Source organism: Spermophilus citellus, assembly GCF_964194105.1.
Source record: "Spermophilus citellus genome assembly, chromosome: 7".
Classification (NCBI taxonomy): domain Eukaryota; kingdom Metazoa; phylum Chordata; class Mammalia; order Rodentia; family Sciuridae; genus Spermophilus; species Spermophilus citellus.
In genome coordinates, this window is record NC_138188.1 from 32,259,786 (window position 1) to 32,388,352 (window position 128,567).

Here is a 128,567-nt window from a genome sequence, read left to right on the forward strand (position 1 = left end):
TGTGAATGGCCCTGGGACAATTGGTCCCTATCACTTTTCTTTGCAGGATGAAACCTTCTCTACCTCTGTGATTAACACTGGATGTCAGGGGAGATGAAAGGAGGGGATTGGGGAGCCTTTGAAGAAAAGGTGACCATCTGAATAGAACAGGTGCAAGTGGGTAAGGCCAGAAGGTGGCAGATGGCTAGGAAAACAGAAGATGACAGACGGGGCAGGTGCTGGGTCATTGTAAAAGGGATTTTCCCAGGTGAAACAAAAGATTTCTGTTTTCTATTGAAGTTTGGGTCGAGCATGAGGATTTCATCGCTCTTTATTAACTGCCTTTCAAACTTTGCCCACCAATGCAATAGGAATGTCTTTATGGCAGATGAGTTTGGGAAATAAGGTAAAACAGCTCTAACAACAGTTTTCCCAAAAATTTCCCAAAAAACTCCTTCGACACATTAAGGTGACCTGAACTGACCCAAAGATCTTTGTCTTCAGACCATCTTTAGTGGACATGAGGGTGTGTTTGTACTGCCCAGGCCACTGAGCTCTACAGAACCCAGGGAACAGACTCTGTATTGCTCTTTTAAAATTAAAAAAATTCTGGCCCCTGTGGTTTGTGGCACATCCCACCTACCTCCAGGGACAGAGGGCCAGGAATGCTGAGCAGGCTGCCTGGAGACCTCAGCAAGGGGTGGGTGGTCAAGTGTCTTGGAGTGGAAGAGGCCCTTTCTTGTGGGGTGGGGGGGCAGGGGCTGGGTCGTACATGTTCAGGCCAGATTCACCTAAATCTGGGTGTGAAATTAACAAAGGGGGGCTGGGGATGTGGCTCAAGCGGTAGCGCGCTCGCCTGGCATGCGTGCGACCCGGGTTCGATCCTCAGCACCACATACCAACAAAGATGTTGTGTCCGCCAAAAACTAAAAAATAAATATTAAAATATTATCTCTCTCTCTTTAAAAAAAAAGTCTGAAAAGTAAACTCCCTTATGTATCTCTAAAAAAAAAAAAAAAGAAATTAACAAAGGGAAAGAGAAAGAAAGTCCTCTTCCTGGGTGAAATGGCTATTCACTTTGATATGATGCTAAGAAGTAAAACATGTTTTATGGCATGAAAACAAAACAAAAAAATCCCCCCCCCAAAAAAAACCAACAGCCAGGCATGGTGGCGCACACCTGTAATCCCAGTCACTCTGGCCTTATCCACTTGCACCTGCTCTATTCAGTTGGTCACCTTTTCTTCAAAAGCTCCCCAATCCTCTCCTTTCATCTCCGCTGACATCCAGCCTCAGCAACTTACCAAGGCCCTAAGCAACTTAGCAAGACCCTGTCTCTAAATAAAATATAAAAAGGGCTGGGGATGTGGCTCAGTGGTTGAGTGCCCCTGGTCCAATCCCTGATATATATATATATATGCAAACAACAACCCCTCCCCCCTCCAAAAACAAACAAACAAAAACAAAAAAGCACACCCCAAACAGATCCCTTCAACGAGGCCCTCTCCTTTTAAAACACATTTCAGAAATCAGGACTGTGAGTTTGCTGTTCCTGACTCTCCTTCCTCATCTCCACCCGGTGGGTCCCCAGTCCTGCAGCCCTGCTCTCTGCAGGCCTCAGGAGGACCCAGAGGAGGGAAGCTGTGGGAGAAGGGAAGGGAGCAGGAGGGTGACCATAAATGGACTCTGCCCTTCCCCATCCTAGTCAGAAAGCTGCTCCTGAGTTTCTCAAAACACCTGCAGCAGCATTGCCACTAGGACCACAGAAGCGCTGTTGTCACCAGGACACAGCATCAGGTAAAAGAAGGGAGGTGACTGAGAAATCAGAAATCTGGCTCTGAATTTCAGACTCCCCCAGGTGAGAAAGGTGAGATAAGCAAATGAATATGTACCCAGAGAAATCTCATAATAAAGGGGAAACATCAGTTCACTGGGCTATTTTAAAAAATAGAGCTTAGTTTTAAAAGAGGTGACTTCTGTGGAGTTTATCCTGCAGGGGTCATTTTTTTTTTTTTTTGATAATTTCTTTCACTGATGTCACTATCAATAGAAGACTTTAAACGAGACTCCAAACCAGAGATTGACCACGATCATTCTTGTAGAAGCACTTCCTGTTAAGAAAGGGACAGGCTAGGAAGGCGATCTGGGGTCTCCTACCTGGGACACAGGAAGAGATGCTGATGGGGAGGGACTTACAGGTGAGAAAGGACAAAGCTCAGGGAATAGGGTCATAAGAGAGCCAAGACCATTGGACAGGGTCTTCACTGTCACCTTCTGTCTTATTTGATTGAAGGAAGATTGCTACCCAGTGGTGGATGGACCGGGGTGGGAAGTAATACCTTCCTCAGCACCTCAGGTGGCTCAGAGGCTGGGAACTCTGTGCCAGGGACTCATGCATCAGATGGGGAAAGACACAGGAGAGAGTGTTTCTGAATCCTGGGGTGGAGGGAGGCAGCGATGACCTCTGTCTTTTGGAGCCACTGAATGCGCCCCTTCCTCAAATCTTGGCTAGCGTGTCACGGCAGCTGGTAACCAAGCATTGGGCTCCTCAGGCTGTTGGGGAGGCTGGGTGAGGACCTCTGGGCTAATGTTCTCTCCTGGGGATACCTGAAGCCACAAGTCCTTGGGGAACTGTAATGAACCAGAGAAAGACTCAGTAAGAGCATCTAAAGAGGGTTGAGTCCAGAAAGGTGACTGAGCCCACGTTTGACTAAAGGCAGGCTTTCCAAGGTTGATTGTTTCTTCCCACGCAGGCAGAACCTTGTACCGCATGGGATCCACCTGTCTGTCTGGCTTCTGGTTTATATGTGATGGTATATGAAGGACTTTGGTGTTGCCCAGTATTTAGAAACAGAAAATGGGGCTGGGGATGTGGTTCAAGTGGTAGCACACTGGCCTGGCATACGTGAGGCACTGGGTTCGATTCTCAGCACCACATAAAAATAAAATAAAGATGTTGTGTCCACCTAAAACTAAAAAATAAACATTTAAAAAAATAAATAAAACCAGAAAATGTGTAGAACTATCTCATTCAAGCGTATCTCACACTGCCTGTGTCCAAATTGTGATGGAACTATTCTGGGCTCTCCAACATTCTAGTTGTGAGCCACCTGTGGCTATGGGGGACTTGCAATGTGAATGAGGAACTGAAATTTTTGTATAATGCCGTTTTTGTGGACTTAAATGATACATAGCCAATTGTAGCTAGCAGCTACCATGTTGGGCAACAGAGAGTTGAACTATTCCTTCTTCCAAAGTAGGAATTGTATTTTCTTAAAAAATCCTTTGTATCTCAGATTTTTGTATAATGCACATAAGTCAATATTCAATGAATAAACAATGCATGGTTGTGAGGATGCTCTGGGTATTTGCTGGAGAGGGAATGGAGGAAATCTGAAAGCAAAGGACTGTTCTAAGTAGATTAATGGAGACTGCAAATGATCAGAGATTGCTGGGCGGTGTGTCTGCAGTTCCATTCTCAAGAAGGAGGCCTAGGAGATTCTTCCTAGAAGAAGGCCTAGGAAGCCTGGCATGATGGTGTATGCCTGTAATCCCAGTGGCTTGGGAGGCTGAGGCAGGATCACAAGTTCAAAGCCAGCCTCTGCAAAAAGCACGGCACTAAGCAACTCAGTGAGACACTGTCTCTAAATAAAATACAAAATAGGGCTGAGGATGGGGCTCAGGGATCGAGTGCCCCTGAGTTCAGTCCCTGGTATCAAAAAAAAAAAAAAAAAAAAAAATGAAGGCAGTCTAGAAAATTCCTGCCATTCCAACCTTAGTTCCCTGTGTTTTTGACAAATGTGTAACTGCTCCTCAAATCAAGATATAGACCATTTCCATCATCACAGATATTTTCTTGTGCCCAGTGTGGGTTTAATGGATGTAACCTATCTTCTCATACATGTTCAGAGGGACCCGTGCTTGGTTTAATGCTATTACCACTGCTTTTACATTCTTTTTTGGGGAGGAGGGCAGGTACTGGGGATTGAACCCAGGGCACTTTACCACTGAGTTATATCCTTAACCTTTTTTTATTTTGATACAGGGTCTAGCTAAATGGTTGAGGCTGGCTTTGAACTTGCAATCCTCCTGCCTCAGCCTCCCAAACCACTGGGATTACAGGCCTGCGCCTCCGTGCCCGGCAATACTTTGACATTTTAATGTGTTCTTAGCAAGGGACCTTGCATTTTCATTTTGTACTGGGCCCCACAAATTATGTAGCTGATACTTCTTACCCTTAGAAATTGACCTCCTTCCACCACCCCAGCCTCTGACATCTATCGATCTGCTTTTGTTACTATAGGTTAAATGTCTTTTTTTTTTTTCTTTTGCAGTAATGGTGATGAACTCAGGGACTTGAGCAAGCTAGGCAAGGGCTCCACCACTGAACTAGCAACCCCTCACCCATTTTTGAGATGAGTCTCTATTAGTTGCCCAGGCTGGCCTCAAACTTGTGATATTTATACCTCAGTCTTCCAGGTAGTAGGAATTACAGGTATGCACCATCACCCAGCTCCAGTCCCTTTTTTACAATTTCATATAAATGAAATCATAAAGTCTGTACTCCTTCATGTCTTGCTTCTTTTACTCAGAATAATGCTCTTGAGATTAATTTATTTGTATGTATGAGTGCATGGTTAGCAATAGTCTATTCCTTTTTATTGTTTAGTAGTATTCCACTATGTGGTACACCATGATGGGGTTATCCATTCATTTGTTGATGGACATTTGGGTTACTTATAGTATTTATTGCTTCTAAATAAACTTATCATAAGCTTTTGCATACAAGTGTTTGTGTGGATGCTGTTTTCATATCTTTTGTGCAAATACCTGGGAATAGGTTTACTAAATTTTAAGATACATTGATTTTTTACTTCTCAGAAGTTGCAGAATTATTTCCCAAAGTGTTTGGATCACTTAACATTCCCTCAGCAGTGTCTGAGGGTTCCAGTTGTTCTGCCTTTTTTGCTAGCACTTTATGTTGTCTGTCTTAAATTTTAGCCATCCTAATGAGGAGGCTGTATACCTCATGATTTTACTTGACATTTCTCAGTTACTAAAGATGTTGAGTAACATTTCATGTGGTTTCTGTCATTTGTATATCTTCTTTTGTAGTGTCTGTTCAAATCTTTGCCCATATTTGTTTGTTTTCTTATTACTGAGTTCTTTATATAGTGTGGATACTAGTCTTTGGTCAGGTGTGTGTGTGTGTGTGTGTGTGTGTGTGTGTGTGTGTGTGTGTTAAACCAATATATGTTGTCCTATTCTGGCTTATCTTGGTCATTTTCTTAATAGTGTCTTTCAAAAAGTAGAAGTATTTTTTAACTTTGATGAAGTCTAATTTATTAATTTTATCATTAATATGTGCTTTTTGGTGTCTAAGATATTTTGCCAACTCCAAGGTTATAGATGTTTTTTTTATCAAATTTGGAAACACTTCAAACATTTCTTCAAATATTTTTCTAACCTCTACCTTTTTATACATATGTTGAACCACTTGATATGTTTCCATAGCTCATAAACTCGATTAATTTTTTTTTGCCTTTTTTCCCTTTTCTTGCGTCCACTTGGAGAGTTTCTATTATGTTTTCAAATTCACTTGAATTCACTTTTTTTTTCTTCTGCATTATTTAAGTTGTTGGCAATTCTTCCAATTTTTTTTTTCATTTTATGTATCACATTTTTAATCCCGAGAGTTTCTGTTTGTTCTTTTTATATATTCCCATTTTATAGCTATGTTAGCATATTTATAAGAGTGGTTTTAAATCCTTTTTTGTCAAAACCAAAGTCTCTGTCTTTTATATTATGTTTCTCTTGACTGGTTTTTTTTTTTTTTTTTGGTACTGGGGATTGAACTCAGGGGCACTCAACCACTAAGCCACATCCCCAGCCCTATTTTTTATTTCATTTAGAGACAGGGTCTCACTGAGTTGCTTAGTGCCTTGCTTTTTGCAGAGGCTGGCTTTGAACTCTCGATCCTCCTGCCTCAGCTTCCCGAGCTGCTGGGATTACAGGCGTGTGCCACCATGCCCGGCTCTTGACTGTTTTTTTTTCTTCTAGTTATATGTCACATTTTCCTGCTTCCTTGAATGTCTTGTAGTTTTTATTGTGTTGGACATCATCAAAGTTACTTACTTGAGAGCTTTTTTTAGGTTCTAGCAGGACAGCATAACTACCTGGATATCCTTGACTGAAGATCAGTCCTCCTTTAGAAGGGAAGATTTCCTTTTCCACCAAGCATTTGTCTTTGGGAGGGCTGTACACCCACCAGCCAGACTAGCCCATAAACCCTGGAGATCAACGGGATGACAGATATCACAGTCAAATGGCCCTCACTTCCAATTGTTACCTATTTGATTGAATGATTTTCATTTTTAAAAAATTTGTTCTTTTTAGATATACATGACAGTATTTTGACATTTATACATTCATGGAGTATAACTTATTCTAATTAGGATCCCATTCTTGTGGTTGTACATGATGTGGAGTTACATTTGTTGTGTATTCATGTATGGACATAGGAAAATCATATCTGATTCAATCTACTGTCTTTCCTATTTCCATCCCTCCTTCCTTCCCTTCATTCCCCTTTGTCTAATTCAGTGAACTTCTATTCTTCCCTCACCCACTGTTATTAAGTGTTAGCATCCACATATCAGAGAGAACATCCGGCCTTTGGTTTTTTGGAATTAATTTATTTTGCTTAGCATGATAGTCTCCAATTCCATCCATTTGCAGGCAAATGCCATAATTTCATTCTTCTTTAAGGTTGAGTAATATTCCATAGTATACATGTACCACATTTTCTTTACCCATTCATTTGTTGAAGGTCACCAAGATTGGTTCCATAACTTAGCTACTGTGAATTGAGCTGCTACAAACACTGATGTGGTTGTATCACTGTAGTATGCTGATTTTAAGTCCTTTGGGTGTATATGGAGGAGTGGGATAACTGGGTCAAATGGTGGTTCTATTCCAAGTTTTCTAAGTATAGTCTCCATACTGCTTTCCATAGTGGTTGCACCAATTTGCATTCCCATCAGCAATGTTTAAGTGAGCCTTTTTCCCCACATCCTCAACATTTATTGTTACTTATATTCTCGATAATTGCCATTCTGACCAGAGTGAGATGAAATATCAGTGTAGTTTTAGTTTGCATTTCTCTAATTGCTAGAGATGTTGAATTTTTTAAAATATATTTGGTGACTAATCATATTTCTTCTTCTGCAAAGTGGCTGCTCAGTTCCTTTGCCCCATTTATTGATTGGGTTATTTTATTTTATTTATTTATTTATTTTTGGTGTTAAGCTTTTGAGTTCTTTGGGATGCTTGAGATGTAATGCTCTATCTGAGCTGCAGGTGGCAAAGATTTTCTCCCATTCTGTAGGCCCTCTCTTCACATTCTTGATTGTTTCCTTTGCTGTGAAGAAACTCTTTAGTTTGATGCCATCCCATTTATTGATTTGACTTTACTTCTTATGCTTTAGGAGTCTTGTTGAGGAAGTCAGTTCCTAAGCTGACATGATGGAGAGTTGGGCCTACATTTTCTAGTAGGCACAGGGTCTCTGGTCTAATGCCTAGGTCCTTGATCCACTTTGAGTTGAGTTTTGTGCAGGGTGAGAGTTAGGGGTTTAATTTCATTCTGCTACATATGTATTTCCAGTTTTCCCAGCACCATTTGTTGAAAAGGCCATATTTTTTCCAATGTATGTTTATGGCACCTTTGTCTAGTATGAGATATCTGTATTTATATAGGTTTGTCTCTGTGTCTTCTATTCTGTTCCTTTGGTCTTCATGTCTGTTTTTGTGCCAATACCATGCTGGTTTTGTTACTATAGCTCTAGTATAATTTAAGGTAAGGTATTATGATGTCTCCTGTGAATTACTTTTAAAATACAACCAGCTTTCATTTTGACATGCATGTAAGAAACTTTGTATCAGCTCATTTTTTTCCCAGTTTACTTTTAGGTTTAGCTAAGATAGGTCTAGAGTAGCCTTTGCTACTTTGCTATTTTATTTAGTCTTCTAAGATGAAATACTTCTACAATCTCCACTGAATCCCATGGACATTCAATGACATCCCTTCTCTCTGACTGGATCTCTGCTATTCCACAGCCTACATCAACTCTGAAAATGGTTCAGCATACGACTCCAAGTGCATACAGATTCCAAGTAGTTCTTTGCATAGATTTGTGGATTTTTCACTCTAAGTATTTACAGCTTAACTTTCAATAATACACTGGAGGGGAACTTGATGCAGATTCCTGGCTTTTTATCTACATAGTTTTATCTGTTCCATAAGCTCCAGCTTCTTTAGACTCCTGAAACTCAGATCTCTGCTTAACTTGGCAAGACTGCAGGGCTGGGCTTCTGTTCGTTCGTTCTTTCTTTTTTTCTTTTCTTTTCTTTTCTTTTCTTTTCTTTTCTTTTCTTTTCTTTTCTTTTCTTTTCCTTTCCTTTCCTTTCCTTTCCTTTCCTTTCCTTTTCCTTCCTTCCTTCCTTCCTTCCTTCCTTCCTTCCTTCCTTCCTTCCTTCCTTCCTTCCTTTCTTTCTTTCTTTCTTTCTTTCTTTCTTTCTTTTCATTCTTCTTCTCTGCTACTATGTGAAAAGCAGCTCCTTGAAGAAATCCTGGGCAATTTAAGGATCCGTGTTTGATTTCCTGACTCACCTTGACCATAGTCTTCCACTGTCCAGTATCTGGAATAATTGTTTCCTACATATTGACTGCCTTTCCCATCATTTTAGAGCAGGATAACAAGTTTGGGAAAGACGGACTTTAAAAGAGAACACCTGACAACAATGGTCATTCTAAATTGTTTTTACAGAGTCCCACACCAAGGACTCTATGGAGAGCTGGAAAGGACTTTGGAGAATGTGAGGTCTGGAGACCTGACAGTGGAAGCAGAGGTCCACGATGCCAGGGAAGGAATCACAACAGGAAATCGGACAGATCAGACTGGAACAATTGGGATTTCTGGCATGTGGGCTGGGAATAGGAGGGGAACAGTATTTGCCTATTTTTTTCTTAAACGAAACATGATTTGCTTCTTACTGAAGCAGAAAACCCAATAGGAGATAAACTAGGGCCTCTCTTCTTAGTCAACCTTGGCTAGATGAGAATCATCTATGGAGTTTTTATAAACCCTGATGCTTGGATTGTACTGAAAAAATAAACTAGACTGAGGGGCCAGCCCAGTCATTTGTATTTTAAAGCTCCTTGGGTCATCTCAGCTTGCCAACAAAGACAAGGATCCCTGTTCTGAGGCCCTCTGTGGCCTGCCTGGGGACTATAGAGCTTTCTCCCTGAGGACCTGTGTCAGGTTCTCTGTGTATCTTACCTCCTTCCCCGAGCATCTTCTCACCCTGCCCTGTTCTCAGAAGGAGGCCCAGGTGACCCGATATTCGGGAAGGCCAGGCAGGAAGTCTTGTAGGGGGAAGAGGGGTGCATGGTTGCAGGAAGGGGAGGGTGGTGGGGACTGAGAGGGGATGCTGCAGAGGCCCAGGCTGGGGAGTCCCCGTTGCCTTCTCTCTCTTCCTGCTCTCCCACTTCCTTCCTGTGTCACAGGCCCAAACACGTCTGGAGTTAGCCAGCTCAGCTGGGGACGGTCCAAGATCTCCTGCTCACATTTCCTGGCCACAGTCCTCCTTTGGGGGTGAAGAAAAGGTCCTGGAAGTCCCTTCCTATCTATCAGGGATGCGTGGGCTTGTCTCCTGGGAACAGAGTCCACAGGTTTTCTGTGATGGAAAGTGCCACAGGCCACAGCTGACACTGTGCTGCTGACTTGCAGACTGACCCCAGGTGAAGATGCTTCTCTTCATCTTCCCCACCTGGAAAATGAGAGGATCGAACCCCTGGCTTCCTGGACACCTTTGGTGTGTGTGCGTGTGTGTGTGTGTGTGTGTGTGTGTGTGTGTGTGTGTGCAGGCAGCAGGTGTCCCTTTGAGTAGGGCTGCTGCAGTGGGCTTAGAGGACTCTTTTGTCCCCAGAAGCATGTGACATCTGGTGGATGTCGAGTCTGACCTCCGTCCTGAGCGAACCCAGCTATGACAGGTTGGAAATGGAGATGACTTTGTAGCTGAGAAGATGGCAAAGGGTTCAACAGTGCTCTTTACTTCTTTGCTTTTTTTCCCCTAATGATGAGAAAAAATGACCATTTCAAAAGGGTCATGTTGGAGGCAGATGGCATGTTTGTTTTGAAAGGTACCACTCAGCACTCCTCTGATGGTGTGGGAAGGGAAAGGACTGCCCTCCGTGGGCTCAGCATGTGCCGTGGAGTTTCCTGGAGGCTGGGTGGGGTGAGGGTGGACAGCCGGATGGAGGAGGTCGGGGAGGAGCCTCTCATGAGAGGATGTCTGGGAGCTGGGTGGACCTGGTATAGCAGGGGACTCTACAGAGTCCCGGAGGCTCTGTGAGGAGGTTCTTGGAGCAGCAGTGGGCGGGTAGGGGAATTTCTGTTTATGGACAGCAGGCCAAGTCCCCAGACTGGGCCCCAGAGCAGAGCCCAGTCTGTCACCAGCAGAGATGTCCTTGCAAGAACACTGGGCAGCAGGGACAGTAGAAGGACCAGGGATAATTGTGGAGGCTGTCTGGGAGAGTGTTTGAGGCCTCCCTTTAGAGACCACGTGGGATGGAGCCTGGAACCCTCTGGAAGCTTCTGAGAAGCACACCTTCAGAGAACTCAGATTCTCTGAATTGGGATGGTGAGGGTTGGGGTAGAACAAGGAGTTGTTCTTCCTTTACAATGAGGGCCACTGAGGTCTGGGGCTTGGAAGCTGCTCTTCACTGTGCTCAGCCTGCAGCCCACAGAGGCTTTGCAAGGATCAGGGCAAAGGCAGATTACAGGAGCAAAGTGTGCAGGACCCAGGGCCTTCCCGGTGTGCCGCTGTGACTGTCATCATTGCTAAAGATCCACAGGGAAATGCTTTTGTGAACTGTGACCTAATTGGCATTGAGCCTTTTATTGACTTCTGCTTGGTAACCAGGGTACCATGGTCCGGGCCCATCCCTAACATTTGTGGGGCTCAGGCCAAGAGTGCTGATGGAGGTCCATATTCTTTAACATGATCAATTCAATTCACAACCAAATTTAAGAGCAATGTGTGTGGGCTGGGATTGTGGCTCAGCGATAGAGTGCTCGGCTAGCACATGCAAGGCCCTGGGTTCGATCCTCAGCACCACATAAAAATACATAAATAAAATAAAGGTATTGTGTCCAACTACAACTAAAAAACAAATTTAAAAAAAGAGCAATGTGGCTTGCCTAATATTGCAAAATATCACTTGGCCACCATATTCAAGTGCCAAGAATATAGCACTGATGAATGAGAGCCTCTCAAAACACACATTGGAACAGAAAGAGAAACAAGAAGGTAGGTGCTTGGCAGGGTTGGGAGAGCCCACTCTGCTGGATAAGTTATGTAACTTATTCCACTCGTGCTATCAGTGTGGAAAGACTGGGCAGGTTCATTTGCTTTTTCTTGATTTAGACAGTTTTATCTCCAACTAAAAACACAGGTCCATTTCCAAACCATCGCCTTCCCAGCATTCACATAGGCACCTTCATCTGGAGAATACAAAGCAAAACCTCAGAAGACAGGGTTTCCTTGGTGCTAATCAAGAGGATGGATATTTCAGTTTTGCGTCTGTCATATGTGAGGTGCTTGAGAGCATGGGGCCCTTCTTGCCAGGTCATTATAATTTTATTTCATTTCTTCTTTGGACACTAGATACAGAAACACTAGCTCAGCCTATTCTTCAGTGCATGACACAGTATGATCTTTGATATGTCCGAGGGCCTCTTAATAATGGATCTAGAATTCAGGATGAGATTTCGGAGCTATGAAGGGAACTATTCGATGAGACTAAATGTATTGCTACAATGATGTTCCTCATCTATTTTGAGGAATGCAGCTTAAAATGAGTTTAAGTTAGTTTCAGCTTTATATCTTGATTTTTCACGAAAGGTAATTTCCAGATCTTCTTTCTCTAACATCAGTTAATAACCTCTTGAAGATGAGAAGCATGAACATCATGGGGTGTAGATAAGTGTCTGTAGAGACAGACGCCTAGATTTTACATGAGGAGAACATAGGGAATTATATAGGTGTGCTATGGTTGGGATCCCTAAGGCTCAGGTGCTGGGGCTTTGTCCCCAGTGTGCTGATGTTTGGGTGGCAGAATCATTAAGAGATGGGGTGCAGTGGAAGGTGCTCAGGTCACAGGGGCACTGACCTCAGAAGGGATTAATACTGGTCTCACAGAGTGAATTAGATCCCCAAAGAGCAGGTTGATATAAAAAGAAGTTAGTATGGCTCCTCCCTGGTCTCTTTCTTTCTGCCTCACCATGTGATCTCTTTTGAATGAACTTCCACTATGGTGACACCCTTCATCTGGCTCTCATCAGAGTGAAGCAAATGTTGTCACTGTGCTCTTGAACCGCTAGGACTATGAGCTAAATAAACTCCATTTCTTTAGAAAGTACCAGGGTTCAGATATGTTGTTATAGCGACCGAAAACTGATTAAGACAAACTGCTAAACATGTAGGCAGGGCTGTCTGTAAGTGAGGAACAGGAGGTCCAGCTCAACCTGCATCATCTTATCAACACCGAAGGCTTGTCCACTGAGGTGGTCCCTGGCAGTCAGTCCTTCCCTTTTTCCCTGGTCAGCACTCTCTGGGTTGGGCTCGCTGGGCTTCCAATCCCTGTTTCCTGCCCTCAGCTGTCCATTCAGCCATAGCTGGTGCTGATGGAATCTTGGCAACATTTCTTGTTTCTTCAACCTCACCCCTACTCACTTCTCAGAGGCCAGAGGCTGTGCTGCTGGACACCCTCAGCTTGGCGTAGGTCATGGTGATGGAGAAGACTGAGTGCATAAACACAAGTGGGCGGGTGTAGCAGCCATGGAAGTGTACCACTCTGCTCTCCCTCAAGAGGGCGCCAGTTAGCAAAAACTAATGAGCCCACAGCCTGCAGGATCTGCTCCCTGGTAGCCAATGGCTGCTTACAGCAGAAGGTACCAGGGCCTGAGAGCTCCTGTCCTGTCCTGTGAAGGACTTCTCTAATGAGTGATCCTTGTTCTAGAGCTCCCTCTTGGATTGACAGAGGTTTTTCTTGGGGCTGCACTGTTTTGAGGCATTTTCTATCCACTCTTCCTTTTGCAGATGCAGTCTTGTGGTCAGAAGATTCTCCCTGCCTCCTCCTGCTCCTTCTTCCCGTCCTTCTGTCACCTTCACCTGGCCACCCCCCACTAAAATCTGCACTTCTTATTCCATCTTGGCATCTGCTTCCTAAAGGATCTGGATACACACAACTTGTGGGAAAGTGTCAGATGCCTGTAATCCCAGCAACCTGGGAGGCCAAGGCACGAGGATCTCAAGTTCAAAGGCCAGTCTCAGCATGGCTTGAGCAGGAAGTGGAGTAAGACAAAGGTGTGGGCCCTTGGTGGCTGTGCTTCTCCGTCTGTAAAGAGTACAGCTAGCCTGGGATCCATGCCCAGGGTTCATCTCCTTCCTTCAGCCATTCTTCACCCATGAGCCCCATCACTGGCAACAGGAAAACATGGAGGTGAGGGTCTCTTTCCATTTGGCCTCTTTCCATTTTCCTACACTAAATTCACGACTGTTGGTAACCACTTGTACAAATATCTCTTCAATGTTTGTCTTCACCTCAAGAATGTAAGTCCCGTGAGTAAGAGGACCCTGTCTGCCCAGGTCAAAGTTGATTCCCTGGAACCAAAATACGGTGTCTAAAACTTGACAGGTACTCAGTCTTATGAGTTGGTGAATAATGAGCAAGGGAGAGAACGTGCTGGACCACATTCTTATTCTCCCAGCAGCTATAAAAGCAAACCAAGAAATAAAAAGCATTCCAACCATTCCGTGTTCCAGCCAGAAATATACTTCCCATGAGCCCTGTGGTCCCTGCCTTAGTTATGACAATCCTGTATGCAGGATGGTTGTTCTCTTTTCACCGTAGGAAACCTGTTTCCACACCCCCTCACCCAGACTTCCCCAGCCCTGTTTCCCCTAAATCCAGTTCTATCCATGTTGGGCAACATATTTATGGTGTCTGAGGTGGACTCCTAACTCCAGGAAAGCCTGTGAGATGACATTCCAAAGAGTATCCTCCCCTGTCTTCTTTTCATTTAAATAATTACAGGTTTCTTCCTGTCAGGTTCTGAAAGAACTTCCCCACGGGGCAAAGTCGTTTGGAAGGTGGTTCAAGCCCAACTTTAATGATATGCACTTGGAACTTAAAAGCCATCCTCTATCAATTATCTCAGGCACTGGGCAAGTTAGCAAGTTATTATTTGTCAATACTGGGAGGAAAAACAATAGACATTACTGAGTCAAGTTCAACTCAGGATTTCAAGATTTGCTGGACTTTCATAGATTGGAGCAGGCCACCCTTGGGCTGGTTGTCACTGAACCATGAGCCACAGCTTTCTGTTTATTTATTTGTTTATTTATTTATTCATTTTTTTTTTTAATTGGTGGTGCTGAGGATGAAACCCAGGGCCTTGGTCATGCTAGGCAGGCACTTTACCACCAAGCCACATTCCCAGCTCCCATTGCATGTTTAAAAACATTAGATTAGCTGTTCATTGCCGAATGTATTAGACGTGCTTACAAAGGGGGTTGGGCTCCAAATAAAATCCTGGGTTCCCTTCCTTGTTGGTTTCTTGAGGACACAGAGACCATTTAAGGGCAAGTTGCCCCATACCAAGGATGAATTTTCAACTAGAGTCTCTTTCTCCATCTCTGAGTTTCACTCATTTACTCATTTTCTGTCTCCTCAAAAACATTATAGAAGAGTAAATTTTTCCAAGATTATATATTCAATCAATTATCGATTCATTCACAAACATGCATGGCATACATCCCAAGTGCCATTTGAAGAACTGAGGATGTGACAATGGACAGAGCAGGCACAGTCCCTGCTCTCGTGGAGCTTCTGTTTAATGAAGGAGTGAGACAAGTATGATAAGTGACAAATAAATGGGAAAAATAATTTCTGACAGTGACGAGTTCCAGGAAGACAATAAGACAGGAATGTGAACGTGGAGGATGGGTTCTTTTTGAGTGCAGACCTGGGTTGCAGAGAGGGTTGCTAATCCAGTTTGATAGTCAGGAAAGAACACGCCAAGGAAATATTTGAGCGAATGCCTGAGCAACACCAAGAATCCAGCCATGAAAAGAGGTAGGGGCAGAACTTTCTGGACAGCAGGATCCATTGTGGTAAAAAATTCCTCATTTATTAATGAGGTGAATTTGAGGAATCAAAAGAAGGTCCAAGTGTCCGAAGTTCAAAGAACTGAGAGTGGGGAGAAGGACAAAGTCAAAGAAGGGACAGATAAAGAAAACTTTTCAGTTTATGGAATCACCTCTGCTCATTGTCCCTAGTGATTGTTTCTTCCATTTTCTGCTGACTTTACATTCAGAAGCTTCATTCAGGATTCACACTTTCTACCCAGTAAAGGAATCTCAGATCTTTGCCTGCAAGGGGTTAAGGAATCTCGGATCTTTGCCTGGATCTTGAGGGCCACCATATTGAAATCTAAAATCTATTGAAATCTACTCTTTCCACCAAGGGGTGTTAACCATCTTCTGAATAAATTGGTTCCTTTGTTGGACACTTTAGTTATTAAAAAAAAAATCAGAGGGCTGGGGTTGTGGTTCAGTGACAGAGCACTTGCCTCGAACATGTGAGGCACGGACTTCGATCATCCTCAGCACCACATAAAAGTAAACAAAATAAGTATATTATGTCTGTGTATAACCAAAAAATATTTTTTAAAAAAATTATTATTGAGTTTATCTTCCAGTCTCATTCATCAAAAATGATATTTGAAGAGAATCATGGTCTTAAGAGTCTTCTCTTTCCCAGGACAACATCACCAGTTCCTAAGCTATTCTCCTTGGTTTCTAGATTCTTAGAAGCCCTCAGATACACTTGTATTAGTTAGAATTCTTTTGGTAAGAGATGATTGAAAGTCCAAAGTGAATTTCTATAAGCCAAAAAAGAAATATATTGGCTCATGTAATTGAAAAGTTCCAGGGAATCCTACAGAAGTCTTGATCCAGAGGCGGGTTTCTCCGTGTCTTTTGTTCTTCCTTCGTTTGTGTTGGGTCCATTCTAGATTCCAATATGGTGGCCCTCAAGATTTCAGACTTGTATCAGAGTTTAACTGTGATGCTGTGATGAGTTCCAGGAAGACAATAAGATGGGAATGTGAATGTGGAGGATGGGCCTGATGTTATTCCCGCTACTGGGGTTGGGAGAAGAGATTTACAGCATCATGAACAGATAAACTTAGCATGGAAGAGAAGTGATTCCCTAATGGAAGAGTGGGGTACAGCTATTTGGAGAAAAAAAGCGAGCAAAAACTTTAGGGAGCCAAACAATAGCACTTTAAGTGAACCACACATTTGAAAGTGACCAGTGTATCTCACCCACCTGCTTGGGGGTACAATCCAGGTCTATTTCTTCATGCAGTATTTTAATTAAAGACTCCAACTCCCTGATCACAGCTCATCTTTTCTTTCTTTCTGGGTTCTACCCTGGAATCAAAGGAAGAGCCAAGAAGTATCCAAAGCGTTCATTTGCATTTATTTGTGGTTCATCTTTGGTGGAAATACTGCATGGTGTTTGGGGTGAAAGTTGAACTTGGACCTGTTCTGGGACTATCCAGAGCCGATGGATGTCTCTAAGGTTCATGGAGGTTTTCAGTGTGGCTACTGGTATTGCTGCTGCAGGGTGTCACATCACTGCTCATGGGCAGAAACCTGTGACTACCTGTCACTGGGCCTTTTGTTAGGGTTGCTGCATCTGGCAGAGACAGGAGTTCCTCAGGTTGGGCTGGAGATGGATTTCCTGCTCCGCCCTTCCCCCAACTAGCGCCATGGCTCAGCCACTGGGGTCCTAACAAAGCATAGCCCAGGCTCCTGGAATGTGCGTGAACAAATCTTTAAAGTTTGAGAGCTTTTTGAGGATGGAGGAGGATGACTCTTCTTGTACTCTGTTTAATGATTCACTCATTAATGGTCTGAAGTTATCAAATGATTAACATTCTGTTAACTTTATATGCACATTACCTCTCTACTTATTCACACAATTTACAGAATCGTAAATAAAATCTTATTGACCTAAGTTTCTCTAATTGTTTTCCCACTATTGAAAATTATTTAATGGGGCTGGGGATGTGGCTCAAGCGGTAGCGCGCTCGCCTGGCATGCGTGCGGCCCGGGTTCGATCCTCAGCACCACATACCAACAAAGATGTTGTGTCCGCCAAAAACTAAAAATAAATATTAAAAATTCTCTCTCTCTCTCCCACTCTCTCCCTCTCTCTCACTCTTTCTTAAAAAAAAAGAAAGAAAATTATTTAATATTCTAAACATTTATGATGTTCTAAATTATGAATCCATCACATCAGGTTTTCTTAAATGCTTTAAGTATTTTAAGAAACAAAACACCCCAAATATCACAGTGACTTTAAAGCTGATTATTCAACTTATTTTAAAGCATTTGTGAAAGTACCAGCACCTGAATTTATTTTATCTGCTTTTTTTTCCTCATTTGTACTTTCATTCTAATTATCTCATTTAACTTATTTTTCATAGAATTTTAGCCCCCAAAAGAAAAAAAAAAAAGAGTAGCCAAGATTGTGCAAGGTGAGTTGAACGCAGTAGCACATACCTGTAATCCCAGCGGCTTGGGAGGCTGAGGCAGGAGGATCACGAGTTCAAAGCCAGCCTCAGCAACGGCGAGGCGCTAAGCAACTCAGTGAGATCCTGTCTCTAAATAAAATACAAAATAGGGCTGGGGGTGTGGCTTAGTGGTTGAGTGTCCCTGAATTCAATCATCAATACCCCCCCCCAAAAAAAGATTGTGCAAAGTGAGCTGTGAATTCTGTATGTGTGTGTGTGTGTGTGTGTGTGTGTGTGTGTGTGTGTTATAGGAGATTAAGCCAATGCTTTACCACTGAGCTATATATCCACATTTATTTATTTTAAAAGTTGTTCTTTTTGCAGACACATGACAGTAGAGTGAAGTTTGACGTATTGCACATAGATAGAGCATAACTTATTCTTTTTTTAAATTTTTTTTATTTATTTATTTTTTTTTAAAGAGAGGAAAGGGGAGAGAGAGAGAGAGAGAGAGAGAGAGAGAGAGAGAGAGAGAGAGAGAGAGAGAATTTATTTATTTATTTATTTTAGTTCTCGGCAGACACAACATCTTTGTTGGTATGTGGTGTTGAGGATCGAACCCAGGCCGCACGCATGCCAGGCGAGCGCGCTACCGCTTGAGCCACATCCCCAGCCCCAGCATAACTTATTCTAATTAGGATCCCATTCTTGTGGTTGTACATGAGGTTTTGATTTTGAAAAAGGATCATGCTGTGTTGCCCAGGCTGGCAACTCAGGATTTGAGAACACATTGCCTCAGCTTCCCTGGGATCATGGGCATGCCCAACCACATCTGGATGTGACCTATGAATTCTTAAACAGGATTAGGAATCGGGCTACAAATCCTAGCCCCTGAGGGTCAGACTGAAGCTTTGTGATGATTGACTTTTGATTTGAATTCCCTGGAATTGAGGCTTATTTTTACTTTCTGAAGGAAGGTGTCTTTTTCCAGAAGTGACGGAGCCTTAAATAACTTTGCCCACTGGCTCACCTGATCCTTTGCTCTGCCCCTACCCCTTGTCTGATTGGGTTAGAATCCCTACAGATATGTCCTTATGGTAAACTCAGCCACCTGAGGGAAGAGGTCGAGTCTGGGCAGGGAGCATCACCTTCGGGACATTTGGTTCCGTTGTTATATTGGAATCCACAGTGACCTCTTCATAAATAGTCACTGTGAATGATCCTCAAGCCTGGTGAATTTCAGGCCCTCTTCCACCAGGTCACTGCAGGTGGCGTCTGGTCCTGCTCTTGGTACAGCAACTCCTTTTTGTCCAGCTTTACTTGGCTTAATCACAGTTTCTGTGTTTTAAAAAATTTGTATTTGAAGTACATAAACATCTGTTTAATAAAAGTAAGGAAATAACCCCATGCGTGTTTGTGTATGCATCTGTATGTGTGGCTGTGCATATGTGTGTATAGGTTCTCTCTCTCTCTTTCATAGCTGTTAAATCATTAAAAACACAATCCATTATACAGTCAATCAACAAGTACATGAAAAAATGCTCACCATCTCTAGCAGTCAGAGAAATGCAAATCAAAACCACCCTAATGGGCTGGGGATGTGGCTCAAGCGGTAGCGCGCTCACCTGGCATGCGTGCGGCCCGGGTTCGATCCTCAGCACCACATACCAACAAAGATGTTGTGTCCACCGAGAACTAAAATAAAAATACATATTAAAAAATTCTCTCTCTCTCTCTCTCTCAAAAAAAAAAAAGAAAGAAACAAAAAAAATATTCTTTGGAGAATGTAAATTAAAAAAAAAAAAACCACCCTAAGATACCATCTCACTCCAGTAAGATTGGCAGCCACTATGAAGTCAAAAAACAACAAGTGCTGGCGAGGATGTGGAGAAAAGGGTACACTTGTACATTGCTGGTGGGACTGCAAATTGGTGCGGCCAATTTGGAAAGCAGTTTGGAGATTCCTGGGAAAGCTGGGAATGGAACCACCATTTGACCCTGCTATTGCCCTTCTCAGACTATTCCCTGAAGACCTTAAAAGAGCATACTACAGGGATACTGCCACATCGATGTTCATAGCAGCACAATTCACAATAGCTAGACTGTGGAACCAACCCAGATGCCCTTCAATAGATGAATGGATAAAAAAAATGTGGCATTTATACACCATGGAATATTACACAGCACTAAAAAATGACAAAATCATGGAATTTGCAGGGAAATGGTTGGCACTAGAGCAGATTATGCTTAGTGAAGCTAGCCAATCCCTAAAAAACAAATACCAAATGTCTTCTTTGATATAATGAGAGCAACTATGAACAGAGTAGGGAGGAAGAGCAGGAAGAAAAGATTAACATTAAACAGAGTCATGAGATGGGAGGGAAAGGGAGAGAAAAGGGAAATTGCATGGAAATGAAGGGAGACCCTCATTGCTATACAAAATTACATATAAGAGGTTGTGAGGGGAATGGGAAAATAAACAAGGAGAGAAATGAATTACAGTAGATGGGGTAGAGAGAGAAGATGTGAGGGAAGGGGAGGGGGGATAGTAGGGGATAGGAAAGGTAGCAGAATACAACAGTTACTAATAGGGCATTATGTAAAATTGTGGATGTGTAACCGACGTGATTCTGCAATCTGCATTTGGGGTAAAATTGGGAGTTCATAACCCACTTCAATCTAATGTATGAAATATGATATGTCAAGAGCTTTGTAATGTTGTGAACAACCAATAAAAAAAAGAGCAAAAAAAAAAACCCCACAATCCATTACATAACTTTCATTTTAAAAATTTGATGATTTTAATTGTGCACTCTATAGTAACTTTTTCTTGAATATAATTTTATCCTGGCCTTTCACGAGTCCAAACTGATCCCATCAGCTGTATTCATCCCTTTGCATTTGGTGCTCAGAGTCACAACTCAGCCCACTGTGCGCCCGTCAAGCCAGCTCCTGTTCTCCCAGCACTGCCTCCAACATCTGTGAAAGTACCCTTGCTTTCTGGCAGCAGCTAGAGGATGTTCTAGATCCTTCCTGATTTTCTTTCTTTTTTTTTTTTTTTTTTTTTTTTTTGAGAGAGAGAGAGAGAGAGAAAGAATATTAATCTTTTTTTTTTTTTTTTTTTTTGTAGATGGACACAACACAATGCCTTTATTTTTATGTGGTGCTGAGAATCGAACACGAGTCCCGCCTGTCCTAGGCGAGCGCTCTACCGCTGAGCCACAATTCCAGCCCCCTGATTTTTCCTCATTGTTCAGGATGGAAGTCTGGGCTCAGGGAATACATAGAAGATTTGGGAAATGACAAAAATATGGCTGTTATTTCATTTTTGGAAAAAAGTTTTTATTATTATTATTATTATTTTAAAGAATGTGCCTGCACTGGTTTTCCCAGTGTGACATGTCATGTTATATTCTTGTCATAGTTTGCATTCTCCTGTCATTGCCTGTGGTCTTGTCAGACACTAACTTGACAGGTTACAGCTCCTTTGGTTCACTCCTCCACCCACTGCCCCGTGATATAGGCCTGTGCCTGCAAGGACTAGACCAGGACATACACCAGCAATCCCTCACACTGCAGACCTCCGACTCCCTCCCTCTTTGGCCAGTTAACCCACTGCAGAAACCAGGCTACAGGTGCCATCTCTACCTATCTACAATGAGGGCAGTTTGGTTTCTTGATTCTGCATCATTAGAAATGTGCTCCATAGACATGTCATCTTTTATTTTATTATCTAAAAAAAAAAATGCCATGTTTGGTGTAAGTAATTTGGAAAAGTCATTAAGTTACATACAGAAAACAAGAATCAAGTATGTTTCTAGCTTTCTCTTTAGAGACTACCTGAAATAAAGGATGCCTCTGGCTGGGTGTGGTGGTGCATGCCCATGATCCCAGTGAATGCAGAGGGTGAGGCAGGAGGATTGAGCAATTTAGCAAGGCCCTAAGCAACTCAGTGAGGCCCTGTCTCTAAATAAAATAGGAAAAAGGGCTGGGGATGTGGCTCAGGGGTTAAGTGCCCCTGGATTCAAACTCCAGTGCCAACAACAACAACAACAACAAAACACAGGGTGCCAGAAAATTCAGCTTCAAACCTGGTGAAGTCTGAATTATTTCACAGCATTAATAGAGGATGTATCTGGGGACTGGCACTGGAAGTGAGAGAGGAGAAACTTTTTTTTTTAATATACATTTTTTTAGTTGCAGATGGACACAATACCTTTTTTAAAAAATTATTTGTTTATTTTTATGTGGTGCTGGGAATGAACCCAGTGCCTCACATGTGCTAGGCAAACGTCTACCATTGAGCCACAACCTTGGCCCCCAGAGAGGAGAAACTTTGATTCTTACTGTTTATATTTGTGTATTGTTGGAGTTTTTAAAACCAAGCATTAACTTCCTTTGTAATCATAAATACAATTTTAAATACTTTAAATGATAAAAAAAATAAACTACCCCCGTAAGCATGGTTAAAATACTTTGTGCTTCCTGTTAGTCTTATGTTTCCTCCTAGCACCTTTCTTTTTGCATATTTAGTGTCATAGCTGTACTTAATTCCTCCCCCCCACACATACACTTTTTATTTTAACTTACATCATGTAGCAAGCCTTTTGTCATATTATCAAGTATTCTTGGGAAACACAGGGCTTGTAACAGCTGCATGATATTTTATCATCAGGATGCCCCTTAATTTATTGGGTCTTGCTATTGTTGGCAAAAAAAAATATTGTTTTAAATCTGGAAAGTACATGGAAAGATCATTTCTGGAAGAAAAAATGGCAGTCCAACGATACTAGTCATTTGTTCGAGTATGGCCAGCTGGCTGGAGGCTTGGCTGGGCGGGAACCTGGTTCTCCCCAGACCCAGGCTTGGGCTTTCTGACTACTGCCACAATCTGCCTTCCGGGCCTCTGCAAGGGCACTTTTGGAATCCAACTGTAGGGCACTGCCTACATTCTTTCTAAATTACATTTTGTAATTTGGGGCACATTATTCCTGCCTGTCAAGATATTTTTTTTTTATCTTCTGCCATTAACCATTAGCTAATGAAAGACAACACAGCCAACTGTCAGAAGTCGTGACTTTTTCCTCTATCAAGATGTGCATCCTAAATCATTTATGTGCCAAGGAAGGGGAAATGTCATAACTTTGATCAGATAATTCCAATTGTCACCAGCAATTACAGGGAAAGGTGCTAATTAGCAGATCTCAGTCCTTGCTTCTCAGGGATCCCCTGGGTTCTGACATTCTGTTATCAGCACTGCAGCAGGATGCCTGCACTCTGCCCAAGGGCCGGTGCTCACAGGATGGAAGAGGAATAAGTATTGGGTGGGGAAATGAAGGAGAGGAGGGAACTAGCACTTGTGGCTAACTCTGTGCCCGGCTAGGGGTGCCAGGGCATGGATGCCAGAGCTCTGTAGGAGGTGGATCTTGGAGAATAGGATTGATGTGTTTTTGAGGGAAAGCAGGAAGTTCAGGGGAATGTCCCTTTTACTTGGGTCATAGAACATCGTCTTGCCCTGAAGCTGTATTCAACTCTAAGCAGATATGGAGGAATTTTTATGATCACTCTCAAAAACTCGTTTATGTTTTTTTTTTTTTAACCAACGAGTCTTTAACATCTGTGTCTGTCATCACTACCACCACTTTTTTTTTTGAGTCATCTAATGTCATTTTTTCCCAGAGTATGTCATGTTTGCCCCCACCTAAGTTATGTGAAGTATAATCCCCTTTAAAATCTGGTCTTTAAAAATATTGTGGCTCAGGTTTACTCTGCATTGACTTTTTTTCAGGTATGGACTTTCAGAAACGACCTCATTCCTATGGATGTGATGGGCAGGCACCAGAGAATGGGATGGTTTCTATTTATGGTGAATGTTAATCCATCCACCATATGGTAGTGTAAATTTCTAGTACAAATTCCATTTGCGTGATGTTACAGCTCATTCTTGGACGGCTTTCATTGTGTAATTTATCATTGTGAAGAAGGAACTTTGAAATGTAATAGTCCAGAGCTAAGATGGCCAGCAGCCTAAGTGTGTTTGGAAAGCACCTGTTTCCATGGGAACTGAATCTTTCAAGGAAGGCCCCTGGATCCCTGGCTGTGTGGGTGTGTGAGTCAGGCGTCCAGATGATGCAGCCTGGGTTCCGAAGGCTCAGCTCCGACATGACTTGCCAGGTGCCATGGGCAGGTCCCTCAACCTCTTTGAGACTTAGCACTCTTCTCTACGAATTGAAGAAATCAGACTGCTTCTCTGGTTAGTAGAGTTTGAAGTATCAATGATCAGTAATGTATTAAAATGTGTTTTTTAAAAATTTTAGACTCACAGAGTTAGATGGGTAACTTCCCCTAATATTATACTTCACTAAGTTTCCCCTACATCTTGCAGAAGCATCGTGTATTTGTCAAAACTAAGAAATGCGTGCAGACTTTATTTGGATTTCACCAATTTTTTCATTAAGATCCTTTTTCTATTCCAGGATCTAAACCAAGGAACATTTAGTTATCCTGTCTCTTTAGTTTCCTTCAGTCTGTGAACATTTCTCTGTCTTTCTTTCCTTCCTTATTATGACCTCAATTAGTTTTAAAGAGTACTGGTCAAGTATATTGTAAAATGTCCCAATCGGAATTGATGCAGAGGTGCATGCTTGTAATCCTTGCAACTCAGAAGGCTAAAGCAGGAGGCTTGCAAGTTTGAGGTCAGCCTCACTTAGTGAGTCCTTTAGCAAAACTTAGTGAGAGGGGCTGGGGATGTGGCTCAAGCGGTAGCGCGCTCGCCTAGCGTGCGTGCGGCCCAGGTTCGATTCTCAGCACCACATACAAGCAAAGATGTTGTGTCCGCTGATAACTGAAAAATGAATATTGAAAATTCTCTCTCTCCCTCCCTCTCTCACTCTCTCTTTAAAAAAAAAAAAAAAAACTTAGTGAGACCCTTATACCTGTCTCAAAAAATAAAAAGGGTAGAGATACAGCACAGTGGTGGAGTGCCCCTGGGTACTAGAAAAAGAAGGAGGAGGAGGAGGAGGAGGAAGAAAAGAAAAAAGTCCTAATTAGTACTTTTTTTAAAAAGCAAACAAGTAAATAAAATTGGATTCTACGGTTGGAAAATTTTTATTTTGACAAGTAAAGAGTATGAGTAAATTCCCAGGATTGCACATGATAGAAAACATGTTCAAAGAGGAAATTTATTAGCTCATGTCAATAAAATGTCTAGAGGCAGTTGTGGGTTCAGGATGCCATTCGTGTTCTTGGCTTGGTTCTTATTTCTTCGAAACAGCTGGATCCTTGGATATGCATTCACCACAGAGTCACAAGATGGCTGCCAACACCCCATAAGGCTGTATCCACCCTGGTGTGTGTGTGTGTGTGTGTGTACACAAGCTTGCCTCTGTTTCCTTGGCCCAACTAAGCTTTCATTACTTCTGACTCAGCTGTTTGCCCAAACCCGAACCAAAGGGGGATGATGATCCCTTTTCTCCTGTGATGTTGCCCAGAGATACGGCTTCCATCCTGTCCCCGTGAAGTGAGCCAGCTCAGTGCTGAGAAGAATGCACGAGCCTTAAAGAGGACAAGAACCTGGATGCTGAATGCTGTCAGTCAGCTGCTGGACTAACCAGCCCTGGAGCTGGGTCATCACACAAAATAGCAATGTTCGTATTGTTTCAGCTACTTTTAGTTGGGCTTTATGTTACTTGGCACCAGAAGCACCCTAAGGGATACAACAATACCATATTGCCCTTGTACCACATATTATATTGTTACTGTATACAGATATTATACTGAGCCTGTTTCCTTGGTAGAGGCTTCTTTGTTGGGCATCTAGAATGGATGGCAGGACAGAGCAGAACTCCACAGATTCTGGTTCATAGATTTCATCCGACTGCTTGTTGAAAACTCCAGCTCTGCCCAGGCATTTTTGGAAGTGAGACTTCAGTTTCATGCAACATGGAACATCTGAGCAATAGTGCCACTATTTCCAACTGCTTCTTCTCATGATAGAAGAAAGCCACAGGGGTGAGCCATCGAGGGGACGTGAAGGGGGGTCTTACCCAGAATGTATGTGCCCAGGCTTCTGCTCAACACTTCTGGGATTGTTCAGAAAGGGACACCCGTGCCTGGAGAACACTTTCTCATGACATGCATGTGGACACTCTGGGATGAGGTGATCTGGTCTCCATGGCCCCTTTCATCTTAGGTCAGTTTTGTGTGACGGACAGACTTGGTGATCCCCAACTGCAGGGACCTTCCTCTCAGCCCAATGACCAGCCTGTGGCTTCCCATCAAGGAGCAACTCTTATAAGGACTAAAGGAAAGACAATTTGAAAATACATTGCCTTCATCCCTCCTTACACCTGTCCACTCCCTTCTCCATGATGTACGTGATAGTTGGTGCTTATGCTTCCAACTTTTTAAAATGAAAACAGTCTTCTCCTCTATCCTTCCCTCCCACACACACTTTCTCACGAGCAGATACATACTTACACGAATATTCTCAGACCTCTTGCAGAACCACATATTTTGGGCATGTGCATAAAGCCATTTATAGGGATTTAATCATGAATCATAGACAGAAGATTCTCATTAGGCCTAAGCAGTGGCCTCTTGAAGCTTGTACAGTGCTTACAGCATCTCAAGGTGGGAAACAGAACCTCTTAAGGGAGACCTACCTTCATAGCACACTCTCTGCATCTTAGTACTAAAAACTCAGATAGAATCTCAAGCCCCAAAATCTGACACAATAGAAGCATTCTGTTTAAGGTCTGGCAAATTGTGGGTTGTCAAAAACATTTGTTGAGAAAATGAATGACACTCTCCCACTCTTGGGGTTTTCAGGATAAAAATGTACAAAGGAGGACTTTAGGGAAAAATCAGTTATTTCAGGATGACTACTAGCAAGTATTCCTGGATCGCTAAGTGCTGAAACAAATTGAAAATTTTTCCACAGTTAAACTTCAACAGGGCTGCGGACAATCGCTTGCAGATTTGCTATTTTTCTGTGACCGAAGTTGAGTCGTTAGTGTAAAATTGGCTCCATTTCTTGAGCCAGTTTTTAGGGGTTGATGTTTGTCTTCTTCAGCCCACACAAAGCCCTCAGGGCCTGGGCACTCATACCACTACTTTTCCAAGGTCGCTCTTGGTCTCAAATTAGTTTTTACTGAAACTCTATCTTTATGTGGGTCAGGGCTTCCTTTTTCCTTAAAAAACGTCCCCCCCCCCACCAATTTTAGAAACAAACAACGACAGCATCAACAATAAAAAAAAAAAAAAATCCTCCAGTTTCCAGAAATTCCTGCATTTCTTATTTCCGGTTGGCTTATTTAGAAGCATTTTTTTTTTTTTTTTTTGCTAATGAAGTTACAAGATGATTTCTTGAAATCACTCTACACTTCTGTAACTTTGCTGATTTAAAACTATCTCCTTTGCTAAATTCTTAACTGTCAAGTCTCTTTCTCCCTCCTTAACTATGGAGGGTCATGGTGGTGAAGTTGGAGTGGATTTTACACCATGTTGATCGCAGGTTCAAAGAATGCCAATCCACTTTGCATTTTTGTTTTCATTCTCTGACCCCAAATTTAACAATCTTCTGCTTTGTAGCAGTTGTTACTACCTCCTATTTTGATCCTTTGGATTCACACTATATCTTCTAGATCCACTCTTGGACTCCAAGGCATGGACCTATGGGCTTGTTTCTGGGCTCCTGGGACACCCTGTCAAGAAAAGCACCTTGGGCTGGGGATGTGGCTCAAGCAGTAGCGTGCTCGCCTGGCATGCATGCGGCCCGGGTTCTATCCTCAGCACCACATACCAACAAAGATGTTGTATCTGCCGAAAACTGAAAAATAAATATTAAAAAATTAAAAAAAAAAAAAAGAAAAGCACCTTGTACCAGTGGCTGCAACTTGAGGTTCCAGTCCACTCTCTGCCCCGTCTCCCCATCTGTAGAACAAGGAGTCTCTAGGCTCCTTTATGTTTCTTTCAAGTCTCAGACCCCCGTCTGTTCTGGCATCCAAACAGATGATGCCTCCTTCACCTGGCTGTGGAGAGAAGAAAATTCCGAAGTCTATACCTCTTTCTCTTAATATTTCTGCTAGTAACTGTGGAAAAAAATTTCCTTCTATCACTTTAGTCTTTCCCATTCATTCAAGGCTATGTCCCTGATATGGGGACACATGCCTAATTCTGCAGCCATGTGGATGTTGGCATTTGTGTGGTGATCAGTGTAGAATGCTTTGCTCTTCTTCAATCTCGGCTGCCTTATTATTCAGTTATTTCCTCCAGAGTAAAGATCTCAGGTCTGACGACATGTTTTTTTTTTTTTTTTTTTTTTTTAAGAGAGAGTGAGAGAGGAGAGAGAGAGAATTTTTAATATTTATTTTTTAGTTCTCGGCGGACACAACATCTTTGTTGGTATGTGGTGCTGAGGATCGAACCCGGGCAGCACGCATGCCAGGCGAGCGCGCTACCGCTTGAGCCACATCCCCAGCCCCTGACGACATGTTTTGAAGAGGCCTCAGGCTTTACTTTTTCTTGGTACTCCTGGCTCTCTGAATTTTCTTCACCCACTCTGTGAGGTGGGGACCTGGCCACCTGGGCTGCAGGGCTGTGGCCAGGATGAATTGAGATGATGTTCTGAAGTCCTGCGTAGAGTGGCTGTCACAGTAAGTGACTCTGTAGCATTTTGTTGCAGGTCTGAGGACAGGGATTTGGGTCTTACTACAGAACCCCCTCAGGATTGGTCTTAGACCCCCCTGGAATCTTGGAGGGATTGTGATGGACTATGAATAAATGAAAAAATAAAATGATGATAGAAACTTCTAGAGGTTGCTTCCTGGGACTGGGTTGAGGTACTGGGCAGAGAGCACTTATTCCGAACTTTGAGGTTCTCTCCTTATACCTTCCCCTGTTTCCAAGGAGGGGAGGGGGGGAGTTAAAAAAGAAAAGAAAGAACTTTCCCATTCCTCTGTGGCCAGGCTGCAAAAGCTGAAATTCCATCCTGTGTTTGTTGTTGCCCTCAGGCCCGTTTCCATAGTTACCCAGATTCCAGGCACTGGCCCTGGGCCCACCACAACCCATCCCTCAAAGTCTCCCTGGCAGAGGAGAAGCGTTCCTTCTCCTTGTGACACATCAGAGCCAAGGGTGGGGGACTGCTCTCCTTCCCTCAAAGACCCTGCCCCAGCCCCACTCACGTGGGACCTGCTTGGTCTAGGTGGTTCTGTTTGGTCTCATCTTGGAGGGTAAACATAATATAACAGTGTCTCTTACTTCTCCTGTCCTCACTGGAGCTGAGGAATCGCTTTCTTGCACCAAACATTACACCCTTGGAAAACACTCCAGATGGTTCTCATTAAAATTCCAGTTTTTTTTTTTCCTCCCCAGTTCCATTCTCCTCAAACTGCTATCTCAGAAGTCAATCCCAATGAATAGGGTCTTTCAGAGACCCTGGTGTGGCCCTCCAGGTCCAGGTCCTCTTGCCAGTGGCCACCTGGTCCTTCGCAGGGCTGCTGGAGGGGGCAGTCCCATGAGATGCTTTCTGTGTACAGGAGAATTCAAACACCTGGGGAGCTCCAAGGGGCAGAAGTCCCTTCCTAAAGGGTCCTGGCCCTGATGGTGCCTGCAGAGGGACTGTCCCCAGGGTGTCAGTGCACACTATATCCTCTCCAGGTACCAAAGACACTGGCTGCAGCTGGAGGAGGTACTTACTCCAAGAAGCTGGGTGGGGGGTGGGGAGGAGGGCTGCCAATGCCTTTGGCCATAATTGCAGCTGAGCAAGCCACAGACTCTGCTCCCACATCTGGAAAAATCTGCTTGTGCAGGAAAAGCATGCGTGTCCCAGGATGTGTCTTTAATGTGCTTTTATTTTCAACTTCATATTATGAAAAGAGAGTTTTAATGCAGAAAGGTTGGAATAAGGTACAGTGAATATTTTTACCCTGCTACCTGGACTCAATAAGTGTCACATTTTTGTCACGTGTGCCTTCTCCCCCTAACACCTTTGTGTTTCTCTTTCTAGACAGATACTTGCATATCTTTTCTTAGGTATTTGAAAGTTGGAATCTTGCTTCTATAATGTTCTCTAAATATTTTATATATATATATGTGTGTGTGTGTGTGTGTGTGTGTGTGTGTGTGTGAGATAATATATATATCATTATACTATACATGCTATTTTGTAATTTGCTTTCCACTTGGAAGTATATCTAAGATCTTTCCATACTATTACTAGCTCTGCCTCATTCTTTGATTACTGCAGAGTATTCCAAAAGAATGGCTGTAGAATAATTAATTATACCCTCTTGACGAACATTTCAGCACATTATTATTATTTTTCCATTACTCACAGTAGTGCAATTAATATCCTTGGGAAATATTTCCTTAAGGACGTACACCAATAGCTCTCTTTGACAGATACCTTGGAGTGGAATTGCTGGGTTGGATGTGACACACATTTTACATTTGGATAGATATTGCCAAATTGCTTTATTTTTGTTTTTCTTCTTCCCTGGTACTAGGGATTGAACCCAGGGACACTTTACCACTGATCTATATCCCCAGCCCTTTTTATTTTTTATTTTGAGACAGGATCTCGTGAAGTTTATAGGCCTCAAACTTGTGATTCTCCTGCTCAGCCTCCTAAGCCACTGTAATTACAGGTGTGTGCCACCACGTTATGCTCCAACTGCCCCTAAAAATGGCAGTTATGAGATATATTACCTCCAAAACAGCATTTTCTCTCACCCTCACCAATGCCAAATTTTTTCCCCTTTTTAGGTGTTAACATTCTGATGAATGAGAAATAATAACATTGATGCTGTAATTTACATTTCTTTGATTATTAATAATGTGTCAGAATTTAGCTACAGATGACAGAAGCTACTCCAGTTAGTTTAAGTAGAAAGAAACTTACTGTAGGGACTTGTGTTTTTAAAATTTTGCCAGATGAGGTGGAATGGAGTCAGGTGCCGTGGCACTTGCCTGTAATTCCAGCAACTTGGGAGGCTGAGACAGGAGAATCACAAATTCAAGACCAGCTTCAGCATCAGCAAAGCCTTAAGCAAAGTTAAAAAAAGTATAGGGGCTGAGGAATATAGCTCAGTGGTAAAGCACCCCTGGGTTCTATCCCCAGTACAAAAAAAAAAAAAGTGGAGCGGAAGATTCCAGGTCTGACTCCTAGAACTCCAGTTTAGAACTGACCCACCAAGAAAGCTCCTCCCGCCCCCGCAGCAGGACCTGGAATCTGGGGAGGAAGCTGGGACCCAGTTATAGACTTGGCAGCCAGGAAGTCTCAATCATACCTGGTTTCCAGAACCACAGTGTCTCAGCTGCAGAATGGTTTCCCACATCCTGTCCATGACACCCACAAAGCTGGAGACAAACTAGACACTGAGGTCATTGCTATTGTTGGTGCAGGGAAAAGAGCTAAACCAAAACTCTAATCAAGGACCCTCTCAATCCTGTTTGCCAACAGAGTTGCAGACCTTTGGAGAGTCTAACCAGAAGCCAGGTCGCACGCAGAAACTCAGCTCAAAGGGAACTTGGAAATTCTAGGCTTTGGCTTTCCAGGCTCCAGCAGGCATCAAGGTCAAGTACGAGGTTAGCATGGAGCTTAGGAAGTCAGTCCGAAACCCAAACCATAATCATGTCTTTATGCTTTGAATCTTTTTTTGGTATGAACTTTCTGATTATCCCCATTGCCTATTTTTCTATTGGGTTACATTTTTTTCCTGTTAATTGATAGAAATTTGCATGGGTTACTTGAAGAATAATTTTTTTTTGGTTGTCTTCTATATATATTACGATCACCTTCTATTTTAATTTTATATATTTTTTGTCATGTGCAAATTTATAATTTATTTTTATACTTTTGGGTTTTGTGGCTTACTTAAGAATTCTTTTCTACCTGAGTTTTCTAAAGCACTCAACTACTTTTTCTTATAACGTTCTTCTAAATTTTTTTATGGTTAATTATTGAAACCATCTCTAATGTTTGGTGTGAGGTAGGGATCCAACTTTGTTTCCCACCACACAAATGGAAAACCATTCATCTCAGTACAACCAGGCAGTGTTTTTTGTTTTTTTTTTTTAACATATTTTAAATTTGGAAAATTTAAAAAATATATAGAATGATATATTATTTAAAAATATATAGAATGATCTCTTTCCTTTTTCTGAAGCAAACATAGGATTAAACTTTAAAAAATGCTATTTCACATTTTTTTTTGCTATCTAAAACCTTCAGAAAATAGGTGCTTGGCATTTCTTGCAGCACATATACAATGTAATCCCTAATCACAAACTTTGGGTCCCCTTCCCCTTGAGACCAAGGTTCAATTGCTGACTAGCTCTCTGCTCAGCACTCTGCCCCCCAAGCCCCCTCCCGGGTTTGTGCAATTTTACTTCCCTTTGTTTAGAAGGGAGGTCACATCATTAGAATTAGCTGACAAAAGCAGAAAACGTATGTAGATGTCTGTGTCAGCAATTTCTTTATGACATTGTAAATCTATTTATGATGTTTCTCTCACCTACTGGTATTTCTCCATGTGGTCACTATTAGTATTTGGGTAGAATAATTCTTTGTTGCAGTGTATTTAATGATGTTGGCCAGGATCCCACTAGATGCAGCAGGGTTCTCTGTCACCCACTCCCTATTCCAGTCATTGTGACAACCAAAATAAATAAATAAATAAATAAATAAATAAATAAATAAATAAATAAATAAGAAAAGCTTCCACATATTTCCAAACATACCAGCCCTCCATTCCCATCATTAGTTGAATGGAAGAAAGAGATCGAAGCAAAAAGCTGGAATTGAATCACAAGTGACACAATGCCATCAACTTAAAACACCTTCTCAACTCCCCTTCTAATCTCTAAATGTCCAAATCTAGCCTTTCAAAGGCTACTGTTTCCACAAGGCTTTCCTAAATTCCCTCAGCTGTAGTAGATCCATTCCTTTTCTCACTCTGACTTCCATCAATCCATCCATCCAGTGGTCTATTTATCCAGTACACATTTATTGAGCATTTATTGTGCATCAGACACACTGACCGCTTTCTTCTTGTGTTACAGCTTTTTACATGAGCGTTTTATCTGCCTTCACACCTTGTGACCTCAGGCAGACTCTCATGTCTGATTCCACCTTCTCACCTCCCAAAGTGCTTTGCCCAGAGCTGGTGCTCACTGCTGAGTAGTAGTGGAATGAAAATTATTGAAGGCAGGGGCCATCATTGATTGCAGTGCACCATGACACTGTAATCCCTGCAGTTTGGGAGGCTGAGACAGGATGATCACGAATTCAAAGCCAACTTCAGCAATTTGGCAACACCCTAAGCAACTCAGCCAGACCTGATCTCTAATAAAATATAAAATGGGTTAGGGATGTGGCTCATTGGTTCAGTCTCCCTGGGTTCCATCCTTGGTACCAAAATAAGAAAAAAAGTTTTGACACACATCCCAGATCTTTATTCAAAGGGCAGAGAAGCCGGGTACAGTGGTGCATACCTATAATCCCAGGTACTCAGGAGGCTGAGGTAGGAGGATCATAAGTTCAAGGCCAACCTTGGCAACTTAGTAAGACCCTGTATCAAAATAAAAATAAAAATGGCTATGGCTGTGGCTGTGGCCCAGTGGTAGAGCTTCCCTGGCTTCAATCACAGTACAAAAAAAAAAAAAAAAAAAAAAAAAGATAATGAGAATGTTTCTTTTAAAACAATGGCTGGGTATAGTGGCACATGTTTATAATCCCAGTGATTCTGAAAGCTGAGGCAGGAGGATCACAAGTTCAAGTCCAGCCTCTGGTAAGTTAGGGAGACCCTAGGCAATTTAGTGAGAACGTCTCAAAATAAAAAATAAAAAGGGCTGGGGAGGTAGCACAGTGATATAGTGCCTCTGGGTTCAATCCCCAGTACCAAAGGAATAGATAATAATAATAAACAGCAGGTGTGGTGGTGCATGCCTGTAATCTCAGCAACTTGGGCGGCTGAGGCAGGAGGATCGTGAGTTCAAAGCCAGACTCAGTAAAAGCGAGGCTCTAAATAAAATACAAAATAGGGCTGGGGATTTTGCTCAGTGGTTGAGTGTCCCTGAGTTCAATCCTTGGTAACCCCCCGAAATAATAATAATAAACAATGTTTTTTTTTTTACTTTCACAAAATTTACATTATTATCTGAAAAGATTACCCACAATCTCACCACCTTTTTAGGATCTAAAGTAAAAGGTGACATTTCTTTCCTCAGTCAGTCAAATCTTGTCCCTAGAGATAATTACTGCCAACAATTTGTTGTCTTTCTTTGTAGACTTCATAAAACATGTTTATGCAAATTATGCCCACATATAAATTTACCTAATTAGCACATATGCTAAAAACCATATGAAACATGAATTTAAGAATAAATTTATTAATTTATGAAGTAAATATATTATGACATTTAACTAAAATGCATGTAGTCTTTAAAACTACAAAACACTTTTTCACACATTTTTATCCCCCAACACTGGGAGGAAGGCTCAGAGAAGTTGGCAGACAGTTTCCTGGTCCCACAGTCAGTCAGGGATGAAACAAAACTTGAACCAAGGTCTTCTGCTTATGAATTCAATGCTGTTTCTACAGTGTCAAGTAAAACTTGAAGGTTATTTGGGAATGTTTATTTATTTAAATAATGAAATTATTCTTTGTTTGACTTCAGCATGTCAATGCAGAATTCCTTTGAAACACTTAAATATTTTATTTGATAACAAACAATAACTAATCTTTATAAAGTGCTTATGATGAGATAGATTTTGAGCCCATGCCTTACTACCTCCTAGGTCCCTATACTTAACCATTGTACTTTTCAGCAGTTAAAAAAAAATATATGTGTGTATACGTATGTATATGTGTGTGTATATATATATATACACACGCACATATATGTGCATATATACAGATATATATACACATATGCATATATACATTATATACATGTATATATTACATACAACATGTAATTTTAAATAAATGACCATTATGTGAAACAAAACAAGGTGTGAATTTGACATGAATTCTACTTTAGAGATGTTTGTGATGGGAAAGGGAAACAAGTGTGATGTGTAGACTAAGATATTTAGATAAATGCTTGAATAAGAACAAGAAAGGAAAAAAACCTTCAAGCAAGACAAATAGGAAGGTACAGTAAAATTGATTGAGAGAAAGAGAGAACAACAACAAAGTCAGTGGGGAAGAGAGAGACCAGAGCTTTGACCTTCTCCACTTCTTTTCTCTCCCCCGGTACCAGGGATTGAGTTTAGGGGTACTTTAGGGGCACTCGGCCATTGAACCACATCCCCAGCCCATTTTGCATTTTATTTAGAGACAGGGTCTCACTGAGTTGCTTAGAACCTCGCCATTGGTGAGGCTGGCTTTGAACTTGTGAACCTCCTGCCCCAGCCTCCCCAGAGGCTGGGATTACAGGAGTGCGCCATCGTGCCCAGCCGGCCTTTTCCAGGACTCTCTTTTTTCTTGTCCTCTCCTAGGCTAAGAACTCAGATTCCTGAGCCTGTCACCTCTGCAGTCAGAGGGCAGCCCTGGGCCAGCAGGAGCGCACGTGGAGACGAGGAGTCTCTGTGAACAGCCACACAGCCCTGAGCGGAGGGGCTGGATGGAGGGAGCCAGGACGTAAAAGCCAGGAAGGAATCCTCCCAGTGAGACTGGGCACCATTCTGTGGGCTTGGGGGTGGGGGCGGGGGTGGGACCACTGGAGACCAAGACAAGAGCAGAGGGAGCATGGGCAGAGACCTGGGAAACAGACCCCAGCGCGGGCCAGGGAGACCTCTCTGCCCTTGGGTGGCAGCATCATTAGGAAGGGGGTTTGAGTAGTCACCAGGGAGGGTAAGGGAGAGCTGGGATGGGTTTGTACATCAACCTCTCTCACTTCCTCTGGAGTCATTTGGTTGTTTTCAAATTCTCCACCCTTGGCCTTCTTCCCCTCTCCCCAACAAATCTGGTCCACCGTGTATTGTGTTCGTGCATATTTATGTGTATATATGCACCATTGACCCTAGGTGAGAATCAGCTGGAAACACAGGAAATTGCAATTACCTGGCTATTTTTGACCTACAAAACCAGGCTTTGTGTGTGTGTGTGTGTGTGTGTGTGTGTGTGTGTGTGGTTTGACACAATTGGGTACACTAGAATAAAAACCCAGGTAGAATCCTTTAAACTAAGGAATACAACGAATGAGTTGACCATTGTTCCCAGTTCTGCATCTGTGCTTCTTAACACTTTCTTTCAGTCAGAGGCTCTATTCTGAGACAGGGATGTATAAATGTTGACTAAGAGCCAGATGAAATTGAGGCGAGGACATGCCCTGGGGCTGGGTAATAATCTTGCCTCAAGGACTCTTAGCTGTCGTCTCAATACACTTCCTGCATCTCTGCCCCTCGCCCTATGGTCAGTTAGGCCAGCTTCCAGGAGGCAAGAACAATAGAGAGCCCCGGTCAAGGTGAGAAAAGGACACAGCCGCTGCCCTGGAAGAGCTTACCAGGAACTGGAACCAGACGCCCCGGCTTTCTCTTGCTGCATGCTCAGGCCCTGTCTGCCTTCTATCACCCTGAAGGCAGACACTCAGTGCCTTGAGCTGTGTCACTCGAGTAAGTCACTGGCCAAGTGGAATCCCGACAGATGGCTGCCATAGATTTGGGAGGACTGGCTGCATAATTCATGGGGCCCCATGCAAAATGAACATGTGGGCCCTTTGTTCAAAAATTCCTAAGGGTCTTGAGGCAGCAGCAACAGAGCATTGTACCAAATGTGGCACCTGTGTGCGTGTCATGCACTCATCAAGGCAGCCCTGGTGGGCGAGCTGCATGGGCCAGGGCCATCCATCATCTGGGCAGAGAAGGTTACAAGATATGGCTGTCGCCAGCCCTTTCAGTCCAGACCCTGCACACCTTGCTGTTTCACACAGAGCTCACTGATGGCACAGCGGGAGACTGGGGCAGGAATTTTAATGTGGGTGAAACAGGATTAAAGAAAAGAAGCTTTAGAAAACGGTCTTTTTAGAGCCTGATAGATTCTTTCAAGATGATGCCTAAATTATTCAAATGATTTCACCCAAAAAGCTGGAAAACAGCTAAATGAAAGCACTCCAGGTGTGAGTATGAGTTGGGGTCACAAGCAGGCAAAAAAGGTGATCCTAATTGTAACCATCTTTTTCTGCAACCAGAGTTCTGACCCCATGGGCCCTTACCTGGTTCTCCTCAGGGCATGAATGATGGGCGCACAAGGTGGGCTGCCCAGTCCTAGTGTGAATGACCAGAATCCCAGGGAGACAGCACTTTCTTCACATAAACCCTCACCCAACACTCTGAGTCACCCAGATATGCAGAATCTCTTGCAAGCAAAAAACTGCATTGATTGAGGATGCTTGGTTTTTAGAACTGACCAAAGATCCACTGGCGAGTCAACTTTCTAAAAGGAATTGAGCGCCCCCTGCTTGGAATTTATTGGCATTGACAATAAACTCTTCAAATGCACCAAAATCGGAAAATAAACTTTAGGGATTTAATCTTGTGTAAAAACCAGTAACAACAATATGAGTTGTGTCGACGGAGTTCTGTGACTTTGGTAATAGGTTGAACTTTTGAATGATTCATGTCTCCCAATTTCTTTTCTTTTTTTTTTTTTTAAAGAAAGAGTGAGAGAGGAGAGAGAGAGAGAGAGAGAGAGAGAGAATTTTTAATATTTATTTTTTAGTTCTCGGTGGACACAACATCTCTGTTGGTATGTGGTGCTGAGGATCGAACCCAGGCCGCACGCATCCCAGGCGAGCGCGCTACCGCTTGAGCCACCTCCTCAGCCCTCTCCCAATTTCCTAATAAAAATTCTTTGGGTTCTCTGTCTCCATTATAGAGACAAATATTTGGAAATTCTGAGTGTTCTGATAGGATTTTCTTCCCATTTCAGAAAGAGGTATCCACAGAGTCTTGCTAGAGGAGGTGACGTGGTACCAGGAGAGAGCACAGATTTTGAGACACAACAGCCTATATTGGAATGCATTTGTTGAGTGACTTGGAATACATAAGTCCTTTAACTTGAACAAGCCTTTTAATTCACATCTCCTGATCCAGGAGGACAATGGTATCCACCTCACAAGTGAATTCAAGGGCTTAGATCCTCAGCACTTAGAGGTGCCTGATTAATCATGGCACCTCTGCTATGTGTGGGTGTAAGTTGGGCTTCAAAGAATGGGCAGCTCCTGGACTCAGAATCAGTCTGGAGAACATGGGTTGTATCTGTTGTCCTGTGTCCAGCTCAGCAAATCCAGCCCTGGGTCATGAAGGAGTGCTCGCCCTGAGCATATGAGTCTCTTCAGAGTTATACAGCCATGTCCCAGGATATTGGCTTCATGAAACTCCTTCAGTGGGTAAAATGGGCATGTCTACCACTAAGGGACAACCCAAGTCCTTCTATACCCACCTTCATCTAGCTGGTCCAAGCTATCATCATCTCTCACTTAAGCCAATGCAAAGCTCTTTGTTTCCTGCCCAAATCCATCTTCCAGAGCAACACCCACATATAGAAATGTGTATATACATGTGTGTGTGCGTGTGTTTCCTCTGTACTGGGAACTTAATCCAGGTCCTTGCACATGCTAGGTAAGCACTCTGCCTCTGAGCTGCATCCCCAACCCTTTTTAAAATATTTTATTTTGAGACAGTGTCTAAAAAATTTACCAAGACTGGCCTCAATCTTAAAATCATCCTGTTTTGGCCTCCAGAACAGCTGAGATCATAGGCATGTGCTACCATGTGCAGCTAGAGTGACTTATACTTTTTAAAAATTTTGATTGGGCCATTCACCCATCACGGGTTAAACTCTTTTGATGACTAAGGAAAAGTTTTAACAAGATCCTTGTCTCCTCAGTCACCTTTCTTGTGATGCCAGTCCCACTTCTGGACTTCATGGGACTTTTCTTTCTGTGTAATCAGTTCTCACCTCCTGACACTTCTCCTGTCTACCCTTACTCATCTGTTACGCACACTAGAAGGGTACAAAGAATATCACATTTTTCATCTGGGCTCGTGGCGTGTGCCTATAATCCCAGCTGCTCTGGAGGCTGAGACAGGAGAATCATGAATTCAAAGTCAGCCTCAGTAAAGGCGAGGTGCTAAGCAACTCAGTGAGACCCTGTCTCTAAATAGAATACAAAATAGGGTTGGGGATGTGGCTCAGTGGTCAAGTGCCCTGAGTTCAATCCCCAGGATTAAAAAAAAAAAGAATAGAATATTTTTCTATTTTCTTCAAAGCAAATAAATCTATTTGGCACTACTTTGCTACACTGAGGATTTAGGAGACACTGTCAAGAGAAAGAGTATATCCTTTCAGAGAGAAGGATGGCATGTTCCTTGTGCCCTCCAGTTTTATTGGGGCTCCAGAGAAGTTTCCAGAGAGTCCCTCCCAAGTTCACCTCTTGACTTTTGAGTGACATCAAACTTTTGAGCCCCCCCTCCCCCACTGTACAGAACAACTGTAGGTCATTTTAACCCACACTGACCAGTTCAATTGGAACTTGTTCTTACAGATTTTATGGTTACGGAGAATTATCCTTATCTCTCTGAGTTCTGGAATCTGGTCTGTGTAAGGATCACAAAAATCTCCCTACATCCCCCGGGGTAACTTGTGTTGTTCTTATAGGCATCTTAGGCCTGCATTTCTCCTGTAGATAACAGGTTGCTTGCTGAGGAATGTAATATTTTCTATTGAGTTAAGCCGGGCAGGGCTCTTGCTAAATTGCTTTTTTAATGAACGCATGTGGTGGTCAGTATAGTGGGCCCGGTTTACAGAGTTACCCCCTTAACCTCATGTTCCCACAGCTCACCTCTGACTCCTACCTACCCCCACCAGCAAGGGGGCACACCTGGTGCTACTCCTGGCTTCAGACCCTCTTGCCTCCTACTCTCCCCTGCTTCCCAAACAAGATGTGGGGGTGTGTTCGAGCATCTCTGCTTCCTGCTCTGCACAGGAAGCATAAAGGACTTGACCACTTCTTTGGAGAGTGGAAGAAATTCAGAAACTAAATTAGTATATTAAATGTATGTGCCATAAAAGCTACTTATCACCAGCTCTCCCCTTGATTATAAATCAATATAAATATAAATCAGGTTCCCCCGGTCATACACTCCATACACTCAGCAGTGGGCACTGTTGGTACCCATTCCCCAGCTATTGTGTTGGCTGCCAGAAGACATCTAGCTCTATGTCCTCTCTAGAGGATGGCAGGGGATGGCAGGGAGGGTGGAGCGAATGGCTGAGCATTCATATGATGAGTGCACCTGGCTTGTTTCCTCAATGTGGGGAAAACCTTGAGTTGAAACCACTTCTTTGCTCAGCTTCTTTCCCAGCTCCATCCTGCATTCCTCACATGGTCCTCCGGAGAGCACAACTTCACTTGCACAAGAAAGCCTGCCTTGGGCTTTACCTCTAGGAATCCAAACAAAGTCACATCCTCTATTTCTCTTTCTTAGAATGTCACGATTTGAAATCACAAATTCGTCTGACTATTGGTTTAATACTTATGTCTCCCCACTGAGGAAAATCTAGATCTAGAATTGCAGAGGGTAGTTTATTGGGGAACTTATTGACAGAAGTGTGGTCCTAGCAACAGCAAGACCAGCTGGATTCCTACAATTCCAATCAGAAAGAGGCCTCATGCTTACAGGTTTGGACAGAAGTGACTTTGTCCTGGAGGGAATAAACCTGGTTTACCTTAGGATAATATCAGTCAGGTGCATGCCAGGAGCCAGGAGCTGGTTGTAAAGCTCCACACAGGACTCTGTTTTTGTTTTGTTTTTTTAAATCTATTTACAGTTTGCTGGGGAACGTATGGGGAAGACCACCTAAGGTTATTCAGTGGCAATCACAGTGGTTATGCTCAGGATGGCTCAGTCATGTCAAGCTGAATTCATACAACATGCTGTTAACTGGGAAGCTGGCAGGAACCAGGTGCCTACATAGCCCTTTGACCTCCCTCTGCACCCACTTCCCTCTGGGTATTTTGGTAAGCACGGTTGAAGAAAGCCACTCTATACCACAAGCTGGACCTCTTGTGAGTCCATCATCCTCAAGCCAGTCCTGTATGGACAGACTCCAAAGCTCCAGTTGACAGAATCTGAGTGGCCCAAGCTTGGGTCACTGAATTCCTGATACAGTGAGCCACCCTTTTGATGCCATATTGCAGGTTACCACCTTGGCTTATGAAATCATTCCTGGGTAGGGTGGCAATTTTAAGATCAGGGTCTTAAGCAGAAAAAAATAAATGCTGTCTTACAGGCCTCATATTCCATTTCAGATTCGGTCAAGACAGCTTTGTTTATCTGTTCCAAGGAAAGGTTTGGCTGGACTCATAATTCGCCAAATTCCTAGATGTTAGTATGTAAACTATTACCACAGAGAAGTTGGAGGAAAGGTATCATTTAATGAGAATGTGAAAGAACTGTGGTTTTCTGGGTACTTTCATTTTTTGAAAAGCTTAGTTTTCTCTTGGTATAAAATCTCTTCCCTATTATACTTCCCTTCCCCATGAGGTTGCAATTTTTCAGTTATTGAAGGAACTGGTGTCTTGGGAGGTCTTTCTTCTGAAGATAAGTGGCTTCTAGGTTGGGCTATGAATGGAGCAGACCATCCTGCTGTGTGGGTTGGTAGAGAGCTGCTAGGACCATGTTTCAGGTTGAAATCCTAAAAGCAACTCATTGTGATGTACTTCTTCCTTTTAAAAGCTGGGTAAAGCGGGGCTGAAGATGTAGGTCAGTGACAGAGGGCTTGTCTAGCATGCATGATGAGGCCCCGGGGTTCAATCCCTAGCACCACACACACACACAAGGACACACAAAAAAATGAAATGAAATTGGGTAAACAAAAAGGACAAGATGAGCTAATCCCAGGAGACAAATATATATCAATGTGTTTTGCAAATTATATCTTCTTTATAAAAATGTATTGCTAAATACTGACTTTGTGATGTTTTGGTTATATATGAAAGGGCTTTGAGAAAATAAGAAATGCTACTATTGGATAAAACTAGTGGCCCATCTAGCCAGATGGTTTCCAGTTGTACCAAAGGCAACTATAGGAGAGCAGAGGTAATGATCAGATAACTTTTTAATCTGTAAATTTATTTGTAGTTTGAAAATGGCATGGAAAATCCCAGGAATCTCAGTAATGAGTAAATAGCACAGCCTCTGTGGAGCATATGCACCTACAGGCCCAAAGCTTAGAAGGCTTCTCAAGGTGGGGAACTACGAGAAGGCATGGATCCTATGTCTGGCTTCTTGTTTCTTTGCCTTTCCCTCTCATATTTTCAACCACTTAAGTCACAGTACATATGTAAGTAGTTGCAAAGTGTTAAACTTTGAAAGTAAAGCAAAACTGGAGTTAAAAGCAAATGTTTAACCAGTCATGCTCAAACACAAGCAAGTGAATGAAGAATTTAAGGTTTAAAGAGCCAAATATTCTGCATTCCTGAGAAATCTGTTTCCCATTCTGAATATTTTCACATTGCTCTTTGCTGCCTCACATTAAGAGGGTATACACTTTGTTGATTTATTACTCAAAGATTTGAATAAAGAGACTAAAAGAAAACATTTTATCTCACGGTATTTTTGAAAATCCATCCATGAGAAAGGAGCCAAGAGTCAGTTTCCAACAGGGGGCACATTCTCATGGAGGTACTGCAAGGCCAAGTCTGTCCACTTCATTTCTTGTTCTTTCACGGATTCTGTGGTGCCACCGTTGTCTTGTTCAGGTTCAGGAAGTTCATTCTGAAAAGGTACAGTGACATTCAGAACAATACTCTGCATTAATATCTTAAAACTCAATAGTACTTAGAATTAAAACCTATGAGTTCCTAAGAATGTGTGGCACAATTGCTAGGTATATTCTAAGGAAAGAGCCAAAATAAATAGATTGGAGGAAAACATCGGAAGCGCTGCTCAAACGTGGCCTAGTCCATGGGAGCAATGGAGGGAACATCAGGCACCGCGACTCTGGCATTTGTGCAAGACGCAGTGTGGCAAGGGGTGAGGGCAGAAGCTTCTAGAAGTCAACCAGGACCTAAGCCAGGATGCTATCATTTGCTGGGTTACCTGGGCAAGGTATTCAAACCTTCAGGGCCTTTGCTTCCTTTCTGGAAAATGGGAGGAAAAGGTCACCATAATGTCTTAGGACTTGGGTAAGTTAAATGAGATAATTTAGATCAAGTGCTCAGCACTGTTCAGGGCCTCCGGTGCTCTAGAGCCTTCGCTTGTATTATGAGTGGAAAGGACCACTGAAAGAGGAATGCTGATTTTTTGGGGGGGAGTATGTTTTAAAAGAACACTGGATTGGGCTGGGGATATAGCTCAGTTGGTAAAGTGCTTGCCTTGCATGCACAAGGCCCTGAGTTCAATCCCCAGCACCACACACACACACACACACACACACACACACACACACAGAATACTGATACTTGATTTGCTGGCATATTCTGTAAATATAGGAAATCATCCCCAAACTATGCTGTTCTGAACACATTATGTTAAAATGATGGCAGAGGCAGTGATGAGGGACACTGAAAATTTAACAGGAGGCCTTGGTTCAGTCCCCAGTGACTCAGGAGGCTGAGGCAGGAGGATAGCAAGTTTGAGAACCAGCCTGAGCAACTCTGGGAGACCCTGTTTCAAATAGTGCTGGGGATGTGGCTCACTGGTAGAGTGCCCTGAGTTCAATCTCATTGTAAAAACAAAAGAAAAAATAACAAAAAATGCCTCGCAGAGATCTCCCCCTAGTGGTGAAGTCGGGCAACATAAAACACAGAAAGACAACAGTGAGCCATGGTGGGGTAGGTTTAGAGAAGAATCTGGAATTACTTCCTCAGACTTTATAGTTAAATTTATAGAGGTCACTGATAACAATGTATTTCTTTTTCTTTTCCCCTCTTTGGTACCGTGGGCATTTAACCACTGAGCCACATCCCCAGTTCTTTTCATTTCTTTATTTTAAGTCATAGTTTCGCCAAGTTTCTGAGACTATTTTGAAGTTTTGATACTCTTGCCTCAGCTTCCCAAGTTTTTGGGATTACAGGCCATGTACCACTGTACCTGGCAACATATTTCTTTGTAATTACCTGAATTTACTGCTGTTTTAGGGTCAGCAAACTATTATGTACTATTCACACTTAACAATTTCTTGCTGAATTCCAATTTGTAATGCATATGTTTTTCCCCATTAAGATTACATTTGATATTTATTAAGTATTTACTTATAATGTATACAAGTGTTTTGGAATCACATCCATCTTGCTCTACAAATGTAAGACTGAGATTCAAACATACTTGCACAGATTGGGAAGTTCGTAAGATTAAGAGACTAGATTAAGAATATTTGGCCCTACTAACTAATAGCTGACAAAGAATAAAAAGGTCCTTGGTCATTGAAGTACTTAAGTCAGAGGCAGTTAATTCTGCTTAATTTCATCCCATCTGATATGCTTGTGTCTCCTTTGGTGACTATTGTCTCTGGTAATGAACACCAACACATAAAATTGCACAATTGCCTAGAAAACAGAAAGTATCGTAAATACAGCCATCCATGATGGTATACTGGAAAAGTGGCTGGAGCTATTTTGCAACTACTCCTATCAAAAGGTGGTGTTTATTTCCCTAATCTGGGACTTGGACTGGCCATGTGACTTGCTTTGGCCAGCAGAATGCAGCTGTGGAGCCTGTGGGTAAGTTCTTGGCCTAAGCTCTATAAGGCTCTGCAGTTCCCTCTGATGCTGCTCTTGGAACCTGAGTCTGAGGTATCTGGGCTGGCCTGCTGAATCATGAGAGACCAAGGCCCAGGTGCCCATCATCTAGGGACATCCTGCTAACTGCTGGATGTGTAAGACTGTCCTAGATTATTCAGTCTACTGGCTGTCAGTCTACTGGCTGACCGTGCAGCATAAGGAAGCCTAGCATTGATGAGCTGAGCTGGTGCAGCCAGAAGATCAGCCCAAATGAGTTTTAAAGTCATGAGATAAATAGTTGTTTTAAGTCACTACATTTTGGGGTGATGTGTTACGTAGCAAAAGCCAACTATACACACTGCTTTAGAATCACAAGACAAGGGGAAACATATCAATTAGCAACAGTGCAGGCTGTCACCTGCAAGTTGGCAGGGAAATTTCCCTTTCCTTCATCCCTTTCACATAAGATGGTCCCCAATTCCATTAACAATTCCAAAATTTGAGAAGTCTCCAATATTTTTGTGGTATACCAGGGACTAAATCCAGGGGCCAGCCTTTTAAAATATTTTATTCTGAGATAGGGTCTCACTAAATTGCTTCAATGGGTAGTCTTTCTGCCTCAGTCTCCCAAAACAGCTGGGATGACAGGTGTGCTCCGTTGCACCTGGCTCTGCCATTTTCTCCACTCTGCTCCAGCCTGCCTCCCTTATCTAGGTCACTGCAGTAGCTTCCTAATTGGTCTTGCCTGTCCTCTTCTTTGTATGGGGCCATCTCTAACAATGCGCTGTACTGATTTTCTGAAACCCAAATCTGAGCATGGCACGGAATGAAGACCATTCATTCCTAGGTCTCCACAGTGGAAGACTTAAGTGTGGCAAGAGATAATCTGTCAAAATTGATGTCCAGCTTTTCTGCCTACTTAAATGACAAGTGTAGTCTCCACGCACCCTGCACGTCTAGCCGTCTCACGGAGTCTTTCAAGACTCTGGGCCTGCATACTTCTCTCCCCTCTGCTGCAGGGCCTTTGCCCATTCTCGGTAAAATTCTGTTCTTTCCTAATGATCCAGCTTAATCATGACAGCCCCTTTGACACCTTTCCGCTGCCTGCCAGGCAATCAGCCTTCTCTATGCTACATGGCTAGTCACGTGCCTACTTAGAACACTTATTACACTATTTACCTGCTGCCTCTCTAGCCCTCCCAGGGGTATGACCTGTATCTTACATTCAGAGTCTTAGGGCACAGAGTAGGCACAAAGAAATGCTTGTTGAATGAATGAACGAACAAAATTTGCAGGCCAGGATTTGGAGCTTTACAGACCAAGGTATGAAGTCCAACTTGTCAGCTGCCAGATTCTGGACAAGTTCCCCTCTCTGATTCTACTCTTTCCTGCAAAATGAAGATGTTGTAAGAAGTTCCTTTCAGGGGAATTTTCCAGACATCAGGAAAGGACAGTATTCTAGGAACCTATTGGCCTAAATGCAAATGAAGAAAAAGAAGAAAAGCCAGGTATCACCTGAATATTTTCCAGGGAACCTAGGGTAGGTGTGTGTTCCAAGAACATGAGTTTCTCAAAACGTCAGCCGACTGACAAGCCCAAGGCAGGGAAGGAAGGAGCACCGTGCTGTGGCTCCTATTCCTGCCTCAGGCCCTAAACTCTTAGCTTAGTTCACATCTGGCTTTGGTGTGGTGGACAAAGGATGGTCCAGAAAAATCTGAATTCCTGTTTTGGTATGACCCCTAACAGAGCAGGGCATGTCAGCTCTCTGAACCACATTTCTCCTCAAATAAAGAGTTGGGTTATGGTGTGGTGATGCATGCCTGCAATCCCAGCGACTCAGGAGGCTGAGATAGGAGGATTGCAAGTCCAAGGCTAGCCTTAGAAATTTAATGAGACCCTAAGCAATTTTGCAAGACCCTGTTTTGAAATAAATTTTTTTTTTTAAAAAGGGCTGGGGATGTGACCCAGTGGTAAAATCCCTTTGGGTTCAATCCCCATTTCCCCCCCCAAACAACAATAATAACTACAATGAGTTGGGCTAGATACTCTTCAGAGGCTTTGAGAATTGAGAGAATGCTGATTTTCTCTGTCCTACTAGTTAATTTTAATATCTCACCGTCACTAAGTTTTGCCAGCTAACTTTAACCCATCATGCTCAGCGCACATCACAACCTACCAGTGGTATTGCAACATCCTCATAAGGCAGCTTGTCTTCTCGCCAAGCATCGTCAATCAAATCCAAGATCCTTCCATCTCTCTGGACCTCACTGTCCATTTTCCCGTAGCTTTGATTTTGTCAGATCTATAAACCAAAGAGGTTATTTCTTCAACATGAAGACTGAGGCGCTGGTATAATTCAGTACTAGAATTCGTCAGGCTTTTTAGCCTGGACCTGTTTCTGGGCACGACATCACCCCAAGAAAGGCTCATTTTGTATGGATCAGGTGACAAATTATTTATAAGATCACGGTTCTTTCCCCACCTCAGCTGACAATTGTTTTATAGTGAATATAGGGCGGACATTGCCCAGTGTCCAAGAGTGTGACATCTTTAGAGAAAGCCGTTAAATACAACGCACCCAAATGTAGCTTTACTTTAACTTGCACATTCATCTTTCCCTGTTCATGATGCCTTTGATGAGTCTCAAATTCCTGCCTGCCAAGTCTCCTCTCAGCAGCTCTAGCTCTTCCTGTACTGTTTTTATACAAGTCCCTACCAGCCTTGGCTCAAAACTTGGCATTCTTGGGCACAGAGGCTAAATGAACATGAGTTAACACTGAGCTGGGCTAAGCAAAGTGACCAGCCAGAGGCCTGACAAAATTCCTCATAAGAACAATGAGGGTAGGTGAGTTTGAAAAGAAAAGTGCACCCAGGCTGAGTTCCTGGTGAATAACAGTGGTCAAACCCCATGATGCTCCAGTTTCTGCTTCCCTTTAGCATTCATTATCTGATTCTTTTTTTTTCCCCCTTGGATTTAACCCAGCTGTGCTTTACCACTGAGTTATAACCCTAGCTCCTTTTTTTTTAGTTGTCAATGGATCTTTTGTTTCACTTATTTATATGTGGTGCTGAGGATAGAACCCACCAGGGCTTCACACATGCCCGGTAAGTGCTCTACCACTGAGCCACAATTCCAGCCCATAACCACAGCCCTTTTAATTTTTATACAGGGGTCTCACCAAGTTGCTTAGGGCTTCACTAAGTTCTCAGGCTGGACTCAAACTTGTGATCCTCTGCTTCCGCTTTCCTGAGTTGCTGGAATTATAGGTATGAACATCCGCAACTGTGCCTGGCCCAACTGACTCTTAATGCTGCACTCCCTTTGATTCCTGGACGGAGGGGTCAAGATGCTCCTTGACCATGGCTGATTCTTCATTTTTTTTCTCTGGAACAGTTGTGACCTAATAGGCTGGGGGAGGGGGGGGTTGGGTAGTATTTCTAGGTTCCCTATTTCTAAGTCTGGGCCCTGCCTCCCTATCAAAGCCATCACTCTACTGTGCTCCTGGCTACAAAGTGTCAATCTTGAGGTCCTGGAAACCCTTTGCACCAACAGCACCCTCAGTTATTCTTAGTTTCTGAGACTATGAACTCATGTGAAAACAATCTTTTTAAAAAAATATATATTTTTTAAATTTTAGTTTTAGGTGGACACAATATCTTTATTTTACATTTATGTGGTGCTGAGGATCGAACCCAGTGTCTTGCGCATGCTAGGCAAGTGCTCTATCACTGAGCCCCACCCCCAGCCCTACTCTTTGTGAGTAGAATTCAACTGTGTCACACAGATCTGTACTTCTCTCCAATAGTACAATTGTAAGATGGTTCTAATGCCTGGTAATAACTATACCCAAGTTAGGGTGGGGAAGGGTTTTTACTCTCAAGATAAGGATTCAGGTAAAATTTAAGCAAAAGATACCCACTACTTCTGCCACCAGTGAACCAAATGAGATCTTAATACTTCTCGGAATTAACCCAGAGTCCCAAGTTTTCAATTCCACAAGTATTTCAACAAAACTGGCACAGGTGCATTAAAATGGGTTGGAAATCATAATCTAGAGCTTGTATATTTATATGTATATAAATCTCCTATATATTCCATATTTATTTTCTAATGCTCTAATCATTCACCTATTACTTTATCAAAAGAACAGAACTCTAAAGACGTATTATTTCAAAAGTCACCCAAAGTGTTGTATTTTTTTGTGCAATTTAAATTTTTATAGGTATCCTATATCTGGGATTATGGCATTTAATGGGTTAACCCATTACTACCCAGTGACTATTTCAATAGTAGCTGAGGGATCCTTTGTGTAGGAAATTTACAAATAGTCTCTACCTGTCAGCTTAGTTATCCTTTTGGAGTCTTTGTTCTACGAAAGCTCTCCATTACCTCATCTACTCCTATGTCCTTTCTGCTTTGTACCCTGGGATCCCCTTCACAATTTCCTCTGCTGATCCTTCCTGGTCCACAGAGATATCACCTTTATTTAAAATGTGTTCTCCAATCGCTCCAGCTTCAGCAGGGTTTCTGTCCTGAATGGGATCCATTAAAGAAGTCTTGTTCCAATGGGATCCAAGTAGTTTCACCTCTGATTGTTATGTCTGTTTCAAACAGATGATCCCCTAACAGATATTCCCACAATTTGGCCTCAATCCCTTTTCACCTGTTCCTCTTTATAACACCTCCAACCCTGTCACTATTTCCAGCTTCTGCACTTACCCCTACCCCCGCGCCCCGCCCTTCCATCTCTTCCAAATTCAACGCAGGCTTAAGCTCTTTGGGGGTTAGGCCCATTTCCAGGGTCAGACACCAAAATGCTTTGCCTTTAACGGGCTGGAAAAGCAGGAAGCAATAAACAGGCAATGCCCGGCTCACAGCCGCTGTCCCAAGCACTTGCCATACAGTATGGTCATTCCCAGTTTTCTGAACAAACTTTTATTACACTTGTGAGTCTCAATGTCTGCCGTAATCCCCCTCCCCCGCCCCGTGTTTCCGGCTAACATCAGTGTAGAAATCGTTTCCGAGGTTGCCTTCTTCAGGGGGCGTTCTCCAAACCTCAGGGTGAGCGGGGTGCCAGAACCTAGTTCTCCACTGGTCCCACAGATCCCTGGGCGCAATGCATGGTACCAACTGGGGAAATAGTCACACTGCTCAGACGTCTTTCAAAACACGCAATGGGAGCGTCCCCAGGAACAGGGGCTCACTTTGTCCTGCTCTGTGTTTTACATGATTGTAAACATGTATTTCTACGACCCAAACACGCAAAGCCGTTCCGTTTCTAGAATTGACCCTCGCAGGTTACCACCGTCCGTACGAGCGTGTAAAGCCGCCCACCGGCTCCACCCCTTCCGGTCCGGGGACTGGATATACCAAATGTGGAAGCAAAAAGGGGGAGGCTAGCATCGCCACTGGAAGTCCCTTTCCACCCGACACAGCGTGCAGCAAGGAAAATGGCTCAAAGGGTGAATGAGGGCCTCGGCCTCGTCCACTGGGACTGAGGAAAAGTCCGAAGCTAAGGAACCAAGGCGTTCCTGCTTCTCTAAGAAACAGGCTGGGGACGCGAGGATCCCTTACCGTAGGCGGGCCGCGGCAGCACCCTCTACTTCCAGACCACGCCCTCTGACCACGTGATCCACGGGCTCTTCTCTTAGATCCCCGGATGTGGGTGAACCCATTTGCTGGCGCGGAGGGGAAGTCAGGAAGAAGACATTTTTTCAATTACAAGTGAGGAGGCAGTGGGCGGAACGAACGTACCGACGCCGAGGCTGGACGTAAGGTTGGCGGCGACGCACGTGCGCGCCTCCGGCCCGAGGTAACGGCGGGAAGGCTCGGGGGCGAGCTTCCTGCGGCCCTGTAACCGCTTGTGTGCACCGAGGGCCAGCGAGGGGCGGGCGACTCCTGGTCCGTAGGCGACGGCCACGCTGGCCGCCGTGGTGCCGCTGACCTCCCTACAGCATGGCTCGCGGCTGGATCCCGCAGCAGCCCGCAAGCCGCCAGGCTCGCTGCTGCTGGCCCGAATCCACGCCGACGCTCCGCCCCTTGGCCTCTCCGCCGCCGCTGCTCCGCGGCTCCATCTAGACGGGCCTGGCCCCGCGCGGTGCGCCGCTCGGTCCCGCCAGGTGCCGGGCCGGCGGGAGGGCCAGCACAGGGTGCGGGGTGGAAGAGCTGCTTCTAGGCCCCCTCGTCCCCATCAGAGCCAGCCCCTAAAGGGTCGGGGCCTGCTGCAACCCCATTGCCTAGGCTGCAGGCAGCGTCTAGCTAGATCTCTGGCTCTCTGGGGACTTTTTCCATTTACCGCAAGTGATATTGGCTCCTTTCTGATGGGGCTTTAAAGTTAGTAATTTTTTAAAAAAAGAATGGAGTGGCTTAAGCGTAAATATTAGTGCAGAAGATGCGGAAATATGGCAGAATTGAAGAGCTTTGATACCTCCTTGCATACAAAATGAGGGATGGGAAAAAATGATAAATGAAGGTTTAAAGGGCAGTTTCTTGATATACCTTGAATCATGAAGATGCTTGAGGACAGTTAATCTAGGCTCAGAATCTAGTTTTTCTTACATCCCTTACAGCATCAGGGGAGTAAAGATGAGTCTGATAGTCTAGCTTTCTTTTATAGTTGCATTACAGTACACTTATTATTATTTTTTTGTAAATATATATTTTAGTTGTAGATGAACACATTTCCTTTATTTTATTTGTTTTTTATGTGGTTCTGAGGATTGAACCCAGTGCTTCTTCACATGTGTGAAGCAGGCGCTTTACCACTGAGCCACAGCCCCAGCTTGCATTACAGTACACTTATTTACAGATTTTCCTGAGCCTTGGCTGATTACTTACACCGACAACCTACCAACCCCACCCTCCAGGGTTGATACCAGGAGTGCTCTCTCCCACAGAACTATATCTCCAGCCCTCCACTTTTTTTTTTTTTTTTTTTGGTGGTTGTTGTTTGCTTTGTTTTGAGACAGGGTCTTGCGAAGTTGCCCCTGCTGGCATCCAACCTGGGATCCTCCTGCCTTAGCCTCCTGAATTCGCTGGAATCACTGCAAGGCACCACATTTTATGTCTTTATTAGAGCAGTATACGATGCCCTATATTTATAGTTAGATGCCCTCTATGTATACAGTTGCTTATATACTTGGGTTTTGTTTTATTTTTATATGAAGAGGAGACCAAGGATCATCGACTTCACATTGCCTTCAGATATTTACATTTATATTTAAGCTGTAGCTTAATGACACAATAAAGTGTATATTTCCTTATTTGGAATGAAGTACCATCTTGAGACTGATTTTTATCCTAAACTCCTTGCCTTTTGACTCTCATTATCAGTAATCAGTTTGATAAAAGAGACTGTGAAACTTAAGTGGGTTAGATAGTTATAAACATTCAGTCACAGTGACCTTCACAAGATATGTAGATTCAAGTTTTAAAAATTATTTGTAAAAATTGTACACATTAATTGTACTGATGCCATTTTCTTCCTATTGAAAAGACCTTTGCTTAGTTGTCATTCCTGTCCTCATGCATGTTGTGGCAGGTGAGGACAACATCTGTGGTCCATTCTGTCATAGCCAAGTTTCTCCTACTTCCAGCTAGGTTTGAATTTTTTTTCAATTTTTTAAAATCACCATAGTACTATCATTATACAAATTAGTGAACATTCTGTCAATATCCAGTCACAGGACAGATTTTCTCAACTGGCCTGAAAGTGCTTTTACATAAGCTTGTTCTAAACAAAATCCATCTGCTGTGTTAGGGTTGATACAACCTTTACCTGGGCATGGTGGCACAGGCCTGTAATCCCAGCAGTTTGGGAGGCCTCTGAGGCAGGGGGGAATTGCAAGGTCAAAGCCAGCTTCAGCAATTTAGGGAGGCCCTAAGCAACTAAGGGAGACCCTGTCTCAAAAAATAAAGGGCTGGGGATGTGGCTCAGTAGTTAAGCACCCCTGGGTTCAGACCCTGGTTACAGAACAAAACAAAAACACGCTTTAATAAATCTTTCAATCTGCAGCAGTTTCTTCAGCTCCCTTTTTCCCCCTTACCATTTTAAATTTAACTGATTGTACCACATAATATTTTTAAATATGTAACTATTCCCTTTGTGTCCTCTCTGCCAGTGGTTAGATCTAGAATTGCACTGTTCAATATTGTAGCCATCAGCTAGTTGTAACTATTTAAGTTAATAAAATGAAACAGAAGTTTGGCTTTCTAGTTACATTACCTACATTTATTAGTTTGTCTAGTGGTTTACTGTTTGAACTGTGCAGATATAAAATAATTCTATGATTTCAGAAAGTTCTGTTGAACCATTGTAATTAGAATCTTGATTAGATCCAACTTTGATTTTTTTTTTTTTTTGAGGGGGGCAGTGTAGGAACATTTCATATTATGAAAATTACTATCTTTTGCATTATCAGGGAGGCACATAATGTCTGAGTTTTCTCCTTTTGTGATGTTAAGATTTGAGCTGTGTAGTGGATTCTGGTATTGCAAGCTAAATCCATCCACCATGAAATTATCCAAGAGGCTGTCACTTAATGGGAAAATTCTTTCATTGATTTAGATTCCCTGAATCCATTAGATTTCCTAATCCATTGTATTAGGAGTGGCAAAGTGGTGATCTTCTAATTCTGTCATTCCCTCAGTATCTATTAGCTGGGAATCTTTTATGAAGAACTTGCCCTCATTAGCAATTTGCCTGAAATATAGTTTGTTTAGGAAAGGCCAGAAAAAATTCTTAATTTTTCCATCTATTTTCAGACTACAGTAATGAGTTGGTGGCCTAGCAACCTCCAAAGGTAACCATGCCTTCTTAAATTATTATCATGAACTTATAGACTAATAATAAAATAATATATTTTATTTAAGCATATATATATATATATATATTTTTTTTTTTAATACATTGTTTCCTTATTGACTAATGGGAGCACTTTTAAGTTGGCTCCTATTCCTTTTGGTATGACCAGTAGTTTTTATGATTTGCTTTTTGGTAAAATATGTTTCTGTCTCATGAATCTCTGGCTTCCTGAAAGCCCTGAAATAGGAAATATATTTTTTTAAAAAGGAGAAATATATGGAGTTCACACTGTTTTCAACTTAACTTTAATTTTGTGGATTCTTAAAACATTTTGTAATTTTTTTCCTCTCTTGTTGAGAATCTTATGCCTAATGCCATTAATATAATCACTTTTTTCCCTTATCCTATATATAATGATTTAAAATGAATGATACCATTTTTATTATTAATAATGATTCCTAGTAGTACTTAGAATTTCTTTGCAGTTCCTTTTTATCCTTAATGTATATGCCACTAAGGATATATATGTAGTAAAATTATTGTACTTTAAAGGCATATGAAGTTATTCATTATGTGGTTTAACTGTCAACTTGATTATCTAATTGATTTATTTTATTTTGTTTATAGTTTTTCAGTACTACTTTTTAATTCTTGTTTTATTATGTGTAAAATATCAGCATAGCAGTTCCTGTAAAACAAGTACCTAAAACAAAGTTTTTACAGAGAAGTTCAGTTTTCATCCTAGTTTTTCTACCTCAACTACTTTCTCTCTTTATAGGTCTCATTTTTACTATCTTTCCATTAAAAAAAAATGTACATAAGAGCAAAATGTGCGTGTGCACACATGCACAGGCGTGCATACACTTCATCCTTCCTTAGTTACAAGGTATATTTAAATGTGCTGTTTTGTGTCTTGCTTTTCCTACCCAATAGCATTGTAGCTCACTTCATAGAAGTATTATCTCTTTTTTCACTTCCATAATATTTTATTAATGGGATGGATATTCATTTGATCTCTCTTGATAAGCATGTGTGTTTCCTATTACAAATAGAAGTTCATGGATATCCTTCTCTGTATGTTAATTTGGATTTTGCCAGTGTATCTTTGGGATATATTTCTAGAGGCAGTATTGTTGGATCATAGGGTAAATATATATCAGTTAATATTGCCAAAATCTGCCCTGTAGTAATTATGCAATTTGCTTTCCTCCCTACAATGTATACAAGTACCTGTTTTCCTTATCATTAATGTATTTTGTCAAACTTATAAGTTTTGGTTAATTTAATCTGAAGAAAAGGTAAGTTAGTAAAGTTTTAATTTATTTTTCACTTATATATCTTTTTATATATGTAAGGCCATTTTTATGTACTATTTCTTCATATCTCTTGCCCATTTTTCTGTAGATTTATAGGTAACCACGTTATAATTTCATGTTAGTGGTATAAATTTTTTCCATACATTTTTATAAGCTATTTATATAACTGGGTAATTAATCCTTTGTGATAAAACTTTTAAGTACTGTTATCATTTCTCTTTTAACTTTGCTTATTTTTTTTCCATGTAGAAGTTTATTTTTATGTATTTCTATTTTTGAAACTTAATTCTTTTTTTTTTTTTTGGTGAGAAATTTCTCTGACATCTTAGCTACTATTTTTTCGCACTTCATTTTAAGTAGGAACCTTTCTGGGAAATGGTAGATACTATTGATTGTTCATTGGAGAAGCTATAGTTTATTAGCCATAGTCCTTCTGACATAGCCATAGGTCTTTGTAATTCAAGGAACACCAAGGTAGATAAGGATAGAGCCTCCTTTAAGCTAGGCTATGTCCTTTCTCTTTGTATTCTCATAATTCTAGCCATAGCTTTTTCTTCCTGTGTTCCATTTTTGTAAGTAATTTAATTTTAGACATACTCTGGATGTTTTTTCTGATTTGTAAAATGAAGAGGTTAAATTAGAGGCCTGAAGTGCTTTCTGGTTCCTAAATTCCAGTATGTTAATGAGTTCCAAAGATCTGCTTATTATCAGACATCCTATTTATATCTTGTTTCTCTAAGATTTAAAGTGTTTTTCCTCCTGCCTTGACTTGATTTAAAAAAAAAAAATCTGTATTTCCTTAAAAGCATTCAATTCCAGATTTTACTGATTTATAATAGCCTTCATTCCAAAGGCAAGTTCAAATTAATAAATTCTGCTTGTTTGTATCCTATTCTAACAGCAGGCATAAGTATAGTTGTATCAGTTGTAGTGCAACACAGTTTCTATTTTACTACATCAGCATTTCAGGCTACTAGCAAGGAGTAGCAGATTAGGAAACAGTTTTTACTTACATTTGTATTTAGTATTATGAACACAGAATATATAGTTTTACATAATTCTATATGACATGGCATAGGCAAAGAAGAAATCAGTGTATAGAGTTAATGAGGTTAGATTGGTTAGGAAATCAGCTATGGAAACTTAGATCATAAAGGTCTGCAGAAAATCTGAGTCCTTGTTGTTTACCTGACCCTAAGAATGAGAACCAGTCATGTTTGATGGTGTCTCAAGTAGATGTTGAAGGTATTGACAAGGAAACACATCACACATTAGCAAGTTTATTTTCTTCAGAGGATGTTTTTGGTTCCCTGTTTCCTTTCTTTAGAACAGGGATGTCTTTGTCCATTTCTTAGGCCATTTATTTTCATTTCTGCAGTGGCGGTTTTCCTTATGAGTACTGTTACTTGATTGTACTGCTGCCACCTGGTGATCTTGAGGTGATGTCATGCCTAAGTTTAATTTGATTTCTCACCAAGAAGACACCATTAAAGTAAAAGAAGATATGTTGATGTATTCTAAAATCTGGAATATTGTAAAATATAAAAAGATTGTACATGAGTTGGGACTTGAGAGTCTATTGTCCAGGACTAGAATTCACAGTTTTATCATGCTCAGGTTATTTAACCCTCCAAGCCTCAGTTTCCTCAAAGTAATAGTATCTATCTGAGTAATGTGAGGATTGAGTTAGACAAAGTGTAGAAGGCTGCTAGGATGTGAGCATTCAGTTACTTTAAGCATCTATTATTATTAAGTAATAATGTTATCCATAAAACATATTAATGTATAATATATTGCTAAATATATTACTGTTTAACTGACTTGAGAAAGTATAATTTTAGTAGCAATAAGTTTAATAGCTGTAGTAGCACCTCCCTTAGGAATAACATTTTCCTATTATATATTTACTAAATATCCATGTGTGGTTGTTAGAAGCATGCTCCTTACAGTGAACATTTAATTGGCTTTTAGATTCTCCATGAAGCAGCTGGAAGAAACCTTGAAGATTATTGTTCATGCCTTTCATTTCAATGATGTAAAAACTGAATTCTCATTTCACAAAGCTAGTTGCAGAACTCTGTAATGCCTCGTAGTTCTTTTAGAATAGACCAAGGGGGCATCTGAGTTGCACTGTAATTTGACTCTTACCATAGTTTGAAAGTAGAATAGAACATGGAAACTTTCTCTTTGAGGTTTTTTTTTTTTTTTTTTTTTTTTTTTTTTGTGTGTGTGTGTGTGTGTGTGTGTAATGTTGGTGAAATGTTTAATAAACCAACTAGAAGAAAAAAACTCCCATGTCATATTTGTGTATGAATAGTTAATTTCCTTTGTTAGTACCTTTAGAAATAGATGCAAATAAGGTACAGTGGCTATATTTTCCAATTTTCTCATCCCTTCTGTGTCTCTGGTATACTGGTGCATCCTTCTGCTACTACATTTATCATAGTGGGGAACATTTTTGATTACTTTTTTTGGTCCCATACTGAACTATTAATTCCTTGGGAAGGTCCTTGTCTTTAATTACTATATATAGAGTACTTGGTATAACACTGAATTATTTGTTGAGTAAAGGAATCTACTTCTTGAAGCAGTGTAATTTTTAGGTGAGGCATTAGGACAAAGGGCAGAACTTCCACATCACAGCACTTGGTTGTTGTCTAATGGCTATAATTTAGGGTCGAGGTTTTGAAGGCTTAAGGAAAGAAAATAGCTTCTAAGGAGTAAAAAGTGATTTGACTTTGAACCTTCTAAAGATTTGTGATAAGAGATGAGAAAGGTACAGCACATTAGCACTTCTGAATTTAAGGATCCTTCCTTTTTTGCTCTCAACTATCTTTTTTCTTTTTCTTTTTCTTTCTTTCTTTTTTTTTTTTTTTTTTTTTTTTTTTTGGTACCAGCCATTGAACTCAGTGGCACTCAACCACTGAGCCACATCCCCAGCCCTATTTTGTACTTTATTTAGAGGCAGGGTCTCACTGAATTGCTGAGGCTTGCTTTGAACTCACAATCCTTCTGCCTCAGCCTCCTGAGCTGCTGGGATTACAGGTGTGTGTCACCATGTGGCTTCACCTATCTTTTTCATGTTATGATTTCCCTTTTTACAGCAATCTCTTCTGCCTCCCTTCCCTTTTCTGTAGTCCTCCAGCTAAGGCCTCTAGTTTGCATGAGGTAGGTAGGAAAAGGGAAAGGAGGTCAGCCTTATACCACCATATACTATGTGGAAATGCTACCCTGGACTTGAGCTGCATAATAAAATTAGTTTTCTGCCCTTAACGGACAGTCTAGCAAGGAAAAAGGACATGCAAAACATTTATTTTCAACTTTTCTATAATTTGTAACTCCTGTGGGAAAAAACTGGTAAGGCCAAGAGGAAATGCAAAGGAAGGAGAGCCCCTGAGGTTATTTTCAGGGGAGGTACTCTGGGCCTGTCTTCTCCAGAGTAAGGCTCTCAAAGGTGGACTGGGAGTTTCACCTCAGTGCGTTTCACCTTTTTAGTGATTTTTTTTTTTTTTAAAGAAAAACTATTCTTTTCCTCTGATGCATATGACCCCACTTATTTTATAAGGTGGTTTGTGACAGTGTCCTGCTGGAAAGACTTTCCTCTTATGATTAGAACCTGGCATAGAACAATGAGGGAGAGTATCAACAGCAATTAGGATAAGTTGTTTTTTTTTTTTTAATCAATAGTGTGTTTATTCCTAAAAAATAAAAGCGTGATGTTCTTTGCTTCTACAGTCATCTTAAAAGGTACTGAATTTTCTCATCATGCTGTCAATTCACATTCTTAAGTTGAAGTTGGAATGTTAGAACTTAAAATGATGAATTTTCTCATCACTTTCTTCTTTTGATTTTTTTTTTTTTTGCCTTTCCAGTTGCCAGAACAAAGGGGATTTGGCGATGGAGGCTTTGTTGGAAGGAATACAAAATCGGGGACATGGTGGGTAAGTTTGCTTTTGAACTTGAGCTTCTCACTACAGTTTAGAAAGCATACTAAGCCATACTGTGCCTTGGGTACAAAAGCAAAAGTGTTTTGCACAAGCTAAGCTGATCCATGTCGTGTTCGCAGCATATCTCTTTAGGAGGTTTGTCTCATCTCAGCCATGTGAAGCTAGGCTCTTGCTTTCATTCCAGCAAAAGTAGGAAGTACAGAGGTTTTGGGACCCTAAGATCATATGCTTTTTAAAAAAGCATCAAACACTTAGTGGTTAGAGCTCTCGGTGAACCTTCCTGGAATATCTTTGAATCTAATATATTTATGTCTACTACCTCTGTTTCACCTCTGCAATGTCTGTCATTTCTTGAAATTTGGAAGGATATCAATGAGTTTACAATAATAAGGTAGGTTTCAGTAAGTGTCTAAATAATAAGGTGGGAAGAAATAGTTGAAATAAATCTGGCTCAATGATGAGTTTCTTGAAATAGCTCTTAAACTCATATTATCACTTTCCTGCACAATAGCCTGCTTACTTCAAAAGCTTTTTATTTGGTTAAATGAGAATGTGGATAGACTAGTCTGGGTTCTTCCTGAAAGCTTCCCTAAAATATCACAAAATAGTTGTGGAAGTTTCATTTAACAGCCCAAATTAAAATAGCAATCTTTTGTTTGGCCAAATGATTTAGGCTTTAGGTTGCTTATTAGAAGAAGACAAACTGTTTTATGGAATAAACCATCCTAAAATGAACACTAAAAGCAAAAGCTCAGAAATCCTGTTCTTCTGGTAGTTTGCTTAGTGACATTCTTCTACCTCAGGTAGATTTAATCTGATATATATAATATATATATATATATATATATATATATATATATATATATATAATTTTTTTTTAAAGAGAGAGAGAATTTTAATATTTATTTTTTAGTTTTCAGCAGACACAACATCTTTGTTTGTATGTGGTGCTGAGGATCGAACCCGGGCCGCACGCATGCCAGGCGAGCGGGCTACCGCTTGAGTCACATCCCCAGCCCTCTGTTATACTTTTATATGTGGAAAGAAGGAAAAACACTTGAACGTATGTCTGTGTTCTTAATGTTTTTTTCTTATTTAAAGGGCATTCTTGACATCCTGTGAAGCAGAACTACAAGAGCTCATGAAACAGATTGACATAATGGTGGCTCATAAAAAATCTGAATGGGAGGGGCAGACACATGCTCTAGAAACTTGCTTGGACATCCGTGAACAGGAACTTAAGACTCTCAGGAGTCAGTTGGATATAAAACAAAAAGAGGTAAAACAACTGATTCTCTTATTTTGATAATTTGACTTTGCTTTGTTTATTAAACTAATTGTTTATTTAACTATTTCTTAAAGAAAGCATTTGTGTATCAAGTTAGTTTTTTATTCTAATTCTGATGGTATGTTTTAAAAGAAAAACTCATTGTGAAATTGTATAAGAATATTAATAGTTATTTCAAGGATCATTTTTATCCTGTTTACATTTATACTTAATATGTATATAATTAAGAAAATATAAAAGTATCACATGATCATTGTATAATTGTCATCATTAAAATTATTACATGTTCATATTAACATCACTGAATTGAGTGAAGTTGTTTTGGACTTCATTGTATGGCTAGTTAAAAAAAAAAAAATTAAAGTTGATCCCAGGTTCACTAGTTTGCCTCTTGTAGTCTTAAAAGAAAATTCTTTAAAATATTATGCTTACCTTTAATTTTTTTTTTTTAGCTGTAGGTGGACTCAATACTTTTATTTATTTTTATGTGGTGTTGAAGATTGAACCCAGTGCCTCACATATGCTAGCAAGCGCCCCACTACTGAGCCATGACTCCAGCCCCCCAAAATTATATTTATCTTTTTTGGAAATTAAGAGAAAAGAAGGAAAATAGGAAAACAAAAATTATTTACAGTCCTACTATCTACTGATACTGGTAATTTTGGGGGAAAATTTAATAATATTTGCTGATTTATTTCTCATAATTTAATGGGTACAGTAGGAAGAAGTGCACTGAGTATTGGAAGGAAAATCAGAAGCATTTATAAGTCCAAATATTATCTCTGAGTTTCTGGCATGAATGTCAGTCTCAAAATGACTGAGAGAGTTGTAGGCATGCAGTAATCCCAAGCCCCATTCTGTTGACCTGTGCTAGCTACTATAGGGTCACTACTCGTCAAGGCTGTTGTCAGCTTACTCAGGTACACTTCCATGAATGGCACACATTGAGTTGTGATTTGGGTGATGACACTTACCAAGAGGGGCTAGGGTTGTGGCTCTGTGGTAGAGTGCTTGCCTAGCATGTGTGAGGCACTGGGTTCAATTCTCAGCACCACATATAAATTTTAAAAAAGTCCATTGACAACTAAAAAATATTTTTAAAAAAGTAATTTAGAAATGCTTCATGTAAAATGGAAAGGGCTATGCTTGATAAAAATATTTCATACTTTTCAAGAGAATCTTTAATAGTTGGCTGGCACTTTGGTTCAAAGCAATGCATAAGCAATGCATAAGTTGTGATTATGATTTGTGATTATGAGATTATTAGTCACTCTGAGGCTCAGTTTGAACTTGTTCACCTGGCTTGGTTTGATGGATATTAGTGTCATTGTTTACTGATTTGTAGAGAAGTTAAAGGACTGTATAGATAGATTAGATGGTAAGTGTTTGAAGATTACAAATTTGGCATGGGGACATATTAAGAAATTTAGAATTGCAGCTTTCTGGTCAATTTCCTCATTGATTGGAATGCTTAAAATTGAGTAAATTTCTAGAAGTAATGTACTGTTATCAAATGCTAATAACAATGGACATCTATTCTGTGGAGTTTGTGAAATTGTGTTGTGTTAAAACACTTCTTTCAAATGTATCATAAACTGATTTGAGCAGTACATGATATAAGAACTACAAATTAAAACTTAAGTTTTTGTCATTTCATTTGTTGAAAAGGTACAGGGCTAGGAACAGTCTTATGGTAAAAACTAGTGCTACTCAAATCACAGATCCATGAGATAAAAAGCTTGCATAAAATGTAAATCAGTCCATTGCATCCTTCACGGAGAATTCTAGTTTTACTTTGTAAGAATGTCAGTTGCACTAAGCTGTGTGCTTCATGACAAAGCTGCCTCAAGCTTCTATGGTGGATTGCTGTCCAACCAGCTCCAGCCACCTGCAGAACATACTTAGAAGAACATTTAGTATAGGCAATTGAAAGTGAATGCTTTATGAGTTTTATGATTATGGTGTTGGGATTGGGTTGGTTTTAAAGGATGTTTTTGCTGCTATTTTCTTCTAACTTCCTACAGAACAAATTAAGGAATTTGGAGTTCTGGCTCTGCCACTTTTTAGCTGACTGGTTTTAGACAAGTCATTTAACCTTTTTGAGCCTGTTTTATTGTGTGCAAAATTTGGATTTAATCCTTACATTACAGTATTGTTGTAAAGATTGAGTTATTGTATATGAAATGGCTTTGAAAAATATGAATCATATAAATAAAATGATCAGTTAGGATTGAGGATTGAGGATGTAGCTCAGTGGTAGAATGAATGCTTGCCTAGCACACGTGATACCTGAGTTTGATCTCAAGCATTGTCCCCGTGTACTTGCATGTGCGTACACACACACACACACACACACACACACACAATCTGTTATTTCAGCCTCTTTTCCTATCATCTATGCAAAACTTGACTCCATTTCTTGAAATTCTTCCTCTATCAGCATTTAACTTTTTTCCCCCTCCTCTTTTTCTTTAAGAAATTTAAATACTGTTGAGTGGCCATTATCAATCAGACACTGCTATATAAATAAAATTAAATCTTCACATTTAATGTTTACATTTATAGTAAATTTAAAAAAAAAAAAACTCTTTCTGTAAAGCTCATAAGAGAAAAACAGTAATGTTCTGCCCCACTCTTCTGAACCTAGGATTCTTGCTTCTCTGAGACAGTCATTTTAATGCCTTTAGTTCTTTCTTTTGATATTTTCCTTGTTCCCAAGTAACATTTTATGTTATTCTTTTTTAAAAAAACATTTATTTATTTATGTATCTTTAGTTTTAGGTGGATACATTAGTTTGTTTTTATGTGGTGCCGAGGATGGAACCAAATGCCTCATGCATGCTCCGTGTGCACTCTACCACTGAGCCACCGCTCCAGCCCTATTCTTTTTTTTTTTTTTTTAAAAATATTTATTTCTTAGCTTTAGGTGGACACAATATCTTTCTTTTATTTTTATGTGGTGCTGAGGATCGAACCCAGTGCCTCACACATGCCAGGCAAGAGTGCTACTACTTGAGCGATATCCCCAGCTCCAATTTTATGCTATTCTTCCTTGATTTTTAGTTTTATCTATTTGTCAAATGACTTGCTATTATGAAAGGTGAGGGGTTTGCACTGTTAGATTTTGATACCACCTCTTCATCCTGTCAGGATTTTGTGTCTTAATTTTTTGTTAGATGAGTATTCAGTATTTGCATTATTAAGAAGGTAACTGTTGTTCTCAGCTGAGTCAGATAGTATAACTATAATCAAACTTACCTCTTACACTGTTTTCTTTGCTTTTCTGGGAATTAGTAAATGTCTCATTTCTATTTGCTTTTCTTAAACATACATACCATTGATTCTTGAATTCTCTTACACAAATGTAAGTCTTCTCTCTGTGTTCAGACATATCACATTATCAATCAATTTTCTTTAAGTTTTTCTTCCCTGTGAAGCCCTCTTCCCTTGAGCTTGTCATTCTCAAATGTGGGTAGGTTACTTTTGAGGCTAGCTAAGTAGTTGTCATCTTGGGAACTATGTTCACCATTTTAGAGCTTCTATACACCTCTCTTTTGCTTCATTATATTTTCTGTCATTTGCCATTTTGGTAGGGCATACTTTTGAGATCTAATCTGTCTGAAAATATCTTTATTCACATTTTAGGCCCAATTAAAAGTTTGGTTGGTTATCAAATTCTAGTTTAGTTAGATGTGAATCTTTTAACACTTAACATTTGGTAATGGCAGATTAGGTAATTTGGCCCAGTCTGCCCACTGAGGACAAAAAGGTAAGTTAGATGTAAAACAAACTGTGCTTGAAGTAAAATGCTAACAGGACAGTAAAGAATTACCAGGCCAGGATCTGGGAAGCATGAGAAGCCCAGAGAGGTAATCCCAGTGTTTGGAGCCATTGTTAGCTAAAACTAGAGAGGGCAGCTGAGAGGAAGAAAAACTGAATGGGAGTTTTAGTAGCTTCAAGGGGCTAAAGAAATCGAGCATTTGATGTATCATGGTGGCTCTGAACCCTTCCTTAGTTTAGTTATGGGCCCAAAATGGACCAGATACAGAATAGATCTTTTTGAAAATACCATTCAGCTTCAGACATTTAAATCACTGAAATCAGTTTAAGGTGATCTTAGAGTGCTGTTCTCCCTGGGCATCTCTAAAGTGCTGGGGCTTCCAGGAACCTGGAAGAAGCAAACTCAAATTTTCTCCAAAGAAGAAAACACCATTCTAGGTTTCAACTTAATTCTTCAAATAATTGTGCAAATACAATGCATAGTACACACTCAGAAACTAACTCTAGATGCACAAGGACACAAGACAACAAGAATGACAAACAGTAGAAACAATAGAAAATAGAAACAGACCTATGACAAATCTAGATATTGGCATTATCCTGCTCAGAGTTTATAATAGTAGTGTTACTAAAATTGAGGGTTTCAAGAAAGAATTGAAAACTAAACAAAAAGTGAAATGAGGCCTTAAAGATTGAGATCATGATGAACTGGAAGCTATGACAAGAAGAAAATGTCTGGAATGAAGCACAAAACATAGAAAGTGTATATGAAAGCATAAGAGAAAGAGGATGCTATGAGAAGGTGTAACATAAGTATTTTTGGAATCCTTGAAGGAGAAAGAATAATGAGAATGGGCATAAGTGGTATTTGAAGAGATATTGGCCAATTTTGCCAAAAGTGAATGTTTTGATTGGGTGTGGAATGTTCCCCAAAGTTTCGTGTTTGAAGGCGTGGTTCCCCATACAGCAGTGTTCAGAGATAGGGCTTTCTGGATATGACTGGATCACGAGGACTCTTGGCTTCACCAGTGAATTAATTCATTTTATGAATTAACAATTTGAACGGACTACTGGGAGGTGGTGAGAACTGTGGGCAGATGGAGCATCACTGGAGGCATGCCCTTGGAGGCATACCCTTGGAGGCATACCTCTCGTCCCTGACCCCTTCTTGGCTCTCTCTGTGCTTTGTGGCTACTTTGAGTTGAGCAGCTTTCCTCTGCCAGGCCCTTTTGCCATGAAGGTCTGCCTCACCTCAGGTCCAGAGCACCAAAGCTGGCCAACCATGGACTGAAATTGCTAAAACCGTGAGCCAAAATAAATCTCTTCTCCTTTAAATTGTTTTTCTCATGGTGTATCTCACAGTGATGAAAAGCTGACTAACCCACCACACAAGAAGGCCAAGCATCTTAAGCAAGATAAATAAAAAGAAAGGTTTATTTGTGTTGAAAATTAAAGACAAAGATAAAATCTGAAAAGCAATGAAAGAAAAATGATCTATAAACAATCTGAACAGCTGACTTGTCGGCCAAAACAGTGAAACCTGAACACAATGGAATAATATCAAAAAGGAGAGAAAATGACCTTTCCTCCCTGCGAAATCAGAATTCTATATCCAAAATAAAGATGAAACAGACATTTTCAGAATTTGTCACAAAGCATATATCAGGAGATATTAAAGAATGTTCTTCAGGTAGAAGGAGAATATCCCTTATGGAAGGTCAGAGTTGTAGGAAGAAAGAGAAAACACCAGTAAACATGTGGGTAAATTAAAATGAATATTGACTTTATACAACAGCATTAGACTTTTGAGTTTAAAGTATATGTGGAATTATGGTGGCAGTGATGGCATATTTGATTCAAGTTAGGAACAAATGGAATTTAAGTCTTTCTGTAGTACTTGGATTGCCTGGGAATTGGTAAAACTTCTAATTAACATTCAGATTGTGTTATGGTTCAGACACCAGGTGTACCCCAAAAGCTCCTGTCAATGCAGGAACATTCAGAGGTGAAATGATTCGAGCGTGAGAGCTGCAATCTAATCAGTCTATCTAGTTTGAATGGATTGACTGTAGGCAGGTGTGGCGAGGCTGGAAGAGGTGGTTCACTGGGGGCATGCCCTGCATCCCATCTCCCTCCTCTCTGCTTTCTGAATCCGCCAGGAGCTGGGCAGCTTTCCTCTTCTAGGCCCCTCTGCTGTGATGTGCTGCCTCATCTTGGGCTCAAAGCAGTGGAGTTGGTCATCTATGGACCAGAGACCTCTGAAACCATGAGTCCTAAATAAACTTCCTTTTCTAACTTGGTCTTGTCTGGTGTTTTCTTCACATTGATGAAAAAAGGCTAACTAAAACAACTTGTTATGTGATAAAACCATGGTTTAACTTTGTGTAAACCATTGAAAGTATGTACTATGTAGAGTATATCTTCCAAACTAATAGAAGGAGAAAAATGGAATGATAAAAAGTAATTAGTCTCAAAGAAGGTACATCAGGAGGGAGGAAAGTACACAGCTTATTAAGTACAAATTTAAATGTACTAAGATGATAGATTTAATTCTGAACAGGTCTGCAAAATGTAAATGTTGTAGCTGGCCTTATTAAAAGATAAAATGGGTAAACTGAGTTAAAATAATCACGATTTTTGATAATTATAAAGGCATAAGAAGGTTGGAAGTAAGAGGTAAAATAAAATTATATCCCTTGAAAACACTTGATGTAGAAAGGTGGTGTAGTGATATTCAAATCAGAAAAAAGGATATTTGAAGCAGAAGCAAAGAATATTATTACAGGTGAAGAGAAGCACTTCATAATGACAAATTTTGAAATTTCAGGGTGTGTAATTATTATGGACATTCTTCGTGCCCCGTATCACATCCTTTTTGCTCCTGCTTTTATTTTAGCTGCTGTGTGCAGCTTCCTGTGCATAGCCAGTATTCCACCACACTATGCTTCTCTCTCTGGGTCCTTGGAAGCTGCTCAGGTGAAATCCAGAAGTGTAGGGAAGTTAGTACTGCAGGGCAAGCCAAGGAGTGGAGGCACTGAAATAAGTGGATAAAATCTCCAGCTTTCCATCCCTCAGAGGGACAGTTCTGAAACATTTTGTAAGTATGTATAAATAGTTTTAAAATAAAATTCTTTCTTTTCCTCTGTCCCTCATATGTATACAGAAAGTGTCATAACTACAAGGGGAAATAGATGAAGCTATAATCTTAGTTGGGGATTTTGACATTTTTCTTAGTGACTGATGGAAGAAGAGACAAACATCAGTAAGAATACAGATTTGAGCAGCATGATCAGCAAACTTGACCCAATTTATAGAATATTACACAACAGAACTGCAGAGTACACATTCTTTTCTAACACAAACAGATCTCTTAACAAAATTGACCACATCCTGGGCCGTAAAGTAAATTTCAATGCAATTCAAAGCCTTGAAATCATAGATATGTTCCCTTTGAACATAGCAGAGACAAGTTAGAAAAAGATAACTTGAGAGATCTGTATATATTTGAAAATTAAGACAAAGTTCTGAATAATTCATGGATCAAAGAAGCAGTCACAATGGAAATTAGAAAATACTTTTAATGGAAAGACAATGAAAAACTTGTGGGATGCGGTTGAAATGTCTCAGAGGGAAATTTATACCCATAAAAAGCATATATGAAAAAATAGGGAAGGTTGTGAAAGTCAGGTAATGTTTCATCTAGAGAGATTAGGGAAAGAGCTTGCTAAGACTCTAAAGAATTTAGGAAGAAGGAAATTAAAAACAACAACAATGTTTGAAAATAAAAATTTGGAAATGATGTTCCATGAAAGAATTCCAAAAGAAAACTGAGCATGAGACAAAGTAAACATTGGGCCAATAGCAAGGCTAGAGATCTAGGGACATTTTAAAATCATGAAGGAATCAGTTCATTTGGTTTGGTTGTTTCAATTTTATAAGTACTTAATAACATAGCCTTAAAATATACAAAGTAAAAATGGACAGAATTTAGGGAAAAATTAAATTCGTGGTGATAATCTATAATCTATGATTATAGAAGACTTTAATACAACTCTCAAAAACAGATTTAATCAAGATTAATAAACTTGACCTAATTAGTTTAAATGGAGGATTGTACCTAATTGCTGCCAAGTGCACATTCTTTTCAAGAAAATATTTACCACTACAACCACAAGGCAGTTCACAACATATTTCAAAGAATTGACTTATATTTTTTAACCAAAAAAAAAAAATATCCAAACAACAAAACACAACCAGAAAATTCTCAAATGTTTGATTATTCATGAGTCAAGAAGACATCACAGTGAAAATTAGAAAATAATTTTAGATTGAATGAAAGCCAACTTTCTGTGTATCAAGACTTATGGAGGCTGGGAGTGTATGTAGTTCACTGGTAGAGCATATGCTTAGCATCGCAAAGCCCTGGGTTCAATCTCCAGTTCCAGCAACACAAAAACAAAAGTGTGTGTGTGTATGTATATATGTGTATGTATACACACGTTATATATAGAGAGATTAGAAATATTGAAAAGCAGTGATCTAAAGTTAGAAAAAATTGGCTGGGGATATAACTCAGTGATAGAGCGCTTATGTAGTATGCACAAAGCCCTGTGTTCAGGCTGGGGGTGGGGTGGGGCAGATAGAGAGAGAGAGATAGATATTGGGGAAAAAAATAACAGCAAATAAAGGCCAAGAAAGAAGAAGAAAAGATACAGTGGAGATAGGAATAGAAACTAATGAAATAGAAATGTATAAGAGAGGATGAACAAAAGCCGTGGTTGGTTCTTAGGAAACAATTTAATAAAAGTGATAAACCTGATAAGACTAATGAAGAAAGAAAATGATAACTAATGTTTGCATTTAAAAAGAAAACCCATTATAGATCCTATTTAGTGTAAATGCTATAAGAGGATAATGTGAATGACAATATGCCCCCAATAGAAAATTTAGATGTAATAGAAAAATTCCTAGAAAAGTATAGCACACAAGAAAAGTTGAAACGTGTATGGTATCCCACTTACTAAATCTGTCATTGAAAACTCTGATGGAGAAAATTTTCAGTCCCAATTGGCTTCAGTGGTGAATTCTACTAGACATTATAAGGAGTAAGTAACACTAGTTGTTATGGTTTAGATGTGAGGTGTCCTTCAAAAGCTCATGTCTGAGAAAGAAAATGCAAGAAAATTTAGAGGTAAAATGCTTGGGTTAAAAGTTCTTTAACATAATCAGCGCATTAATCCTCTGATAGGTATTAAATTGGTGATAACTTTTGGCAGTACAGTGTGGCTAGAAGAAGTGAGCCATTGGGGCGTGCCTTTTGGGAATATATTTTGTGAGCTGAGAATAGATTTTGTAAGCTGAAGTCTCTCTCTACTTCTTGGTGGCCGAGTTCTGAGCTGCTTTCCTCCTCATGCCCTTCCACCATGATGTTCTTCATCTCCTTGGGTCTAGAGCTTGAGTGTTGACTGGCTGTGGATTGAGACCTCTGAAGTAAGTGTGAGCCTTAAATAAGCATTTACTCCTCTAAATATTGTTCTTGTCAGATCTTTTGGTTGCAGCAGTGAAAAAAGCTGACGGAGACACCGGTTGTATAAAAATTTTTTCAGAGAGCAGAAAAAAGGAAAGATTTTCCTAACTCCTTTTATAAAACAGCATAATCTTGGTTTTAAAACCTAATAAGGACATAACAGGAGAAGAAAATTATGGGCCAATTTCATATGAACGTGGGTTTAAAACTGAAAGAAAATATTAGCAAACTTAATGTAGCGATATATGAGAAGGGTATCATATCATGATCAAGTTAGGTTTGGCCTAGAAATTCAAGGTTGGTTTATCATTTGTAATCAGTATAACTCAGCAAACTATAACTGAAACTTCCTTAATCTGATAAAAGATTATAAAAGAAACATGTAGCAAGTAACTATAAAATATCAAAAGCTTTACTTCAGAGATTGTATATGAATCAAGGATGCCCAGTATCACTACTTTGTTTTTCCATCATTGTAATTAGTGGAGGTTTAGACAGTGCAGTAAAGCCAGAAAAAATAAATAAAAACTGTAAGGATTAGGGAGGAAGAGATGCCATTGTTATAATTAGTACCTGACTTATTTATATACATAGAAAATCCAAAGAATCTACAAACTTTTAGAATAAATGAATATAGCAGATTGCTTAATTCAAGGTTACTCTATAAAAATTAATCAAATTCTCTTTATCAGCAAAAAGCAGTTAGAAAGATGTTTAAAAAGATATCATTGATAAGAGTAATGTAACAGAAAAAGCACCAAATATAGTAAATCTGAGAGATAAAAGTCATTTAGAAGTTTGGCACTGTGGCATCTGCCTGTAATCCCAGAAGCTGGGAGGCTGAGGCAGGAGGACCACAAGTTCAAAGCCAGCCTTAGCAAAAGCAAGGCACTAAGCAACTCAGTGAGACCATGTCTATAAATAAAATACAAAATAGGGCTGGGGATGTGGCTCAGTGGTTGAGTGCTCCTGAGTTCAATCCTGGTCAATGCCCCCCCCGCCAAAAAAAAAGTCATAAAGAAAGCTCTAAATTTTGGGGAGAAGCTAAAGCTGAAATAAATGAAAGGACTAGAGTATATTCTTGAACTCAGTATTTTAAAGGTATTGGTTTTTACCAAAATTGATATATAGAGATATTTAGTTGTTATTCTAATCAAATTCCAATGTATTTTTAAATGAAAACTGACAAGGGTAATTCCAAAATGTGTATAGAAGTAACCAAGACATTTTGATGAGGAATTAAGTTGGAAGACTTAGTATGAGACAGTATGATTATTTAGATGAATATTTAAAATATTTAGTGCATTATCCTAATAGTAGGGTTCATTTTGACATTCATAAATGCATGTAACATAGTTTTCTCCATTTCAGTCCCCAGTAGTACCCCTTTCCCTCTCCTCCTTCCCCCTCCCCCCTTTTCCTTTACTCTATTGGTCTTCCTTCTTTATATTTATTTTGAATTAATGCATTATAGTTTTATTTAAAGTTAGAATGTATTGTGGTATATTCATGATATGTACCTAGTATAATTTGGTCAACTTTATTCCCTAGTTCTTCCCCCTTTTCTCCACCCCCTCATTGATCTCCTGCTTCTACTCTACTGATCTCCCTTTTGTTTTCACGAGATCTAAGTTCCTTTTTTCTCTTTAGCTTTCACTTTTGAGAAAAACCCTTGACTTTCTGAGTCTGGTTTACTTTACTTAGCATAATGCTCTCCAGTTCCATTCATTTACCAGCAAATGACATAATTTCATTCTTCTTTATGCCTGTGTAGAACTCCATTGTGTATACACAATATGTACCACAGTTTCCTTATTCATTCAGCCTTATTCACCTAGGCTGATTCTATATCTTGGCTATTGTGAGTTGTGCTACTATAAACATTGGTATGCATGTATGCTTATTTTAGTTCTTCTGGATAAATACTAAGGAGTGGGTTTGAGATCAGTCTGGGTAACTTAGCAAGACTCAAACTGGCTCATATGGTGGTTTCTTTCTAGTATAATCTTGTGTTATTATTGCAAGGATAGAAAAACACACAGTTTGACAGAATAGGGTTCCATAATAGACTTCACATGTGAACATTTGATTAATGACAATACTGAAGGGTAGTAGGGCTTCTTTTCCATAAATGGCACAACAATAGTAAAATGGGGTAAAAAAGAAAGATTTTTTTACTTTTACTTTGTATCATACACCAAATTCAGTTGTAGATGGATTATAGATTTTAATATGAAATGCTTAAAAATATTCTAGAAGATGATTTTAGAAAATATGTTAGAAATATGTGATAAGGGGATAGGGAAAAGATTTCTTAAACAATAATTGTATAGGAAAAGGTTAATGGTTTGATTTTGGACTATGTTAAAATCAGGAACCTTTTTACAATGCATAGCAACAAAGAATAGATAAAGTTATTATTATTATTTTTTTGTGTGTGGTACTGGGGATGAAACCAAGGGTACCTTGAGCTACATCTCCAGTCCTTTTGAAATTATTTTTTATTTTGAGACAGGGTCTTGCTAAGTTACTCAGACTGATCTCAAACTTGTGATCCTCAAGCTTCAGCCTCCCTAGTGACTGGAATTCCAGGCATGCGCCAAGGTGCCCAGCTAACGCAGCTAAAACTTCTTTAGTTTAATAAGAGGTTAACTGCATGGCAGAATAGGAAAAAAAATTTTCATAGCCATTTCATAAAGGAAGATATTGAAATGGTTAATAAGCATGTAAAAAAGTGCTCCATTTCACTGGTTATGAGAAAAATGCAAATTAAAACTGCAAGATGCCACTAGATATTCACCAGAATGACTAAAAGTTAAAAAACTATGAATAGTGAGTTATCATAAGAACATGAAGTAGCTGGAATTTACATTATTGGTGGTAATGTAAATTAGTACAATCCCTTTTGAAAACTGCCAGTTATCTACTGAAGTTACACTACAATGTGGCAGTTCCACTCCTAATACAAATATGTGGTACTTCTGTTCCTAACAGCACTATTCTTAGTAACTTGAAGCTGAATATAGCTCACATGTCCATGAATGATAAAAAAGACTTTTTAAGTTATGTATCCATACAGTAGAAGACAATATAGCATTGAAAAAGAATGAGCTTTTGCTCCAGGCAGCAGTATGGATGACTTTTAAAAACATCATGTTTCGTGAAAGCACCAGCCCCGGAGAACATACCATATGTATGGAATCATTATTCTGTGTGTATGATGGCATCATTTATATAAAGTAAAAAAAGAGACAAAGCAAAACTGACTGAGAATATTTTTTTTTTTTTTTTTTTAAAGAGAGAGTGAGAGAGGAGAGAGAGTGAGAGAGAGAGAGAGAGAACTTTTAATATTTATTTTTTTAGTTCTCGGCGGACACAACATCTTTGTTTGTATGTGGTGCTGAGGATCGAACCCGGGCCGCACGCATGCGAGGCGAGCGCGCTACCGCTTGAGCCACATCCCCAGCCCCCTGACTGAGAATATTCAAAGTCAGAGTAGTGGTTACCTGTGGAGAAAGAGGCAGTAACTATTGCAGAGGAGGAGGCAGTCTGCTTGGAATGGTGGCCATGATTGAGAGGATTATTCTCTGCTGTACTTTTCTGTGTATTTATTTTCTTTCAGTTAAAGTTTATTTAAAAATAAACCAGTAGCCAGTTCCTATTTGAGTGGTTGAAAACATGCATTTTCCCCCTCCATTTGGGCATGGAAAAGTTTGGAAATTACTAGTAGCAATGGTAACTTCTGAGAATTACATGATTTATCATGCTTCCTTTCCCCCTTACCTACTAAAATTCTTGCCAATTTTTGCATTTATCTTTTTATATTTATACAAAGTATGTTTGTCCTTGTTTACTTAGTTTATTGTTTTTTATATTAATAAATTTTATAATTTTTTTAACTTCTTTTACTCTAGAAAGTAGTAAAAACAGAGTAGTGTGAAGGACTAGAAGTTCTGTGACTATCTTGGTCATGTTATCTTCATTAACAGTTGATATTCTCACTTCTGTTATTGATCAATGATTTAGTGTTACATTATAATTAATAAGACAATGAACTGGAAATTGAAGGTCTCATTTTTTCCTTTTCAGTGTCGATATGATTTTCTGGAAGAGGGGAGCAAATTCTACATGTTGCTTTTGGTGTGTTTTTTCAGAATAAGTTTTCCAGATTTTACACACACACACACACACACACACACACACACACACACACACACATTCTCTCTGTCTCTCTCATACTCTCTAGTACGGTTTTGGGATGGATTTGCTATTAACTGTAACTGTACAGTGTATTGAAAAGAGATTTCAGTTGGAGTTGGAGGGTTTGTTCTGGCATTTTAGTTTGCACTCATTGGTTAGTATCTTTGTATTTTTTCTCCGAGTTTCTTTAGACTTTGTCACTCTGTCATCTGCATTTCCTTATTTATTAGGATAGTTACCTGGAGATTCTCTATTGCTGTTTTGTCTTGAAAATATTTTGTCTTTCTGCCTCTCTTTATTTGATAGGTAGGCTATATGTAATTTGGGTATTTATTTAACCTGTTAGTGGCGGATGAAGAGATCCAATTGCTAAGAGGTCAGAGAAACTGAGATTGAACTAGAACCTCTTCTGTGCTCTTCAGGGATTCCACATGTCACATTATGCCGAGAATCTGAGGAAGGAGAGACTCTCAAGGCCAGGCTTCTTCAAATGGGTTGTGAGGTCATGCCAGCAAACCTTTCTCTTTGGGATCTGAGTTCTCTTGGGACATAGATGAAGAGCCAAATAAAAGAGATTGTAAAATATTGTAGAGTGGAAAGTGATGGGTTATTTGTTTTTTTTTTTTTTTTTTTTTTTTTTTTTATCCCTTCGCCTTTGATTTTAAAAACCTTGGTCAAAGAATTTTTGCTGGGTTTGAGGATTCCATGGTCAGTTAATAGGTCTTATAAAATCATTCAAAGCTTGGAAGGTTCTGTAGGCCTGTCCTATCTTAAATGTGACAGAGGGCCAAAGGGTCATAGCTATTGAAAGTCTAAGGAAGTTTGTGTGTGTGTGTGTGTGTGTGTGTGTGTGTGTGGTTTTTTTGGTGGTGAGTTATGTGTTTTAGTAGATAGATACCACAGGTCTACTATAATGGTAATCTGATTCTTTTTTTTCTTCTGTTCTAAAAAATCTTGTACGTCTCTACTGATCATTGTACTTACCTCTTGTTCCTTCACTTGCTAATTTTGTATCCTCAAGCAGATATGGACTAGGAAATATGAATAATTAAGGCTTTTCAATTTGTGTTGAACAGATGAATGCTTACTATTTCTATGAGTATTAATATAGAAAGGTTATTGTACTTTGCATTTTTCTAAACACTCTGTGGGTACTTGATTCTAAATAACTGGCTTATGTAAATTATATTTTATGAGATCTTTACAATTTGATAGACATAAAATGCCCAATGGCATTTTTAAAATATTTAAAAAAATTATTAGCACATATTGTTTATACATATTAATGGGTTTCGTTGTGACATTTCGTTGTGAATATGATGTGCTTTGATTGTATCCATTGATTTTTAAAATTTTCTTTTAGGTTTTGTAGGAATCATTTTTCTTATGTTATTACTCTATTGAAAGCTTAGTAATTTCCTAAATTTGATTTGTAAAAGTTTATTTATATACTAAAAGTTTAAAGCCCTTTGATTAGTATATAAGAGTGAATTTAACTTACTCTTTTAATTTTGTTACTTGGATTTTTTAAAATGTGGAAGTTTTACATTTTTACACAGTCATATCCATCATTTTAAAATGACTTTTATATTTGCTTTAAGCTAGAAAATTTCCTCTTATCCAGAAATTTGGTAAATATTCACTTAGTAGTTTTTTCTTCCATTTTTATTGAGTACATTTAATATTCTTTAGTTTGAATTTTAGAATACTTTCTCAAGTTCAAAAAAATACTAGGATTTTTTTTTTATTGAAATTGTATTAACTTCTTAGTCTTATAAATTTATTTTTAGTTTTTTGTTTGTTTGTTTGTTTGGTTTTGAATTACTATTCTGTATTTTGATTGAGATTACTATCTCCAGGCCCCTGTTCTCCAGCTCCTTTTGTCTGTAACTGAAATTCTAATTGGTTGTCAAGAGAAGTACTGCTGGATACACCATAGTGAATCTCCACATCATGTACATACACAAGACTGGGATCCTAATTAGAATATGATGTATTCATGTTTGTATAGATAGGTCAAAATTGACTCTACTGTCATGTGTCACTAAAAAGAACAAAAACAACAACAAAATAAATCAACTAATCTAACTTATTTACTAATAAAGCTGAGGAAAAAGTCATGTTATCATCTCCATAGATGCTGAAAGGATATTTATTAAAATCTTTGATCTGTTTTTGATTAGATTCTCTTCATTAAATAGGACCTGATAGAAATTTTAAAAGGTTGGGGGGGGGGCACGGAGAGAAGTACAGCTGGATACTTACATAGGTGAGGTCTGGGCAGGAAATAATCAGGTATCAAATCATTGGTAATTGAGTTAGGATGACTTCCTTTGGTTAGTGAAACCATTTTCTATAAAGTTGGGTGAATTTATAAAGCAAGTACAATTCTCCTGCTGTCTTTCTTTCTGACATTATTAATCTGCACTTGGATTTATAGAAGTTATTCTTGAAGTCTTATAGATTTTTTAAAAATTTATTTATTTAGTTGTAGTTGGACATAATACGTTTATTTTATTTATTTATCTTTATGTGGTGCTGAGGATTGAACTCAGGGCCTTGCATGTATGAGGCAAGTGCTCTACCGCTGAGCCATAACCCCAGACCCTTAGACTTTTTTAATGTAAAGCATTCTTGGTTTCTAAAATTTAAAAAGCTTTATATTTTTAAAATTGTTTTCATCAGTGTTTTTTTTTTTTTTAAGAGAGAGTGTGTGTGAGAGAGAGAGGGAGAGAGAGAGAATTTTTTAATATTTATTTTTTAGTTTTCAGCGGACACAACATCTTTGTTTGTATGTGGTGCTGAGGATCGAACCCGGGCCGCACGCATGCCAGGCGAGCGTGCTACCGCTTGAGCCACATCCCCAGCCCCTTGTTTTCATCAGTTTTTCTTATGAAAAAGATTGGGAAGAATAAATCAAACAGACAATGTGAATTTTAATTTAAACCTGGAAATTCTAGAACAGTTGTTTGTTCTCCATTTTTGGGGGAGTGTGCTATGAATTATTGAATATAGCTAGATATTTGAAAATATATACAATATATATAAACATACATGGAGCTTATGTACGTTCTATACATTTGAAACTTGTTTAAAAGTAAGTACAAAGGTTATTTCCTACTTTTATGTTCAGGGCTATTGTTTCAAGGCTAATAATAAAAAGTACTATCATCTGTCTCCTTTTAGGTTGGATTGTTGAAGCAGCAGTTAGAAGACCATGAAAAAATCAAGCAAGAGATGGCCATGGATTACAAGCAAGAGTTAAAGAAACTACACGAAGAAGTGAGATTTTAGTTCTAATATATGTTGTTTAGTTGTCTCTTTAGTCCTTGAGAATTTTGTTAATGAGAGTCAGTTTCTACCGTAAAATTGAAAATACCTATTCCATGGGAGGTACAGGGCTAGAGATCTATTTCCTTGTTCTTAAATCCAGGCAAAAAATCCTGCCTGATTATTTGTTCAATATTGCCTAGAACAAGAATTATAAAATACTTTTCTTGTTTGAATATATGAAGATAATAGAATATTTTTATATAATTGTGTGAAATATTACAAAAAATTTTAATATTTTGATTTTTTGAGTTAAGTCACTTGATAGATTTTAAATAATGGAGGATCAAAAGCAGAATTTTAGGAATAAGAAAATTCTATCCATTAATTCAATTTTACTTAGATTTGGGAAAAACTGCTTTTATTTTGGTTTAATTATTCCTGATTATCAGTGCCCCACAGCATTTTGGCTTGAGAACCATAGACCTAGAGAAAAGAAAAATAATTTTTATTTACTGTTTTTATGGTGGAAGTGGGTGGTAGGGTCTTTAAGTGCAAGCTTAATGTTATAAAACCTAATCTTTTCTTTAAAATTATTTTTCTCTTATTTTTCTATTTTTATTAGAGTTTATTTTTCATATGTAAGTTTCAGTTTTGTATTTCAATTGCAAATCGAATATGTTCTCAGTCTATTTTCAGTAGTATTGGTTAGCACTGCTCTTGCTTTCATAATACCAATTTGTGGCCTTGCCACTGTAGACTAATTCTTAAATTTTAAATAAATTTGAATAAATAATTTTAAATAACTGTGTCTACAGTTAGGCAGACTGAAAAGAAGCTATGAGAAGCTGCAGAAAAAACAAATAAGGGAATTCAGAGGAAATACCAAAAATCACAGGGAAGATCGGACTGAGATTGAAAGGTTAACTGGAAAAATAGAGGTACGTAATAATCACAATAGTGACTTCAGCCTTCATGTAGGAAAATGCTGTTTCTAATGGTGCTGTTTCCTGAAACCAATTTTCTGCCATCTCCAGGACTGCCACTGAGCTATTTCAATGGTGGGAGGGTGAGCCACTCTACCTCCTATCATCACCTGGTTCCCTGTGGTTAATGGGGTTACTGGTGATCAGTAATTCTCAACAGTGCAGTAGTACCCTTACAGGGCTTTTGGAATGTATAGAGACATTTTTTTGTTTGGTTGTCAAAATGATGGAGCATGAAACTAGCATTTAAGCAACAGGGACCAGAGATCGCAACCATGTCTGAGACTATGTCCTAGAAAGGAGTATTGTACCCAGTATCTCCAGTGGTCCTCCATTAGCAGCGTCCTTGTCTCACTTACTGTATCTCAAGCTGGTAGAGAAGGGGCTTAGTAAATACTGAAAGTCCGTTTTTTGTTGTTGTTGTTTTTCTGCATAGTGCTCTGTATATCAGATTGTTTAGATTTTGTTTTTACTGAGTAATTCCATGGCTAATGTGTTTGTTGGCTCCAGAGGACCTAAGAGGAGGTGGTGAGTCAACACTGCTGAGAATGGAAGGAGCAGCACAAGTCTGCCCCTCTTTGTACATCTGTCTTCCCATTAGTTCTTCACTGTACCTAAGAATCACTCAGTCTTTCAGGCTTTCTAAAATTCCCTTCTAGGAGTATGGCACAGGATCTAGGGATCTGCATTTTGTCCAGCTTCCCTAGCTGATTCTAATTTTAGAACAGTTCAACACAAATATTGCTGTCCCCCAGCCCTTTTCATTGATACTTTCTCCCCCCAATTCCTATATCCTTTTTGTTCCTCGTTGCTACTTCTGACCTTTCTGTTCTTTTTCTACCTCCGAAACCCCACTTTTAACGTTCATGTCATCAACCCATAACACCCACCAGTGTACGTATAATATAACCTAAGTGACCAGCTCCTGAGTCTAGGTTACATATCAGGCTCATAGATTTCAGCTCCCAGTGCATTATTTTTCTCCCTAACATTATTACTCTTATCATAGCTCTTGAGGATTTCACTGTCTACAAGGATGATGCTTCTAATACCATGATCTTGGGTTTCTTGGCATCCTATTCTTTCTTTCTTGTTTCCTTTTTTTGTAACTGGGGATTGAACCCAGTATCTGTCTATCTCTCTCTCTCTCTCTCTCTCTCTCTCTCTCTTTTTTTTTTTTCCAGACAGGGTCTCATTAAGTTGCTAAAGGTCTCTTTTAAGTTGCTGAGGCTGGCCTTGAACTTGTGACCCTCCTGCTTCAACCTTCCAAGTTTCTTAGATTCTAAGTGTTCGCCATTGCTCCCAGCCTTCATACATATATTGATATCTTCCTTGTCTCATTCATTTTTTCCTTTTGTCATTCCTTGTCTTTACCAGTGTTTGCAATCTCTTTAGAATATCATTTTTAGCCACCATCTCTATCCTTTCAACTCATTTCCTTTAATCCTTTGATACTTAATAATCATTACCCATTCCTTAAAATGATTGAATTATGGTATATTTCACTGCTCTGTGTCTACTGTGCTCTCACTTAAGAGTCCTTATCCAGTGTGAAGTTCATGGTTGTATTCCTTATATTCCCCTTCATCTTCTATGACCCTCTCTCACTTCATTCCTTTTGCCTGTCAAAACTACAGCTCTAGTTAATTCTGCCTTTCTGCCCACTCTGCCTGCCACAAGTGGCTGAACATAACCATGCTGGAGGACCTTATTTTAAATTCATAGTCATTGACCTCAAATGACTCCTACCATTACCTGGAATCATACTGTATTTCCTCTTTCTCTCCCAAGTTTCCACAGTGACTCTTTCATACTTCTTTTCTCTTTCGTCTTTCCACACTTGTTCCCATGTCCTCACCTTCAAGTGATAGCTTCCTTTCTGTTCAGACTTCTAATACTGTGTCTACCCACCTACTTGTGTCAGTGCCCAGGTGCCCTGCCTTCCCTCCCTACTGGAGGAACTGGCTGTGCCTTCCCTCTCCTCCACCCAAGACATCCTCTAGCAATTTTCCTTCTCTCTTCTGAATCTGCCTTATTGGATCTTTTCCACGAGCATTCAGATTTCTCTCAAATAACCTCTCTTGACCCTTCCCCCCCTCCTCTGTCTCATCTTTCTTTTTCATTTTACAGCTAAATCACTTCAGGCACCTAATCTTGTCTCCAGTTTTTTCTCCCACTTTTTCTTTCTTTTTTTTGGAGGCGGGGGGTATTTTAAAGTTATATTCCAAATATGTATATGTTAAAATACACCCTACTGTCATGTATATATTAAAAGAACAAATAAAAAATAATAATCTGCCAACTTTCTTGCACATACCCAGTAAAGCTTTTTTCTCCTCGTGTTTTAGAAGCTATTTGCATGGAGGTCACCAGTAGCCTCCACATTCCTAAAGCCTATGGCCACTCCTCAGCATCCTTATTATCTTTGCAGCATTAGACTCAGCTGGTCTTTCCCTCTTCCTCAAAACACTTTCTTGACTTGGCTTTGAGAAACATCACATTTTCTTCTGTATGTCACACTCATCTTCTGACACACTCATCTGTCTGTCTGTCTATATCTATGTTCACTCCCCTGGTGGTTTCCTTCAGTCTTATAGTTTTAACATTGTGTATGTTGACAATTCCCAAATACCTGGCTGTGATCTCTCCTCGTTGTTACAGAGTAACATTAAACTACCTGTTTTACATATCTACTACAATGTCTAGAACTGTGTCAATCTTAGCATGTCCAAAGTAAAGGTCTTGACTTTTTTCTTCATCTCCCCAACACCATTTGCCATTTCAGGTGATGGTAGCTCCATTTCTCAGTTTCCCAGTTCTTTCTCTTGTAGCTTCCTTGACCTTTCTTTTCTCAGCACAATAACCAGAGTGATTCTATTGTAGTGAAAGTCAAATCATGTCCTATACAAAAACCTTCGAGTAGCTTCTCTTAAAAGCCAGTTATAATTCTGTACATGCCTCATTTCTTGTTAATTCTCTGATCTTGTATGCTACTTTCTCTTTCAGTCATTCCTTTCCAACCATACCAGCCTCCTTAAACAAATCAGGATGTTCCCACTTCAAGGCTGTTCCCTCTGCCTGGAATAGTACAGCTTCCTCTTCATGGCCCTAGATGTTTACTTAAATATTATTTACTCTGTTTGGCTAGCCCCTTTAAAAAATTACAACCCCCATCTCTGAACATTTTATGCTCTGTTTTCTCCAAAAACCAAATTGCCATATAATGTACTGTATGATGAATATGTTATATGTTGCCCTTCAATTGAGTTGGCTAGGATTTTGTTTATTAAACATTGTATCTCCAGCACCCACATGAGTACTGGTATGTATAATAGAATGATTGTGTGGATATAAAAAATCTGATTATCAATAATTATCCTAAGGAGTATGAGATGTCTAGAGTTGAGGTCCTAAAGGACCCTCATAGAAGGGACCCTGATAGTTTTTTTTCCCCTTTGATGTACCCCATTTAATAAAGATTGGATTTATTTTTTTTGATCTTGCAATCTGGAGTTGCTGCTGATCCATCATTAATTTTGAACTCTTCAGTTTTGGGTTATAAATAAAATTTTAGTCAGAATTCCCATGTTATTCAAGATCTTCTGTTGAGGTAATAAAAATTTGTCTATTAAGGATATTGTGTTATCTGAATCTACTTGGTTCCTAAGACTTAAATACTGAGAAGGATTGGGCTACCAATGGACTTACCCATAAATGTACTTGAATCTGTTCAGTTCCTGGGTCTGGAAATCAAGAATTTGAATAAGGAGGGTGTATGTAGTCATATTTTGAAATTTTAGTTATCTTAGTATCAGTCTTCTGAAAAATCACTAGAAAATGATAACAACCCTTAGGTGGCAGCAAATCTGTGAAGATGGTTATGGACCCTCTGTTCAGCATCTGTGTTTCATACTTTTCACCATTAGGGTGTTAAATTTAGAAAGACAGATATCCAAAGGCACAGTATGAGAGGAATTCAGTATTGCTCTGCAGTTCTGTCAGCTAAGTGAGTAATGGGGCTCCTGCTGTGGAGAAAGGTGCAAGTGTATCCAGGGAAGTGGGGAAAAATTAAAGCAAAAGTGAATCTGGGAAGTAGTGACAGCAAGGGGAAGCACTTAAAAGTTAAGTACCTTAATTGGCTCCTCAGGAATTTCGTCAGAAATCACTGGACTGGGAGAAGCAGCGCTTGATTTATCAGCAACAGGTATCTTCTCTGGAGGCACAAAGGAAGGCTCTAGCTGAACAATCAGAGATAATTCAGGTAAGTTAAGACATTTTAACATAATGAAAGGCAGATAGGTTTTGATTAAATCTGACCTATGGTAATACAACTTCCTTCTTTCTCAGCTTCTCTCTGCTAAGCCTACTTTCTTTCTTGTGTAGTAAATCCTCTCTCCTCTCCTTATGGGCCTATCCTTTTCAACAACTAGACATGCTCAGGACACCTTCCCCTCCCTCCTGCAGAGCAGTAGTCACTCCTTCAGGCTCACTCTTCTAACCACACTGGGTCCTCCTGCCTGCCTGCTCCTTTGCTCTCTCAGGTGCACTCTCCTAATCTTGGTCTCTCTGTCCTTCCCTTCTCTCTTCCACTCTTCTCTCTTTTCTCCTTTTCATTGGTCTCCTGGCTTTCTCTACTTCTGTCTATGCCTGGATTTATTTATTTATTTATTTATTTTTTTAAGAGAGAGTGAGAGAGAGAATTTTAATATTTATTTTTTAGTATTTGGCGGACACAACATCTTTGTTGGTATGTGGTGCTGAGGATAGAACCCTGGCCGCATGCATGCCAGGCGAGCGCGCTACCGCTTGAGCCACATCCCCAGCCCTATGCCTGGATTTATCTCTCTGATAATTAGATACCTCCACTGAGGTGCCTAAACTCAGCTGGTCTGCTTGTTTGGAAACAAAAGCTGAGAGAGTCACACTGCATTGCTGTGTACTAGAAAGTCACACTGCATTGCTGTGTACATTGCTGGTTGCAGAAACACTTAGAACAGTGGTAGAAATTTTTATGAAGAACTAGTAGCTTAAACAAAAATAATGGCCTGCCCTGTAATCCTAGTGGCTTGAAAGGCTAAGGCAGGAGGATTTCAAGTTCAAAGCCAGCCTCCGCACTTAGTGAGATCCTATCTCAAAATGAAAAATAAAAAAGGGCTGGGGATGTGGCTGAGTGCTTAACTGCCTCTGGGTTCAACCTCTGGCATCAATAAACAAACAGACACACACCCATATAGATACCTAATTTAGGTATTTTGTCTTCTTAGGATTTTTGTAGCTCCTTTTTTTCGGGGGTAGGGGAGGTACCAGGGATTGAACCTAAGAGTGCTTAATACACATCCTAGGGCCCCCCCTCCCCCTTTTTGACACAGGATCTCAATAGGTTGCTTTCAGTCTTGCTAAATTGCTGAGGCTGGCCTTGAACTTATGATACTCTTGTCTCAGCCTCCCAAGCCACTGGGACTACAAGCATGCGCCACCACACCTGACTTACTTTTTTAATTAAAAAATGAGAACATAGAGGGAAATGAATATTTGTGACCATCTGTTATGTTCTAGACACCACCTCTGCTTCTCTGCTTCCTACATGCAGTTTATATGTTATTTGTTTAATATGACAATCTGACAAGGTTAGTAGTTATTTCAGTTTATAGAATGAGAGAAGACTGGTTAAGAGAGCTAGACAGAAGTTTTGTTTTTGTTTTTAAACAGGCTATTTGTTGTTTTAAGTCTTCATACTATATTAACATTTTGTTCATTTTCCTGAAATGTCAGCTCTCAGGTAAACTATCAAGAATAGCTCTGCTGTAAGTGACTCTACTCAGAATGACAGGAGAGGACCCATAGCAATTCCAAGGAAAAAAATATATTTTAAGGTATAGGAAGCTACTGAGCCTGTGCAGGACAACAAAATTCAACAGGATTTTTTGATCTGAGTGCTAAAGCACTATGCAAACTTAATTGCTATAAGACATTGTTCTATTCTAAATATAGCCTTCAGATTGCAAAAAAAGCAAATTGTGTCTTAATTTTTTCAGTTTGTGATTATTTATCCATGGTGTCATTACTGATTGTAGATCCTTTTTTTAAATTGCTGTTTTCCAATTTCAAATTATTATTGTGATTATTAGCTGTCTAATTAAAACTTCATTGTTAATAAATGGGATTTTTATTTACCATAATTCAACTAGAGCTAGAATAAGCAGCCTTCAGAGAGCCAACATCTGTTTTCCCTACTAAGAATATGTGAACTATTCTTCTGATAGTTTTGTTTAAACTAAAACTGAATGTTTAACTAAATTGTCACTTATAAATGTGTGTCTCTGTCTCTCTTGGCAAACTAAATAAAATTAAACCTTTCTGTGACTCACTATGTATGATGATGTATATTAAGTTTATTTAGGGGCTGGGGATGTGGCTCAAGCGGTGGTGCGCTCACCTGGCATGCGTGCGGCCCGGGTTCGATCCTCAGCACCACATACAAACAAAGATGTTGTGTCCGCCGAAAACTGAAAAATAAATATTAAAAAAAAAGTTTATTTAAACATTTAAATAAACTTCTGTGTACTTGTTACCCAGCACTAATAGCTACCATCATGTTGCTAGGTTTTTTTTGTTTTTGTTTTTAAATTGTGATTAAAACATAACAAAATTTGTCACCTAAGCAATTTTTAAGTGTACACTGCAGTCATATTAACTGTATGCACATGGTTGTACTATAGATCTCTAGGACTTTTTCATCTTGCAAAACTAAAACTGTGTTCCCTTCCTCACATTTTTTGTTTGGCTAGGATGTAACAAAGCAAATCATAGACATTATCATCTTTCTCAACAAATAAGGACTTAAAAAAAAACCTACAGTAATTACAGTATTACATTAACAAAATAATATCTTCTTAATATAATTTTAATTTCCAGTCTGTTCAAATTCTCCAGTATCTAAAAACTGTCCTTTCATTGTTGGATGTAACTTTTATAGTCAGGAGTCTAGTCAAGATCAATTCATTACACTTGGTTGATGTATAGGTCACCGTTGAACAATAACAGTAGAAAGGCCAGGAATTTCCGTGGGTAGATATCAACACAATACCTCTCCCGTTTAAAAAAATTCTTGGTATAATTTATTTCTTGCATATCGTTAGCATCTAAAAATAGAGTTCAGAAGTAGCTTCTTTTTGTGTTACATATTTCCTTGAATTCTTTTTAGTCAGCTATTAAAATTACATATATGTTCATTTTATAAGAATGAGAAAATATAGATAAAATGAGAAATAATATCATCCATCATTTCATCCTAGAGATTCATCATGATTAACATTTTGATGCAAAATTTTTCTGTGTTTATATAATGCAGACTGTTACATTCCTGCACATTTATTAGAAATTAAGTTGAATGCTCTGATTTGGGAAGGGAGGAGTCATTTTATACTTAAAAAAATAACAATAGCAAATTGTTGTAAGTTTTGAAGGTAAATGATGAGTATATGGAGGATCATCATCTTATATCTCTGAATCTTTGTGTGTTTGAACTTTTCCATGAAACATAATTTAAAACTGTGTAGAGTGTTTATTGTGACAGTCACTAGCTAAGTACTTTATAAATACAGTGTTGTAATTTTCAATGCTTTAAGATGTTTCCTATTTAAAGATGACATGTGAGCAAATGTGAAGTTATCATGATTGCAAGAAGTTCATTTTCCCATTAAATGTATTATAATTTGTGTAAACAATTCCTTATTATAGAAATTTAGTTTTAAAATTTTCAGTCTTATAAATTGTGCTTCGATGAACATCCTTCTATGAACATTTAGGAGTGTCTGCCCATTTATCTTTTTAATGGCCCTAGAATGAAATTGCTGCATCAGAGTAGTTGTACATTCTTAAAAGATTTTAATGTATCTTTCCAAGTGCTCTGCAAGATGAATTGATAGGGATGTCTTTCAGCAATGTGTGAGAATGACCATTTCCTTACACTTCCCCCAAACAGGGCACTATTATTATATTTTTTTTAGTTATTCCACCTTTAGGCTTATCTTTTCTAATCTTAAAAGTAAAAAAATACTATATAATTTTTTAAATGTTTTTAAATTTTTAATTGGTTTTTATTTGTTGTACATGATAGTGGAATGCACTTTGACATATTGTACACAAATGAATTGTGTACATTGATCTGTCTGTACATGGTGCAGAGTTACACTGGTAGTGTAATCATACATGTATATAGGGTGATAATGTCTGTCTTATTCTACCATCCTTCCCATCCTCATCCCACCGTACCTCCCCCAGCCTCCTCTCATTCCCCTATACACAATCCAAAGTTCCTTCATTCCTTCCTACCCCCACCCCACCATTATGGATCAGCATATGCTTATCAGAGAAAATATTGGAGTTTTTGAGTTTGCTTTATTTCACTTAGCATGATATTCTCCAACTCCATCCATTTACCTACACATGCCATAATTTCATTCTTCTGTAAGGCTGAGTAATATCCCATTGTCCATTCATCTGTCTGAGGATATCTAGGTTGGCTCCGTAGTTTAGCTATTGTGAATTAAGTTGCTATAAACATTGATGTGGCTGTGTCACTGTAGTATGCTACTTTTAAGTCTTTTGTGTATAAACCAAGGAGTGGGATAGCTGGGTCAAATGATAGTTCCATTCCAATTCTCAGGAATCTCCATACTGCTTTCCACAGTGGTTGCACCAATTTGCAGTCCCACCAGCAATATATGAGTGTACTTTTTCCCCACATCCTTGCCAACTACCATTGTATTCTTGATAATTGTCATTCTGACTGGAATGAGATAAAATCTTAGCATAGTTTTGATTTGTATTTCTCTAATTGCTAAAGATGATGAACATTTTTTCATGTTTATTAATTGTGTTTTTTCTTCTATGAAGTGTCTGTTCAGTTCCTTATCCCATTTATTTATTGGGTTGTTTGTTCTTTTTGGTGTTAAGTTTTTTGAGTTCTTTATATATCCTGGAGATTAGTGCTCTATCTGAAGTGTTTGTGGTAAAGATTTTCTCCCAATCTGTAGGCTCTCTCTTCACATTATTATTGTTTCCTTTGCTGAGAAGAAGCTTTTTAGTTTGAATCCAGCCCATTTCTTATGAGTGAAGTTGAGCTGGATATATAAAGAACAAAAAACTTTTCATGTTTCTGTTTTCATGATTTTCCAAATTATTTGCATGTTTTACTCATTTTTCTTTTAGGATGTGTGTGTTTTACTATTTTGAAAGAGCTTTTCATACATTAAGTATGAAGTATAAGCCCTTTGCTATTACATTTAGGTTGTGTGTGCTTTACCCAGTTTACTTTTAATTTTGCCAAGTAATCTTTTTTTTTTTTTTTTACAGAAATATAGTTGTTTATAAGCAATATTAGAATTGCTTACCACTATATACGTTTCTTCTTTAGGGTTTCTTTCATGTCATAAAATCTTCCCAAGGACAAGATTTCTTCTAATGATTTCTGATTTTTTAAAATACATTTAATATAAAATTTATTGTGGTATCAGTTATTTGATAGAGGTCTCAATTTTTTCAAATGTTTGTCTATATCATAAGGATTTGACAGAATTATTCTAAAATTCAGGGAATGATAACTGTTATTAGAGTGGGCAGCTAAAGTGAGAGAGACAGTAGGGAAGGGCTTGGGATGGGGGTTGAATTGAAATCTTTTTCTGATTTGTGATAATATTTCCTGGTTCATCAAGAAAACTTCTCCAGATCATGAGATTACTGAGAACAACAGGAAAGGAGCAACAAGAGCTTTTCATTTTTTAGGGAGTCCTAGTATGAAGGCATTACCATTGTAGACATCAGACCCTTAGCAAACTCCCCATCGTGTCAATTCCAGATGTATCAGTGCAGGCTCAGCTCTGCAGCAGCACACCAGGCTGCAGCCTGAGGAGCCTGGGAAACTTCCAGCACTGCTGTGTCTGTCACCATAAACTTGGCTCTTTCCTCGTTAGTTATTTTCACTGTGATTCATGTTGTTGAAATAACTCCACTCACTTAAGTACACTAGTTAAAGAACTGAATCTTAGAACACTAAGAGATGTTTCTGGTTTCTGTTTAATTAGTGGCAGTACTCAGTGCAAAAAAAAAAAAATCTAAAAATATATTAACCTTAAAATGTGTCTCAAAAGGCAGATATTTAAGAAATAAATGATCATTGTTTTATAAGTGGCTTACTTGATTTTTTCTGACTTTTCTTAGTATTGAAAGAGGTATTCTTGAGATTAGTACAATGCAGTGCTAATTGAAATATGTAATTTAAAAATTTCTAGTGGTCCCATTAAAAAACTTGAAATTAATTTTAATAATATCTAATCTGGTATGTCAATAATATTATCATCATATTTACATTCTTTTAAAAATGTTTTCTGAGGGGTACTTTACAAACACTGAGCTACATCCACAAGCCTTTTGATTTTTTTTTTTTTTTTTTTTTTTTTTTTGAGACAGGGTTTCCCTAAGTTGCCTCGGGCCTCATCAAGTTGCTGATGCTGGCTTGAACTTGGGATCCTCCTGTCTCAGTCTCCTGAGTCGCTGGGAGTATAGGTGTGTATCACCACACCTGACTCCAGTCTTTGTTTGTTTTTTTTTTTAAACCGAACCTTTGAAATTCCATGTATATTTTACATCTGAAACATATATCAGTTCAAACTAGTCACAAATTTAGATGCTTAATAGCCACATATGACGAGTGACTACCATATTAGACAGTATAAGCCTAGTATATTCTAGTTAATGAAAATTTAGAATTTTTACTTAAGATGATTATTTTTCACTGTGCTTTTAAAAAACCTATGTATTTTTGCACGACTGAAATAGTAAATCAATAAAAGAATGCTATTTACTATGTTGATTTTTCAAAACTAGAAAGTTGTTTAGATTTGAAGTTGCCAATCTAGATGAACTGGTTTGCTTAGATAAATTAGCCATAACTTCAGCAATGTAATGAGACTCTAAACAAACTTATCAAGACCCCATCTCAAAATAAAATAAAAATTAAAAGGATTTGAGATGTAGCTCATTAATAAAGTGCCCCTGGGTATAATTTCCAGTACTAATAAGAAAGAAATTAATTTCAAATATGTTATATTTGGTTAAATCTTCTAGCTTAGGAAATGTCCAAAAACTGATGATAGATATAATCTCCCCCTTTCCTTCAAGTACTTTTCCTCAGTCCCTACCAGATTTAGATAGCATTTTCTGGTCATTTTGAATAATCTGAATCCAAGTCTTTGTATGTATCTGAAAAGAATGTTAAAACAATATTTAAACTACATTCAACATAAACATACTTTGGGGGTGGGTAGAGAGTGAAAATTTAAGAAGTTTGGTGATTTTTACAATTTTAATATCTGAATTTCTCTCGGAAATAGGATAATGTATTTAGTTCTAATTTCCTATGTGTAGGTGGAATAATGCAACTGTGGTCTTTTTAGTTAGTTGGGCAGCATCTCTTCTGAAGAATCCCCTTATTTTCTCAATTTTTTTCTACACCTTCCTAGGGTACTTATATTTTTTAGTGAGTTAATGCTTTCTATTTTTCAGTTTTATTTTATTCTTCCTTATTCATTGTTTGTTCTTTCATCATTTCCCTTTTACCCATTGATAATCTGTGTGTTTGTAGGCTCAGCTCAGCAATCGGAAACAGAAATTAGAGTCTGTAGAGCTGTCCAGCCAATCGGAAATTCAGCACCTGAGCAGTAAACTTGAGCGAGCCAAGGACACCATCTGTGCCAATGAGTTGGAAATTGAGCGCCTTAACATGAGGGTTAATGACTTGGTTGGAACCAATATGACTATTCTGCAGGAGCAGCGACAAAAAGAAGAAAAACTGAGGGAATCTGAGAAACTATTAGAGGTGTGTTTTAAAATTACTAGACTTGAGGGAAACGTGTGTATGAGTATTCTAAGAGAATAATTAACCTAGAACTAGGTTCCAAAATCTGTGGTTCTTCCCTACTCTATAACTGATGGCTCAGATATAGATGGCTGTAATAGTGCCTGTTATGTACAGTTTGATTCCTTGGCTTCCTTTTCTGATGAAATAGAAGAATTGTAATACTATATAATTCCCCCCTCCCCCCTGAGTACTTTGCAGGCTCTGCAGGATGAAAAGAGAGAATTGAAGGCAAATCTTCAGACTCAAGAAAATTTCATCCGTGAGGCAAAAATGCAAAAGGAGAAGCTACAAGCAAAATTAAAAGTAACTGGCACTCAACACACACCAGAGGCCATAAGGTGTGTTTAATCTTAACTATTATTCATTTTACCTACTTGGTGGTTTGACTTTAAGCATTGATACTGCATGTTCACAATTTTGTGTTTGATTATATTGTGGATTTTCTTATTCAGTTTTGATTTCTAAGTTAGATTTTTGTAGGGTTATAAAATTTTGAATGGTTAGTTTTTTGTGCTTTCATTTTGGGTTCCTAACCAAGGCTGACATTTAGAAAGTTAGAAATCCTTATTCCACACTCTTGGTAAAATCCAGATCCGAAGGGAATTGTAGTCCCTTCCTGGAAGACCTCCCTCCCTTGGTGTAGAGTAGGTAATGATCAAGCTAACCCTTTTAAAAATATTCCTAAAACTAGTTTTAGTTTTTCATATGAATTACTAGGGTTTTTAGTGGAAAGTAATAGAGTGAGCTATTTTCCTTTTGTTTAACTCTAGAATACTTTTATTCTTTCCAGAACTGTCCTGTATCTTATCTTTGATGTATGTGTCAAGAAGGTGATTTTGCCATTTAATCTGGCTTTTCCCCAGGCCAAATCCCAGTTACGAAAGGAGTAAATTGCTGCTGACTCTTGGGAAGTAGCATCTCTTGACTCTGCTCTCCCAGTATTTTTTTCATAAAGCAGGAGACAAACTGATGAATTCTTAAGAACTTAATTACCCAAAACAGTTGGGAATAGACTGTGCATTGTTTTTGATTGCAACGATTAAAGGCTTGTAACAATCATTTGTGTCCTTCCATAGGCCACTGGAGGAGTCCCAGGCAGAAAGAAAGTACACCCCTCAAGGGCAGGAGGACATAGATAGTATGCTTTGCCATCTGGATTTCACCCATGCAAGTGAAGAACTTCTGCAGGCAGAGGTGACTCGTCTTGAAGGCAGGTAGATAATTATATACACATTTCAAAAACCGAAATTTTTTTTTTTGGTACTGGGGATTGAACTGAGCCACACCCCCAGCCCTATTTTGTATCTTATTTAGAGACAGGGTCTCACTGAGTTCCTTAGCACCTCGCCATTGGTAAGGCTAGCTTTGAACTTGTGATCCTCCTGTTTCAGCCTCCTGAGCTGCTGGGATTACAGGTGTGTGCCACTGCGCCCAGCTCAAAAACCTAATTTTTAAGATGAAGTTTTGATCACTGTATTTATCCAGTATGGTAATATAATAGTCTCAGGGAAAAGTTGTTTTTTTTTTTTTCCCTCTAGCATCCACAGATGACTTTTTATTTCTTTGAGAAAACGTAAGCAGTTAATTTTTCTATCTAATCTTTCTACCACCAGATCTACTGGTCTGCTACATCTGTGCCCATAATCTGTGGATGAACAGATAGATGTACTTCTGTGCTCCTAAGATTTACCCATTCATTTGTATCCTGTTTCTGAAGCTATTTCCTTTTTTCTTCTACTTCATGAAGTTCTTCGTCTCTGTTAGATCTTTTCCACTGATATAAAATAATCAGTGTAATATCTCTCATTTTGGAAAAAATTAGAACCCTCCTTTAATCCTATATCACCATCAAATTACTTTCACATTTTCCTGCTCTCTTTAAAAAGAACATTCTTTAAGGAGTTGTCTGTACTGTTTCTACTTCTTTATCCTTAACTTGTTTAGAACCCCTTTAGTTTGGCTTGGAGAGTTCACAGAACACGCAGTGCTCCTCCTTTTTGTTCTGCCGCCATGTTGAGATTTCCTTGGATGTTAATTGAATCCTGACCAATGCCACACTATACCCAACTAACTCCTGTTGTCCTGCTTCCAACCTTTTTGACTGGGAAACAAATTTTATGTTCGTTGTAACCATATTAATCACAATCATTAGTATACTATCAGAAATACTATTATCTTTCAGGGAAACAAAGAACATCAACAAAAAGTGCCATTCTTTTTAGGTTAACTTTAAGTAATACATTTTTTTGTCTTCAGTTTTATTTCTGAATTTGGAAACCACTCAGTATTTTCTGAGTGTTTTCTCTCCATGTTAAATACTGTAGCCCACCACCACACGCACATATTTTTGTTTCTTTTGGTATACTCAACATATTCTTTGTGTGCATTCTTTGCATGTATACATGCTTTAGGTTAAATAAAATAAAGTTCATCATATTTTTGATATTGGAACTGAAGTTTATTACATTTTTTTGTTGATGGACTTTTTTGTTAATCTTTTATATGTATATTTATTTTACTGTCCTTTTCAGGCATTGAAGCTGTCAGTGTTTCTGACCGGTAGCATTACTTTGGGCACTTGAGCCTCTATAGGCCTTGATTTTCCCATCAGCAGAGAGTACAAGATGGTTTCTGATTTTTCTTCTCTCTGAACTTCAGTATTTGGCACATTGCAATCATGTACCAAGTACTAAACAAATGAACATTTTAGGATTTTTAGAAATAGGTAAAATTAGAATAAATGGATACAAACACCAATGTTCAGTAATAAACCAGTGGCTTAAATTTTTTTTCTTTCAAAAAAAAAAATAAAAAGAGTACTATTTTAAATGGTTTGTATTGTTCGAACAAAATATTTCCTAAAACAGGAAATGGGGAAATTTAATTAAGTCTTTTTGTGCTCTTATATTACAAAAATGATATTTTCAAATGATAGTTTATTTGGTAAGTTGGTTATGTTGATGAAAGAATGTAGATGAATATTAAGTATTCATGAAACAGTTGAGAACCATATGATGTAAGGGCTGAGGGGATAATGGCTAAATTTGTAGGGAGATAAGCAGTGAAAGACTTATTCTAAGAGGAATTCAAACAAGCAAATTTGAGGCAGAAAATCCAAGAAGAGTTTTACATTCAAACTATAAGAATTGAAAATAAATTGTATTTAAGGTCATTAGGGGAGTGAGTGTTTGGGTCCCTTTAATCTGGGAAATGCTAATTTGATTATGGAAAGGGTGTTGGTCATCCATTGCCAGGTGGGAGGGGAAGGAGGTACTTTGTAGTCCAGGAGGTGATACACTAAGAGACAAGAAGCCAGCATAGCAAATGATAAACCCTGAGGTTTATCAGCTTAGGAGAAAAAAGATCATATTAATAGAAATGAGCGTGAGCTGAGAGAGACACTGTACCTCTCTTCATAGGTTTTTATATCTGATTAAGTATTGATTCTTGAGTAAGGGTAATGAGTCAGGAACTCTCGAAAAGTTATCCTTGTGGCTATGCATAGGATTGTATGTAATTATGTGTTGTGAAAAGTGAGTCTATGGTAACAGCTCTGTGTTGGTGCTCTCTGGTAAATTAGAGATAAAAAAATTAAATTTTTGTTAACTTTATGATTTTTTGTAGCTAGTTTAATTTTAAGCAGAGAGAAGTATAGGTAAATACGGAAATCAAAAGTATTGCCAAACATTTGGATGGTCCTAAAGACATTGGAATAAGTTTTAATTTGGGCTGTAGACTAATGTTTTAACATAGTGACTGGATATTTTCTGGTCATCAAGAAGGATAATTGGAAGACTGAAGTGTAGCTTAGTGGTAAGTGCTTGCCTAGCATGTGTGAGGCCCTGGGTTCCATCCTCTGCACTGGGTGATTTAAAAAAAAAAAAAGTAAATTAGATAATTTAACTTGTGGGTTTCAGGACTTTTATTTTGTTTTAAATATGTGACTGTGCCTGTGTAATACAGTTTGGAATCTGTGAGTGCAACATGTAAACAGCTGAGCCAAGAGCTAATGGAGAAATATGAAGAACTAAAGAAGATGGAAGGACATAACAATGAGTACAGGGCAGAGATTAAGAAGGTAAAAACTTGTATGTCTGGGATCACAAAACTGGACATATTTTTAGACTGAGGTATGGGTTGGGAGGTTAGAGAGGTCTTTACTTATTTTTTCAGAATTGTGAAGGGTTATGAAATGGATCTTGTGGATCATTTTTTTATTTTTATTTTTTTTAAGAGCATACTAGTTTGGTTCATTTTGACAAAATCATACATGCATGGAATTTGATTTACTCTGTTTCAGTCCCTGCTCTCCACATTCCCTTTTCTCCTTCCTCCCCCTATTCCTCTTTTCTACTCTACTGAACTTCCTTTCACTAGGTTATTTATTTTGATTTATACATAAAGGTAGAATTTTCTGTGGTAGATTTATAGATGCACATAGCTTTATTTCATTAAATTCATTCCCTCTCCTGTTTTTCCTTCCCTCCCTCCCAGGCTCCTCCTCTGCTCCACTGATATTTTTATGATATTGGATTCTCCCTTTATACCCTTATTTTGCTCTGGATTCTGCATATGAAAGAACACATGACCTTTGATTTTCTGAATCTGGCTTATTTCACTTAGCATGATGTTTTCTATTCCATCTATTTACTGGCAAATGCCATAATTTCACTCTTCTTTATGACTGAGTAAAACTCCATTGTGTAATATAGACCACATTTTCTGGATCCATTCCTATATTGACAGGCATTTGGGGGTGTGGTTCCATAATTTGGCTATTGTAAAGTGTGCTGCTATAAACATTGACTGTATCACTAGTAGTGTGCCAGTTTTAGTGTTTTGTTTTTGTTTTTTGATTAAAAACTGAGGAGTGGGATAGTTAGGTCAGATGATGGTTTCAGTTCTGTTTTGGGGGGGGATTTTCTATATTGGTTTCTAGAGTGGTAGTATTAATTTTTAGTCCCACCAAAAGTGTATGAGTGTACCTTTTCCCCTACATCCTCACCACATTTATTATTATTTGTATTCTTGGTAATTGCTATTTTGACTAGAGCAAGATGAAACTTGGTGTAGTTTTTTGTTTGTTTGTTTGTTTGGTGCTGGGGATTGAACCCAGGGCCTTGTGCATGTGAGGCAAGCACTCTACCAACTGAGCTATATCCCCAGCCCAAAATCTTAATGTAGTTTTGATTTGCATTTCCCTGATTGCTAGAGATGTTGAACATTTTATTTTCGTATATTTGATGGTCTTTTGTGTTTCTTCTTTTGAGAAATGTATTTTAGGGTTTTTGTTTGTTTGTTTGTTTTTTAACCTGTTTATTGATTGGAGTTAGCGTTAAGTTTTTTGAATTCTTTATATATTCTGAATATAAATCTATAGGGGTTATTTTCAGTGGGAGAAAAAATGTAGTCCAAAGAACCACTTAATATTTAGGAGTAGAATGTGCTTAGGGCAAGTGCCTTCTTTCTTTTGGTATTTAATTATTGTCAAGATAATCAAAGCCTGCTCATTCTGAACTCTAAATATTATTTTAAACATGTCTCAATGAAAGCTTTCTCTTTTTGAGAAATAATAAATGATGATGGGTATAACCTCCTGATCTTCAGTGTAGATATGGAAATTGGTAAATTGCTAATTTTCTGCAGAGTTAGTCCAGGAAAGATGTTGTCCTGAGATAAGGTAATGATACCTTTGTTTATTAACCATTCATATATTTTTCTGTCTAAATGATTTCTCTTAACTTTTGGTGTTTTACTTTCTCCTGTTTTGTAGTTGAAAGAACAGATTTTACAGGCTGACCAGAGTTATAGCTCTGCACTAGAAGGAATGAAGGTAGAAATCTCTCAGTTAACTCGGGAGCTGCATCAGCGAGATATCACTATTGCCTCTGCCAAGTGTTCTTCCTCAGACATGGAGAAGCAACTCAAAGCAGAGATGCAGAAGGCAGAAGAAAAAGCAGTGGAGCACAAGGTTGAGCCTGAACAAAAATTCTATGTGATGTTCGTTTTTGAAGGTTGAATTTATTAAAGATGTAATTTCCATGGTATTTAGTAAATTTTTATTAGATACCTACTTTGGTCTCAGGGTATGCTAGTTAGCAAGCAGCCTAGTAAGAATTTTGGGGAAGTGACAGTGGGTGCAGACTTTTGTCAGTGGTGTATGCAAAGTGTTAGGAATACCCAGGGAGCGTGGATCTAGATCACTCAATGAGGCTTCCCAGAGGGTATGGTGCCTAAGTTAAGACCTGAGGACTGAATAGGGATGAGCTGGGTGCGAGGGGAGGAGGAGTGTGTCAGACAAGGGAAGGGAGCACAAAGAGGTCTCTAAGAGAATATAATATGCTAGCTGTGTTTGAAACTAGAATACAAGTGGGTTGAGTGGATGGGATGAGGCTAGAAATCAGGGACAGGCCCTGAAAGTTCCAGTGAGCTCTGAGAAGGCTTTCTAGTGTGATCTTTAGGTCAGGAGAGAATGCTGTAGGCAGGAGTACAAGGTCCTATGGTCTCAAGTGGAAAAGGAACAAGGAAGCAAAGAGAGCACTCCTGTGCTGGAATAGCAGCAATATACAAAAATAAAATGGTCTGAGCAGTGGATACAGGATGTAGAGGGAAATGGATGCGTTCTGGAGCTGGTAAAATTGCCTGGGCTTTGTATTTGATTGGACAAAGTAGATGAGATAGATAGATTTAAGGAAAGATGCCATTCAGGATTTAAACTTAAGCAACTGGAAAAGTGGTGCTCTATAATGAAAATTTGGATAAGGACAATGAATTTGTGTGAGCAGTATACTTAGTAGGGAAGTTGGTGGAGGCAATTGATTTGGCTTGTTGAATTTGAGAGAAAGGCTGGATTTTTTTGTGAAAATGTCTAATAATCAATGCCACAGAAAGCCTGGAGTTCAAGGTTAAAATCTGGGTTAGTTATGGTAGTTCTTCCTTACATGAAGCTGATGTTTGAAAACTTCTGAGAATCTTAGAGATTATAATGAAAAAGCATAGAATATATACGACAGTGACTTGTACCAATCTTAGGATACTTATTACTTAAAGTAAAAATGATATTGGAACGGAGCTTAAAAAAAAATTGTAGCATTGAGAAAGCTACCAGGTAGTTTTTGGTAAGGAAGAAGGAAGCCAAAGAAGGCACGGATCTTTTCAAGAGGAATAGTCAAGCAGAAAAACTAGGAGAGTTAGGATTGAAAACCAGTTAGTATGTTGTTAAAGAAGCGCAATTGGATGTGATGTTGGAGGTGGAAGTCAAGTTGGAGAAGACTAATGCAGGAAAGTGGTTAGAGGTTGGCCTGTGAACTGAAGCTTTGCTGCTTTATACCTTGTTCATCTTCATGGAATGATAATCACATATATGTTAATTCACCCAGTAAATGCCTTCAACACATCCTTTTGAAAAGCATGTGTGCTTGTTCATATTGCATGGATATGTATATATGATCAAAGAATGCAACTTAGTGTGGTAAAAATGGCATGTGCAAAATTTTGTATAATGCATTTGATTATATATGTGTGTTTATATAAATATATACACATACACACACATTTTTTTTTCCTTTGTCAGGAGATTTTGAATCAGGTGGAATCATTAAAGTTAGAAAATCGTCAACTTTCTGAAATGGTGATGAAGTTGGAATTGGGTTTACATGAGGTAAAAAATAGAAGTTTTTCTTTTTTTTTTAAAGCCTTTAAAAATCACTTTGTAAATACTGATTGTATAAAGAATAAGTTAAGATTAAACTAGTGGATGCTCCTTCAGAAATTTTTTAAAATAAGATGAAAACAGTGATGGAAGTGAACAAAATGTGATTTTCCACTCCAGCAGTAGGAAGGCATATTTTATAACATGTATGTGATGATAAACATGTACAGCCTGTGTTCTTAGTAGGGAGTAAGTATATAAAGGACTTGGCATAGTACCTGGCATTGAGTAAATATACAATAAATGCTAAATGATGATTTTATTATTTATTATTTATTTGGTTCACAATATCTTTTCATTACAAAGTATATCATCTTTCAAGCAATTTAGTTTTAATTACTTTCTATAAGACATAATTCATTTAATCAAATGTTTTAGAATCTTTTATGCTTAAAATATTTTAGTAGGTGCTGTGAAGAATACAGGGATGACTATAATAGGAGTCTTTAAGACATCAGAAGAATTTGGTAGGGAGTATAAAAAATGCATAAAATCTTCTGTGAAACCCCAGAGCACACCATTAGCAATAGTGAGTTATAAACAGTGTGATGCTCTTTTAACTATATTGTTACAAATTCCTGTACTTTTCAAAATGATACCTCTGTTCTGATCCATCTTTTCTTTGATGTAGGTCAGATATCCACAGATTGTGGAAATACAAAAAAAAAAAAAAAAAAAAAAAAGATTTTCTACAGAGTATCAGGCTTCCACAGTGCTCCCCATTTGCTCCCAAGTATTGCTAATTTCACAATCAGGAGGCTAAGATGGAAAAAAGTGAAAAAAGCTAGAAGAATACTTTATTTCAACTAGAAAAATGAGGGATTATTTTTTATGGTCTTTCATATGGTAAAATTCTCTAAGCATCAGGAAGTCACAAAGGATTTTAAAACATAAAAATGTAAAATTTTGGGGTTGGGAACAGCTCAGTGGTAAAAGGCCTGCTTCATTATGTGTGAGGCCCTGGGTTCAATCCTTAGTGCCACCAAAAAAAATAAAATAAAATTTTTAGATGACAAAAAGATTCCATAAAAAGACTAGTAGAAAAAAATCTGTAAATAGATGAAAGGTTAAGATAAAACATTAATATATAAGAATTTCCTACAAGGGTAATAAGAAAAAGATAATCAAATAGAAAAATTGGCAAATTGATATAAACAGATAATTCATGGAAACAATATAAATATCAAGTGAACAAGGAGAACTTTTCAACCTACCTAATAAGAATTAAAAAAAAATATTTCTTTGGTAATTGGCTTTATGGTGATTTTTAAAAACTATAGTCACTGTTAGCAAATATATAGGGAAATAGGCTTTCTTGTGCACTGTTAATGAAAAAGAGAATTGATATGGCCGTTCAGAAGGACAATTTAGCAATTGCTGGCAAGCTTATAAGTATTCATAGTCTCTAAACTTCTGGGTCATGTGCATTTCTGATTTTCATAGTCATTGCTGAATTGCTTTTCAGTGTGTTATCAATTTGTATGCCCAAAGAACCCATCCTATAGGAGCACATGTGCAAAATGGTCATGTCAGTGTTGTGTGCAATATCCAGAATTTCAAAATCTACCAGAAGTATTTATTTAAATGATTAGTTTGTGGCTGTCTATACTATAAAATATTATGCTGTCATTTAAGATAGCAGATGAAAACATTCATTTAAATCTTGTTTCCTTCTCAAATCTCTAATACTGTAATGAAAAGTTTGTGGGGTTTTTTGCTTTTGTTTTTTTTAAAGAACACACACACAAGGATGGGAGAAATAGAAGAGACAATAGCTAAACGTTTTGTCAGGTGGCTGGCTGAGTGGATGGGTAGTTTATGATGTTGGATGCCCTGATAAAGTCAATACTAAGCTAGTCATAAAGAAATCCAGGAATGAATCTGATTTACACTACAGAATCCTCAAAAGACTCAGACGTTGGCAGTATTTGATTGAGAGTACCTTATCTTATACAGTCATAAGGTATAAGTATACCTTACAAAGGATAAGGTTATACTTACACCTTACTTTCAAATTTAAGAGTTGAGAACACCAATGAGAACTCAAGTCAGACTATGACCAGAGATTCTGTTCAGCTGAATTTTTCCTGATGCCTCCACTTAACTGGTCATACTTGTTTTTTCTTTGTAGTTAGGTGCGTGCTTGCTACTCTGTTTTTATATTACCTTTCACATTCATTTATCTATATTTGTTTTTAATAAAGTAATAACTGAGAAATTTATGAAAGTTGCCAGGAAAAGACAAGTTTTATCTTTTTTTTTTTTTTTTAAGTATGCTTAATGATATCTGACATCAAACTTTGGGTGTTAAAATCCTGTCAGCAGTTTAAGCTTTGTTTAGTTTTGAAGTTACACAGTATAAACATGTTATAAATGCCCTTAGAAATAATTGTTACAAAGTCCCCTTTTGTATTTCAACTTGTAAGAAGGCAGAATTAATTTTACAGATGAATGTTTGGGCTAAAAACATCTAATAAATTATCTTATTATCATTATTATCGTTTTGAACCCAGGGGCACATTTACCACTGAGCTCTATGAGTTATATCCTTAGTCCTTTTTATTTTTATATTTTTAAAGTTTTGAGAGCATCTTGCTAAGTTGCTGAGACTGGCCTTAAATTTTTGATCCTGCCTCAGTCTCCCAGGTGGCTGCGATTACAGGCATGCACCTCCATTCTCAGTTCTAATTATCCTTAAAAAATAGCAGCTACTAAAATATTTCCATGTTTTTAAAAATTGGCAGTAGTTTGCAGTTTAGCTTCTCTGTCCTGCAAATATTCTTCTCTAAGATTTTATCCTGCATGAAAAACTTGTTGAAAGATCTCGTAGCTCATTGTCACTGGAACAGAGGTAGTTACAGATATATTTTAAAGTTTATGTTTCTGTTAGGTAATTTCAGAAAATCTTTTATAGAAAAGACCAAGGTGTAGGGCCAGGGTTATGGCTCAGTGGTAGAGCACTTACCTAGCATGTATGAGGCACTGGGTTTGATCCCCAGCACCATATAAAAATAAAAACAAATAAATACAGATATTGTGTCCATCTACAACTCAAAAACTATTTAAAAAATAAAGAACAAGGTATAATCATCATTAGTAATGATTTTCTTCAAAGATCACTATAATTTTGCAAAATGCTAATTAAAATGTTGTTCTTAGAAAAAAAGTGGTTCTGTATTACCAAAAAAAACATATAGAAGTGAAGAGAGAGAAAACTTATGATCAAGTGCTGCTATAATCCCACCATTCTCACACCCTGCCTTGTCCTGTCCAAGAGTACAAACCTTGATGCTAGTTAAGTAAAGATATTTAGGATGTGAGAATATTTGCTCAAAATTTGTCCTTGTAGAATTCTTAGTACCTTATATTTAAATTTCTTTCCTTGAACTAGGTCTGTAGATTTTCTTCCCTACGTGTAATGGGGCTGTGCAGACTTTTCCTTCTTGCAGAACAAGATGGCTGCTGTTATTTACTTTTTTCATCACTGTTTTTGGCTCTCACAGCTTTCCTGCATCCTGTTTCCATCCTTTCCCCAGCTCCTCTGATATTCCTGTCACATGAGGAATCCCATTGTGCTCTTTCTTTCCACTCCCATTTACTCTAAGAAACAGAATGCTTTTTCTCGTTAGTCTTAACTAAAGACAAACCTTTACTTTTTCTGAAGAAAGCCACAACTTAACTAGTTACAACAACAAAAAATTTTATTTTTCAGCCAGCAGTGACATAGGTCACAAATATTCTTGTACAAATTAAGTGACTTTAGTATTCTTTTTTATTAGGCAAAAGAGATTTCACTAACAGACCTTCAGGAGAATTATATTGAGGCATTAAATAAATTAGTGTCTGAAAATCAACAACTACAGAAAGATTTGATGGATACCAAATCTCAACTGGAGATCGCTACTCAGATATGCCAAAAAAAAGACAATATCTTTAAGCCGACACTCTGCAGAACGACTGAGTTCAGGAATACAGAGTTTAAGTAAAGTTCCTTAAAAGATTATTTTAAATGTGTATCATGGAAATATAATTCTCATTTCTTTGAGAATTTATGACTTAGAGAAATTAAATCAAAGGGCTCTGTGTTTAATTCTAAAGTACAGCATGCACAAGCAAAGCCACAGTCAGGTTAAAAAATGGAGGGAAGTTGTATGGCACTTTCATGAGAACTTTAGTTTTCTGCTCTCTGGAAAGTCTTCAGGTTTACTCCCTTGAGCCTTTTCATGCTACCTCCAGCCTCCTCACTCCACCTGTCCTGTAAGAAGCAGAACTTGGCATTTTATAAAAACTTCCTTTCTATTTTTGATCAATTAATTTTAGGCTGTTACCATAAGGAATAAGCATTCAAGGACAAGCTGCCTGGCTTCAGCTCGTGCAATATGGCTTATGTGTTTCCCTAACAAAAGCCTTTGTTGACACCCTCACCCCATCCTACTTCCCCTATCCTAGCGGGAACCACTCTAGGATACTCTACAGCTTGTCTGTCTTCCTGGCCCTTGTATAAAAAGTAGGTGAGGGCCATGGCCTGGAGTTAGGGGTTGGGTATTTGGGCTCTGAGTAAAAAGGCACCTTGTCTGAATAGGCTGCTCCTTTGGTAAACTATAGAGCCTTACTGATTGGCTTATTTGTTTATGTCTAAGTGAACTTCCTGCAGCATTTCTGTTGGAAAAAGAAGAGTTGGAACAGTTTTTCATTTGTTTTGTTTTTTAATCTGCTCTCCAGGCCAGCCCTTGGCCAGCAAAGACCTGATGGAATAAAGACTGAGCACTACAAAACAGGTTTCCACTCTGTGAGAGGAAAAGGATCGGATGGTGTGGATCCCATGCCCAGGGTCCTCACCCCTTTGAGTCCTCAAGTCAGCCCCTGCAGCTCTGCAGTTTCTTTGCCTTCTTACTTTCTGTGTCAGACTAACTGTTCAGTGCTAGATGCGAATAATGCCAATTTTTCTGACACTACATCTGACAGTCTGAATGACCAAGAAGAATTTATATCTTCGGTATGGAAACTTTCTGATCTTACTAGCTCATTAGTTTATTTAGTTTGATTTCAGTTTTATTTTAAAGGTGAAGAGGGTGATTGTTTTTCTTACGGATTCTCTATCATAACTACCCTTTTCTATGTTCATGTATTTCTTAGAGTTTTGCTTGTGAAGACATTCAGCCAAGATTACTTTTCAGAATATATCCTAGTTCTGAAATATTAATTATAGGTATTCATTCATTTTTAACCCAAATTAGAAACTCCCTTCCTGTCTTTTTCAGAGAGGGCCAGTTCTGTATTGGAATGGTTGTTTCTAGAAGCGTCTGTGAGCATCCCCACAATCCTGCAGCACAGGCAGTGAGGAAGGGAAGAGGAGCTGTAGGAAGGGGTGGGTGGGCAGCGGTGGAGGAAGGTTGTGCATCTCAAGTGTGCAGAGGGTGGTTTGGGCACTGTGCAAGGGCCCTGGTGGCAGAGGCTGCCTTTGATCTGTCCCCTTATTCCCTCCCCTGCTGTGCAGACTGCACAGAAGCCTGTGCCTTGGGTTCTTCTTTCCCCACCACCTTATGATTGTATACATGTAAAAGTTGAGTTTTTTGACTTTGCAGGGTTGCAATAAATCTGGGGAAAGGTTTTCTTTTAGTGTTAAAATAAGTCCACATTTCCCTTATGTGTAATCATGAAATCCAAAAGCCCTAAGTTTGGCAGCAAAACTTGATACCAAAGACTTCCCTGACTTAAATGGGATCTGCGTAGACTGTTTATTCTATATTAGTGTGAGTATCCATGCATTTCGTTTTAGAAATATCAATCTATTTAGTCGTGGGACATAACCTTAGACTGTGGCAGGTACCCATCAAAGATGGTGTGTTTGCCTTCTCTCTACACCCTGTTGTAGCACTTCCACAGTCATCTGTGGACATGCACAGTGGTGAGAAGTTGGAGTCATTGACTTCACGTTCCCAGCTGAGGTCGCACAAGGCAGCACTCGGCCTTCCTGCCTCAGTGCTCTGGCAGAGATGGCCAGTGGGTGGCAGTGGGGGGTGGGGCAGCACAGCATAGTCCTGGAAGCCAGCTGCACAGGTTTGAGTCCCAGTTCCACCAGTGTGTGTGGGGGGCAACTTGGGAGAGTCATTTAATACCTCCAAGCCTTGTTTCTCTTTCGTAAGTAGAGACTGTATAGAATCTACCAGGCTGAGTGGTTTCTAGAGTTTAGGATCGTGGTCTCTGTGAGGGGTGTATGTTTTTTATTCCAGGGGCAGTGGTTCTGTGTTCACTAGTCCAGTGTTCAGGGTGATTTCATAGAACATAACTACTGCAAATGAGGGTGGACTGCATATGGCATATTTCCTGTATCACCTTTCTAAAATCTGAACTCTGAAATATTGCTAGAATCATGAGCTTCATATAAAGGACTCTGGAGTAGAATTTTAGGGGTGGGGTAAAATATTGATTTCAGCTGGCAGATTTTTGTTACTTTAAAATGAAAATAGCATTCATAATTTTAAAGTGAGTTCGAAATAGTAGACATTAACTATATTCTCTTCTGGGGAATAGAAGGATATATAAGTCGAAATTGATTTATTCTTCAGACCAGTGGCCAGTAATTTATTCTATTTATTTCATATTTTACACTGATACAACTTGAGTTAGAAGGGAGGGATCTGTGTTAATTTTTGTAAAACTTAACCAATTTTTACTTTTAGTGCTTTTGTCATTAGAATGAAAGCAAATATCTTTTCAGGGGAAATTACTTTTTAATATTGTTAGTTAGAAAATATCATGAATCGTGCATTTTAGGAATGTAAGTTGCTATGTACTCATACATATCACAATTTGTCCTCTCCTAGTGTTCCATACCTGTGTCTCCCCTGGGTTCCATAGCTACCAGGTTTTTGGAAGAGGAGGAACTGAGGTCTCATCATATTCTGGAACGCCTAGATGCCCACATTGAAGAGTTGAAAAGAGAGAGTGAAAAGACAGTGAGACAGTTCACAACCCTAATGTAGCCACTTATAAGATCACAAACTTGGAAATAAAAGTGAACATCGAAGAGTTACTGTCATCTGAAGGAGCAGTTTAAAAACATGAACATTATCAAGATGATGCTTACTAAAGCAGTGGTAAAGAAACCTGAAAAATTGGTGCTTCTCTTAGACACTTTTACTGCACTGGTTTGTTTGAAGAACTTTCAGCAATAACTGTGAGAATAAATCACTTTGCAGACTTTCTCTCATATGAATATTTACTATCATAAAGTGACTTTTTTCTTGCTAACTTCAATGTGAATAGCTGTGCACTAATTAAAATAAAGATTTCATGATACATTTTGAAAATAAAGTAGCTCGAGGAACTTCCCTTAAGGGGAGTGTGTGGTAGAAGCATGGTTATTATTTGAATATGAGGTGTCCCCAAAACTCAGTAGACAGTATAGCAGTAGGTGAAATGCTTAGATTATGAGAACTATAATCAGTGGGCTGATCTAGCTGATGGATCAGTAATTCGGAAGAAAATAAGACTAGTCTTTTGTGTTCTACAGCATCAGAAAATACACACACACACACACACACACACACAATAATCGGAAGGACTACTATATTGGATGGTATGTGTTGGCAGGTGGGACATGACTGGAAGAAGGAGGTCATAGGGGAATGTGTATTTAGGGTTTATTTGTCCCGGGCACCTACGCTGTGACTGTTCTCTCTGCCTCCTGGCTGTCATCACCTTACATCATGATGTGCAGTCTCACCTTAGGCCCAGGGCAATGGAGTTGGCCAACCATGGACTGAACTCTGAAACCATGAGCCAAAATAAACTTTTCTTCCTCTAAATTATTCTTGCCAGGTATTTTGGTCACAGGGATAAAAAGCTCACTAATACACAGTGGTTACAGAGTCACTGAATCTGGATCAATAGATCATTTTGCCATGTGTATACTGAGTCTGGCTAGAAAAGTGTGAAGGGAGAATAGCAAAGACCTTGGTAGGGAACCAAGCTTCTTGCTCCACCCTGAAACAGAAGAGAGGTCGGGGCAGGGGCAGGGGCAGGGCTGCCTCTGCTGAGTGGAGTTCCCTGGGACAGCCAGTGGGAACATTCAGCATCTACAGGCTGAGGAAAGGTTCAGGTGATAGGCAGAGGCCTGGATGTCAACACAGGAGCATCTGAAACCTTGAGGGTTGATAGGAACCACCAAGGAGGGCACGAAGAGAGAAGAGCAGGTTCGGGGGAGGGCCCCCAAAGAGGCCAACAGTTGAGGATCACAGGAACTTCCATCCAGCACAGGAACTTACAGTCAGGGATGAGGAGAAGGGAAAGTGTGGTGTCCTTGCCGGCTTAAGGGCATAGCTCCTGCCATTCTCCCCTCTCCAGTGAATCTTTCCCATCAGACTGCAATCCTGGTATATTTCCTCCCTTTAAAAAGAAAACTAAAAACCTCCATTACATGTGCTACTCTGAAGATTTGCTCCTCTTCTTGCAGACTGTCTCAGTGACTGTCCAGTTCTGCTCCATTCTCAACCCTCTCCAACTCATGTCCATGCCAACCATGAAGCTACCTTCTTACCCTTCAGTCACTGGTGACCTAATGAGTGTGAGCATCATTCCACACCATGGCCTCTGCTGGCTTCTATACCACCTGGTGCTCTGACCCCTTTCCCTCCCTGGCCACTCCCAACTAGCTCTACTTCCCTGCCTTTTCCTTTTCTAGCCTGAATGTCAGAGGACCCCCTAGGGCTTTGATAGGGGTTTTCTCACTCACCATACTCTTCTCTAGATCTTCCACTTTATTCTAAGTTCTTAATACCATCTATAGGCCAGTGACCCCAACATTCATGACTAATCCTGGTCTCTCCTCAGAGCTGCCCTCATAGCTACCCACTTAAGAAATATCTTCTCTTGGATGTCTCACAAGCACTATATATTTACATCTTGCCCAAAGAGCTCTGGACTCTCTTTGCTAAAATTCTACCTGAGGACATAGCCTCAAGTTTTCCAGTTCCTACAAGTTATCCATAATTCCTTCCTTACCAACATCTCTAAATCCAATTTATTGGGAGCGCCTGTTGACTCTGTCTCCAAATATATTTCAGATCCCACCATTTCCCTCCTCCACTGTCATGACCCTGACCCCAACTACTCCCTGCTCTTGCCTAGATTCTGGCAGAAGCCTCCTAACTGGTGTTGCTCTAACACCTGACCCCAGTAATTCATTCTTCCCAGAGCCCCTAGCACTATCCTTTAGGAATATAAATGAAACATTGGTCCTACTACAGCACTCCCTGGAAACCCAAGGCTTCTTTGGACTCAGAATTTATTCAAATTATGGTGTACAGGACCTCAATAAACCGGACCCCCTTACATCACTCCCTGCATCCCCTCCAATGTGCTCCCCTACACCGGCCTCCTGTTTCTTCAGACAGCAAGCCTAATATGTTCAGGTCTTTCACCTGCTCTTTACCTGGAAGTTTTTTCTCTCTCCACCCCCTGACCAGCATTTCTTCCTCAGGCCTGTGAGCTAACGTCTCCTCTTGAGCAAACCTTCCCCAACTGCTGCTCCCCAAACCTACTTCTATTCTTTAGCTAGCTGCCCTGTTATTTTCTCCACAGTACTCTCAGTTTTCTGAAATGCATTTGTGACTTAAACTCCTTGAGGGTAAGGTCTTTGCCTGCCTGGTTCCTGGTGTGATCCTCTTCACCCGCACAAGCCCAGCACTCAGGAGGCAGGTGAGTGTTCCTCCTCAGGTGCTCCTCAGCTTCCTTCATGCTGTTGACAGGCGGTCCTTTGGACTGCCTCTCCCCACACCCTGTCACCTCACCCTCCAAACACCCTGTTCACTTGGCTCCTTTTTCTTGCTTGGCAAAGCTTTCCCACATCCCATGGTCAGAGGCCGGGCGAGTTTCTCCACCTTGCTCTCATGACCTGTGCATGCTCCTCTCAAAGCACTAGCCGTACTGTACTGTCCTCATCCATTTCTGTCTCTCAGGGGGTTGCTCAGTTTCAATAGACATTAGGCAAATGGTGCATGAAAACTACTACCATTCCGGGCCTCATTGTACTTACCTGTAAAATGGGAATAATAGCTGATGGGGTTGAGGGTTTACTGAAAATATATTTCTGAAAGGGCTTGGCAGACTGTACCTGTGTGGATTGGTCTGAGGGAATTTCTAATTTTCAGATTGTCCCAAGCATCAGCTTAAAATCTGTAGGGTATAATCTCTACTTCTCCAATTTTCACACCCAGTTCTTATCTAGGAGGAGCAACGGCAGATTCCACAGTCACCAAAAATACTTAAAACATGAGGCATTATATGTTTCCTTATGTTTATACTGTGTTTTTAAAAAGTTGTTAATAGATGATCAAAATTTGTCAGAATACTTTATTGTAATTGAATCTCTCAATTTCATTTTTCAAAAAGATTTGCCAAATATTAAAATGTTTCAAAAATAAGTTTGAGTTAGTTTCTTAACACATTTTACAAACTCAGTGTCCGGGTGCTCAAATGAGATGAAGAGATTAGGGTCCTGGAGTCTGTTTTTTGGTGTTTACAGACAAGGTTTTGTTGAGAGCCTCCTCCTCTCTAGATTCCCAAGGAATTCTTGTCTGGGTTCTTAGGCAGATTCTGGCTGAAGAGGACGAAGTGGAGTTCCTGTTGTGAGCTGGACACAACCTTGCCATGGAGCCTCCTTTGGTCACAGGTCTAGGAAGCAGTGGGCGTCACTGTTCCACGTGACAAGGATGTTGGAGTGGCTATGAAGGGTCCCAGATCCCTGGCTCTATCTGAGCCGACAGGCAGAGGGTGAACTCCACAGGCAGATGTCTCCCGGTTCCTAATCCTAGCTCTGCCACCTAACTGGCCTTGTGAGCTTGGGCAAGCTTATTAATCTTTCTTTAGCTTTCTCATCTGTAAAATGGGAGTGATAAAAATCATTCCTACCTCTCTGGGTTTTGTGAAGATTAACTTAGTTAATATTTGAAAGGCACTTAGCGTGCTGCCTGGCATGGAGGGTCTATGAAAGTGTTGCTGAGTGGGGGAAAAAAAACCACTTCCCTCCTCATAGTCATGCAAAACACCCTTGAATCCAGTACCTAGAAGTACTGGAGAGTACCATGAGACCCGCTGAAGTGCAGAGGGACAAAGATTAGAAAGGGGAGTTAGTTAGCCAGGCATGGTGGCACACACCTGTAATCCCAGTGGCTGGGGAGGCTGAGGTAGGAGGGTTGTGAATTCAAAGCCAGTCTCAGCAAAAGCAAGGCACTAAGCAACTCAGTGAGACTCTGTCTCTAAATAAAATACAAAATAGGGCTGGGGATGTGGCTCAGTGGTTGAGTGCCCCTGAGTTCAATCCCCTGCCCCAAAAAGGGAATTTTTTTGGGTAGCTCCAGAAACAGTTTGAAATAACACAGAGACATGCATCAAGAAGAACAGGAAGTACAATCAGGGCACAGGGGAAATGACACTGTCAATACAATCCAGTTATCTAGTCTCATTCCTAGATGTAGGCAGCAAAGTCATCTCTGACCTTCTTAGGGCAAAAGCAGAGGAGACATTATTATTAAAGGTCTTCTGGTGTCCACAAGACTGAAACAGACCATGGGGTCAAAAGAAGCACAGATTTCCTTGGGGTGTGTAAATGTGTGGCTAAGTGTATGAGCATCAGGGAGGCCCTGCAAAACTGATGATAAAAGAATCTAGATGGTTTTCCTACAAGGTGGGCTGAATGTGATGCAGAGGGACCCTTTCTAAGAAGGTCCTAAACGTGGGTAACTAAAGCTCTCATTTCTTGGCTTGATCAAAGGGAAAATTGAGAGGAATGATGGAAGGCAGTCCTTTAAAGCAACCCTTTGTAAAATCTCCTTCTCCAAGGGCAATTTTGATAATTCAAACAATTCACACATTTTTTTTTCCCTTGTGGAAACCTACAATGTGGGAATTTATGTTGCCCATTAGAACCAGATTCAGTGATTTGATAATTATCCAATCAGAAAGTAGGTTTATAGTTTCATGAAAACACCTAATCAAGGCGATGATTGAATGTCAGAAGGTCCAGAAACTCCCTAAATTTTAAATGAAAAAAAAATAGATAAATGTGCATGTGTACATTTTTCTGGGGGCAGAGATCATAGTTTTCATTAGATTCTTGAAGGTATATATGAGGTATAAAGAGATTATTAAGAACTACAATTTAGGGACTGGAGTTCTCCCAGAATGGCTTGGTTCCCAGAGGAAGACATAAAATTGAAATCCAACTCTCCTTGCTGGGGTTGAATTTTGAAGTATAGTTGAAAAATCATTCAGAATCCAAACTTTTCACCAATGAAAAGACAACCTGACTGAAAAATGGGCAAAGAATCTGAATAGACACTTCTTAAAAGCCATACAAAGGGCTAATAAAGCACCTGAAAAGATGGCCCATCTCATTAGTTATCAGGAAAATGCAGACTAAAACCACAATGAATTGGAGTAGATAAGGGGGAAAAAAAGAGAAGGGAGTGGGGTGGGAAAAGGAAAGAGTAGATTGAATCAGACATAAGTTTTCTATGTGCATATATGAATACATGACCCGTGAAACTCGTCCACATGTTTCAACAGCAAGTATAGGATCCTAATTAGAATAAGTTATACTCCATGAATGTATAATATGTCAAAATACACTCTAGTGTCATGTATATCTAAAAAGAGCAAATTTTTTAAAAACCCACAATCATATACCACCACACACCCACTGTAACGAAAATGGGCAATAACAAGTGTTGAGGAGGATGTGAAGAAGTTGGACCACTCATATGTTGCTGAAGGGAATATAAAATAGTACAGTGACTTTAGAAAACAGATGGGCAGTTCTACCCAAGCAAAATGAAAATACATGTTCCCACGAAAAGTTGCTCACAAATGTTCATAGCAGCATTATTCATAATAGCTTCCCAGTGGAAGCAACCTACGGGTCCATAACTGGTGTGGTAGATCCACATAAGGGAATGTTATTTGGGGATAAAGTACTGATGCATCACTACAGATGAACCTTGAAAACACCATGCTAAGTGAAAGAAGCCAGTCACAGAAAATCACATTCTATGATTCTGTTTATATGAAATACCCAGAGCAGGCAAATCCACAAGGACAGAAAGTAGACTGGTAGTTGTTAGGGGCTGATGGTGGCAGAGGTTGGAGAAGAATGGGGGCTGAGAAGGGAGGACTGACTAACGGGTATGTGGTTTATTTTTGAAGTTATGAGAATGTTCTGAAATTGATTGAGGTGATGGTTGCCCAGCTCCAAATACAACACAACTAGAACCCATGGAATTCTATACTTTTGATAGTGAATTTTATGGCATGTGAATGATATCTTTTTTTTTAAAAAAAATATATATATATATATTTATTTTTTAGTTGTGGGTGGACACACAATATTTTTATTTCATTTTTACATGGTGCTAAGGATCGAACCCAGTGCCTCACACATGCTAGGCGAGCACTCTACCACTGAGCCACAACCCCAGCCCAGTGATATCTTAATATATCTGGTAAATCTCCCCTCCCAAATGCCTCTGATGCATGGCAACACCTAAGAAACATTAATTTTATATTCAGAAGGCTCCATAGCACCCATTCTAGGAGTTGTGGTGGTACTGCTTTGTGAGTGAGGGGTTGGTCCAGCTCCATGTGAGTGGCTGCGGGGGGGTGGTTTTGTGCAGGAGATAAAGTGGCTCAGAGGGCTTTGCCAGGAGTGCTCTGCAGTGGGCATGCAGTCCTAGGATTGCTGAGACTGAGGTAGAAATTTCCAGGATCCCTTGGAAAGTGATCAACTACAAAGGCCATAATCACCAGTCAGGAAGTTTCTTGTCTGCACGGGTAGGACACTAAGCTCAGTGGTTAGAGAAGGACTGTTGACGCTTTAGAGAGGGTTACATACCAATGATATGGGAATGCAGAGTCCTCCTCCTCAGTCTGCTTAGTAAGTCCCTCAAGATCTCTCTAAGCATGAATAAAAAAGTTAGAGAAAGAAAAGCCAGGTACGGTACCCGAACCTGCTTCCTTTCTTCACTGTGGAAAACAGGTCAGCTAAGATGCCCTTCAACACTAGTCTGCCCAGTCATTTTGTGGAACGGTCACTCCTTTGAAAGGAATTCAGTGAGATGGGCCACTTACCACTTTCCAGGACTGTCCTGATTCCCATGGCCCTGGCTTTGGAAAACAATGGGGGGTGGATCTTTTGAATTTTCCTTGCCCCCGACATACGGGAGAAACCAAAACAACCTACCATCCTTGAATCTTTCTGTAATATAGGATTTTTATTTCAGGTTCCCAGGCTAAAATGAAATACCATATATGAGGCACTTAGTGTTATGTAACTATGAGTCACTGTTGAGCTTAGCCCTTGTTCCCATCAGGTGCCTGGACTTCAAACATTGCAGGTCTTCATGCAACTCAGGGGAGCCGCAGCTGGAGCAGGAGCACCCCAGCTTCCCCCTGGGATGATGCCCCCTCCTGGTGACGGGCCCCTCAGTACAGCATGGACCCCAGTAGCAGCTAGTTCATGAGCAAAGGATGGGAAAGGTTCTAGACTGCTGACATTTTTTTTAATATTTATTTTTTGTAGTTGTAGTTGGACACAATAACTTTATTTATTTATATGTGGTGCTGAGAATCGAACACAGGGACTTGAACATGCAAGGCGAGCGCTCTACCACTGAGCCATAACCCCCAGCCCCAACTGCTGACATTTTTAATCCACTACCACCTGCATGAGCTGTGACTTGTACACTAAGGAATCACCTGATTTTGATTCTTTTTTTCTCCAAATAGGTTTAACATGAACATATTACTTTATACCACCAATTTCAGTATTTTCCTAGGCTAAGTCATTCCTTAAGTTCACATTGCTTAAATGTTTTCTAGAGATCTGAAATGTTTAAAGTATTAACAAGTGCTCTTTAATAATGTGCCAAAGCAGAACGGGAAACGCTGCCCATCACATCTCCCAGGGCTGCTTCAGCCCCTGGATGGAACCGGGGGAGTCCTCTCTTCCTCTCACTAACCAGGATCCCTCCCTGGCCTCCCCTGTTGCTTCCACAGTAGACTGAGGCCTGGTGGCCTTAGATACTTAGAGGCTGTTAACATTCCATGTCAGGAATGCCTCTGGAAGAGTGGGGAAGCCGAAGGATTCACAGAATAATGACTGAGTACAAAATAAAACACATAGCATTAAAGGGAAAACCAATTATGTTGACATTCAGCTATCAAAATCCAAGGAAAACAAATTTTGATAGAGTATTATGTGTGCTTCTTTATTAACTCATTAAATAACAAGGCTGAGAAACATTTCTATCACTACCATGCTTTTGAAGCAGTGATGCATAAAAACAATATTTTGAGATGTCTACATCAATTCTGACGAGCTATGAAAATATCTACGATTTCTGTTGGAATAGAGCCACAGGTACTGCTAGTACTACTGCAAATCAGGGCCTGTATCCATAATGGAAGAAAAGCTAAATTTCAGTTAAAGGGAATATGAGGATGTCAGGTTTTTTTTCTATGTTCATGGACTTTCTTAGACTAGACTGTGTTCTTAGACTCCTTGGTTATAGTCTGGGATTGCGGGTTAAGAATTCATACCTGCCTGATGCAGTAGCACACACCTGTAATCCCAGATCTCTCAGCACAGGAGGCTGGGGCAGGAGGATGGCAAGTTCAAAGCCAGCCTCAGCAACTTAGCAAGGCCCTAAGCAATTCAGTGAGACCGTGTATCTAAATAAAATATAAAAAAAGGGCTGGGATGTGGCTCAATGAATCAAACCCCAGTACCAAAAACAAACAAACAAACAAACGAATTCATACCTGATCACTCGTTCTCTGGGAACTCTCAGTTGTTTAGAGAGAGCAGTACTTGTATTTAATACAAACTGTGAATCTGTTAAGAACATGATCTTTAAATGGGTAAAGATAATAAATCAACTTACCCAAACAAGAGAATCTTTTTTTTTGAAAATTCATGGCAGCTTTGGGGGTATTTTGGAGAATTATTATTCAGCATCTGACAGATCTTAGCATTCTACCTGGGTTATAGGTGACCCTGAGGTCTTGGAAGCCCTGGGCTTCTGGGGCACCAGGCCAAGACTGGGATCATGAGAGCTCCTCTCCTGAGTCTCCTCAGAGGAAAGTCAGGTTCAGCCAGGCAGCTCACAGACGCTGTAGGTCACAAGACCAATGAATGACATCTTGAACTGGCTGCAAGTGACCAAGGAGAAGCTAGACCACAGGGACATCTCTTTTGATGGAGCTGTCTATTGTGGACAAAGGGCCTGTGGCAGTATTGGAGGAGCTGGTTCTCTTTGGACCCCAACTCTAGTGTAGCCCCTGAGGTGGGGAGACATGGGGAAGGGTCAGTAGGAGGAGGCCAGGCAAACTTGGTGGGTACAACTCTAGGTGGCAGTCCCAAATCTATCCTCATGAAATGAACCACCAGTTTTTGAATCTTTATGCAATCTCAGTATTTGGGATGCTTGGTCTAAAATTAAATACTACACACAGTCTAAAAGTATTATTTAACAATGTACCAGATAATTCTGTCTGCCACTGGCATCCTCTGTCACCTCTCACCCCAAGCCACCTACACACTGGTTAGAGGGTACTCATTCCAACAAGAATCAGAGGTTCTCCAAATTAGTGTTTCTCATTACTTTTTAACTCTGGGGCTAAACATGTTTGATTGGATTTAATATTTCTCCATGTATTACTAAAAATTTCAACTATAAGTTTGTTAATGAAAAAAGAGGAACTTCAGTTTTTATATGCAACCTGTACTATTGTGATTTCTGTTGTAAAGAAAACTAACACCATTTTGCAAATCTCATCAATGTGGCTATGAAGAATTTATAGACATTGTCACTAAATATTGGATCAAGAACTGTATATACTCATTTCAAACATAAATCCTAACATAAAAAGTTAAGACCATTCAAGAAGGCTGAGGATATTTTTATTAAAAGTTCTTTTTTTTTTTTCAAATAGTGTATTAGAAGTTTCATATAAATTTAGTATCTTGGGCTAGGGATGTGGCTCAAGCCACATGCACGGCATGCATGGGGCGCTGGGTTTGATCTTTAGCACCACATAAAAAAAATAAAATAAAGATGTGTGTTCACCAAAAACTAAAAAATAAATATTAAAAAAATTCTCTCTCTCTCTAAAAAAAATTTAGTATCTTTCATGATACCTGCATTTGATTTTGCCTCATAATTACATGTTGATGAGAAACTGTAATGAATTTTGTCTCCTATGATCTTAGTCAATTTTCTGTTGATATAACAGAATACCAAACACTAGGGAATTTATAAAGGAATGAAGTTTATGTAGCACACAGTTCTGGAGGCTGGAAGTCCAAGATTGGGTGACTGTACTGGGCAAGGGTCTTGGGCTACCTACCACCATAACATGTTAGAAAAGCAAAAGCGGGTGTGAGCGTGCGTGGGAGGACAGAAAGGATAAAGAATCCAGTGCCGTGAGAGGTAGAATTCACTCACTCCCGGGAGAAATATCCCAACCCCAAGAGAACACCATTAATCTCTCTCTACTTCCTGACACTCCACTTCCTGACACTTCCAATAATGGCAATCAAATTTCAACATGAGTGTCTGAGGGACAAACCATATTTAAACTGTGGCTCATATAAACACCCTTAAATTAATAAATTCTCTCCAAAGGATTTACCCCAGAGATTGTGCAAATGTACCATCTATGTTTTTCGTGGGAAATCTTCCCTTCAATGCACAGCCTTCGGCTGTAAGGCCCATAGTGACCAGGGCTTTGCACGGGCCCTGGTGCAATGTCAGCCCGCCCTCCTCTTCCTTTAATATATTTCTGCAATTAAAGTCTATTTTGATGAATGGCTAGATGTCAACCATTGCTCAGACATTGTCACTAAATATTGGATCAAGAACTGTATATACTCATTTCAAACATAAATCCTAACATAACTGTTCATCCATTTATTAATTGGTACATCACCATTTAATCAAGCAAACCCCTTACCTTAGAAGACGGATCTCCTGCTCATCCCTGAAGATGACAACACAGGTGCCACCAGTGCCAGCTCCTTTCCTACTCCCAGAACCTCAGACCGTGTGCACTGGGGCCGTGTGCACCTGTGCCCTTAGCTGTGTGCATAGTGGAAGATTGAGGACAGCCCAGGGCCCAGGGCAAAGGGCCCAGGGAAATGACTCTGAGGGCAGAGAGGTAAGGCCTCAAAGCCAGCTCTCCACTTAGCAGCTGTATGCCCTTGGGCAGTGCCTTCATAGGCAGAATGTAGACTATGACCCTAACTCATCAAGGCTGTCACAAGGCCAGGGGAGATGCTGGACAGGGAAGAGAATCAGAGACCGTGGATCCTCCCATCCCTGCCTCCCAGCAGTAGAAAGCATCCATTCTGGGCAGCCTATCCTGGCCTCAGGGTCTGGGAGACAACTGGAGGGGCACCCCACAAAGTGGGACGCTACAATTGGGGTTTTGGTGGAGGTATTCACAGGCTCCTTAGGAAAAGATGAGGGGGCAGGTTTTAATCTGTTTTTTCCTGATTTTTAATTTTGTTTAACTTCAACAAAAAGACATTGTACAGGCTGAACAGTAAAGTTGGCAACCTCTGCCCGTACTGAGTCAGGGCCATGAGCTGTACCACGAGCAAGGCCCTTCAGGAAAGGGGCAGCTGAGGGCAGCCACAGAGGCCATTTCCTTTCCTCACAGGGCTCCAAGGGACACTGAAGCCACAGGAGCTGGCCACTCGGGATGAGTTCATCTAATCCTTCAGGGAGAATCGGGCTAATTTGGCAACACTCTGACCTCCTTTAAGAACTAAAGCTATCAAACTTCTAGAAAAATCATAGGAGAAAAGCTTTGCTACTCTGAGTTAGCCAAAGATTCTTCTTAAAAAAGAAAGAAAGATGAGGTGAACAGAGAGCCTACATCCTGGGAGCAAATCTTTACCCCTCACACATCAGACAGAGCACTAATCTCTAGGGAACTCAAAAAGCTAAGCACCAAAAAACAAACAAACAAACGACCCAATCAATAAATGGGCCAAAGACCTGAACAGACACTTCTCAGAAGATGATGTACAATCAATCAACAAATACATGAAAAAATGTTCACCATCCCTAGCAATTAGAGAAATGCAAATCAAAATTATTCTACGATTTCATCTCACTCCAGTCAGAATGGCAGCTATTATGAATACAAACAATAAGTATTGGTGAGGATATGGGGGAAAAGGCATACTCATATACTGTAAATTGGTGTAGCCAATATGGAAAGCAGTATGGAGATTTCTTGGAAAATAGGGAATGGAACCATCACTTGACCCAGCTATCCCTCTCCTTGGTCTATACCCAAAGGACTTAAAAACAACACACTACAGGGACACAGCCACATCAATGTTTACAACAGCACAATTCACAATAGCTAAACTGTGGAACCAACCTAGATGCCCTTCAGTAGATGAATGGGTTAAAAATGTGGCATATATACACAATGGAATATTACTCAGCAATAAAAGAGAATAAAATCATGGCATTTGCAGGTAAATGGGTGGAGTTAGAGAAGATGATGCTAAGTGAAGTTAGCCAATCCCCCCCCCCCAAAACAAATGTCAATTGTTTTCTCTGATATAAGGAGGCTGATTCACAGAGGGATAGGGAGAGGGAGCATGGGAGGAATAGATGAACTCTAGATAGGGCAGAGTGGTGGAAGGGGAAGGGAGGGGGCATGGGGTTAGAAATGATGGTGGAATGTGATGGACATCATTATCCAAAGTACATGTATGAAGACACGAATGGTGTGAATATACTTTATATACAACCAGAGATATGAAAAATTGTGCTTTATATATGTAATAAGAATTGTAATGCATTCCACTGTCATATATAAATAAAAACATATATATATATATATATATATATATATATAGTTGTATGGATGTATTTTCCTCTGAATTTGGCAAATGTCAACATTTCATCACGTATATTTCAAGACTTGTATAGAACTAAAGATTACCAAAAAGTTCTTTGTGACCTTTTCTAATTCTACAGCATTTCTTCTATAGAAGCAACTGCTATTCTGGCAACAGCAATAACACTTCCCTACCACATTTTTGTATGTGTACACATCCCTGAGCAACGCGTTGCATGATTTCATGTATTGTGAGAGGTGTTTGGCAACACCATATATAAAGCCTGCAGCCTGCAAATGAGCACCTGGCCAGCTACTTATAGGTCCTGAGAACAGATTTGGTTTATACAGATTTGGTTTTGCACTTTTCCTAGAATGAGACATTGAATTGCTGGGTTTATGCTTAACTTTTTAAAATACCAAGCTGTTTTCCAAAATGACAAAGCCACTTTACATTCACACCAGAGACATCCGAGGCTTCCAGTTTTAAGCACATCCTTACCAGTGCTTGACAGGCACCAGTCTTTTAGACGATGGCCAATTTAGTAGGTGTGTGGCAGGAACTCATCATGGGATTAATTTGCATTTCCCTAAAACCTAAATATACTGAACACATTTTTGTGTGCTTATTAGCCATTCACATGCTGCATTTTTCTTTGGTGAAATGTACATTCAAAACCTCAGCAATTTTTAAAAACACTTTGAGATAGTTTTAAATACTCTAGTTGGACACAAAATATCTTTATTTTATTTATTTACTTTTATGTGGTGCTGAGGATCGAACCCAGGGCCTTGCATATACTAGGCGAGTGCTCTACCGCTGAGCCACAACCCCAGCCCTCAGCAATTTTTAAGTAGGTTGTTTTCTTAATATGAAGGTGGAAAGAGTTCTTTGTATATTCAACATAGCAATTCTGCTCATCGGTGCCTACGTGATAGAAATAAAACATGTATTCATATATGTAGTTGATGTGAAAACCTTATGTGAATATCCATAGTATTCATAATAGCCCAAATCCAGAAATGATCTGAATGTCCATCAACTGCTAAATGAATAAAATATGGTGTATCCATAATGCAATACTATGTGGCAATACCAAGGAATAAGGTATTGAAACATTCTATAATATGGATGAACCTCAAAAACATGCTAAGTGAAAGAAGCCAAAAGATTAAACACTATATGAATCCCTTTATGTGAAATTCAGAAAGACAAGTCTACAGACCAGTGGTTACCTGGGGCTGGGAGTGGGCATGAGGGAGCTTTTTGGGGTAAGTGACATGTTATTAAACTGAATTGTGGGTGGTGGCTGAACAACCCCAATAATTTATAAAGATTATCAGTGGGTATGCTTCTATAAAGTGAATTCTATGGCCTGTAACTTATAGCTCAATAAAGCTGTTTAAAACACAAACAGAAAGAAATGATACCAATCATAATTAAACCCTTTCAGAAAATAGAAAAGAATCCTTTTCAACTTTTTCTATTAGGCTAACATAACCTAATAACAAGACTTTAGAAGGAAAGAAATTTATGGACAAACATCCCCCATGAGTGTAAATGCAAAAACCATCAGTGAAATGCTAGTGAATGAGATCCATCAGTAAAGAACAAGGGTGGCACATCACAGCCATGTGAGGCTTGTCTCGTGTGAGCCCAAGGGTATCCAACATTTGAAAAACAAGTGATGTTCACTACCTGTCATAGGCAGAGCGACAGTCCTCCAAAGATGTCCGTGTTCTAACCCTTGGAATCTGTGATTATATTTCATAACAAAGGGAAATGAAAGTATCAAATGGAACAATGCCATCAGCTAGCATTAAAATTGATTCCTGGATTATCCAAGTAGGTCTAATGTTATCACAGGGACTTTAAATGTGGAACAGGGAGAAGAAAGTGGTGATGTGATATAATTAACTCTATTGACCAATGGTAGTTTTGAAGATGAATGGGGGTCACGGTACAAGGAACGCAGGAAGACTTTAGAAGTTGGAAAAGACATAGAAGCTTCCAGAAAAGAACAGTCCTGCTGACTCCCAGTGAAACACTTTATGGATTTTGACCCACAGAATCATGGGATAATACATTTGTGTTGTCCTAAGTCATTAACTCTGGCAATTTGTAATAGCAGCAACAGGAAACCAATGTACCACATTAACAGAGTCAAGAAAATAATCATGTAAGCATCTTAGCAAAAGCATCTGACAAAACCCACAATAAAACATTTCATTTTATACTTGAAATAAAATAGACTTTATGTCAAAAAGCGTGTTCCAAAAAAGGGAGAGATTTAACAATGGTCAACGTGTCTGAATTCACTGGAAGATATTTTAAAAAATATCCCCAAACTTTGAAAATTAGGCATGAAATTTGTAAATACACATGGGTGAAAAAAGAAACCACGACTAAAATGAGAGAGTATTTAGAATTGAAAATACCACATACGAAAACATTTGGTGTGCCGCCCACGTTGTGCTTGAAGGGAAATTTAGCTTGGTCACAGTATATTATCCTTTTTTCTATATCACAGAACTTGATTTATTAGTATTTAGAACTTTTGTAATTTTCAGTGCATATTGTAGAAAAAGAAAAAGGTCGAGAAAATAAATGAACTTCCTATTCACCTTAAAAATTTCAGAAAAGAGCAAGGAGATTAAACTCAAAGAAAGTGGAAAGAAGAAAGATCTAAAGAATGGGAATAAATGAACTAGAAGACAACTCCACAATAGAGAAAAAAAGGCAAAGTTGGTTTCTTTGAAAACACTAATACAGTTGATTAAACTTTGGTTAGATAGATCAAGGGAAAAAAAATGAAAGAAAAGGTTCAAATTGCCAATATTAAGAAGAAAGAGCAGACCAGTATACATCTGAAAGACACTAAGAAAAAGCACAAACAACTCTTTGCCAATAAATATAAAAATTTAAGTACAATGGCTAAATTCCTTTAAAACACAGCACACCAAAATGGATACAAGAAGAAATAGAAAATCTGAAGAGTCATATATAATTTAAAGAAATTGATCCCTAATTGAAAAACTTCCCACAAAGAAAACACCGCGTTCAGATGGCTTCACCAGTGGATGCTTCTAAATATTTAAGGAAGAAATAAACCATACAAACTCTCCCAAAGAAATGATAAAAGGGCAAACAATTCTCTTCTCATTTTATAGGCTTGAATAACCTTGATATCAAGTCTGACAAGGACATTTCAGAAAAGAAAATCCCAGGCTAATCTCTCAACCAAATATAGATGTAAAAATTCTAAACAAAATACTAATAAGTCAAGTTCTGTGATATGGAAAAAGGATAATATATTGTGACCAAGCTAAATTTATTCCAGGCATGCATGTTTTATTTAACAACATCCCAAAGGGTGAAATATTGAACACTTACCCTGAGACTAGGAACCAAAATAGAATACCCACTGTCGTCATCCTTCCTACCCAGCACAGTCAGACAAGGGAAAGAAAAAAGAGGTAGAACATCCTGAGAGGAGAAAATAAAAAAATAATTATTCACAAGCATTGTGATTATGTAGAAAATCCCAAAGAATCTCCCTATAAGCTATTAGAATTAATAAATGAATTTAGTAAGATCACTATGTACAAGATCAATAGGCAATACTTGTATTTCTACACACTAAAAACAAGCAATTAGAAAATGAACTTAAAAATTGACATCATGTACCACATCATCCCAACAGCTGGAAATATATCTAAGAAAAGATACCCAAGACTACAATAACCTACTAAGCATAGCTAAGAGAAAGTGAGGGTTTGCTCCCTCTGGAGTGTGAGATGAATAAGGGAGAAGGAGTTTGGAATGGCTATTAGATGTCCAAACAGCGTCTAACATCAATATTTGATATTTACATTATTATGACTTTGTAAATATTGACACATAGTCTACTATGATTACATTTAGTTTGTTGTACACATTTTCCCCATGGAGTTACCATTTCCCTAGTTTTCTGCATAATTTTCACCAAACAGCTCTTCCAAGTCTTCCATGACACTCTAAAAATTCCCTCAATAATGCCCACTGCATCAGACAGCCACATATGGGCGCCATTTTATTTTCCCTTGTGGCGTGCCTCCTGGATGGGTCTGCCCTACTCTCCCTGGACTGTGTTCATCCTCTTCACTGACTCCAGATACTTCCCATTTCCATCCTCCTGGGAATTCCCTATGTTCTTCCCTTGGGAAGGAGCTTCCTGGTTCTGAGTGGACCTTTCTCGGTCTGCATTCTTGGATGACCCCATGGCTCATGGAAGGTGGATTTTCTTTGAGAATTGGAGTGTTTCTAAACATTTTTATTCTGTTCTCACACTTGATGGAGATTTTGGCAAAGGCTAGGACTCCAGGCTGGAAATCATTTTCCTGCAGAGTGTTGAAAGCATGGACCCACTGTTTTCCCACTTCTGTGCTGCTGTGAAGCCTGATGCCATTCTGATTCCTGACTCTTTGCAGGCAACTTGCTTTATTTCTACTCTGGAGGACTTATTTGTCTCCAGTGCTCTGAAATTCATAATCATAGCTTTGAATGGGTCTCTTTTTATTCATTTCTCTCTCTCTATGTCACATAATCATGGGAAATTTAATTGACTGACATCTTCAAGAATTCAATCCTTAGCCGTTCCTGGCACAGACTGGGCACCATGACAGTGTTCACTGCGACCATCACTCTCTTCCTGGAATGACTGTCCTTTGAAGTCAACATTTTCCTCAAGTCTGGGAATATTTGGAGGTCCTTCCATTTTGAAGAGTGAGATGCCAACATGCTGTGTTGGTGACCTAGGGCTGTGTAATGACCTCTCTCTGAGGGAGAATAAAGAGGAAGCCAAGAGGCTTTTCTGTCCTAATCTTTAGTGTGTTGAAGACAGGATCTCGTGTGCTGAGTTAGAGGCTGAAACCATCAACTGATGTGATTTTTGTGAGGGTTTTGACATCTTTGAATCCTTTAGAGAACAACACATCAATATTGTCATCATAATGCTGATGACAGTGGACAGGAGGGTGGAGCTGGCTGGCATTTATGGAGTACTTACCTTTTGGGAGGGACTTTTGTGGTCACTGTATCACTATTAACGCACTAAACCCCACAAGAAAATTCCATGGTAGGTGTAACAGTTATCCCCATTTTACCAGTGAGGAGACCGAAATCAGGAACTTGCCCGAGTCAGGTGCAGATGGCAGAGCTGGGCAGGACTTGGAAGACTTGCTTTGGGATCTGCACTCCTCACCTTCACTCTGTCCTGCCTGTTGGCCAACAGGGTCCAAGCCACAGGCCTGCCCCAGTCAGAGATCTGCAAGGAGGGGTCCCCAGCTCACGGAAAATCTCCCCCAAACCAATCAATATTTATAGAGGGAAACTGGAGGCTTCAATCATACCTTAATGGCTCCTGACTGCACAAGACAGCTTTCAGTCAAACGAGACTAGTGGCTAAGTGGCCATCTTTCCAGAAAGAAGCCCATTGGATTCTTGCCTAAATGGCCTTTTAACACTCTGGTTGAGCTTTAAAAAATATCAAGTGAAGCTTTTATTGCCAGCGGCTTTCCTCCCACAACCAGGTTAACAGATTCGCTCCACTGAGTTTCTCCTGGGACTTGGGGAAGGGGATCTGATGCTTATGACACGGAGGCCAAAGGGTGTCTGGGATCCACGCTTGCCTCAGTCCTGGGGGTGGGACTGCAAAGGACATGGGGAAGGGGTGGCCTCCAAGTGCCTCCTTTTACTTCATATTTTTCTAAAGTCATAAGATGATCAATATTAATTTTCAGGTCTCCCTGGTGTTCACACATATATACGATACGAAGATCAGCAGTGTTCACTGGGCACTTGGCAATCTTGCCCTCATTTCCTTTCAAATAAAGCTTCCTCATTTTCTCTATCAATGTCCTTTGTCCTGTGGGGACTGCCAGGGGTCCCTCGCTCCTATGATCTACTCTTCACTAATCACACAGCTCAATTGTTCTTGGCCATTCATGGTTGTGGCTGCCCTTCTGTCTTCATGTCCCCAGCCTCTCCACAGTTGTCCCTGCCACCCTGGAGGGGGAATGTCCCTGCTTTGGTCCCTCCACAGTCAGAGCAAAATGATGGCTGATTCCTTGTGTCATGGAGGCAGTCTGCCGTCCCCCAGTGGAATCAAAGCCATCTCAGCACAGGGCAGGTGCATTCCCCTATAAAGGACTCTCCTCTCTGATCAATCGCTTGCCTAAGCTTTGATTGTTTTCCTGGAGGCAAATGCCAGGAGCCTTCAGCCAGGAGGCCATTTCTCTTTTCCTGTAAACACACATTACCCACAGGGACAAGGGAGCTCACCACTGTGCATCTACTTCTTTAGTTAGTTGGGAAAAAGAAGGAAATGACTATTTAGGGTCTTGTAACTCAACAGGATTTTTGGTAAATGGACAAGTAAATAACCCAGAGATTTATTATTTCAATTTGGAAATGACAGATCAATACGACTTCAAAGTAGTGACCAGGTGTTCTCAAGGTGGAGGCGCTGTTTATGGAGGAGATGAAAGGACTAGCAGGGGTGGCCCGTGCTTTCTCCCTGGAGCGAGCCACCTGCGAGCTCCTGTGTGCTCCAAGTGGGGCTGTCCACCGACTCCTCTTCAGAGGTGGTTAGGAAGTCGCTGGAGCTTCCAAAGACCTTGGCAGCTGACCGGTTGACAGGCAGAGCACGGGCTTGCTGGAGCCCATGCTGCCCACTTGTCTGCATAATCCCCTTCCTTTATGGTCTTGGCCCTGATTTGGCTGCTTGCAGATCAGGATTGGCAAACACGTGGCACACCCCACCCTTCCATCTAGCGCCTAGGATCCCTACTCATCACCACACTCTTTCCTACTAAGCCCAGAGTGGTCTCAGTGCTGAACATCTAGACGACTGGTTGGAAAGGTGATATCTCTTTGCGGACCCTGTCAAACCCCATTCTCAAACCCACGAAGCTCAGCTGTCCACTGGATATACCAGACACCTTAGAGCTCTTTGCTCTTTAACACTTAGCCCAAGTTGCTGCCTTTTAAATTTAAATTTATTTTTATTTATTTATTTGTACTGGGGATTTAACCCAGAGGCAATTTACATTCTCAGTCCCTTTTTAATTTTTATTTGTTGTTGTTGTTGTTTTGAGACAGGGTCTTCCTAAGTTGTTTAGGGCCTTGCTAAGTTGCTGAGGCTACCCTCCAACTTGCAATTCTCCTGCCTCAGCCTCCTGAGTCACTGGGATTATAAGTGTGAGCCTGGCTAAGCTGCTTCTCTTTAGAGAATCAGTGCTGAGGACAACCATGTTCAGAGAAAACGTGAGCTTTGAGTGTTCACTTGAACGATGTTTTTTTTTTTTTAAATATCAACTCCCCTGAAGGTAGTTCTACCTGCTCAAGCTTTGCCAGTAGAAAATACTTATGCCTTCTGGCCCTAATTAGATAAAGCTTTGCCATTTTGCAACCCTTTCTTAAGATAACAGGTTCTCCTGGGGTCTTAGAAGATTTTTTTTTTTTTTTTGAGAAAGATTTATTGAGCTCTGGGTGGAAGGGGACGGGATCAGCAGCCCTTAGCTATATTTGTGTGTTACTTTGGGTTAAGCAGAAGTATCAAGTTCAGGTTATAGAATCTCCTTTGAACAGGGCAGGAGCCAAAATTAAATAGAGGAAAAGCATTATATAAGACCATTCATGGCCAAAACGCTTGACCCCACTCTACCACCCACCTCCACAGGCAGGGTGGCCACTCTTGTCACACTGGAGTCTTACATGTAAGTCACTTTCTGCAGAATAAACCTGTGCCCTCTTTTAGAGCTTCAAATCAATAAGTTTAGGCAGTTGGTCTTGGTAGAGGGTCCCTCCATTCCTTGGAGAGCACCATTATCTAACTCCCTGGGTGATTATTCCACGCTCTCCCTCTACTCGATTCCTAGTCCTCCCTGGGGTGTGGCCCTCCTCTGAGAGTATCTTGGTGCAGGCTGTGACATCCAGAGCTGAGCAAAGATGCTCCAGGGTTGGTCCTGGTGAAATGGGAAGACACTTAGCAAATGCTCAGTGAAATGTCCCTGGACTGCTACGTCTTTTCCCTGGCTCTGTCTTCACATTCGTTCTCAGTTTTCCCAGAGAAATTCTCACCAAGGTTTGCTGAAAAACCTAGTTTATGTCAAGAGGGAGATTCAAGGTATAAGTGTTCAAGGCATTAACAACCCAGGGGGCAGAACCTCCCAGCACCCTGTCATCACAGAATCACATAGAAAGATAAGCCGCAGGTGTGGAGTGAACGAGGAGGATGTGCAGATACTCCCATGTGGGGCTGGGTGGTGGAGGGTGGGAGGTCTGGTGGAAGTGGTGGGGCTGGCCCAATTCCAGAAGGCCAGGCATGGCTTCTCCACCAGAAAGGTGGGGAAGAGTGTCAACATGACAGGGAATAATAGTATGTGCTAATGCAGGGTGGTGTGAAGGTCTGTGGCTATGGGGTATCTCTTGATTGACTGTTTTTGTTTTGTTTTGTTTTGTTTTTGGTACCAGGGATTGAACTCAGTGCCAATCGACCACTGAGCCACATCTCCAGCCTTATTTCTTATTTTATTTTAGAAACAGGGTCTCACTGAGTTGCTTAGCACCTTGCTTTTGCTGAGGCTAGCTTTGAACTGCGACCCTCCTGCCTCAGCTTCCTGAGCTGCTGGGATGTGGTTGAACTATTCTAAGGGGACAGTTAAGAGACACTAAGTTGAGAAAGAACTGTGAGGACAGAGTTGGGGGCTGAGCCTCACTCTCATGCAATGGGGAGCAATTGGAAGGTTGTAAGTAAGAACATCACGTGGGCAGATCCTTCTAGCTGTAGTGTGAGGCTGTTCTGGGTGATGGGCAGAAGTAAGGAAGGGCTGGATCCTTGGAGGGTGCATCTCTCCAGTGCAGTGCAGAGGCAGCCCGAGCTGGAGCCTCACCTGGTCCCTTCCACAAACCATCTTGTGAAGCTTCACCAAGGGTCCCCTGGATCCAAGATGGCTTTGGGCAGGCAGCTTCCACTTCCAGAATCTTCACTCAGCCTTTCCTGAATCCTCTGTAGGATAGCCAAATTCCCTTGTGCAGCCACAGAGAGTTTCATTCAGCTCTCCCTTCTGGAAAGAATTTGCTGATTAGCTGGGGGCCTCCAGCTGTTCATGCCTCAGAGCCTGCCTTAGCTTTTGAGCAGAGGCTAAGCTTTACCCAGGCAGCTCCAGCCAGGGGCTGGGCATGGTGGATTGTCCAGGACTTGGTCTTTTTTGCTCTGTTCGAGACTCTTCTACTAGGAGATCTTTGCTCTGGAGCTCCATGTTGGGACTGGGTGAGCTTCCTACCACTGTCTGAGGGGCTCTCTCCCGTATCCTGTTCCCTCCCTTTTGATCTGTCATAGGTATTATTTTCTTCAACACCATTTGCATTTCTAACTGTCTCAGCATCCATCTCCCAGGGAACTGGACTGGTGTACCTAAACACGTGACCAGTATGGTTGTTGATCCTGGAGGACTACAGGGGGATGATGGCTGAGCCATGAGTGTGGATAACCCGATTTTCAAGGTGCAGCTTGTTCACCTGCAGCAAGGTTTCCTCTGGGGCTCTGTCACAGTCCCAGTCCTTACTCACCAAGGAGTAAGGACCTTGGCACCAAGTCCATTTAGAGAAAAAAGAAGGTGACTGGGGGGTTTTTCATGGTTCCCCTAATGAAACCAACATTTTCTTGAAGACCTACCTTTTCTATCAGTGCCTGAGCTAAACAATGCCTTCCCCAAAGACAGTGAATATCTTTCTGGGAGTCTTTCATGAAAACCTGTCTCAACGCAGCCTGGTTAACTGGTGTTTCCAAGAGAGGCTAACAGGGATGGAAATGGAACAGGTGGAGCTCATCTCATCACAGGGGGACGACCAAACAGCATGACTGAGATGGCAGTTGGCAGGAGGACCTGGATGGACTATGGGGCTGCAGGTTGGGGGAGGGGAAGGAGGGGAGGGGGAAAGGAGGTCAGACTTCGGGCGCCTCCGTGACAGACCAGATTCCATCACCAGGGACTGAAGGAGTCACCGGTAACCCCCACGATTCTGACCTAGGTGGATAAGGATGCATTGAGTGAATTGGGGTTCCAGGGGGAGTTGGTGATCTGGGGAAATAAAGTGACTTCAGCTCTGCACCTTTTCACTTGGAGACGCCTGGGCAATATTCAAAGGACAGAGCCCAGCTGTCTTTTAGTTTTCCTGGGTTCTGCATGTGAAATCAGAGAGAACCCACATCCTGTCAGAGGCTGTGGCTTCTCCCTTGGCCCCTCTGCTGGGCTCTCTCCAGCCCCTTGCCCCCAGGCAAGAGAGGGGCCAGCTGCACAGTCTGCCGGGGGCTGGAGGAGCAGGCTCTTAACGCAGCGGGGCCCTTCAGATGTTCTGCAGCTGACAACCCCAGGCCCCGTGCCTGCCAGCATCTGTTCACACAGACACAGCTTCACAAACTCTCCGGACTGGAAGGGACGTTGGAGGTCATAGATTCCAGTCTCCCGGTTGGCATTTTCAAACTGCTCTGATAATGCAAGAGTTCTTTCCTTCTGCTGTACAGCGTCCGTGTCTTCTGACCACCCCCGAATATATTGTTAAAGACACGGTCCCCCCCCCCCCCCCCCCCCCCCCCCCCCCCCCCCGTGAGGCTCACTCCCAAGGAGAAGCATGCTTGCAATGTCTCAGGCTTGTGGCTCTAGCAGCAAGGAACACGACAAGCACAGATTTGGGAACACGAGTTCTTTTTGTCCTTCACACTACAGCTACGAGAATGGTCTCCATGGTTACCGCAGCTTCTCAGAGGTGTCTCGATTTTCATTTTCTATATTCCTCTAAATGTCTAATTTATGAATAATCTGTTTAGGTAACCTGCTAGAAAGTTCCTGCATGTATATGAACATCAAGAAACAGATATTATGTATTCAAAAAACCCCCCAAAAAAGTAGGTCGACAGGCATTTTTGGTATATATATATTTTTTTCTCCCACTATAAAAAGCAATTTGGATTGACTTAAAAAATTTTCAAGTTAAACAAGATTCAATGAAAGAAACATTGCCTTCATGTTCTTCAAAGGCATGTAAGCCAACGAGGGGTAGGAGCTAACCTAATTATGTTTTCTTTAATGTGGAATAGTTATTTGCCTGACATTTGATTTGCATTCACCATCACATTCAAATGGCTGGGACATTGATTTTTTTTTTTCTCCTGTTCCCTTTGAACATGAAAGTGTTTTTTTTTTAAATTTTTTTCCCTCTTATGAACACCGTGATAAAAATGGATCGATAATTACATTGTTGGATAAAAATGAATATAAATTTTATTGGAAAACACCAGCAAAATGTGGGAACAGCGTACATACACTACAGCCACGGGCCCACACAACTCAATGTGCATGTTATGAGCCATAATCAGGTCTCTAACTACTATTTATTCTAATGAAAAGAAATTATAGACCTCAGAGGAACCGATGTGGGCCACAGATGCACGCCACCTTTGAAATCTTTGCCAATAGCGAACGATGGGGCAA

At 39.8% G+C, this 128,567-nt stretch overlaps 2 protein-coding genes across 14 annotated transcripts; one reads left to right on the forward strand and one right to left on the reverse strand.

The window, feature by feature from the left end:
* Positions 1–42,236: 42,236 nt before the first annotated feature.
* Positions 42,237–50,256, reverse strand: ANAPC13 (anaphase promoting complex subunit 13). 3 transcript variants are annotated; one of them, XM_081301890.1, is made up of 3 exons: positions 50,119–50,256; positions 46,540–46,665; positions 42,237–42,417 (listed from the first exon to the last, which is right to left on the reverse strand). In XM_081301890.1, exons 2-3 carry the CDS (start codon positions 46,636–46,638, stop codon positions 42,292–42,294), a joined length of 225 nt encoding a protein of 74 aa, XP_081158016.1. In that variant the 5' UTR covers positions 46,639–46,665; positions 50,119–50,256; the 3' UTR covers positions 42,237–42,291. The 3 variants fall into 3 exon arrangements, with proteins under 3 accessions (XP_081158016.1, XP_081158014.1, XP_081158015.1); XM_081301888.1 differs by lacking the exon at positions 50,119–50,256 and adding an exon at positions 49,939–50,079; XM_081301889.1 differs by lacking the exon at positions 50,119–50,256 and adding an exon at positions 49,084–49,317.
* On the forward strand, positions 50,038–107,510 carry CEP63 (centrosomal protein 63). 11 transcript variants are annotated; one of them, XM_081301882.1, is made up of 17 exons: positions 50,078–50,176; positions 53,128–53,165; positions 53,946–54,053; positions 58,356–58,424; positions 59,532–59,709; positions 76,412–76,507; positions 77,314–77,436; positions 81,629–81,742; positions 89,126–89,359; positions 89,600–89,739; positions 90,478–90,615; positions 93,365–93,479; positions 95,175–95,372; positions 96,975–97,061; positions 100,892–101,094; positions 101,835–102,108; positions 103,940–107,510. In XM_081301882.1, exons 4-17 carry the CDS (start codon positions 58,381–58,383, stop codon positions 104,096–104,098), a joined length of 2,103 nt encoding a protein of 700 aa, XP_081158008.1. In that variant the 5' UTR covers positions 50,078–50,176; positions 53,128–53,165; positions 53,946–54,053; positions 58,356–58,380; the 3' UTR covers positions 104,099–107,510. The 11 variants fall into 11 exon arrangements, with proteins under 11 accessions (XP_081158006.1, XP_081158008.1, XP_081158002.1 ...); XM_081301876.1 differs by having other exon boundaries at positions 58,356–58,420; XM_081301880.1 differs by lacking the exon at positions 53,946–54,053 and having other exon boundaries at positions 50,038–50,176.
* The last annotated feature ends 21,057 nt before the right edge of the window (positions 107,511–128,567 follow it).

Excerpts from the sequence above, each read along its gene's own strand:
- ANAPC13 (XM_081301890.1), bottom strand. The coding sequence starts at position 46,638 with ATGGACAGTGAGGTCCAGAGAGATGGAAGGATCTTGGATTTGATTGAC. Across the intron at positions 42,418-46,539 it reads AGGATGTTGCAATACCACTG|AATGAACTTCCTGAACCTGA; the intron begins GTAGGTTGTGAT and ends GTACCTTTTCAG.
- CEP63 (XM_081301876.1), top strand. The coding sequence starts at position 53,979 with ATGTACATAAGAGCAAAATGTGCGTGTGCACACATGCACAGGCGTGCA. Across the intron at positions 58,421-59,531 it reads AATACAAAATCGGGGACATG|GGCATTCTTGACATCCTGTG; the intron begins GTGGGTAAGTTT and ends TCTTATTTAAAG. Across the intron at positions 76,508-77,313 it reads TAAAGAAACTACACGAAGAA|TTAGGCAGACTGAAAAGAAG; the intron begins GTGAGATTTTAG and ends CTGTGTCTACAG.